Source organism: Barbus barbus (genome assembly GCF_936440315.1).
Source record: "Barbus barbus genome assembly, chromosome: 8".
NCBI classification, from domain to species: domain Eukaryota; kingdom Metazoa; phylum Chordata; class Actinopteri; order Cypriniformes; family Cyprinidae; genus Barbus; species Barbus barbus.
The window spans coordinates 14,726,977-14,871,155 of NC_136736.1; the positions used below are offsets into that span (position 1 = coordinate 14,726,977).

General features: G+C 41.0%; 1 protein-coding gene across 1 annotated transcript; it reads right to left on the reverse strand.

The window, feature by feature from the left end:
* Positions 1 to 4,686: 4,686 nt before the first annotated feature.
* On the reverse strand, positions 4,687 to 41,775 carry LOC306873797 (pseudouridine-5'-phosphatase-like; the record flags this gene model as incomplete). The annotated part of the gene is made up of 4 exons (XM_079423283.1): positions 4,687 to 4,863; positions 40,771 to 41,000; positions 41,184 to 41,402; positions 41,721 to 41,775. The coding sequence occupies 4 exons, from the start codon at positions 41,773 to 41,775 to the stop codon at positions 4,687 to 4,689; spliced, it is 681 nt and encodes a 226-aa protein (XP_079279409.1).
* Positions 41,776 to 144,179: the final 102,404 nt, after the last annotated feature.

The following is a 144,179-nucleotide window of genomic DNA, read 5'->3' on the forward strand; positions in this document are numbered from 1 at the left end:
ATCGATGGACTGGAGTTGTGTAGATTACTTTATTCTATTATTAATCTATTATTTGTGTAGATTATTCTGATTGTTTTATCAGCTGTTCAGACTCTCATTCTGACAGCACCCATTCACTACATCTTGGATGGCCTGAAAGTGTGTATTTCTTTTTTGGGGTGAATTATTCCTTTATATTTTGTGGTGTTACTGTGCGAATGGCAAGGCCAATAAAATACATTTTGTTTAGGGGGAAAAACCAACAACACTAACCTATAACTTAAAATGTGTTCTTACATTATGCAAAATGACATTGGAAGAAGCCCTAACAAGGGTTATGCATTTGTGCATATGTGTCAGCTGGGGATTTAACTCACGGGTGCTCTTTCAGTGTTTTCATTCCTGATTTGTATTGGTTCAGCACTGACTTCAGTAGAGTCAGGTTGTATTCAAATAAACAATATATTTGGAGGTAAATACAAAAGAAAAAGAACAAGACACTTGAATAAAATGATGACGTGTCATGCTTGTGACATGCGGTTCCTCATTAAGTCACTTTGAATAAAAGCATCTGCTAAATAATATAACCCTGCAAGGTCAAGTCTGCACACACAAACACTGCACATGCAGCTTATGAAAAACTGGACCTTGCTTAAAGGGGTGTTTTTTGTTTTTGTTGTTGTTGCTGTTTTCAGAATCTGCAGTGTTTATGCATGTGCAGTGCTTCTTTTTAATCACAGATGAATGCAGAGTATATTATGCATGATTAATGGAAGACTTTTTTGGACATTGATGCATATTAAATGAGAATTTAAGACCAATCTTACATTTGCAAAGAAAGATAAAAAATAAATAAATAAATCATTAACTAATGAGGGAAACGTGGCTTTAAACACTGTAATCAACTGAACTGTATTATTAGTAAAGGGCTGGAAAATAAAGAGGGAAAAGCAGAAAATGGTGAGCCTTTGATGATACTTTGAAAATAAACAAATGCACAAATGCATTAAAAATCTTGTTAACATAACAATAATACAATAATCACTAAATTATTTATGGATGAATAATATTTACAAAGTAATAAAGTAAATTTTAATACTTTTTGTAGTATCTCATAAAAATAATTCATACTATAACTATTAAAGGAAGTGCGGCTACATATATTTATATAATTCTTCTTTTGGCTCTTATTTTTTTCTTAGTTGAATGTCATACTCCAATATGCTATTAAAATCACATGAAATAGGTCAATAATATAAACAAGTTATTTAATTTGTTGAGCCATACATTTGCAAAAGAGAAAAAATAAAGATCACGCAAAGTGTGCTTCATTCAAGTATGCTCCAATAAAATGGAGAGTGTAGTACACACATAGCAAGCTCACATTTGGCACTATTCACAACTGACACTGCTTCAAATTCATGTAGTTTCATAGGTCTCACCCAATTATTATTGACACACAGTACAAATATTCTCTTGGCAATGCATTAAAGTGAATTAACTATATGCAAAAGTGTGTATGCACCAGGGTTAGAAATTTACCTGGGGATTGGGACAAACACATCACCGATAGTGACAAAAATGGCCTAGAAATTAAATCACAATTTATTAATTTGTGTTTTCTAACATTTTATATATTTTGCTATATGCTGTTCTAGGCTATAATGGGTTTCGGTATTGTTGAAAATGCATTCCAGAACGTATGTATTTATTGTTCAGATTGCCAATTTATTTCAGTTAACTCATTCAACTGAAATATTTGACAAAAATTGATGACAGGTTGTGTTTTTATACATCTGAAAAAAATTATCATAATGTAAAAAAATGCACCTGAAAATCAGTTTTAGCAAGGCAAATTGTTATTGTTTAGATTGATTGTTTATTTCAATTAACTAATTCAACTGTGAAATATTTGACAAATGGGTGTTACTTTGTGCTTTTCATGAAAGAATACGCCTTTGTAAAAGTAAAAATGCCCCTTAAAAACCAATTCCACCATTGCTCCTTAATAAAAAATAAAAAAAAGTTAATTTCTAACACTGGTGTATGCACACATGCCCCAGTCGCTCACACCCTAAGCCTTAGATCCTTCAGGTGTGAAATGACATGTAAAAGGCCTTCTTGGAGTGGAAAGTCCTAAAGAAGGAAAAGCTTTCCAAATTACCCCATCTTTGAGGATGAAAGGACGTGGCATATGCGGAGGAGGAAGAGGATGCTGGCAAAAACCCCTTTCTTCCTACCAGAGGGAAGGCTGAAAGAAGACAGGCTTGAACTCTCTGAGATGTTGGACAGCGCTGAAGTGAGTGAACATGCTAACTCCAGCTCTGAGAGGGCGGACACTGGAAGAAGATGAAAGATGACTGTGCTCTCGGATCCCCTTTATTGGATTACGCCACATGGTTCAAACTCAAAAATCTCTTTGGTATTTTAATAGACCTCTGCAAAGAGGAAAGGTAACGCTAATAGAAAACACGGCTGGTCAAGCGGGATTGTTAAACCACCATGTAGGATATCATAGACTGAATCAGACAATTTTTAAGATGCATTGGAACTTTGAAACCTGAGGAGCTGGAATGCAGAGAGGCTCCAAGAAACAGGATATCATAAATCTGTCCGGAGTCCTAGCTCCAACTAGCTGAAGCAACTCCTAACTTAGCAAAGCCTCTTTCATCAAACAGCTTACAACCTTGAGACAAACAAACACTTATTGATAATTCCAATTCAAGAAGGAGACTGTCAAATTTGTTGCAAATAATCAAGACTGATGGTCAAAGAGATGGCCATCACGGGTTCCACGATTGTATTCACAAGCTTCCTTAGACTGACTTCTCCCCCACATAGAAGACAAACCAACATTCCTGTCTAAAGAACATGCCTCGTTCTCCATAGAACCACATAAAGACTTTCATTTTCAATTTTAATGAAACTAATAATTTCTATGCATAACTGCATATTGTGTATGTAACCCATTTGAATATCCTTGTTTTAATAACTCAATATGTCTTGCTTTTAATAAGTATTGAATGGCTCGAGCCTTAAAGAGACCTATTGCATGTTTAGTATCTATGAGTTTGAGAATTCACGCTTGAAATGTTTCTTCCTGTCAATTCTTTGTCAAATGCATCATAGTCTTATTATGAAATCATGTTCAATAAGGTATACTTGGCCATAGCTTGTAAAATTCGGACCATGTGACTGATAACAAGCTGATTTATGATTTGAAGAACACACCCTAGCTAAGCAAGGACAGTGTCTAATTGGTCAAGGCGTCCAGATAGGACGGTCCAGAAGCTGAGTTTAAAACCTCAGGACATCCTCCATTCTTTCTCTTATCTCTCTTACATCACTCTTCTCCATTCTCTCTCTTGCCTTTTACTCTCTCCAACTCTCGTCCCTCTCACCGCGTGCGTGCTGCTCTTTGAGCGTGCCCTGGCCCACTTGCCATAATGAGAAAGAAAACAACTTAGTCTCATTACATCATTTTATTTTATTATTTTACTTTAGTTTCTTTTCTTTCCGTGGAGTTTCGTGTTCTAATGTAAGTTTGCTACAAAGTCTAGCTCCGACCCGTTTCAAACTTCAACCAGAAAGAACTCTGCATCCTCAGCCAACGCCCAAGAGACATCACTTCAAAGACTACTGAACCTCCAGCCAATCAGACACTTCGGGGAACCCCCTGTCTGCAACGACGACACAAAGGAAACCCCGTAACACAGGCAAGCAAGCAATGCCTCCAAATACTGAATTGGTGACTTTAATGTAAATTTTAGCCTCATTGAGAAACTCAAAGCGAGGGTTAAATAAGTGATTGATGGTTGTTCAGGTCTATGCAATATTACATATTGCTGTGAACTTGGGATTTCACATTTCCATTCTCTTAAACTCATCCTTTCCTCACTCTCTCTCTTTCTGCAACGTGTGAATGTGTGAATGCTTGTGTTCATGTGTTAGATTAGTTTATGTCTTAGGTTTATATAAATAAAACTGATTTATATTTTAAAAGAGAAGTATCTTGTGTTTTCTGCTCACAAGTTAATGCCTTAATCTGTCGATTTCGTTACTGTGCTAGTTAATAGTGTTTTCACTATATTTGGGATTTTAATATCCAGTGCAGAGTTTGTTATACGGCTCGTTCAGTGAATCGCCGTAACACTGATTCTGTTCGAATCCCTATAAAATCATAAATGATTCCCTTTGAGCTAAATTAAACTATTTGTTTAAATTACGTATTAATATTATAATGTAATAAACCCTTACAACCACTTACTGTAAATTTAAACCATGACCGGAAAGTTGTGAGCTTGAATTAGAGATTTATACACTGAGACACAAACACTCAAGACATCTGCATTTGGAAGGAAAAAAAAAATGAAAAAGAAAATGACACATTGTAATTGTTTGAAATGCAAAATATCAATATGGCCTAATGGTTCAACTGAGGCTAACTGAGCAGCATAATCAAAATTTGTCTCGGTGTTATTCGGGTGCTCAAAGGAAAGAGATTCAGAGTTGTGATTGGCTAAAAAAAAATCTAAACAATCAGCATTCTGTTGTGTCCCTGAACAGCAAATCCACGGCTGACAGAAATAATGGTTGAGATTAGTTTCTCCTGTTTTTGATTGCAGGAGCTACACTGCAGCCTGATTCCATTTTTCAAAAATTGACAAGATATAAGTGGAATTTAAATCACTGTGGTGATTACTGTCCTTATGGGTAGGCTGGGAGACCGAAAAGTTCTGGTCTGAACTCTTCCATGCTTCTAAGCAGCAAGGTTGCCTCCTGGGTGAGGCTGCGGTCCAGGTTATCATCTGGGATCATCACCACCTGCATTCCAGCTGCCAGACCCGCCTTTACCCCATTTGGAGCATCTTCAAAAACCAGGCACTGTGAAGGCAGAATCAGAACAGACTGATCAATTAAAACATAAATGCATGCCATTTATGCTCACAGAACTCAATATACTGACTAGTGTTGTCATGTACCAACTATACCAATACCAGTTCTCATGGTTCTCAAAAAAAAACAACAAAAAAAACAACAGATTTTCAGTTTAGTCCCGCATTTGAATATGACTCCCAAAACTTTGAAGGGTGTACTTAGCAGCATGAAAAATCAAACTTTTGTTCCGAAATTCCAAATGGGTTATACAATTTGCGAGTGTGCCGTATTACACTGAACAGACTCTAACATACTGAGAGGATTCTGACTCTCTGCCTCTGTTTGGCCATTGCCATTCACATGCTCAACAAACATGTCTGTGATTGGCTACAATGCTCAACGCTGAAGGAAGTGAAGACCGTCCATCTTATTAATTTCTTTCTTTTTTTTATTATTATTATTTAATTTTTTTACAGTCTATTTTTTACAGAAACCTTTGACGCTCTTCAAAGAGCGCTCACGCAAATATGAGAGCATCTGAAATCGGTCACCTATAGGTGGGTATCAGTGGGTACTCGGCTTTACCAGTTTTGCAGAAAGGCTGGTATTGTTACACTTTTATAACTGAAGTATTGACTTGGTACCAAAATATTGGTACTTTTCACAACAGTAATACTGACTATGTAGAGAGAAGATCCAAAACCAGGAGATGGAAAAACCCAAAATTTCAAATACAGTGCTACAAAAAGTAGGCCTACTACAGAGCCATATTTTGACATGCATGTCATCGACTGAAAATGGTTCTCTTGTTCTTCTACAGGCACTTTTATACAGGGCAAAGGAAGCACCAGGGTTAAGGTCTGAATAAAATTACTTCAATGATTGGTTAAAGAGTTTGACTGGTGCTGTCAAATGCATTTTAGAAGTTTAAATGTCAGGTAATGTGTCTCTTGATCTAGGCTAGCTCTCTCCCTTTGGTCCTCTCAGTAATTCATTCATAGCATCCAAGTTCAACAAAACCAAAACAAAATCAAGTTCAGTGAACCACATCATGGGCAAAGAGTTTCCAAATATTGGCCCACAATGTCAAAACCAAACCATCACCCTTCCACTCTGTTGTAGCCACCATTTACAACTGTTTGACACTGACCATTTGTGACTACTATATGACACAGCTTGTTACAGGAATATCTTGCATACAACAAAGCTTTTCCAATTCTCGAGCAGAAGATTTCATTTTGTTAGTGAATATTATAATAGTGCCTGAATATACATATTACACACACACACACACACACGTGTATATATATATATATATATATATATATATATATATATAGTGCCCTCCATTCTGTAATTTTGTCTCATATTCATATTTTAATCATATTTGTAAATGTCTTGACTCCATAGCCAACAGAGCAATATTGTCTTTACTGTTCCAATACTTATGGAGGGCACTGTATATTCAAAATCTTGAGACCAATGGTGGCAGATTCAAAGCAACTAAAGCTGCAGTCCGTAAGTTTTGCATCTTTGTTGCCATCTGTTTGAAAACCTGGAATTGTATTTTTTTGCGGAATTATCTTCCTTGCATGGGGTTGTGCGGCGGCTAGGGTTGTAACGGTATGACATTTTCACGGTATGATAATCGTCTCAGAAAATATCACGGTTTCACGGTATATATTAAACAATAATTATTATAAGTAACAATGACTCTTAAAAGAATAAGAACGAGTTATTTGAGTGAACAAATCCTTTATTGAAACAAACTTGAAATCATTTTAATGAAAGTAAGCCTCCCTTCTGAGGACAAAAAACAAAAACAAAAAAACAATTATAAAATAAAGCCATAAGCCTTATGTATATCTATATCACACTTTAACATTTTAATTCATGTTTTAAAATGTTATCAAATGAAAATTTAACAACACTTATTTTTGGCAAAGTGCTGCACAACAGAGGTATTCCAAGTTAAAACATGGACAAACATGATATTCCTTAAAAATAATGTTTAAATTAATTATTATAAAGAATATTATTATTTTTGTCATAACTTTTAAGTATATTGTACAATGCTAATTTATTTCTGTCAGGACTTCAAGTTAAATTGAACTTTTATTTTGACGGGTTATAGCAGACCTTTGAGTTTAGTGTATTTGACAATGGTTTTTCTCAAATAAAACTGGTTTTCTCTCAGAGCAGCTCCACTGATGTTCATGTTTATGTAGACGCTGAAAACACCATTAAAGAAGAGAAGATACTACACCATGGTAAACATGCCCCAGTCCCAAATATTTTGAGACCTGTAGCAGGCATCAAATTTGAAATGAGCTCATTTTGTGCATAAAATTGTAAAATTTCTAATTTTAAACATTTGTTATGTATTCTATGTTCTATTGTGAATAAAATATTGGCTCATGTAATTTGAAAGTCTTTTAGTTTTCATTTTATTCAAATTTAAAAAAAGTCCCAACATTTCCGGAATTCGGGTTGTACAATCTGCCATCAAAATGATACATTTAATTATTCTAGCTGCTGTGAGAAAAGGCTATAATGATAAACGATCCGCCACCCGCAGGATTCTCATATGCATTAGCCTGGTAGCCGGGACAACTTTTTATGTCGCAGTGACCATGCTCGAATTTCCCACAAAAACGTACCCATACCACTCAAATTAGAAAACATTATTATAAGCTAACCGTTGTGAATCAGGCTAAAGTAATGTGATAGATTTGAACACTGGCTGGTTATATACTTGCTCAAATATTTGATTTCAAATATTGACTGCAGCTTTAAAATAAAACATCAAAGTAATTTCTCAAGCTTTGTCTCACACTTTACAACAGTGAGCAAGTTTTTTTTTTTTTTTTTCATTAAACATATGCAGATTTGTCTTACTGTTAAAATATGCATTTCAATAGTTTCATTGTTATAATTAGTGGTTGACCAAGATGGGGTTGTCAGCATCAGATGCTGATATCTAGAAACCAAAGTGGTCAATGCTGATATTTAATTTAATGAATTTAATGATAGCAAATAAGATGTGCACAAAATTGCACAATTATTGAATTAACAATATTTTCTTACAAACACAAATATGCATCATCCATTGACTCATCTTTCAGTATATCTTCGGTATAACAAGAGAGATGTGTTTCGTTGTAATTGACCAAGTAGGCATATTATGAGATCTCAAAACTGCGAATATCTCACATGTTGGTCTAAAAGCCATTGGAGTCAGAACGCTTGCTTAGGAGCCACGCAATACATATAATTGACCCTCAGGAACAGAGATTCCACATTTTGTCCACTCATCACAGGAACAAATAAAAAAGGCACTTGAGTTTCCATGAATGGCTGTAATTGACTGATGTCACTAAGCCAGTTGTACGACGAGTGGAAGTGCCTCAACAAAGAGCAGCGGAAGCATGGAGCTCACTTAGGAGAGTAAAGCTTAGCTAATTCCCTTGTACCGGGGGCACAATTAAAACTTCTAATTACGCAAAGAGCCCAGCAAATGACCCATAATTACTAAGGCGCGCATTTCTGTGAACATAAAGGAAATAAAAAAGCTTGAGGACAAAAGCTAAGCGTAACACAAATGCTGGCTTTTTCTCTGTCAGCAATTTGAAGCAGAGCATCTTGTTGGATTAGAAACGGTCCAGACATCTAACACAAGAGAGATTCAGTAATTAGTCATAGCTAGTGTAAGAGAAGACTTACAATTCACACGTCACTGGAGCAGACAGCTGGGGATGAGAGGGTGAGACGACTGTCTCAAACACCTCTAATTTAAACAGTGAATCAGAGTTTTACAGTCGGATTTGCTTCTCACCTCAAAACATGGGGGAATGCTAAAAGGTAGACTTTGCTACCAGTTTATTTTAAATCCTGATTTTAGGCCTTCATATTACAATAAAACAGAAAAAGAATACCTTACAAAAAAATTAATGAGAGAGAGAATGTTTCACAATAAAGAGAGAACTGAAAAATTGCAGCCATCCATGACATAGCCTTTCCATCACAAATCATCCATCATGCACCTCCACAAATCTGCATTTCCTGCAGAGCAATTCGGTAGTGGAGCTGTACAGCAAAAACATATAGCTATTCTTATATATGTAATATATATTGCCAATAACTAGTCGTCTTCTGTTGCACTGTCATCACTAGTGTTGGGCAAGTTACTCTGAAAATGTAATTCAATTAATGATTACCGATTACTCCTTTGAAAAGTAATCACACTACTGTTCTGATAACTTTATTTCAAAAGTAATTACTTACATTACTAGTTATGTAACTTTTTTCTGTGACTACATCCATGAAATTTACATGAAATCCCAGCATAAATGCTCCCGATAAATATTTGTTATTAAAGCATCAACATTCACAAAACACTGTTATTTTTAACTAAAGCAAGCATAGGCTGCTGCGTACATAGTTTGGCAGAATGTCAGCAAATAGCACTGCTTTTATAATCTCTAAAACAATGACATCTCAGTTCATCGCAATCTCACAAAGCTCTGTTATAACACAATTAATTTATGCATAATGAATCTTTCATAATGTCTAGACTACAATTTGTATGTTATAATGGGAGGATTCGTGAGCATGCAAATTTCAGCACTGCACTTGCAATATTTGGGCCATTGTGTTCCAAAAATCAACATTACGGTTACACTTTACAGTAAGGTGTCATTTGTTAACATTAATGTTTTAACTAAAATGAACAAACAATGAACAATGCATTTATTACAGTATTTATTCATCTTTGTTAACATTAGTTAATAAAAATACAATCATTCATTGTTAGTTCAGCTATTCTGCTGATAAAATGATAATACAAGACTTCTTCACCTTACAAATGGTTGTTGAAAGCAAAAGTTCCATGAAATGCATATGATATTTTGTGATTAAGTGTGACAAGCTTGAGAAGAAAAAAAAAGTACTATTTTGGAATCTGCACCTCAAAATTAGTAAGAAACAAATATTGTATTTCATTCAGCAAGTATGATGTACTGCGTCATATATATATATATATATATATATATATATATTTATATTACATTACATTATTACATTGTTCATTTAGCTGACGCTTTTTTTTTTTTTTTTTTTTTTTTAATTCAAGTTTTTTGTATTGCTTTTCGGAAGGTAAATGGGTAACAAGAGTACAACATAACAATAATAATAATAATACAGGGTTACAAATTTCTACAGGCAAGGTTGGAACAGTAAAAAAAAAAAAAAAAAGTACAATACAAAACCTACTGCCAAGTATAAATCTATTCATTCTGAGTTGTTACTGTAACATATGTCCAGAACTCTTCCCAGGGAGACAACCCATCCTCTTTCACCCCATTTACTCTGTTGAGCATGGGTTCGTAAGAAGCAATTTCAATCATTGCACTCGCCCAATCTTTCAGTTCTGGGGCTTTCACAGTCTTCCAGTGTCTTAGAATAATCCTACTAGCCATTGTAATACATATCATCACAACAGAAAGTACCCGCTTAGAGACATTTGGTAATTGAGATTTATCACCTAGTAAACACAGTTGGGGTGTTAGAGATATTGTGGAGCCATACCAACAACTTATAATATCTATAACTTGTTTCCAGAATGGTTTAACTAGGCTACACTCCCAGATACAATGTAAAAAGGTACCAGTTTCCATCTGGCATTTCCAGCACAAATTGTCCTTCATCAGTTTCATCCTGTAAAGTCTTACCGGAGTGTGGTAGTATCTGTGGAGAATCTTATATTTATATTTATATTTCTCGTTTGGCTCTGTTCGAAGGCGGTCACATTTTTCTTCCCTCCCTCCCTACCCTGAACTTCCCTGCTTGCTCTCTTGTATTGTCCTGTCCTTCTTAAGAGACTCTCGCTGCACTATTTACAAAACCGAAATTATGGATCTGATCAACTGGTCTCTTAACGCAATTGACACCATCTTCTCGACTAGGAAAGCGGGATCTGGAGAACCGGAATGTCCCGCTGGGACGTTTGCTGCTGGCTTACACGATGGACGCATGGGAGAGATGGCGGGTCGTGTGTCTGGCGGCTCTCTCCGTGGAGGATATTGAAGACATCTTCTTATTCGGAACAATGATAACTGGGTTTCTGCTATTTGGATTAGGCATTGCCCTAAATTATCAGAAAATTAAGGAGACGGGACTGGCTATCCAAAACCTCTCAAGGCTGCCCGTCATGATGAAGGCTGTAGGCAGAGCGGTCGCCTCTGAAACAGAGGCGATTAACCGCAATATGGATTCGATCACGGCTAAGCTCTCGGCTTTGGAAAGGAAAATTGATGGACAAGGAGATCAGAATGGACAATGAGAATAGCTGTGAAACTGGAAGACAGCTGTTCGCCCTAAGACAAAACAATCTTATCTCTTTCCGGCTTCCCACAACAGAACGGCTTGGCAAGGTCGCTCTGGTATCAACTCTCCGGTGAATACTGCAGGGAGACGCTCTTTCTTCCATTCCCTCCCCCCATCAAACACCTTGTTATTGTCGGGCGCTTGTGCTCTGTCCAAGGTCGTTTCCATGGCAATTGCTATGTCGCATCACAACCTGCGAACTGAGTCGACTGGTTTGGAGTGCTGGCGAAACGGATTTCAAGGCATACGAACTCACACGAACTTACACATACACACACTCATACACTTCCCTACCCCCCATCCCACGCCTTCGTCGCTTCATCCTGTCAGTGATAACGGGTCTGTGTGTTTGCGCTGTAATGGCTGCTGGCCGGATGGCTGTTTCGTCTGAACTAGGATTACTATGCAAGTTATGTTCCTGTGTTAACTGTGCTTTATGCTGAGGTTTTTGTCTGTTCTCACACTGCACTCTCGTTCAGGAGCGTAGTGTGAGGACAATTTTTTTCTCCTCTCTTTCCTCATGTTATGCTGTATTTCTTCTTCTTTATTGCATTTTGTTGCCTTGTACCTACATGTGCAATGACAATAAATTGAATCCAATCCAATCCAATATTGAGTGAATTTTCCCCTTGCTTCCTTTATATATTTACCACACCCCGCCAAAATACTGGACGAAGTCTCTGGATCAATTTCTTCAACAATATCTCTCTGCTAAATGGTCTTTAAATTTCGAAGATCACTACTCCTATAGGAGTTTACCATTTTATATAATTGTGAAGATTTATGAGATTCTTGTATTTTTTTTTAAATATCTTGAAATAGGGTTGTCAACCATGGGGCCAACTTTAGACAGTATACAATTACGTAGCTGTAAAAACGTCCAGAGGTTTTCCTTTCCTAAAAGATTATAACGCTTCTTTAAATTCTCATAATACCTTAACACACCGTTTTCATACAAATCATCAATAATGCTTATACCTTGCTGGTGCCAATACTTCCAATAAATCATATTTTTACCAATACGAATTGCCGGGTTACGCCATAATGAAGAATATTTCTGTAAATAGTGAGATAATTTAAATGTTTTATGAATTCTAACCCAAACATCTCTACATTTACATTTACATTTATGCATTTAGCAGACGCTTTTATCCAAAGCGACTTACATTGCATTCAAGTTACAGTTTTTACATTTTATCAGCTCTTGCTTTCCCTGGGAATCGAACCCATGACCTTGGCGTTGCTAGCGCCATGCTCTACTATTTGAGCTACAGGAAAGTACAAATAGTACATCTCTAGTATGAATGAGGACAGGATTTGTAGTATTAAAAGTGGACTGTGAGAATACTTCAATGGGATTGAAAGGTGCACATATTTTATATTCAACATTCATCCAGTCAGTTTTATCCTTTTCCTGATTCCAATATTTAACTATTTTTGCCAGAACAAATGACAAATGATATAATCTACAGTCAGGAAAACCCAGCCCTCCTTTTTCTTTAGGGGCAATCAGCTTGTTTAGATTTATCCTTGCCCTTTTCCCATCCCACAAAAAATATTTCATTAAACTGTCAAATTTCTTGAAAAAAGAAGATGGTACTTTAATCGGAAGCATCATTAATATATAATTAAACTGGGGGGCTATAACCATCTTAATAATACAAATTTTCCCCAAAGAGTAAGTCTAATTTTTTCCCACTTCTCCAGATTAGTTTTAAACTTCTGAAATATATAACGGGTCTAAATTGGAGAGGGGGGTAGCTTCAGATTTATTCCAATTGACTGTATAACCAGACAATTTTGAGAAAGATTGTATGACATCCATTAGGTGTGGTAGAGAGGTCAGGGGGTCAGTTATAACCGCTAAAATGTCGTCTGCATAGAGTAATAACTTATGTTCTTTATCTCCGGCTTTCACTCCTCTAATCCCAGAGTGTGCTCGATTAATAATCGCCAGTATTTCCAAAAAAATAATAAACAAAAGTGGACTTAATGAACACCCCTGACGTGTCCCTCTTGAGAGGTTAAAAAAAGGGGATACTATTCCATTTGTTATCACTGCAGCCTTTGGTCCTTTATATAGTATTTGAACCCATGAAATAAAGTTTTGCCCAAAGCCAAAATGTGACAAGGTAGAGAATAAAAATTGCCACTCTACCTTGTCAAAGGCTTTCTCCGCGTCAAGAGAAATGGCTGTTATTGGAGTGTTTTTGGATTGGCATGTTGAAATTAGGTGAAACAACAATCTTAAATTGTCAGATGAAGCTCTATTGTTCATGAATCCAACTTGGTTAGGATGAATAATGTTTGGTAACACCTTTTGCAGGCGATTGGCTAAGATTTTTGTCAGAATTTTCAAATCAACATTTAATAAGCTAATAGGTAATAGGGGTCTGTAACATCTCTACCTTTTTTAGGAATTAAAGAAATATAGGCCTCGTTAAAAGTTGGGGGTGCTTGCCGTTTCATAAACATTTCTTGATATACCTCATTAAGTATTGGAGCTATGATCTCTACAAATTCCTTATAGTACTCCGCAGGCAAGCCGTAGGTACCCGGTGATTTCCCATTTTTCATTGATGAAATTACTTCTTTTATCTCGCTTACTGAAATAGGAAATTCCATCTCCGCTACCTGATCTGGCTGCAAGCTCGGCACTTCAACGTTTGCGAGAAAATCTTCAATCTCATTTTGAACCGAAGTAGTATGTGTTGTAGACGTATAAAGCTTTTCATAATATTGCTGAAAAACTTTATTTATGTCTTTGGACGCAAAAATTTGTCTATCTCCCTGTTTAATTACTGGTATTGTGTTGGAGGTATTTTTTTCTCTCAGTTGTCTGGCTAACAATTTCCCTGTTTTCTCTCCCCCTTCATAAAAATTTGTTTTCAATCTATACAGTGCATATTCCACCTTTTTATTATAAATCTCAACAGAAAAGGAAACTTTATAAAAATGTCAAAGGCAATAAATTGAAAACACCTGTTGTACTATGCTGTTGAATCTCTCTCAGCACATGCCAGCCAACTCATATCTCATTGTGTTTAATGCGAGCTGACGTTGTACTCACCACCACAAAGAATTATTACAGTAATGGGCGTTGATGGGGAAAAATGGTGAGGGGTCCTTTCACAACAAATCTATTGCTACTAATAGTTACCTCCTAAAGATAGCAAATAACAAAAATTAAAAATGTTTTATGTAGCAAGCATCTAGCAGGTAGATGTTCACCTGTTTAATTTCAAATAAAAAACACGGTGGGATATAAACAAATGGTGAGGGTGACATAAGGCATAATATTTAGCACTTCCACAGGATGGCCAAAAATCTCTTGCACACGCAGGCAAACGTGCCACACTTAATTACTAGACATGAATTCTAGGATCATGCAAAGATGACCTGACAGTGGAGTCCATCTACGGTCCAGCGCTCTGGGAAATGTCAGGGGCCAGATGACCATCTCAGCTAGGCAACATCAGAGTGACTAACATCATGTGTTATATAGAGAAGACACATCGCAAATGCATTTCTCATGCACACAAGTTAACACACACACACACTCACAGGCAGTGGACTTAAATAAAACTGACAGACTATAAAAAGTTTAAAGTTACTTATTCTTGTGAGATCTCACAGATGGATGTGTGCCTATAAAACACAACACACGTCCTATGTGCACTGCATGGTGCAGCCCTGAAGGAATATGTTAGTTCAAGTCCCCACAAGTCTGTTAATAACTGACAGGGGAACCTAGCTGTAACATTTAGACCAATCAGACACACAAATATTTGTTATATTTAACAAATAATCTCTTATGCCCCCTCACCTAAACAAAAGGCCAACTATGAGGGTCTGTGGACCCTTCCCCCCAAATGCATCTAACACCTAAGAAGGCAGAACAGGTATCTGGTTCCATGGCAACCCATCTGATAACACTGGTTTTATTGCTCAAAGGAATGCGGGAACTCACTTCTTTGCCCCTTAGGAAAGAGAAATGGAATCTTCTCTAATTAATTCATAGAAAAACCTTTCTTTGAATGAACACACATATCTTCAGGGCATTGTGTATATTATTACTCTTCTTGTATGTGTTTTTGTGTATCGTACTCCATTTTCTGCATGCTTATGATAGATCACTAGTTAATATCACTCTAGCTGTATCATGTTTAGTCTCTATCAATTTGTCTTCGGATGATCTAATTGAGAGTGAATATTACATGTCGATACCTATGCAACACATTAGTGTCCTAAGAATCTTTAGACGTTTGTGCATTAACCCAGGCAAATTACCTATGCAAATTACCATGTTCAGAGACAAAGGGTCATAAAAAGTTCCCTCCAAAAATCCAGGACTCCATTGGGTATTTGACACCCCAGAGGTGTGACCTCTATAGCAGATAAAGCTCTCTCTTCAGAGATGCCCGGCAGTCTGCGGTTTTGTTAGATCCTAAGAGGTTGTGAACTAGAACTTTTTCTGACCCTCTAAGTTTTTGTGCCAGGCCTTTGCGGCCTTGTCTTTCCATTCAACCAAGCTCCTTGGACCTCAGCATGATCTCTTTCTTAGCTCTTTTCCATTCAAAACTTGGAAGAACATTTCTACCTAAGAACATTTTTGGAATTCATCACTCTTCAACCCAGAAGAATGTGATCGGGAGTCCAAAACTTTGATCTGAGACTGCATTCCGGACACTCGACCCGACAAAAGGCAGTGCAAGTATAACATTTAACTAAACGAAACAGAGGTTTAGTATAAGTTATAGACTCCGTTATAAACGGCGCTGATGGTTTTACTCAGGTGGTTAAATGACTTCCTCCATAACTGCATTCTCTGGTTTTCCTGATGGCTTCATCCATCAACTATCATTTAGCCTTTCCCATGTATGAGTGATTGTACGTATGTTTGTTTGTTTGTTAGACTAGTTTGCGTTAGTGTTTAGTTAATAAAAGTTGTGTGCACAAATTACATGAGTTTCTGGTTCTGCCTTGCAAATGAATGTCCCTTTACGATTTTGACCCTTGCTACAATGCTCTAATGCATTAATAGGAAAGTATTTTCTGTGGCCAAGGAAATACCCTTTCTTAGAGTTGATATGAACTTACACTGAATGTTCGCTGGACGGACAGATCAGTTGATGGCAATTTAATTCTGCGACAGCTATTACTGTCAGGCGATATAAATAATTGTAAATGAATCATAATTAATCGTAATTATTTATATACAATTCCCTTTTGAGCTTATAAATTGTTACATAGTCTTGTTCCCTCAGAGAATTCATGCAGCAACAACAACAAACATAACTATACAAAACTAAAGACTTTTCTGTACAATATTAAAAAAAAAACTGTGTTTAACCACCCACACTCTAGTTTTACCCATAAAAAGTATATAAAGCCACTGTCATATTTTTTTTTAGCACAAACATGCCTATTTCTATGCAAATTAAGCTAATTATGCATTGTGCCTCATTCACAAAACTCGCATTATTTGTCTGGCTCAATTAACATTGTGTTATTACCTCTGATTAATATGCTGATTTGCTGCTTAAGAAACATTTCTTATTATCAATGTTGAAAACAGTTGTGCTGCTTCATATTTTTGTGGAAACTTTTTTTTTTCTTTTAGTAATCATTGATGAATATTAAGTTCAGAAGAACAGCATTTATTTGAAAAATAAACATGTTTATAGCTTTTTGGATGTCTTAACTGTCATTTGTGGTCAATTGAATGCTTTTGAAGAAATTATTAATTAAAAAAAAAATCTTATTGACCCCAATAGTGCATGTAAAGATGGATGGATGGACTATTTTGATGGATGGATGGACGGACGGACAGACGGATGAATGGACTATTTTGATGGATGATGGATGGATGGACTATTTTGATGGATGGATGGATGGACGGACGGACAGACAGATGGATGGACTATTTTGATGGATGATGTATGAATGGAATATTTTAATGGATGGATGGATGGATGGATGAATGGATGAATGGATGGATAAAAACAATTAATTAATAAATTAATGGAATATTTTAATGGGTGATTGGATTAAATATTTTAATGAATTGATGGATGAATGGAATATTTTAATTGATTGATATATGGATGGTATATTTTAATGTATGTATGGATGTGTGGATGGAATATTTTAATGGATGGATGTGTGGATGGAATATTTTAATGGATTAATGGATGAATGGAATATTTTAATTGACAGATGGATGAATGGAATATTTTAATTGACAGATGATTAGTATATTTTCATGGATGGATGGAATATTTGAATGAATGGATGGAATATTTTAATGGATGATTGGATCAAATATTTTAATGGATGATAGATTAATGGGATTTGTTAATAGTTTGATAGATGGATAGTGTATTTTAATGCATGGATTAATGTGGATGGATGTATGGAATATTTTAATGGATGGATGGATGGATGGAATATATTGATGTATGGATGGATAGAATGTTTTGATGGATGGATGGATGGATGGATGGATGGATGGATGGATGGATGGATGGATGGATGGATGGATGGATGGATGGATGGATGGATGGATGGATGGATGGATGGATGGATGGATGGATGGATGGATAGATAGATAGATAGATAGATAGATAGATAGATAGATAGATAGATAGATAGATAGATAGATAGATAGATAGAACAATTTAATTGATTGATGGATGAATGGAATATTTTGATGGATGGATGAATGGTTTGGATAATTTAATGAATGCATGGATGGATAGAACAATTTAATGGCTGACTGGATTCAATATTTTAATTGACTGAAACATGAATGGAATATTTTAATGGATGGAAGACAGCAAAAAAGTTCTAGCATATTCAGTTGTTCTATAGGAAACTAATAATAAAAATAAAAAATAAAATAATAATTTTACCACATGCAAAAATGGCTAAACTGTAGCATGCAGAAGTGTCATGCTAAACAACGCTCATGACAAGTAATCACGATTTAATGGCTTGCCGCCAGTTTTATAAGGCTGTGGTCATTAGCCTGAGTCCATCTGCTCTGATATGGAGCCAAAACTCAGACATGACAAGGCAGAGATGACAACAACAGGAGAGGGAAGCATATTCTCATCATCAAGTGGATTAACGCGTGAGTCACATAAGTGACTGTACACATACCACGTGACTATAGGTATGTGTGAATATATGCCAGTGCCAGTAAACAAGGTTGTTAAAGCTCTGTTGAGACTGTGACAGATTGCTGACAGCATCTTCTGTGATCAGTGGGCCTGTGGCTGGCCAGAACCGAGATGAGGTATAATGGAGAGAAAGCAGACTGATGACACCCAAACTTGACACAGAACACTTTATTTGGTCAAGATGACCAAAACACCATTCCTACTGTTTCACTGTAAAACTTAAACATAATTGGATAAATGCAATCTTCACCCATCACTGCTTCTGCCTCAGCCTCAAATGGCCTGCTCTACCAATATGAAAAATCATTTTAAATGGAACCCTCAGAGGTCGGAAAGGCATCTTGGTCAGCATTTTTGTTTTTATATACGACAGTTTAAATAGACTTTCACAAGTTCTGTGCTTGATGACAAAGTCTATTTAAAAAGCGCTTACTTAATTTCTCCATGGATATATCTCTACATATTTCAAAGGATTCAGTGAACAATTGGGGCCTGTCTTTGGATGATATATTTAGTCTAATCTTAAATTGCATTTCTCAACACCCAGTTGGCATGTTCTTCAGAGGGACTTGGGCGGGTGATCAATATGGCAAAGCTCCTCAATAAACTTCAGCCCACTCACACTCTTCATGAGGTCTTGAACTCGGCACGGTCTCCACTCTGCACAAAGCTGTGGGTTGATAAAGTGCTAAGAGGGATTGTGAAGCACTGCTTGGTTAAGGACGATTTCAGTATCAGTCTTGAACACAGACATAAGAAACTAAACACACACACATACACTAAAATGCTGTATTACTGACTTAAGCAAGCCAAGATTTCTTTGTATTCAACGTAATTTAGAATGTGTACAACACATCACACATTCGTTGTTTATTCTTAACTGAATAATATTTACATTTAACTTACCAAAAATTATACAATTACATAGGTAATAAGCATAGTTTTGATCATTTTAATGGAAGCAATTAGCATTATGTTTACCAAGTGTTAGCTTTTAAAAAAAAATAATAATAATTTTACTCATCAGAATTTCACTATTGTAATCTTTACCACACTGTATGATATTGGTCACAGTTTGCTATCTGAGACAAATGTTTGGGGTTGTAAAGATTTCTATTGTCATAGAGCAAAATTATTGTTTTTTGTGATTAATTTTAGCCTCCGACAAATTGCTGGTAGTGTCAAAGAATTTAGGTCACACTTCTACAGCGTGACAGCTCTTACTGCTCATGTGCATTTAAAGAATAAATAGGGTTGATGAATTTTGAACACAAAGTTTTCTATGGCTGTTCACAGAGCTCCACACACATTGTTACCAATAAATTGCATCATAATTGTCCCAAATTGTTGTTATTGCGCATAATGATTTCACCTTATTTGGAAGATACTGTGCATTTTTTAATAATATATTTGTCTTTAAGGTGCTTGAATAAAGTTAATGGATATACAGAAATAGCATAATATAGATGATGATACAGATGCACATTCTTTCCTTTTTTTTGGTCGCAGTGCTTTTCATCCAGTGTGATGGAATTGTCTAGATGTCTTGGCTACGATTTATTGTACAGTCTGGCATGTAAACTGCATTGTCAATCTCTTTGAAGTCACCATTAAGATTTAAAAAAACAGTTTATATCAGGCTTTACAACTCTCACTTTCTTTATTTTTTTTGCGAACAAGTCTCACATGTGTAACGTTTTAGCTCCAGTGTATGAAACAGTCTGTCTGGTTATCAACTGTACCTGTTTTCTCTTGGAAAAGTTGTGCTTTGAAATTCAACCCTTTGAAAGCCCTGCCACTACAGCCATACACATGCAGACATTGACATCTTTGTCCACTGAGTCGCATCTTGTATTGTTTTCTGAGTATCCCATTTTGAGTGTTCCACTTCCACTGCAAAACATTTTATGCAAGAATGTGACTTATGTACATGTTCCCAAAGAAATGTGCTCAACTGGGGTTATACACCAAATTCAGGCAAATTATACAGTGCTTCATTAAGACTCTTGACTAGTCAATGAGACAGCCCACCAATTAATGTGTTTCAAAACTATATGGACACTATGCGGATCCCTAGTTCTCTAGTACCTCACACCACTGACAAATTCACAAAGTTTGAATCCAGTACAAAAAGAATCATTGAACATTGGATTTTGTTCCTCCTAAAAACCACATTCTCTCATCTTTTGTCTAGCTCCATCTTAAATATGCTGGATCACTCCACACATTCTCTGTCATTATGATAGATGACGGCAAAAAATGTGACTTCCCTCGTGTTCACACAAGTACATGAACTTCAGTTCCTCTATGTTTCATCAATCTAAGCCATGGGACTGAACCCACCTTTTATAAAGCTCCACTCCCTTCACTGCACTGCTCAGCACTGAGGGATGCAAAATGTCTGACTCTTCCAGAAAGAGGTGGTCCACTTCCTTGCCTCTGGTCACAATGGAGACAGATGACTGGGCATACATACATTACTCACATGCAGGAGAGGGCTTCCATGCCTCTGGAAAGACTACTCAGTATTCATGTCATGCTGGCCTTCCTCACATCACCACGTGCATGCAATGGATGGAGATCAGAAAGTCGCCTTTAGATTCCCTCTCTAATGCTACTTGAAAAGGTTGAGCTGATTAATGGCCCCTATACAGTTGATAGTTGGGCCGGATCTCCTTACTATGGGAAACACGTGTGTTTCTTACATGTGCTTGAGACTTATCAAGTTCGATCCTAAGAAAAAAAAAAAAAATCTAAACACCAAAGCAAAACGAGTGTTTTTTTTTTGTTTTGTTTTCCAAACGGAAACCATATATTGACCATGTCCAAAGTCAATGCATGCACAATGGAGAAGGATTAATTTTTGATCTGAGGTTCCCTTTGAAGAGCAGGAACCCACATATATTATTGAGAGTATTCTGGTGCAGGGTGATGAACAGTCTGCGATCACAGACAGACATACATGCTTGTAATATTTTTTTCTCATTGATATCCAGACCTTCTCTCAGATGTCAGTGTTCTGAAATGACATGTATCACATTGGTTTGGTTCTGGTAACTTTCGTTACCTGCTACGTCCTTGAGCTTTGATCACAGATATAATGTTTTAAATCAGCAGAATGTTTCAGAGGGTTTTCACCTTTGCAAGATTCCACGTGAGATAATAGCACAAAGTAATGATGGCAGCTCTTTGAATTTCAATGTCTTTTCACAGGTTTTAAAGGTTGAAAGATAATTCAAGAGCAACTTTCGAACCGCTGACCTCCTAAAACGACAGCTACATTAGCACCACCAATTGCCTTAACAAAGAGGTGCCACTCTGGCATTTCTTCTCTAACCTTTTTCGCTTCGTCCCAAGGACATCTCATCTAGTGTGAAAATACATGGTACAGAATTAATCAATTGTCTTTTAAATACATATTAAAATAGTTAAATGGGTAGATCATTCCAAAATGAATATCCTGTCATGATTTACTCACCCTCATTTCACTCTAAATTTGTATGATCTTGGCAGAATGGTCAAGCTGCTCTTTTCTATATAGTAAAACCGAATGGCAAACAGGAGCTGCCAATTCCCAATAAATGCACTCTATAATGCTCATGGCATTGCACTTCAAAGTATTGTTTTCAATTAGCTATTTACTGATAATGTCTAAAATAGGTCAAACTTCATTCCAACATCAATGTTTCATGCAAACATCAAACTTCATTCACACATCAATGTTTCATGCAAACATCAAACTTCATTCACACATCAATGATACCAAATATAATTGAACAGAGACCTTCAGTTTTACAAAGGACTTTGGAATGACAAGACTTCATTTCTATAACAGTTCTAATATAATCCTGTTAGTCAACATAATTCTAATAGCATAAACAAACTGAAAATCATCCAGAAAAGAATGGGCAAAAATAAATATAATAAGGGTGAGAATCTTTGGGTTGAGAGCAAACTGAATTCAATTTAAAATTCACTGTTTTCACCATGAAAAAAATACTAAAATGTATTTGAAATATATGTATATATGTACTTAATAAAAATGCCCAGCAATTGTACTTTTGATATAATAAACTGATATACTTAAAAGCCTGCTAAATTGGAACAACTAATTTTGTACTTAATGCACTTTAATTGTGCAGAAATAGTGCTAAAGTCCAACTAAAGATAAACTGAAGCACATTTGATTGTTCTGAAGTGTAACTATTGTAAGTATACTTCAGGAAAACTTTAAACATCTTGCATTTAAAAACTGGTATTATTAAAAGATCATACAATCCTCATCAATAGTGACATTAAAACACATTTTAGGCTTAATATTAAGATCAAGTAGTACTCCAAATAAAGTTTATAATAATAATTTTTAAATCAGTAAGACTCCAGCGATATGTCACTAAATATGTTAATAGACTATACTTAGTATGAAATAAATGTATTTTTCAATTCATTAGTTTTTTACTAGAGTAGTATTCAAAATGATTATATTTTATTTGATACCGAAACTTTTAAAATTCATATGATTCATATGATTTCAAAAAAGACAAAAAAAAAAAAAAACTAATGTATGACAAGAAAAGAAATAATGCCAAACAACAATTTTCTGCACAAAATTAAGCATTGCCTATTTCCAGGTACACAAGCTACATACACACTTTCAAACTTGACACGTAAAGGAGTGTCATGCCAGGTTTGCTGTCACTGATGCAAAATTGGACAAGTAAGATAAGAGACCTATGGCATTATAGGAAGATTTTCAGTGAATAACTGAAATAGTCTAATCCTCACTCAAAGCTTTCATATGGCTTCAGAAGATGTGATGTCTCTGTAAGGAGGGAAAATGCAGCAAAAGGTTAATGGATAATATTCTGTAGAAATTCACTACCACCATTTAAAGGTGCAATAGGTGATTGTCTTTAGAATTGTTTTTTTTGTTACGCTGGTTGAAAGTCTCTTCACATCCCTATTGCAATCATTAAGTTAAGTGGTCTAAATGTATTTATCTGTATTTATAGACCTGTTTGTGAACGCGGAAGTCTTTTTTACCCCGTCTTAACGGATTTCTATGGAGACCGGAACATGAGAGCACCCAAACGGAAGTTAGAATCAGTCATGGTGCCGCTCATCGGTTACTCAGGAAAAAGGTCTATATATTCTGTGGGTGTAGGACCAAGGTGTAGGTCTTTCCTAACTGCCTGTCAACGTATGTATTTGCATACCTCTGCGCACCCGGTTCGCACAGACACGATACGTCATCAGCGCATTCACGCACACTGTGCAGACAATGGCAGACAAACATTAACAACCCAATCTTCCTTCCTGGTATTGTAGTACTTTTACTAACTGTATTATAAAGTTTCCTCACTGGTGAATGACACATGATGTAGCCCAGCGGTTCCCAATTCCAGTCCTCGCGGCCCCCACTCTGCATATTTTGCATGTCTCGCTTAGTAACAACACCCGATTCACATAACCAGCTTGTTAGAAGAGAGCTACGTGCATGAACTATGTTCCGTTTGGCATGCTCCCTACACAGTGTTCTTTGCTCCCTACTCCCTGAGCATCCATTGAAGTGTATTTTACTTAGGAACATTCACTCACGGATTTGCGCTACGCAGCGTCTTCACACACAGATGAAACTTACTGGAGAAGTGTGAAGTGTGAAATAATATACCTCTGTAAATAAATACAATTTAAATTCACATCTCGCACATTTTAATGCCATTTGTATGGAACATATACACTCGCTTTGAACTGGAATCATGGCGGAATATCTGATGATGTCCACTTTGCACAGCACTTATGACTTACGTGATAACATTTGAAATGTGCGGGGAGATCACGAGGACTGTAATTGGGAACCGTTGATGTTGCCTATTGTAGTAATTTAATGTTTTCTCTGATATTCTGCTCTTTGAGCGTATGTGCGTTCAGGGGGTGTGGCTTTGGACGGCGATTGCAGGGAGGGTGGGACGTTCACTTTCAGTGCTATCTGGACTTTTTTGGAACCAACAGCCCCTGGCCATTTTTTCTCTTTAAATGTTAAAAAGCAGTATAAGCATCTAGCAAAATATCTCCTCTGTGTTCTACTGAAGAAAGAAAATGATTTGGCTTTGGAATTGCATGAGGGTGAATAAATGATGACAGAATTTTTGGGTGATCCCTTTAATATAAAGTGTTCATGGGGATATGGAAAAAAAGAGAGAAGCAGAGACAAAGAGAAACAGAAGACTCTTCTGCATTATATTTGAAAAGGATAAGAAATTCATGGTGCATACAAAGAGGCAGTGATGCTGCAAACATGCAAAGTGCTGAACGGCCACTCTCCTTCCCTCTTTCTTTGTCCTTTTTTATCAGTCTCTTGGATCCTTCCTCATTCTCAATTCCCCTCTTCTTCCACTGTTGTTTCACCTGCTCTTTCTCTTTTTTGCACACACAAACAAGTCAAACATTGGAGCACACACTTCACATTAAGGTAGGCACATGACAAAGCAGCATTTTTTTTTTCCTTTGATCACTCTGCCGATTTCCTCTCAGCACCACTTTCATATCTTATCAGGGGAGATGCAGGTTTTAATCACCATTAAGGCCCAGCTGACTGGACCATGGACCTTTTAAAAAAAAGTTGCAAGGGACATGCTAGACATTTTCAGCTCCATGTGTTCTGGAAAATCAGAAAATGGCCTATTAAAGGCTACAGCTTTTGATATTAATAACCCAATAAGATGATCTAAGACTGATGAAGCTCTTCTAATAGAAAAGGATAAGGGATGAGATGTTTGATGCAAATCTTAAGTAAACACAGACAAGTGGAGAGATGCAAACAGAGAAAAGACCCAGTGCCAGCAGACAAATATCAGGACTTTGGAACGTCGCTCAGCCAATCAAATACATGATCTGGTACTAAACTAAACTTTGTGGCTACAACACAAAGTATATGTATATGTAAATGTCTTTTATGTTAAATATGTTTTTCTATCTTTTTCAGGTCAGTACTAGATAAAATATAACACACATTTTGTATGATCCCGCTTATTTTGTTAAAATAAATAACATTTTGTATATTCTGAAAACTGTACAGTACGCAAAATTTTGACCACAACTGTAGAAAATGGTACAAAATATGAACCAGTTGGACATCCCAGTGAAGCCTGTTGGTTTATTGCTAATCAAGAACAGAAAGCTACATCAAATTCTCCTGACACACACACAAATATAATGAGAACTTTGGAGGTAAGAAAGGCCTGTATAAGAGAGTGGCACAAAAATGTTACTCAAAAATAACTGCTTTTAGAGTGATCAAGCTACCAAAGTAAATACGTAAATAAATAAGTATGGATGAAACCAAAATGGACATTATCCAAAATTTTAAGAATGTGACAGACATCTACTACCCACAACATAAAAAAAAAAAAAAACTGATTGAGAATTAAATGCAGGGAATAATGCACCAAAACCTGTCTGTAAAAGAACTTAATGATTTAGTTCACCAAAAATGACCTCCGATCATCATTTACTCGTCTTCATGTTGTTTCAAACCTGTATCATACCCTGGCAAGTGGAGCTTTCAATCCTATAAAGGAATTGTGTTCCATTAAAGAATATCATACAGGATTGGAATGACATGAGAATTAATAAATAATGACATTATTTGCATTTTTGGGTGAACTTCCCATGAAGCCTGGAAGTTTCATCTTTCCGCAAAACACATTTTTGGAGTGAACCAGATCCAAAAATGGTCCTACAATGGCCCTTATGAACTAATATATCCAAATGAGAAACTGTTCTACTAAAAGTATGAGTCCAGGTGATATTTGCAAAATTTAAGATGATATGTTCACTTTTTCATAAAAGCATGAAATTTGGTACAATTGTACAGATTAGGGCCCTGAACATTTTCAGAAGTTGAGCCATCGCAAAAACTCCTCATGGTTGCCATGGCAACCATTTTACTTTCCCTCATAACCAAGTGATGTATTTTGTGTTATATTTCCAGAACCAAACATGATAACACAGAAAAGGTAATGTCTACCCCTATGTATTGATGGTCAATGATTACAATGATACCATATACAAAAACATAAACTGTTCAGTTGAAGATTTAATGGTGAAATCAGCAATTTGAGAAGGAAATCACAGTATCTGTGCATCACAGTATTACAACATTTACAAAAGTCCATATTATGGCTATCAATTTTTTCATTTTTTTTGATAATTAACTAATATGTTATTCAATAGTACAATAAAAGATTGTTTTAATTAGTAAATTATTAATTTGTTACATTTATATTAAGCTTTTCCGGGTACTCAAAGTGCTAATGTGCAGCATCCACCTGGATGATGCGACAGCAGCCATATTGTGCCAGAATGCCCACCACACACCAGCTTAACTAATATTTTATTCAATAGTACAGTACAATAAATGACTGTTTTCAAAAATACAATCATATATTTCAGAGATATAAAAAAATCTCAAGTAAGTGTATTTTCCCTTACCTCTCAGACAGAGTCAGGTAGACGGTAGTATGTTTCCAATACATTCTTGTTCTTTCTCAACAATGCTCTATCTTGCTAATCTTGCTAAGCTGCGTCCTATCTGCACCTCTTCTGCTGGACCTCTGTCATCTTCTGTGGGTCTCTGGAACTGTCAGTCATCTGTCAACAAACTTCATTCTGGCCATTGCTTCTCAGTCTACTCTTAATATCTTGGGCTTGACTGAGACCTGAATTCGTCCAGAAGACTCCGCAACCCCTGCTGTTCTCTCAACTTCCCTTTTTCTCACACCCCCAATCAGGTTGGAACGGTTCTGGAAATAATCAACCCACTCTTCCCTATGCAATATAATTTATTTTGAGTTTCATGCTATTATGGTAACAGCTCCTGTTAAACTCCATATTGTAATGATTTATCGCCTTCCTGTTAACTGGGCACCTTTAAAGAGGAGTTGTATGGGCTGCTGTCCTCATTCTCTGTGGATGGCAGTCCACTTGTAGTCTTTGGTGACTTCGAAATCCATCTAGAGAAGCCTTACACTGCAGACTTCCACTTCCACTCCTATTCGATTCCATTCCATTCAATCTCAAATGGCTTACCACCACAAGCCCTAACAAATCAGACAATGAGCTTGACTTATTTGACACATGCAATTGTATCACAGACAACATTTGGTAAAACCTCAAGACATCTCTGCTAATTTCATTTAACATTTACATTTAACCAACATATTACTACCTGTGTGCCACCAATTCCTCTACCAATTACTTTTAAGCAAAACCTACACTGCCTTTCACCCTTCCATCTTTCTTCTGTAGTGTCATCCTCTCTTCCCTCACCCACCCATTTCTCATCTCTGGATGTAAATACAGCAAGTGACTTCTTGTCAAGACAATATCGGTCTAGACAGGCCAGTGCATACTACCCCTTCAAACCTAAAACGTTATCCCATGTATCATCATCTTTACTGTATTTTTGCTGAGCAGTCTTTTGTGTGGCTCACCAATGTACTAGATTTCTCTAATACAAAAAAATTAAGGCTTGACCAAAATTTATTTGGGGAGAAGAATTTACTGAAGATGGTAGTGTAAGTCCCAAAGTTCTGTCTGTGGGATAGAATTTTATACTTGAAGACAAAAAGGGCTAGAAACAACAGATAATGTTAGGACCGTTCCTGAGGAATGCTGTTCCTTTGTTATTCTAATGGAATGGACCATTTGGTTCACACCTTTATAGATACAGTTACATTATTTATTTCACAGAATGATCAACTGAACGTTAACCAATCAGGTTTCAGCAGCTGCCATTCAACTGAGACTGCTTTACTGTCGGTCAGTTAGGGATGTAACGATTACCGGTTTGATGATAAATCATGATAAAATTCCCCACGGTTAGTATTACCGTTTCATTTTTGAGTGATCATTAAAACCGTATTCGATTACCACGATTTGAACATCTCACGATAAATAAATGCTGTCCAGCATAAAGCAGTTTTAAGTACCAGTCTTACGTGCGCACAGCAGCAGAGTAGTTTCGTTTTGAGTGAAAATACAGCGGAAAAGCTGGGAAGTTTTAAAAGAGTGCTGAGGGAATTATGCAAATGAATTTATGAATTAATTAATTATATGAATGTACCTTTGAAGGTTCTGACTGTCTTCAGAAACGATTTGATGGCATTTTGTTTTCATGTTCGCTCCATGTAATACCTAAAAGAAGTGTTCTTAAATCACAATACTGCTTTGGTCGCGGAGGTTACGGAAAACAGCTGTATTCGGCTTTTCTATAAGCACCACCTAGTGTCAGAGAGTGGATTTACAAAGACTTTGTTATATTTACCCTTCAGCCTGTGTGCAGTTTCTGTCTGGCCAAAAACGGATCGAATTTGCATGCCCTGCTGTAAATTTTGACCGGTTGATGAAAAACAAGCTTATGTGGATTCTACACATTTAAACAATTCAGATAAGTTATCTAGAATTATTTATGGAGCAGATAAAATACATATACTCATTTATTAATCAATTATCATTTTGACTTAATCCTTTTCTTTATTTAAAGGCTGAAATGTGAGGTTTACATTTTTATGAAACCTTTTCAAAGCTTTATTTGAACATTTACATTAGATATTTGAACATTAACTATTAAACTGTTGTCAGTCAAGTTGTCATTTAAAATCCGAACATCATTGGTAATGTTATTGTTTTAGTGATTATGCAAACAAAACATCATTTTATTTGCTGTTTGTTGATTTTTAAGTATAAAACTTGGTGAAGTGATTTATGTGTCGGTACTTTTTGAACATCTCCAGCACATTTTAACTATACCGTGATAATACTGATAAACGTGATAATTTTGGTCACTATAATCGTGATAAGAAATTTTCATACCGTTACATCCCTATGGTCAGTATAGCCCTGCAGATTGCGAAAGCTGATTCCAAATCATCAGTTCTTATTTTGCTGGATCTATCTGCCACTTTTGACACTGTGAATCATCAGACTCTCCTGTCTACCATTACAGGATCTGCACTCTTCACACTGGTTGAATCTTCTCCTACCATTGCTATACTGATGACACACAGCTCTATCATTCATTTTAAGCAGGCAATCCAATTGAAGCATGGATCTCAGGCTGCCTGGCAAACATCTCAGCATGGATCAAGGAACATTACCTGCAGCTCAACATGGCAAAGAATGAGCTTCTCGTTTTCCCTGCCACTCCGACTCTACAGCATGATTTCATCATCCTGATAGGTTCATCAAAAAGTATTCTTTGGTGACCAACTGTCCTTCAAGGACCATATTGTAAAGACAGCTCGATCATGCAGGTTTGCATTGCACAACATCAAGAGGATCAGGCCCTTCCAAACAGAGCATGCTGCACAACTTCTTGCCCAGGCCCTTGTCATTTCTAGGCTGGACTATTGCAATGCTCTTCTGGCTGAACTTCCATCATGCACAATCAAACCTCAACAAATGATTCAGAATGCAGCAACACGGCTGGTATTCCATGAGCCCAAAAGGGTCCACTTCACTCCTCTCTTTATATCCCTGCACTGGCTACTGGTTGCGGCTAGCATCAAGTTCAAGACGTTGATGTTTGCGTACAGAACAGCCACAGGCTCAGCACCCTCCTACTTCCTCCTCACTCTTATGAATCTACATCCCTGCCAGAAGCATGAGATCTGTAAGCAAGCGATGCCTCATGTTTACATCACAGAGAGGCATTTTCATTCACCTTTCCTGGCTGGTGAAATGATCTTCCCACAGCCGCAGTAATTAACATCCGACACGTTATCTGACAGCAACACTAATTTAATACCATACCCAACCCATATGACATAAAAACTGGGACCCGAACTGCACCTGTGTTAAATCTCCTACATGAGGTGGACAAAAATCATTTATTAAAACTTTTATTCAAATTGCGAATAGATTAAATGCAGAAAGCAAGCAAAGAGCGCTCCCTTTAACATAATCACTACATCTGTCAATCAGTGGCAGCGCGATTGGCCACATTGCTCAGCGTGTACTGGACCGAGTCGAAATAGTCTTGGTTATAGGACGCCCAACCCGCCATGCTTGTCACCGTCCGGCCCGCACCACCCCCAATACATAAATATTATTCCACCTGTTACATCAAATATTAGTCATTCACCTGTGATACCCGCCCGCATGCAGGACTCTGGCTTCCCCCTTGTGGACAACATAATAGACAACTCTGGCCCCAGAGAGTGATTGTAAAGTATGTTTACATGAAATATGTTTGAAATTTCATTCTGCATCTTCTGAGATTTCATTGCAATCTTTCTTATAAAGTCATTAAATGAACCATTACCTGTTCACCTGATTGTGTTGCCGTCTGCATGTGATGTTAGAGCATTGTTGAGAGAGAACAAGAATGTACTGGAAACACACTACCGCCTGACTCTGCCTGAGAGGTAAGGAAAAATACTTACCTGAGATTATTATTTTTTTATAGGCTATCTCTGAAATATATGATTGTATTCTTAAAAACAATCTTTTAATGTATTATTGACTAAAATATTACTTAATTATCAAAGAAAGAAAAAATGAATAGCCATAATATGGACTATTTTAAATGCTGTGATCCTCAGATACTGTGATTTCCTTCTCACATTGCTGATTTCACCATTAACTCTTCAACTGAACAGTTTATGTTTTTGTATATGATATCATTGTAATCACTGACCATCAAATCATAGGGGTTGACATCACCTTTTCTGTGTTATGTTTGGTTCAGGAAATATGACACAAAATACATAATTTGGTTATGGCGCTATGGCAACCACAAGGTATTTTTGCAGTGGCTCCATTGCTGAAAATGTTTAGGGCCGCAAACTATACAAGTGTACGAAGTTTCATGCTTTTATAAAAAAGTGAACATTATTTTCTAGGGATGCACTGATACCGATACTGGTATCGGTAAAAGCAAAGCTCTGAGTGAATTGAGCGCACGGCGGCGCAGATACGCGAGCTTGTCGAGTGAATATCGCTTTCTCACACACATCACTGGAAAGTTTGTAGTTCAGTTGGATATGTCAAAAACAAGTAAGCAAAATAATGCAAGTTACTTAACGGTAGGGAGGCTGGGAGAGAGAGAGATAGAGCGCGTGCGCACTTCTGTTGTGTGATCTTCATTGATGTTCGCTCACATAGCACACATCATTTGGATTAAAACTAAATCGTAAATATAAGAGAATTTATAGGGGCATTCACTATAAACAATTTATTTTCAACCTTCAGCATACACGACTTTCTGGCGAAAGTGAAACTAGCAGCCTGTGTGAAATGCGCTAGGCTGTACTTGTCCCTCTCACTAGTACAAATACATGCGTGTGCTCCGCGTGTTGCTTGCTTCATGAGTGTTTCTGCATTGTATGAGGGGCTTTGGAATATAAATCGCAGCATGTTTCAGATGAAAAGAAAAACGCGACTTATATTTCTGAAAATATCACAGTTAGGAGATTTATAACGAGTGGTTTCCTGTATTATTACAGCAAAATGTGTGATTACAGTACTGAGCCGCTGCAATGGAGCAGCTCTAATGCTATTAAATTAAAGATGATGTACCATAGAGCAACAAAAAGGAACAGTGAAAGTACCAAAAACTTTTAAAATACATTTTAATATGCTTAATTAAGTGTGAAAATAACCGAAGGATATACAGTCAAACCAAAAATTATTCAGAGACCAAATATAATTTTTGATATTTTTACTAGTGGGTGCAGGACAATATAGTTAATTTATGTAAGTGAGGATAGCAAAATAAAGTAAACTGTGACATATATCCAAAAATTCTTTATACAGTGGACTACCAATAAAATTGATACAAATTTGGAACCAAAAATTCTTCAGACCAAGTCTAGGAAAAAACGAAAAGTTCAGATTTTCATGAATCTGGTTGACAACATGCCCAGGAGACTACGGGCTGTCATTAAGGCTAAGGGTTGCCCAAAAAAGTATTGATAGTTGTGTAAATATTGTCATACTAACAGCTGTCTGAATAATTTTGGTTGATTGTAATCCATCACATACCTATCAAAGTTATCTAACATTATCAAGCTGAATTTGTTCTGACAAAGTTTAACTCTGAGTTCTTGTCATATTTTATTACCATAAACTCTAGCTATATATAAGAAATATTGAAGGTGTCTGAATAAATTTTGATTTGACTATCTATTTGATAAATTAAGTAAACCAATTAACAGTATACATACTCTTTTGGGTTCTGTACCCAATATTTAAAAAATGTACAAATGCAATGGAAATATCGGTACTCTGTATCAGCAAGTAACAAAAAAAAAAGTATCAGAATCGGGCGAGTACTGGAAAAAGTGGTATCGGTGCATCCCTATTATTTTCACGTATCACCTGAACTATATGGCTCCCTAACCTTTAAAAAAAAAAAAAAAAACACTGAAAAGATATTTGAATGTTAGGGGTGTGAATCTTTGGGTTTAGAGCAAATAAATGTGATTTACATTTCATAGATTTGATTCAGAAAACTCAATTTTGATGAGAAAATTTGTAGGACGAGTCCAATAAAAACAATTCATGGGAGAGCTATGAATGATTATAAAGACACTTTTTATGGGTAATGAAAAATAATAATAAAAAATACTTTTCTCAAAAATATGAACTGGATTTAAAGAGTTTCTTTGAGAAGACTATGCAGTACTGAAAACTCTAATGAGGCTATGCTGGTGGACATCTACTCGCCAGATTTGAGTTCTGTGTCATGGGATCTCTACTAGTCAATTGCACTGTAAGTCAGTGGCAGTGGAGCATTGGATCTGTATTTCAGAGTTTCGTCTCTTGTGACCCTGCCAGTGGACTGTGACACTGGAACATGTTCAATGACGCTGCGAAAGAGCTTATACATGGATTTATTTATTTTTTATTTTTTAATGTGTGTGTGTGTGCGCGCCATCTCACCTAAAAAACAAAAAGTAATCTGTGGGCTAAACATGAAGGAGGCATGTAGACTCAAATAAGTAAAAATCGCTGCACTGCTTTGTTCTTTATTTAGAGAGAAAGAAAGTTCTTAAAACCAAAGCACAGCACTGCTGACCATAGACATTCTATCAGTAGCTGATATCATAAGTAGCTATCAGCATAAGGATTGTGTAATTAATATGGTCAAAGTAACCATATTACCATTATTTTCTTTAAATAACGGCTATTTTAAAGATGTAGTCTAAAGACCCTCATTGTGTTTCATTCAGATGCACTGAAGAACATATCCTGTGAGTCTCTCCAGACGGTTGAGAACTGTTGCTGCACCATATGCAGTGCTAGAGAAAACTGCTGATCTAATTCTAAATGAATTAGACAGCACAATGTTCCTGAAAATTATGCTATAATCACAAAGCTAAAAATGAACTTCTTTTTGGCACATTTGTTTATAGCTGTAGCGTTTTACTGAATTTTGAATTAGGTTAAATGCAGGATAATGGCTGATCATTGTTTTTAAATCGATCATTGGTTTCACTTACTTGAGCTCTCAGGTAACTTGTGCTATGTAAATATACCCTCACATGAAAATGATCTATAAATTCTTTAGCTTTTAATGGCTCTTGAAACTGTAAAACCGAAGAGACGAAATTCCAGCACCATCAATAGCCTTTCGTCATTAAATGCATAGTTCACCAATAAATTATGCCATCATTTACTCACCTCTATGACATTCTAAAGCTGTATGACTTTCTTTTCACTGCAGAACAAAAAAGAAGATATTCTGAAGAATGTCTGAATTACTATGTATTATGCACATACGTGTTACATTGTATTACATTGCAAACGTCAAATTCTTCAACATAAGCTTTGCTAACCGAAACAAGAAACTCTTCTTCTCAATAAAATACGTTCTGATGTTCATTCATGTTTATTTTGTGCTTTAATTAAATATGAAAAGATGATTGGTTCATGTATCACTTGAACTGAGGCAATATAGTGATCTGTCATGACAAATTAAAGAACCACATATTGTTTGATTTTTTTTTTAATGACAAAATTTGAAAGCTAAGATGTTGTTTCATACCAGGAGTAACCTGCCCTGTCTGTCAGCATGTTGTCAGTTTCCTCTTTGCTCTGCGTGTATTTTTTATTGTGTATTTTTTTCCTGATGTGTAGTGTGAAAGTGGCATGGCTTGTCGGACATAGCAACAGTAATAAAGAAGGGTGGGATAAATCCAGCATTTAGGTCTACCACAATCGTATTCCAAAGGTAATTTGAATTCAATGAGTGGTGCCTTACAAACTTCTCTCTGCAAATTGCTCCTACAGTCCAGTCATGCACTGTATCCAACTGGTTTAATTGAAGCTCAATTACATACTGTACCAGTAGTTCCCACAACTAACCCAATTATTGGAATATGTATATACTGTATGCTTAAAGCATGTTATTTTAAGGGGGGGGGGGCAATGTTATTTCATGCAATGTTATTTACATTGTTAAAGAGTTTCGAAAAATAGTTTGGACGTAAGTTTTACTGTGCCAAATACACTCCTTCCAGGTTCGTTTAAGTTTTGGAAAGTATTTTTCATGCATGGCCCTTCATAATGTCATGAATTCTTTGTATGGGCACTTCTCTGGTGTCCACTTCTCTTCTTTCAGTGATGAATGTTTTATAAACAAGGCCCAGTTTGATGCTGGATTTGCGCATAATTTGATGCTGAAAAATGGAGCGGTCCCAATGATAAAAGATTGTGGTCATGATCGGAACTGCAGGTGGTATGTAAAACTGCATAACATTTCTGTATTTTGTTGGCACAAGTGCTTGTGACTCTTTAGCTCCGCCCACGGCACACCTCCAGGAGCTCAGCTGTTTTCAGAGAGAATCGTAAAGCTGTATCTTTCTTTTATAAATATAATAAAACTAAAGACTCTTTGGAGATATGAAGGATGCAATACTATTCCATACTCAATATTAACATGAGATGAAACTGTGTGTTTTAACTAAAAGCAATCCATTCAGATTGTATTTGATTTTGATTACTGACTATGATTATTTAGCCATATTGGAGAATTGACGTTTTTGATCCTGTCAAAGTGCATGTGCATGTTTAATCAATGCATTAAGAAATCAAATGAATCATTATAGTAACAATAGTATGTTAAGCTGGTAGATATTCTAAAACAGCATTTTCTTGCACCCACACCAGGGGGTCCATCTCACATTGCTAGGGGGCTAATAGAAAATTGCAAGTGGCAAGTGATATGAGAGTAAAACAGGGGCATGTATTTTCCCATTCATTTACAAAAGTTAAATTATTTTATCACTCTCTTAAGAGCTCTTTAGAGCTCTTCAATAAAGAGCTTTGAAACAAACAAACCCGTTTCAAATAGAATATTCAAAGTTTACACTTGAAAAGTACACTTTACAGTTTCAAAATATTTCATAGCAATTATTGTTGATGTTTTTATTATTGCCCCATCACTTTCTGTGTCTGTGATGCTTAATATTTTGTGAAGATTGGTTGGATTGGGGTGGGGAAGCGATTTGAGACTAAATTTTGAGAAAAGCCTGAAAGACTCAAACTAGAGATTTTTAAATTGCTGAATATTTGCCCATTTTGTCAAAATATTGTGATTTTAATACTTAAAATACAAATGTCACAGAGAACAACATATTCTGAATTATACTGAATTATTGTGCAGTATATACTGTATAACATAGACAGATGTCTAAGATATAGATAGTCCTCAAGTACGCCCTCCGTGTTTTCCATTTTGAGCTCAGGTCCTCATTCTCTCCTGTAACGTGTAGTGGTTGTAGACAGGTGCACCACACGGGGATAAATGAAAACAAATAGTCTTTAATGGCAACAACGCACTATACATGTAACTTACTTTAAGAACTGACAAAAGACAAAGGGAGAACTCAGGACTTATAAAGGGAACGATCAAACAAGGAAACAAGATAATTAATACAACACAGGTGATGATAATGATTGATTAACTAAACTGGGACAGGAAATACCAAATAAGGGCAAAACTGAACAGGAGCAGAAACAAAACCGTGACATCTCCTCTATTACGGGTATTATTGTGCTAGAGGAAGTTGATCCAAGAACAGAACAAAATCCTTTAGGAGCAAATATCAGCCCCTTAAGGACAAAACAAACAAGTCAATTCATAGCCCTGTTTCTTCTTCCTGCCACTCTCTTCCCTTCTTTCAATGCTTAAATTATTTTTACCATTTTTAGCAAAGAGTTTTATGGCAGTGTAAAACATGCATCTAGTTAATCCCTATTTGTGATTGATTATTTCCTGCTAGACTTTGTTAGCAAGCGTCATGTAAGGCAATTAAAGAAGAAAATTAGCAGCTTGCCACTTACAGAACAGACAAGCGGTTTTAAACACTTCATCTCACCATACAGAATTTTGAATGAATTAATGGCACTATCATTTGCATTTTAATACTGCCAACGAAGAGGCATGCAAGACATAGATAACTCGAACATTCAGTTTCACAGTGTTCACAGATTCACAACACTTTAGCATGTGTTGGTTTGTGGAAGAAAAATGGGGGGGTGCAATGGCTTGCTAATTCTCTCATCTCACAGTCGGGTTTAAAGTCTTATATGCAATTAGTTGCTGATTTACAGAAGAAATTAAAAGATGAAGGAAGGAGCATTATCCACTGATTTGTAAAAACTGGATTTGTAAACAAAGGGAGTCAGTTTGCCTTTGCTTAAAAGACACAGCACACACACATCCACACACCTGCTTAAATAGCTTGGGGAATGTCAAACAAAGGCCATAACATTTGACTACTTTACTGATTAAATTTATACATTATGCAACATAATTACATTATGCAACAGTTAGTCCAGGTCCTCTAATTTGATTGGTTAAGTGTCCATGCAAAGCTGGTTAGCTGCTTTTGGAACAATTTCAAATATATTAAAAAATAAATGGTTAAATTAGTCTATAATGAAAGTTACTCAATATTTACTACTTTATAATTCATAAAAGCAATATCACACACAATCACACTTGTGTACTTATTCACAAGTCTGGGATCAATAGGACCAGAAATGTATAATGTTATTCAGAAAGGATACATTAAATTGATCAAAACTGACAGTAAAGACAATTGCACTACTGTTTAAAAGTTTGGGGTAAGTACTAGAATTTTGTAATGTTTTTGTTAGAACTTTTGGTAACACTTTAGAATAGGTAACACTTATTCACTATTAACGACGACATTTTCCTCAATAAATTCCTAATTTGCTGCTTATTAATAGTTAGTAAGGTAGTTGTTGAGTTTAGGTATTGGGTAGGATTAGGGATGTAAAATAAGGTCATGTAGAATAAGGCATTAATATGTGCTTAATTACTACTAATAAATGGCTAATATTAGTAATTTGCATGCTAATAAGCAACTAGTTAATAAACCCTAAAATAAAGTGTTACCGAACTTCCTTATTATCACTAAAGGCGTATTTTATGTAATTTAAATAAAAAAAACAAAAACAAATGTAGGCCTAATATTGTAAAACAACGTTACAATGTTTAAAAAGAGCCAGAGCCCCGGCCCCCATCATGTGCACCTTCTACAGAGGCACCATCGAGAGCATCCTAACTAGCTGCATCACTGTGTGGTATAGCGCTTGCAACGCATCCTGCCGCAAGTCACTTCAACGCATAGTGAGAGCAGCTGAGAAGATCGTTGGTGTCTCTCTCCCCTCCCTCACAGACACACAGCTTCTTCAGTCTGCTGCCATCAGGGAGGTAGGACCCCCCCCCCACCGACCAACAAACTGTGACCGGCACCTATCACTTGTGCAGCATTGGCTGATCACTACCCATCCAACATTGACTGCAAATTACCTCTTCGGATAGTCTGACAAAATCTATCCGAACAGTCACTTTGACTTGTCACTTTAACAGACTGATAAGCTCTTCTTGCACTACACTCATAACAAAACAAAACAAATCTGCACAGTTTTGTTTCTGTACATTCAACTGGTTTGCACTCCATCTATTCTGCCATGTGCCTTATGCACTTTATCTATCTCTCTTTTTTTATTTTTCTACAATGTCCTCAGACTGATAAGCTCTTTTGCACTACAAATATATCTACACAGTGTTGTTTTTATTTAACTGGTTTTGCACTCTATCTGCCATGCGCCTTATGCCACTTTATCGATCTAATTCTTATTTTTTTCTACAATATCCTCATTTGTATATTTGTATAGTTGTATGTACATATGTTTAAACTGTATTTATCTGTATCTGAACGTGTTTAATATTAACTGTATGCACCAAGGGTCTGAGAGTAACGCAATTTCAATTCTCTGTATGTATGTGCTGTACATGTGGAAGAATTGACAATAAAGCTGACTTGAACTTGAACTTGAACTTAACAATTGCAGTTTAAATAATGCTAAACAATTGTTTTAAATGTAATTTATTCCTGTGATGGCAAAGCTGATCCTTCAGAAATCATTCTAATACACTGATTTGCTGCTCAAGAAACATTTTATCGTCATTGTTGAAAACAGTTTTGCTCTTTTTTGTTGTTGTTTTGTTTTACAGTTGTGCTGCTCTTTTTTTGTTGTTGTTGTTTTGTTTTTTGTGTGTGTGTTTCATGATTCTGTGATGAATGGAAAGCTCAGAAGCACAGCATTTATCTGAAACAAATCTTTCGTAACATTAAAACTGTCTTTAGTGTCACGTGATCAATTGAATGTGTCCTCGCTGAATAAAAGTATTAAGGCCAGATTTACTAAACAGGGCAAATTAGTGCAAGAGCACAATTCTAATACAGCGCCAATGGGCGTGAAAATTTCTGAGAGTGATTTACTGACAATGCGCAAATTAAAGAACACAGACACAACATCTCATTTACATATTGACCAATGCAATATACCAAGCGTAGCGCAAATTAGCATGGTCAAAAAAAAGCAGAGGCGATGCTCATCAGGTGTGGGTGATCTACTTACGACACAGGCGCAAAATAATTGAAGACATGCTTTTTTGGCCGTTAAATAATTGTGCAAATATCAGTAATTTGACGAGCGCAAACATTATTAAATTGTGTTGCATGATTCATTTTAATACTCTACACCCAGAAATGTTGCGTCTGAAAGGGAAACTCAAATGGATATTCAATAAGTTCAGATGCAAAAATAACTGCGCTGTAAGTAAACATGGCCCTTAATTTCTTTTAGAAGGAAATATAACATTTTGAACCGTGGTGTATAATGTCTGTTGCAAAAAAACACAAAAAAAACCTCATTATTCAAATAACAAATATTCAAATAACAAATCATGGTTTCCACACTTCATTTCAGAACAACAATTTTAATTTTAATGATAAGAGTTTCTTGAGCATTAAATCAGCATTTCAGAATGAATTATGTATGATCAGGTAGAAAACAGTTTTTTTTAACTAATAAGATTTCATGGAATTATACTTTTGATCACTTTATTGATCAGTTAAATGTAGTCTTGGTGAGCAGAAGTAGATTCTTTCAAAAACCTGGGGGGGGGGGGGGGGGGGGGGTGACTAACATTTCCAAACCTATACAACAAAACAGAATGCCTTGTATAAGGGTAGTACAAGAAATAGAAAATAAATTATACAACAGAAAAACAGTGTGCCTACATTTGTCATTATTCTTATTCTTCTTATTTATTTATTTATTTTAGCAGTTATGTTTCTTGCACCAGCTCAAGACGAACCTATATTACAATTCCTGACAGAGCTTGTAGGGAAACCAGAGCCTTCAATTATGCATATCATCATACTTCAGGATGCCAGCAAACTGACTAGGTATGCTCTTGTTGGACAAATCCACTCTTACTAAGGAATTACCTTTTCAACAACCGCTACTGTTTGTACTTGATTATAAACTGTCAGGAAAGAGGTGACAGCCAACATGCAAACTCACAAACAGCCGGAAGCTTGACTCTGCTGATTGGCAAGTCCAACAACTTAACTCGCTAGTCACTAGAGTCACTCGCTAGTAAAAAGTCAACTAACTAGTCACGACTGTTTCCCAAAACAATGTTGTAGCAAATTTCTCTTTCAACCACGTTGGTTACTGATGTAATTAATTATATAAATTATATAAAATAGTAATTACTTCTTTTAATGAATCCATTTAAGATCAAACACAACTTTTGCGATGCTGTTTGCGAATGTTCATATGACGGAACTTGCAAACGTAGTTGGCTAAGAATGCTTTTGAAAAATGCACTGCTGAATGGCAGAACAAGAATAGAACAGAACAGATCAGATCAGAATAGAATAGAATAGAATAGAATAGAATAGAATAGAATAGAATAGAATAGAATAGAATAGAACAGCTTCACTCCTACCTGTTCAGGGTTGGCTGGGGGAGAGAATCTCTTGGCACAAACCACAAAAATGTCAGGGTGTGGCTTGCCATTCTTTACTTCAGGATCATCTCTAAGTACACTGTGACTGAAGAGGCTGAAGAACTCTTTATGACGGCTGGTCTTCATCTCGAAAGTTAGACCTTCTGAGCTCGTGCCAACAGCAATAGGAATTCCATGCTTGTGTAGATGATTGACAAGCTTTTCTACACCTGAAAAGACATTAGAAAATGGTCACTTAAATGATTAACCAAGCAGTTTGACCTGACCTTCGACTAGCTTCTTTAATTCAGATGGTGACTTTGTGGCACATGTGGTTTAGATGCTTTACTGAGTCCCTCCTTCACCTTCTGTTTCAAAATCACCTTCCAGTTCCGATCCTGCAAGTACATTACCTGGCAATAGAGAGGCTGTAGGAAATAATCCCTCCTCAATTTGTCTGGTCTCCCCCAATAGCTCTTCGGGGGTCATGGGGAGATCAATTTTGTCTCTTATGATCCTGGCAGCCTCCAGAGCTTTCTTGCCCATCACAGAGGACTTCACTTTCCAGGTATACTGCTTATTGAACCTGTCACAGACTTGCTGGTATGCAACAGTGTACAACCTCTCTGTATCTGAAAGAGATACAAAGTACAAATAAAAACATGCAGTAATACAGTGTAAATTGGACGGACAAAAAGGCATAATATTAATAACGTCTAATACAGAAACTGATGAGTATTAATTAGGACTGCTTAAGAGTGGGTGACAACTACAAATTAGATGTATACAATATTATAGATGTATAACATAGAATTAAAATCGTTTATCTTTGAAATTATCAGAGACAGACTCAATGAATAGCTAGTGTTCTTAATTTGCTGAATGAAAACAAAAACACAAGCGCTGAGTTGATTTAAAATCTCGTTTACTTTAACATGATTCTCACCCACCTAATAATAACCCGTCCATATCAAAAAGCACGTGTGTTACTGGTTTATAAGACATTTTAAACGATAATTTTGCTTTTGTGTGACTACACGGAACTTCATTGACAGAGACAGCGACGCGAAAACTGTTGGGACAATCGTAGTCACACTAAAACAAAACACAAACAGCCTCAAGTTCTGGGATACTTCAGTTCATATCTTGCTTAATAGATTTAAATGTAAAGTCAAATGTGCATGCTTTCGTTAAACATATATGATTTCTACTTAGCCCTCTTCTTATCTGCGATGAACGTTTGAGTAAAAACTCAGGACAACTTTTAACTCGCCATTCTTGTTGTAAAGGATTAGGGGAAATATAGTTTTTCAACTCATCGCACTGAAGCTCTTAAAGGGCATATTGCAGATTAGAGACTCTAGTGAGTCGATGTATAGAAAAATACTGTAGGAACTAGATTTTCTTTCAAATTTACTTTAAAATATGCTATTAAGGCTTCTGGGGTCGTTTTTGTGAGAGATTTTTACTTCCGCATCTGAAAACAGGAAGTGACGCATCAAAAGGGAGAGCGGTCCATTTAAACCACAGGAAAACCATGGATCGCAATGACAGTTCGGACGCTGAGGAAATTTTAAATGTGTATTTACACTCATATGACGGACCGCAGATAAAATTATGAGCCTGCTATGCAGCCAAGAGAGCAGGACAGGCCAGGATTAGACAGAACAACGGTCAGAGAAGACAAATTGAGTTGATGTGAGGAGAGTAGGGCAGGTGTTTGGTGAGAGATCAGTGTTAGCTTACAGATATACACACGTTAGCTAATGTAATCAGACAATAGCAATGCTAGTATTGATACTACCAGTAATAGAAACTAATAAGCGTTGATCAGGCGTGTCACACTCGTTAATATTCGACACTAATGTTACGTGATAGTGGTTTCTTATCACCGCAGGAGAGAGAGACAGAGATAAACACGTTTTTGATTCATAGGTGCTTGTGTGGGAAATGCGAAGCCATGGTCACAGCTGAGGAAAGTCAGTGCTGCAGGGAGTTAGATACGTTACATACTGGGTCTTCATGGAGAATGTGACCCCCACACTTGATGTGCAGTGTCTGACTCTACACCCAGGCTTTGAGGCTTGGTGTCTGAACCCATATGTGCTACAGATAGCCTATATGCACTTCAGACAGGAGCATAGACCTCTCCAGGCCAGCAGAAATGTTTTAGGGCAGAAATAATTTATTACTCAAAGCTAAATACTTGTATAGTTAAAGCTTTTAATAAACAATCTGAATAATTTTGATTCTCAATTACAAGTTAACTCTATTTAGGTCATGACTACCTATAAGTAACACTTATTGATGCCATTGGTATAACACAATCAATAATGACAGCATACAGACAAGTTGTCCGCTGGGCCTATGGTGCATGTGTTGTGTCAGCCATTTGAAGATAGTTTACAGAGGAAGGAAGACTTTATAAAGGTTTTGAATGGTCCCATTTTGTTGACAATCAATAAAAAATAAAATCACAATCAAGCAGATCTGCATTTATGTTAATTAAATTTAGTTTTATTTATACAGCACTAAATCATAAATATTATTTCATAGCACTGTTAATACCCAACTCAAAACACAAAATTTCAACTGTTATATATATATATATATATAATATAATATAGAAATACCATCTGACCATTTAAAAACATTTAACAATCTTTCAGTCTGGGTATCACACTAATGTGTTGTTAAAGTGTGTTAAATGGTGAAGGCTGTGCTAGATATACACCAACAGCCTCATCATGTTGATCCTCTGACTGGAGGGATCTGGAAAGAGGAGCAGGTGTAGTGGACATGACATAGTGCTGTGTTCTTGTGGAGCCTGTGGTGACCTGCAGTATTCCTCTCTCAGACGGCATATGCTGGGAGAAGCAAACACAAGTTTAGATCATATTCACTGCTGACCATGCTTTTCCACTTGGCCTCCATCACATCTGTTAAGTTACACACCACCGCGGTGTTTGAAGCAAATGCATTAGTGAAGTCCAGTCTCTTCACCTGCACTAACGCACCAAGGCCCGGAAGATACCGTCCTATTTCTTGTTAGGAAACCTGTGGACTCGATGTCCTGACAGGCTGGAGTTTGTGCAACCTCCACAAACACAATAATTTACCATGACAATGATAAATTGAAATAAAAATAACTACCGAAAACACACTGACTCGCGCGTGCTCAAAGCAGAGCGTGGCACACGACTCCCTTATGTGACGTAATATGACGCGATGTTGAAAAAAAAACGGTTTTTGAGAGCTCTGTCAAGGAAAGCCTCACTTTTTCATCTAAATTTGTGCCCTCGCATCTTGTAAAACATTTTCAAATCCTGCATTAACGGTTCATATGATATTTTCATACAAGGTTATATACTCATTGGAATTTTTTTTTTTTTAAACCTGCAATATGCACTTTAAACTGGTGGTATACGTTATATACAGACAAACCAAACTTTATTCATACACCTTCAACATTTCTCACATTATCACAGTTTATTGACTATAGTTTAGAAATGGTAATAAAATATGACAAGAACTGTTAAACTGTCAGAACAAATTCTTGTTAAAATCTTGATAATGTCAACTTTGATAGAATTAATTAGGTTGAATAGCTGTCAGCTGTCAGTTTTTAAATTTAAGCACACAGTTAGACAATACCAATTTAGGTCGACCAATTACCAAGCAACGCTTAATTTTGTTCAGTATGTGGTGTAAAAAGATTGCACTGGCAATTAAAGAAAAAAAAACATTGTCAGGTCAAAGTGTCTGAATAATTTTTTAACCTAAATATTTATCAGTTTTACCTGTAGTCCACTGTATGAAGGATTTTTCAGGTATAATATTTTACAGTTTACTTTATTTTGTTATCCTCACTTGCATAAATGAACTAGTACCCTGCACCCACTAGTAAAAAAAATAATAATATAAAAAATGATATCTGGTGTGTGAATAACTTTTGGTTTGACTGTATATTGTTTGTTTGTGTTAATATATATATATATATATATATATATATATATATATATATATATATATATATATATATATATATATATATATATATATTGTCCTAAATCAAGATTGCTCTGTTCATGTTACACGTTGTATAGAGATTAGCATATTTTTAAACAAAATAAAGAAATTGTTTTAAAATTTTTAAACAAAAATAAAACAAAGAATATAACGATGCAAAATTAATAAGAAAAATAATACTCTGCACTATTTCTGGTTCATTAATCAAATAAGAATATTTGCGGCATTGCCCATGTTATCTAATTTGTACAAAAGGTCAGTCTCTTTGCTTCTATTGAAGCAAACGAGTTGCTCTAAAGAAAATCATGCTGGGATGGCATGAATCATCAGGTTTTGCACAAACATGAGGAGACTAAGCCAGCTTAAGGGGAACGAAATACTAAGATAAATTCTTTATTCATTATTATTGTTAAAATAGAGAGGGGCAATTGAAAGAAATAAGCATTTTCAATAGTGATTTATTTTGGAAATAATTAAATACTTAGTTGTGTTTTATGGTTGTGACTATGAGCTGTTGCAAAACAAATTTCTTGGAGGTCAGACAATAAAGTTTTGTGATTATGATTTTATTGCCATTATTAATAATAGCAGTGCCCAGTAAAGCAAGCAACACTATTGCTACTAGTTATACTAATTATTTTTCTCTTAATATTTTCTGCACGTAACTTGTCATGCATTTATGTGCATGAATGGTTCCTCCAATTGTGCAGCTTATTAAACTTATTGGGGTGTGCTATACTTTTCTAACCTATCAAAATTACAATTTTAATATTGATAAGGGGGGTCATTGCTTTACAGAAGGACTTTTTTCATCTGGACCAGTAAAAGCCTACACTTTAGAAATCACCTAGAGCACCCTAGCAACATAACTCAGCCATATCTTGCCATCAAAACAAAATCAAAATATCAGAGAGACATGTGAAGGCCTTCTTTTGCTTGAAGCAAGCAGCATGCATAAAAATGCAAAATCTTTAAATGTTACTATTAGTGTGTGTGTGTGTGTGTGTGTGTGTGTGTGTGCGTGCATGCGTGAGTGTACATGTTTGTTCATCACTTCTATTTCAGCCTGGTATATGCTCGGCCTGAAATCCACACACCAGCATCATTGAGGGTCATCACACAGAAGCACCTACCTAGACACACTCCATCCACATTTCACAAGATAACTGGAAGCACAATGTAAAGTGCGAGAGCCTCGTTAGAAGCAGAGGTGTGTTTGGGGAGAAGGGGTGTCCTCCAGCATGGGGCAGCTAATGAGGCTATGGATTCCAGGTCTAATTGGGTATAGAGGAAAGTAGCCCCACTTTCAACTCTGGCTTGGCTCTGGTCTATTGTACCGTCTGCCTGTTGTGTCACAGTCACACTGAATGTCCAGCCAGGCAAGAAGTGCGCCTCATGGATAAACAGAATGAGAATGCACATCCAGAAGGGTGCATTGTGCTTTTTCTCTAGAGGGCTGCATTTTGAAATGGTAGTTCCCTTCCAGGAACTCGAGCTGCGTTGAAGCGCTAGGGGAACGCCCACAGCGTGACCGCGCTCTGAACCAGAGTGTAACGTGTCCAATGGAAGGGCGAGACGTCATAGGCGGGTGACGTCACTGACCGGAAAGCATATAAGCACGTGCGGTGGAGCCGGCGTTTGCTTTTCGTCATTCAGCAACCGCTTCTCTGTCTGTGTGTATTGTCTTTGCATGTTGTGAGTCTTATTTAGTGTTGTTTGTCCTGCACAATCACTTGAATAGGCTCCAGCAATATGTGCAAGCACTGGGGCGATAGCAGATCGCATTCGGGCTGTGTGTTCCTCCCTGCACACATTATATCACTGCTTGGGATACACGCAGTCTGTGTGTGGTCTGCTTGAGAGCAGAGCGTACGCCTGCTCTCTGAAGGCTCTCTTTGAAAAAGAGAGGAGTGAGTTTCACTAGCCTTGAATGAAGACGGGCGAGCCCGTGTCTTCTTCCTCCTAGACCTGTCTTCCTCCGAGGAGGTGGACGCGTCAATGAAACAGTGTTTGCACAAGCATATTATGAATGAGAACGGCGCGCAGTCAGCTCAAAAAAAAGGAGAAAGGGGGCTGATTGTGTTTCTCTCCGCTGTACATCTCGCATTCCCGCCGCTGCTGAGGCACGGCGGCGAGTGTGAGTGCGGGGATCGCAGCGCGCGTTGCCGAGGCGACGCGTGCGTTACGTATTCTCATTCATATCAGAGCGATGCCCCGGGTGGAACAGACGCTCGCGAGCTATCTGTCCACTTGCGTGGCGTTGTCTCTGAAGGCTTGCGGCTGCAGGTCAGGTTGGTGCGTGTCTGCACACCGAAAAAAAAAAAGAAAGAAAGAGAGTGTTGCAGGCGCACCAAGCTGACGTACCTGCTTAGAGAGCTGGATGAGGGATTGGGGCTCAACTTGACTGAAATATAAGTTGATCTCTGAGCTCCCTAGAAACACTGTCTGTGGTCGACCCTATCTGACATGAAGGAGAAGATAGGGTTTTCCTCATATTGCTTGCGCCTTCTGGCCTGTTCGGCGACGCCGTCAATTACGTCGTCAACCGGTACCAGGAGGCTCGTAGACAAGCGGCGGCGTTTCAGCGGTTTCTCCCTCACCTGTCTCTAGCTCAGGGGGCTGCTGGGCGGGAGCAGCCCTCGCCGCGTGCCAGCCCCTCTTTAGAGAGGTGCAAAACAGAGCGTGGCTACTCGCACCCCACCGAGGTGGGGCCGTGGCGGCTAACGCTCTGGGTCGGGGACCTCTAAGGCTAAGCCGGATCTGCGGACCGTTCTTAAGTCTAAGGGGGTTCTCGGCCAAGAAGCCTACGCTCGTGGGAGATCAGTCTGCCAACCCTGCCAGAGTTCCAGGGCGCAGCTGGCTCCAGCGAGCGACGTTCTCAGTTTCTTCCGCCCCGAAGTGTAGCGGAGCTGAGAAGCTCGCCACCCCTGCGGGGGTCTCTAGAGCTTCTGGTTCGGCCGTCTCCTGCCGGTCCTCCGCTTCAGGGCACCGAGCCAGCAGCTCTAGGCACGCCAGAGGCCAGTCTCGAGAGACTGGTTCCCTTAGGAGACCATCGGGCAGCGTGGGAACTACTGCCGATGTGTCTCTTTGGGTCCTGCCTTGCAGGGTCTGGTTCTTCAGCTTGGTCTTCCTAGGAATGACGCGGGTCTGAGGACCGTCGTTCATTAGGAGGCTGAGGCTGAGGCAGTCCTGGTGCTGTGCCCAGGACTTACGAGGGCAGACCCCTCTGGGGTAGATCGGGTGTCCGTCTCCCCCAGCGCCCTCGGGAGAACAGTCTGCCAACCCTGCCAGAGTTCCAGGGCGCAGCTGGCTCCAGCGAGCGGTGTTCTCAGTTTCTTCCGCCCCGAAGTGTAGCGGAGCTGAGAAGCTTGCCACCCCTGCGGGGGTCCCTAGAGCTCCTGGTTCGGCCGTCTCCTGCCGGTCCTCCTCTTCAGGGCACCGTGCCAGCAGCTCTGGGTACATCAGAGGCCAGTCTCGAGAGACTGGTTCCCTTAGTAGACCATTTAGGCAGCGTGGAAACTACTGCCAAATGGATCTCAATGGGTCCTGCGTACTGTAGAGAAAGGCCTTTTGTATTCAGTTTGGCGCTCCGCCACCGCCTTTCAACGGGGTGTTTCCCACGTGCGTGGGCCCCCAGCAGGCTCTGATCATGGAACAGGAAGTAGACACTCTCTTGGGGAAGGAGGCCATCGAGGTGGTCCCTCCTCACGGAAGAGAGTCCGGGTTCTACAGCCGGTACTTCATTGTTCCAAGGAAGGATGGTAGATCTGCGTCAGTTGAACCACTCAGTCAGGTGACTGAAGTTCAGGGTGCTTACACTCATCAGTTGTGTCTCAGACCGGGTTCTTCCCGTTGGCCCTGCACTCGTACCCCGCATTTTTACATCAACGATTGGTTGATTCTAGCTCGATCAGAGCAGGTGGCGACTCGGCATCGAGATGTCGTTCTCGCGCACATGAAGGGGTTGAGACTGAACGCCAAGAAAGTGTGATTTCTCCAGTATAGAGAACCACTTATCTAGGCGTGGTGTGGGATTCGACCACGATGCAGGCACGTATGTCTCCCGCTCGGAGCGAGTCGATCCTCACCTCAGTCAAGAGAGTGAAAGAGGGCCAGTCACTCACTGTCAGGCAGTTCCGGAAACTGCTGGGGCTCATGGCAGCTGCGTCCAACGTGATTACTTTTGGCCTCCTGTACATGAGACCCCTACAGTGGTGGCTCAAGACCAAGGGGTTCTCCCCGAGGGGAAACCCGCTTCGCATGATCAAGGTCACGCGGCGATGCCTACGTGCCTTAGACATGTGGAGCCAAGCTTGGTTCTTGTCTCAGGGCCCGGTGCTGGGAGCCTCTTGTCGCCGCGTAATGCTAGCGACGGACGCATCCCTCACCGGTTGGGGAACGGTCATGAGTGGCCACCCTGCCCGCGGTCTGTGGAGTGGTCGCCATCTAACGTGGCATATCAATTGTTTGGAAATGTTGGCCGAGTTTCGTGTACTCAAGCACTTTCTCCCGGACCTAAGAGATCACCATGTGTTGGTGCGCACCGACAGCACAGCGGTGGTCTCTTACATCAACCACCAGGGAGGTCTGCGTTCGCGCCCCTTGTACAAGCTGGCGCACCAGATCCTTGTGTGGTCCCAAGGCAAACTTCGCTCGCTCAGAGCCATCGATATCCCTGGGTATCTCAATGTGGGAGCAGACATCCTGTCGAGGCAGGGGCTGAGGCCCGGGGAATGGATGCTTCACCCCGAGGTGGTGAAGCAGATATGGAGGTTTTTGGCTGTGCGACTCGAGAGTCAGCGCTATGCCCCTCTAGTTCCTCCAGCTCCTTTGGACTGGACGCTTGGTACAGACCTGGCCGAGGCTTCGTCTGTACGGTTTTTCCCCGATCGCTCTGCTCCCGGGAGTTCTGGATGGCAACAGGGATCTGGTGATCAGGTTGGAGACGGGTTTGCCCTATCCCTTCCTGCATTCCCCAGATCTAGCGCTCTCGCTCGTGGAAGCCCGCGTGTGCGGTTCTTCCCCCTCTGAGTGAGTGCTCGCTGTTGCAGCGCACGTTGCCGAGGCGACGCGTGCATTACGTGTGGAAGTTCTGGCCTCTGAGGGGGCGCAGCTCATAGCTTCCGGTCTCTCAACCGAGGTTGCTGAGACCATCTTCCAATCCAGAGCTCCCTCTACGAGGAAACTGTATGCCCTGAAGTGAAAATATTTCACTTCTTGGTGCGGAGACCGCCACCTTGACCCAGTTAACTGCCCGTTTGGTACAGTGCTGGAGGTCCTGCAGGCCCGTTTCTCCGCAGGGGTAACTCACTCCACCCTGAAGGTTTACGTGGCGGCTTTATCGGCCTACCACGCCCTTTTCGGTGGCCTTACAGTGGGTCGACACCCCCTGGTTACATGTTTCCTCCACGGTGCGCTGAGGCTGAGGCCTCCTGTACGACGTGTCCCTACGGGGACCTGGCTGTGGTCTCTTAAGAGAGTGGGGATTTGTAGGCCCTTCATGGCCCCTTCTTATCTCGTCTTTGCCCCTAGTCTGGCCAAAGCGTTTTTCTACCCTCGAGCGGGTTATTTCCTAGATCCCCTCTTCTATACCACGGCCTGTCGTGCTGCAGGCCCTCAGTCCTCCTCCCTTTCGGGAGCCTGACCAGCGAAAGCATAACTGTGTGTGTCCAGTGCGAGCACTGGACGCATACGTCCACAGAGCTGCCCTGTGGAGAAGGACGGACCAATTGCTGGTTTGCTTCGGTCCTCCTAAGCGGGGTCTGCCTGCTTCCAAGCAGACCCTTAGCAGGTGGATTGTGGATACTATTTCCTTGGCCTATGAAACTCCAGGCATCCCTTCGCCTCTGGGGCTTAAGGCCCATTCAACTAGGAGTATGGCGGCCTCCAAGGCCTTTCTGGCAGGGGTTTCGATGCAGGATATCTGCAATGCTGCGGGTTGGTCCACGCCCCTCACCTTTGTTCGGTTCTATCACCTTGATCTTACGGCCACTCCCGGCTCTCCTCTTTCTCGCCCTCGCTGTGCTCCCAGTGATACACACAGGGCAGGTATTTTGGAAGTCTGGAGGCGTGGGCATCTCGTTCCCCTAGCGCTTCGACGCAGCTCGAGTTCCTGGAAGGGAACGTCTCGGTTACGTATGTAACCCCGGTTCCCTGAAGGGAACGAGACGCTGCGTCTCGAAGCCATACTTCCTGTATCCCTGCGGGCGGTTGCTTCATTCCTGGAAGCAAACGCCGGCTCCACCGCACGTGCTTATATGCTTTCCGGTCAGTGACGTCACCCGCCTATGACGTCTCGCCCTTCCATTGGACACGTTACACTCTGGTTCAGAGCGCGGTCACGCTGTGGGCGTTCCCCTAGCGCTTCGACGCAGCGTCTCGTTCCCTTCAGGGAACCGGGGTTACATACGTAACCGAGACGATTTGAATGTAAAACTATGGATTTTATTTTTAATTTATTTTCTCCTCTTGATCATACTACTGGGTCAGTGACACAATTTTTATTAGATTGTTTGTCTTTCTATTAATTTATCACAAAATACATTACAAATGCGATTCAGGTAACACTTTATTTTAATAGTCAACTTATTTTAAGACATTCTACTAACTATCTTTACAACTACATGCCAACTAACAGTCCTTGGAGTATTAGTAGATTGCTTAACACCTGCTAACATTTAAAAACTGCTAGATCTGCTTACTTTACGTCTCTTTTAGAAGAAAACAAACACAACCCCAAGTATTTATTCAATACTGTGGCTAAATTAACAAAAAATATAACATCAGCAGGTGCAGACATTACCCAGCAGCACAGTAGTAATGACTTTATGAACTACTTTACTTCCAAGATCGAAACTATTAGAGATAAAATTGTAACCATGCAGCTTTCAGCCACAGTATTGCATCAGATAGTACGCTATAGATCCCCTGAGGAACAATTCCACTCATTCTCTTCTATTGGAAATGAAGAATTGTATAAACTTGTTAAATCATCTAAACCAACAACCTGTATATAAGACCCTGTTCCATCTAAGCTCCTAAAAGAGGTGCTTCCAGTAGTAATAGAGCCTCTTCTGAATATTATTAACTCATCATTGTCATTAGGATATGTCCCAAATACCTTCGAAATGGCTGTTATTAAACCTCTCATTAAAAAAAAAAACATAACTTGATTAATTAATTACATATCAGATCTCGATTCTCCCTTTTCTGTCAAAGATATTAGAAAAGGTAGTATCGTCACAACTATGTTCCTTCTTAGAGAAAAATTATATATGTGAGGATTTCCAGTCAGGTTTTATTATGTTGGCATTAGTGAAAGTGACGTGACATACGGCCAAGTATGGTGACCCATACTCGGAACTCGTGCGCTGCAGTTTAGCCCATCCAAAGTCCACACACACAGCAGTGAACACCGTGAACACACACCTGCAGTGGGCAGCCATTTATGCTGCGGCGCCCAGGGAGCAGTTGGGGGTTCGGGGCCTTGCTCAAGGGCACTGCACCTCAGTCATGGTTTATTTTGAGGGTGCTGTACATTCACTCCCCATACCTACAATTCCTGCCGGCCCGAGACTCGAACCCGCAACCTTTGTATTACGAGTCCAACTCTCTAACCATGTGAGAATGCTGTTCATAGATTTCAGTTCTGCATTCAATGCTGTAATCCCCTCCAAGCTGATCTCCAAGCTCAGCCAGCTTGGAATCAGCACACCCATCTGCAATTGGATTCTAGATTTTCTGACTAACAGACCTCAGTCCGTCAAGTTAGATAACCTCTCCTCCTCCATCATGACCCTGAACACCGGCGTGCCACAGGGCTGCGTACTGAGCCCTCTCTTGTACTCCCTCTTCACCCATGACTGTGTTCCTGTTTATGGCTCCAACACCATCATCAAATTTGCAGATGACACCACGGTGGTAGGTCTGATCAAGGATGACGATGAGTCAGCCTACAGGGATGAGGTGCAGCATCTGGCTGTGTGGTGTGCCACCAATAATCTACAACTAAACACCCAGAAGACAAAGGAGATCATTGTGGACTTCAGGCGGACTAGGAGTCATGCACACACACCCATCTACATCAACGGAGCTGTAGTGGAGTGTGTGTCGAGTTTCAAGTTCCTTGGCATCCACATTTCTGATGACCTCACCTGGTCCCATAACACCTCCACTCTGGTCAAAAAGGCACAGCAGCGCCTTTACTTCTTAAGGAACCTTAAGAAAGTTCACCTGAATCCCAGGATCCTTGTGGAATTCTACCGCTGTACCATTGAAAGCATACTCACGAACTGCATCTCAGTATGGTACAGCAATTGCTCCGCATCTGACCGCAAAGCACTCCAGCGGGTGGTGAAAACTGCTCAACGGATCACCGACACCCAGTTAACTTCCATTGAGAACATTTATCATAAGCGCTGTCTGGGCAGGGCAAGAAACATCATCAAGGATGCCTCTCACCCCAACCATGGACTTTTCACCCTCCTTCCATCCGGCAGACGTTACAGGTGCCTACGCTCTCGCACTTGTAGGCTCAGGAAGAGCTTCTTCCCCGAGGCTGTAACACTTCTGAACGCCACACCACCAATCACTCAGTTGACTCTGGGAAGATCAAGGTTGACTTGATAGACTCAGAGGTGTCTGGTGCAAACTTGATTGACTGAGTGATGACAACTTGTTCCTGGATAACGCTAGTGAAGGTGACTGATTCAGGGATGACAGAAGTTGACTTTGAATTGACTGTAACTGACTGGATAGCTGACAACTTGGCCATCTTGGGCAGGGTTGACTGGCTCTGAAATTACTGGAATGGGTCTGACTGACTCTGGAGTGACTGGACCAGGCTTAAATGGGTCAAGATGGACTGAATCAGGTTTGCCTGGTTCTGGAGTGACTGCAACAGGCGTGACTGACTCAGGAGTGACTCGAACAGGCTTAACAGGAATAGAAAGGTCAGCAATGACTGACAGGTAAAGCAACCAATCACGTTTCATTTTGTGGCATGTCATGTTTAGTGGTGTGGAAATGTCCCAACAATAACAGACCAGTGTGTAAAACTCTTGGACGCATTTTTAACAGTCTATGCTGCAAACTTTATATATTTTACATAGTTTTGAAAATCCAGCATTTAGTTGATACTGATAAGCGCTCACTGTCACAGTTGTAAACATGACAGCTTTCCTGCTCCATGAGATGGATTGGCGTAACAGCATCATTGTTTCCAGGCAGAACATTAAAGAATGCAATACACACATCTCTCCAAAATCCTTTAGAATTCTACCAATCAGATTATGACTTTGAAACTCCTGAAGTCTTTCCAATTTGGTGTGCTGTACCCTACATCTTATCCTACCCCTTACAGAAAATTCCTGCATTTTTAGATTTTCAAAAAGAAGAAGAAAAAAACACAATTTAGTGTGCTCTTTAAGCCATTTGAATTGCAGGGTCATGGGAAGTGTCCTCATAAACCACCTTCCCATTGTAATACATGATGTTTCGTTAACAAGGTTCGGGAGGAGCACGTCAGATACTTAGCCTAATTAAACACAAGTGGTATGCAATCAAGTTAATCAATGCACAGATATAAATACAGCTGACATACCTCTACTCATTTGACGGTTAATCAGCATCTGCACTTTTTGCCATTACATCACAGACTCAACTTTTCCCGTCCAAACAACGAGACCTATGCTGGGGATCTTTTCGGATCCTCCAGCCTATCTGCCGGCCCAGGATCGGTCTTTCTCCGCCAGACACAGCCGCTGAGCTCCAGGCTTCGTCGTGGCCGCTGCTCTCTGCTCAACCAGCCACACGCTCTCCTCTACTGGCGTCACTTCCATCCTCTTATCATTCGGATGTCCGTTTTTTTTATCTGTGCCATCAAGTCCTCCAATCGGAAAGTGGATCGTATTTAAGCCTAAGGCAAAACAGCCAACCTCACTCCTAACTCCATTCCAGTGGCTAATAGATCGAGAAAAGCCTGAATTCACCTTGCTCGACACCACCATTGTCCCGCACAACACCCACGAGCGTCAGGTTGCAGCAGCAGGCCTTCAACAAGCCTGGGCCACGCCCCAGTTCTCACCGCAGCAAAGCCTCCCTCGCTTCAGCTCAGCCTTCACCGCGGCTCTGCCGGCTGCAGCGCCGTATGCAGCCGGGCCTGTAGCTTCTGTTTCCAGATGTTAACGTGAGGCGGCCTCCTCTAGCGTCGCAACCATCAGTGTTGCCAAATAATTCTCAGGTAAAATCGCTAAAGGTGGATGCATTTTTGATCACAATCATAGGTGTAAAAAAACCCCCCAAAAACTCTATTTTTTTTTTATTTTATTTTTTTAAAGTGTGGCATTTGTTGCTAGTTGCTGAAAGTCGCTAGGCTAGTGCGAGAATGGCTAATCGAGCAACAAATGGCTAAATCGGCAACCCTGCAAGCTACCTGGACATTCCAGCATGTCCCGCTAAATGTCACAAACCATTTTTTCCGTGGCCTACAGCTAAAGCAGCAGGAACAAGCACGAGGCTGCCTCCGCTTGCAACACAGGCCCACACAGCTCAGTCTTTTTCCTTCCGCTATGAATAACCCTCTTTTTCCTTTACAGTGGTCTCCAGCTCCTGTAACAGACACTAGTGTGAGGCTATCTCCGTTAGCAGAGCAGGCTGCGATTAGTTCTTCAGGACTCCCTTCTTGTGGCCTACAGCTACAGCAGGCGAAGCATGCGCGAGGCTGCCTTCGCTCACAACATAGACCACACATCTCTTTCTTTTACTGCTTTTTCTCTTACGCTTCTATCAGTTTTTGTAGAAGATTTTTATTAGTCAAAAGATGAATTAATCAAGTATAATTAAAGTGAATTTAGCCATTTATGTGTCAAGTTGTTATTCCATTATAATCATATATGCCTGTGTGTGTCAGAGGCCTGCATAGATGGAGTGTGCAGACCCTCGAGATCGGAAACCTCTGTAAAAATACAAAGGGGGCCTCTTTCCTTACTATAACACGTCTAGGAGCCCCAATTCTCTCTAGGGAGGAAACGAATTGTATGTATAAGGAAAAAAAGCCCAAAAAGGTAAAACTCATATGTATGAAATGTACTGAACACACCTAGAGGAAAAACTATTTAAAGAGGACACCGAAAACATTCTGGAGAACTTTTCTGCAGAAACCTTCTCTGCTTTATTCTCTTTTTGTAATAAAGTTTATTTTCTGGCATCAAAACACCAAGACTCCGAGTAATTCTTCATAAAGGCAGAAGCCACCACATTTCCCACCTCAAGCCCGAGAGGCCGATATTCAGCGTGAGGCTGCCTCCGCTGGAAATTGCGGTCCCTGCTCCTCTCCCTCACAGCTCTCTACTCCATTTAAAGTCACAATATCCTCTTTTACAGCAACATCACGGTTTGTCCCACCAAATGCTGTTGCCTTGGTGCCACTGCTAGTGGCTTACAACATCCAAGCGCAGATCCTGGCAGGTGCAGACATAGACCCTCATCCAAGGCCATCACCAACAAATAATGGGGTAACAGATGCATTGCAGGCCACATAGGCCATAATCATTTTGAATAAAGTAACAAAAGTAGGTAACACGTGGTTCTGTTGAAAACGTAATATAATGTATTATACCATATCATGTACATACGCATTACATCAAAGCCTACAGAGGGCTCCAATGGCCCGACAATCGTCTATATGTCACCGTGAGATCTAATCCTCATTCGGCTAAACATCCAATTCAAATGTCCACTTAATCTTTAACATTTGCCCATTTCTTTACAACAGAAACGCCGCAACAATTGTAAATTATTGGATATGGATGTCACAAGTTGGCATTTTTCCAAATTCTTCATTACCTTCAGCCGTTCCACTGAAATAATCTGTTCAGCTTTCCCCTATAGGCGGCGCAAATTAAACGAGGGTTCATGATCAGATCTCTCGATGACTGCCGTCTGCGCATTAGCCTATTGGATTGGCTTCTAGGAAAATTCTGGGGTAAGAAACACCTTCTAATCAATTTGTCAGCTTCGCATAACTTCCCGTTTCAAGCATAAACACCTCGATTCCCCTCGACAAATTCTCTCCCTATAGTAGGACATTGACCATGCAATCCATATATGATGTTTTATTAACAAAGTTCGGGAGGAGCACGTCAGATACTTAGCCTAATTAAACACAAGTGGTACGTAAAAATCACCTCCGTAAAAATCCCCGGCCGAATTATCTACGGTTTTTGACAAACACCAAGGTTGTGTGGTAATTTAATTGCCTTCCGAATCCACATCTCTGAGTTTACGAGAAGGAATCGATTCAAATTCAGCATTTAACCCCTTTTTGAACACTCCTGAACACGTTGTACGGTGTAATTTGCATAAATATTTATTTCTGAAATGCTGGAAAGTATTTAAAAGAATAATACTTCATAACTGCTCCACCACAGTGAGTGAGAGCAGAAAGAGAAGAAAAGCACGTAAACATCCGAAGTGGGTCTTCATTATGGCAGCGGCAAGTATGCAATACAATTTTAAAATGTGTATTATAAACGGATATATATCGCGTATAATTATATACAACCATAGCGCGTATTCCATTTTAAACAGGAGATTAAATAATCAAATAATAAATAGGATTATACACTATAAAATATGCTTGGAATAATAAGAATATATTTTACATAATAATAATAATAATAATAATAAATTTGTAAATTATTTCTATTTACAGCACACAATCATGTGACTGGCCACGTGAGCAGCGCGTTCGCAGGATCACTGAACTCACTCCTCCACTGTGAATAAATCGCCGTCTGAATCCATGACTTTATCACTGAGGTGATATGTAAATTAATCTTTACAGACGTCCATATGAGAAACAATTACCATCCGAATCTGGCTTTATTCGGATGCACGGATTTCATCCGTGCCAGCAATTCCTCCGATCGGAATGTAGATCGTATTTAAGCCTGAGGCAAACACTGATTAATTCCAACGCACCGTCCTCGCGGAAGGCAAACAAGCAGATTTACACAATCTTCCATCACCCCGCAAACCAGCCAACCTCACTACTAAATCCACTCCAGCCGCCAATAGATCGAGGAAAGCCCGAAATCGCCTCGCAGACACCACCATTGGTCCGCTAAAGACCCGGCTCTCCGCAAGCATCGGGTCTCTGCAGCAGGCCTTCAACGAGCCTGGGCCCCGCCCCAGTTCTCACCGCAGCAAAGCCTCACTCGCTTCCTGCTTCGGCTCAGCCTTCACCGCGTTTCTGCCGGCTGCAGCGTTTCATGCAGCCGGGCCTCTAGCTTCTGTTTCCAGATGCTAGTGCGAGGCAGCCTCCGCTAGCGGCGCAACCACCAGTGTTGCCAAATAATCAAGTAAATTCGCTAAAGGCAGGTAATTTGTTGATGAAAGTTGTTAAAGGACGTCGCGACATCATTGGATGTCAATGCCACTATGTAACCATGGCGCAAGTGCTCGGGATACACACTGGAATTACTCAAACTATCCTTACTTTTACATCTCTTTGGCCAAGCATTCACGTGATGCATTTTGTAGTCTTGTACTGCAGTTATATCTGATCAAATGTACATTATTATTATTCCTTAGCTTGGGTTGAACAAATAATTTTTGCTTGGATGGAACAGCAGCTACTCTAATTATGTCTCTATTTGTTTCTCTGTTTCTACCACGGGATTAACATCCTGTGGTAACTAGGAATTACAGAAGCTTCAGTCTGGATCCAACCCTTAAATAATCTGAGATGACTGAACACCTGAGAAAAGATAATGCCATCCCCTCAGAGGATGCCAATATACAGACAACATACAGAATTACCCAATTTTGCCATAAGATAAACATATTAAGGTTCTGCAATATATAAATATATTGTGGATACTTAATTTCCTGTAGAGCTGCTTTGCAACGATTTGTATCGTAAAAAGCGTATACAAATAAACTTGAACTTAAACTATTGAATATGGAAATCAATAGTTGCCAATTTTTCAAATTCTCCATTATGTTCAGCCGTTTCACTGAAATAATCTGTTCAACTTTCCCCTAAGCGGCGCAAATTAAACGAGGGTTCATGATCAGCTCTTCGTTGACCGCCGTCTCGGCATTAGCCCATTGGAGTGGCTGATAGGAAATTCTGGGGTAAAAAACACCTAAACGATTCGTCAGCTCCGCATAACCATGCGTTTCGGCACAAACACCTCGATTCCCCTCAACGAATTCTCTCCCAATAGTAGGACATTGATCATGCAATCCATGATAAATCATGGGTCTTAGCACCTGGCTGGCAAAAGTCGACATCACCTCAGCTTCCAAGCCATACCCATCCATTCGGCGAGGCTTACCCGTCCGACAGAGCGAGTATTGATCTCCCGTCGGGTGCCGGCGAGAGCCTCCCGGTCGAGCAAATCTTGCCTTTCCGTCTGACTACCAGCAAATCTTATCTGTCCGATGCATGAGTATTGATCTCCCGTCGGACGCCGTTTTCATTTTAGCCTTTGTCTGGTTTCTGAGATGCTCAGAGCTCACCATCTCCTCTAAATTCGATCCGGACACCAACCCCACTATCTCAGACCTAAGAGTTCTCCATAGCGAAAGCATTTCATAGAGGAGAGGAGGAAAAATAAATAAATAAAAAAATAAAATAATAAAAAATAATTGGTGCGAGCCTTCCAGCCTTTTTTAACTTACCTTTTCAAGTCTCACGCTTGGCGAGGCTCAGCCTTCTGACACCGTGAATCTTCACATCTTGTCGAACACCAGCCAGAGCCTCCCAGCCAGACAACTTACCTTTTCCACCCTGCGGCCGGAAAGTCTTACCCATCCAGGCTGCGAGCTTCCATCTCCAGTCAGATGACGGCAAGTGCCTCCCGGCCACCCAACTTTACCTTTCTGTCTTTACCTGTCCGTCACAGTGAGTCTTGATCTCCCGACGGACGCCGGCGAGAGCCTCCCGGCCAGACAACCTTACGCTTGGCGATGCTTACCCGTCCGACACCGTGAGTATTGTGCCCCCGTCGGGCGTCGGCGAGAGCCTCCCAGCCAAGACAGACTTTCATTCTCCGTCCGCTCACGCCACAATACCAAACCCTTGTCGAAAGCCACACATCCGGTCGGTCAAGAAATTAGCTTTCAGTCCACGACCGGCGAGGCTTAACCATCCGACTCGTGAGTATTGATCTCCCATCGGATGTCGCGAAAGCCTCCCGGCCGGACAACCTCACCTTTTTCTCCTACGTCAGCGCCGCTGGCCCATCAAACGGGTGAGCAAGCCCACCAGTTCGATGTCGGTTAAGCGTCCCGACCAAACTTTACCTTTCCGTCTTTACCTGTTCGACACAGTGAGTCTTGATCTCCCGTCGGACGCCGGCGAGAGCCTCCCGGCCAGACAACCTCACCTTTTCAAGTCCAGCTGGAGATGCTTACCCATCCGACACAGTGGGTACTGTGCTCCCGTTGGGTGTCGGCGAGAGTATCACAGCCAGACAACTTACTGCTTCATCCTACGGTCGGCGAGACTGACCCGTTAGACTCAGTGAGTATTGGTCTCCCGTAGAGCGTCGGTCTTGGCCACCCACCTAACTTTCCGTCCGACGGGCGACGAGGCCTAGCTTTCAAGGGTCTCGTCCGCCTGCCGAACACCGTCCAACTGTCTCTTCTAGCCTCACACCTTTTCCCCCCGCCTGGCGAGGCTTACCCGTTCGATGCTCTGTGAGTCTCAATCTTCCATCGGATGCTGCGAGAGCCCTCCCAGTTCCGGGTTTTCTCTTCTCCCTACTCGTCGGTGAGGCTATCCGTCTGACATCGTAGTCTTGATCTCGTGTCAGTCGTTGACGCTGGTCTCCCGGTGGGCTCCTATGCTTGCCGCCCGCAAGTGAGGCTCATCCATTCGATGTTGTGAGTCTTGATCTCCCGTCGGATGTCGCGAGAGCCTCCTTGTCAGACGTCCCAACTCTTTTTATCTGCCAAGCTGACAGGACCCACTCGTCCGACGACGGAGTATTGAGGTCTAGTCGGAGGCTTCATGGGCCCTCTCGGCCAGATAACCACTCTCTGTCTTCTAACTAGAAGGGGCTGACGGCCAGTAGGGCCCGTACGCCGACTCCGTGAACTATCCCACTGCAGGCAACTCTGGTCCTCCCAGTAAGGGCAAGCATGCTGCTCCTCCATCGGCAGGCAGGGGCACGTAGGTTCCCCTCAGAGCACGTAGGTTCCCCCGGCCCGCCATACAGGCTACTCCTCGGAACTCGTATTTTGAGGGGGATCTTAGTCTGGCGACTGTCCTACACTCAATTGCTTTTTCGGGGATATTCTGGGTTCTGGTAGGGAAAAGAGTCATATGGAGAAACAAATGAAGGGACAACAAAACAGCAGTGATTAAATATAGATGTGCAATTAATGGAGCTGAATAAAAATTGGGGAGGTAAAAGCAGGTGTGAGTCAATGCCATTCAATATGGCGATTATTTCCCTTTGAACAAGGTGAGCAAGTGGAGATTTGGGGGCTTTGGGGGGAGATTTCCGAAGTGATTGGAGGAATGAATATGTAAAACCGTTGTCAGTTCCTACTCGCATAAGTATGCTGAACCTGCTGGTTTTCACAAAATATGAATATGATATCTTCAAAATAACTCATATTGTTGAACACAAATCAAAACCAGCAGCAATTGTGAATTTGAGAAATAAAAGGATCAAAATATGAAGCTGTAATAATCTATTCTATTTTACCAACACTGGGAAATGGAAGAGGCCAAACAGACCAATAGCCTCTTTTTATGACAAATGTGTGCCCCATTTTATGTAAAGCAAAACAAATCATTCAATATCACCTGCTTCACTGGGAACTATGTATTCAAAGCCAATAAACAAAAAAGAAAATTGCATTTTTTAAAATGTTTCACTGCTGTGTAGCATTTGGACCAATCAGACACAGAACTATTTGTTATATTTAACAAATAATCTCTAATGCCCCCCTCACCCAACGAAAGGGCCAACTCTGAGGGTCTGTGGACTCTTCCCCCAAAATGCATCCAACACCTCAGAAAGACAGAACAGGCCTCTGGTTCCATGGCAACCGATCTGATAACACTTGTTTTATTGCTCAAAGGAATGCGGGCAGAGCAACTCACTTCTTTCCCCTAAGGAAAGAGACATTATGCCATAAAAATGGACTCTTCTCTAATTAATTCATAGAAAAACCTGTCTTTGAATGAACACACATATCTTCAGGTCATTGTGCATATTATTACTGTTCTTGTATATGTTTTTGTGTATTGTATACTGTTTAATGCATGCTTACGATAGATCACTAGTTAATATCACTTTAACGCCACCATGTTTAGTCTCTATCAATTCGTCTTCGGATGATCTAATTGAGCGTGAGCATGAATTACATGTTGATACCTATGAAACATATTAGTCTCCTAAGAATCTTTAGTAGTTTGTGCATTAACCCAGGCGAATTACCTATGCGAATTACCATGTTCAGAGACAAAGAGTCGTAAAACCTTCCCTCCAAAAGTTCAGGACTCCCATTGGCTATTTGACACCCCAGAGGTGTGACCTCTATAGCACATAAAGCTCTCACATCTATAGGATATCAGAGACTGAATCAGACAAATTTAAGATTCAATCAGAACATCGAAACATGAGAAGCTGTAACAGGACAACATCATAAATCTGTCCAAATCTTAGCGCCAACTAGTCTGAAGCAAGCAAACTAACCAGCAAGCCTCTTTCACAGAACAGCTTAACCCTCTGAGCCCGACAAACGCGAATACGCGTTTTGGGGCAGATTTTCCTGATAAGGCAGAAATGAACTTGAATTACTCTGCCATTTTTGATCGTTCAGATAAGAGCAATACACCATTCGAATCTGTAAGGGCTCTACTTTTATTTGTATACACTCATAATAACAACTAAACGTTGTGCTTTTGAAGAATAAAGAAAACAAACAGTGTGCGCTCTCTGTCTTCTCCGTCTCCGCGATCTGTTTTCAGAAATGCGTCACTAAAATGAAGTGTAACTCAGCAAATACTCAACACAGAAACATGAGAGTTATCTCTATAGAAAGCCTGAAGTGTCCACTTTCAAATGAAATAAGTCATATCGAACAAATATTCTGTGATGAAGTAATCCGTATGAAACCAACACGATGTTCAGTCTGTCCCGTCTAACTCATTATTTTTAATGAGATCCCGCCCCCTCGCGTTCATATGCAAATAACCACGTGACCCGCGCGCGTGGAGCATAAACAAAGCCTCAGTGAAGAGTTCATCGCTGCTACTGTTACTTTCTGGAAGAAGACGCGCTGAGTAAAGGCTGGATTTCCTCAAGAGTTCATCAAGTAGAGAAGATCGATCTGATAAGTAAGTAATGTTTATGTTTTGCATTAGTTAACGTGTTATTGTGACATAAACTTGAACACATTACTAGATAAATTACAACACGATAAATGCTACGCATCTAAGAATGTTTAGACCATGTTTATTATTAATAATCTGTTCACAAATATATTTTAATAGCGTGCTAAATGATAACAATTAGTTCTCAGATATAAAATATATTTTTTATAGTGCAAAGTTCATCCTTTTATAGTATAAAGCATGAGTGAGTCTATGACTGCAGAATCATATCCTCTATACTATAAAATAATACATGATGTTCAGGATGGCTATATAACTACAAAATCATAGTTGGGTTTTCCCCAAACTATAATTCCTGACTAAAATGTTTGAAATCCAGTAAAACATTGTGAATATGATGGGCAATTCATTGTATTTAAATTTCTTACGGCGCCAGTATGTTTTCATGCTCTTTATAAAACAATAAAAGTAATATGAGAGTACATTGTAACATGATGAATGCTACGAGTATAAGTATGTTTAGAACATGTTTATGGTTAATAGCCTACTCTGTTCAAAAATAGAGTATAATTGCATGCTAAACAATAATTAGTTTCTCAAAAATAAAATGTCTCTTTTTTTACGATAATACAAAGCATGAATGAGTCTATGACTACAAAACCTATATAAATATATATATATATATATATATATATATATATATATTGTGACGAGCGTCCCGGTATTTCATCAGCGTCGCCCTGGAAACGGAGGCAGAGCACCTGCACTTCCTCATTACCGGCTGATCCGGCCCAGCTGCAGCTCGTCAGCCGGCAGCATTATAAGCCCAGCAGATCTTGCCACTGTTGAGTTGGACCTCCAGAAAGACTGCAGCTAACCACTCTCTCTCTGATCTCTTTGCTCCTACAGACAGCAGCGTGTGACCGGACAGCCCACTTAGAGCACGAGCACCCTGCACAAGGACTGAGGAAGAGAGCACAGACTGCACGAGTGCACTATTACACCTGTTTGTTACCTTTTTTTTCCCTTTTTGGGACAATAAATCCACCCTCCGGGGCATTTATTGGAACGGTCCTTGTCGTGTGATTCTTCACCCCGTGACAAGTGGTGGAGAATGCGGGCATATCAGTGAAGAATCCCCGACAAGCGACATCACATTCCTTGACTGTTCTCACCCCGGGGTTTTTTTTTCCCTCTCCTCTGTCACAGGTGTGCGCTCCTCCCTTTCCCCAATATGGATGAACTCCTAAAGCATCTCACTGAGGTCAGCATCCGCCAGCAACAGATAGTGGAACACCTGGCCACCCGGCAAGGACAGACCGAGCAGGAGCTCTCAGCTCTCCGGGCCGCCGCCGCCCCACGCGTTCCGCTACCAGATGCTCGGGCACAAGCAACAAAGCTGCTCCCAAAAATGACCCCCCCATGACGACGTGGAGGCATTCTTACAGATGTTCGAGAGCACCGCGACCACGGAAGGGTGGCCTCAGGATGACTGGGCACGGGCGCTGGCACCCCTGCTGACCGGTGAAGCTCAGCGAGCGTACTTTGCTCTCCCCGCCGATGCCGCTGACCAGTACGCCGAAGTAAAACGCAAAATTTTAGCTCGGCTGGGCCTATCCGCTATCTGCGCGGCTCAGCAGTTCCACGAGTGGGAGTACAAGCCTCGACTGCCCGCCCGTGCTCAAGCCGCCGAGCTCACGCGGCTCGCGCATCACTGGTTGCTTGACGGATTCCCCTCGGCCGCCCAGGTAGCGGAGCGCGTGGTCATCGACCGCCTCCTCCGGGCCCTTCCCCGCTCCCATCGACAGGAGGTCGCCATGAGAAGTCCGACCACGACGCTCGAGCTCGTGGGGGCCATAGAGCTGGCGGATGCGGCCCAACAACGGGACGCTGGGGAGAGAGCGCCACCGTTTCCCCGGAGGGTGGGCCAGGAGCGACGCACGCCGGAGGGCATCTCGCGACACCAAAGCAGGCCGGCGGTCCCCTCCCCGAGGGATGAGCCCATGCCAACGGAGCCACCAACACCTCCCACTCGAACCTGGCTGGCAGGTTGCATCGTGCACCATGACCTTCCCGCTGGGGCCCCTGAAGCGGAGGTGAAGGTTAACGGAAAACCGTTCCGGGCCGTTCTGGACTCCGGCAGCACCGTCAGCCTGGTCCAGTCTCACGTCCTGGCCCCTCGCACGGAATACAAGTCGTTCCTGCCGATCACCTGTGTCCATGGAGACACTCGGCACGTCCCAGCCTGCCGAGTAATCATCGCCGCTGCTCCCGGATCCTGGCCAGTGGAGGTAGGAGTAATGAAAGACCTCCCGGTCCCGGTGTTGATCGGCCGAGACTGGCCAGGGTTTGACCGCCTCCTAGCGGCTCTCACCCAGCCTGCCAGCCCGGGGGGGGGCCGCCGTAGACGGGCGCCCACAAAGCGCCGTCATCAACGCCCCGTCCTTCTAGCCTCGGATAGCGGGAGAGATGGTGAGTCCCCCTCTCTAAATCCTAATCTTTTCTTTGATGTATTCCAACAGGTGACAGGAGGGGGCTCATTTGGCCGGGAACAACGGGAAGACGACCGGCTGAAGCATTGTTGGGCCCAGGTACGGATCCTGGACGGGAAAGAAGTTCAGCCTGGGCCCCTTCCTCTCCCGCATTTTGTGGTTCAGAAGGGCCTGCTATACTGTGTCGCACAGCGGAGGGGGGAGAAAAAATTACTGCTGGTGGTGCCTCGTACGAAGACGGAGACCGTGTTGGAGTTGGCACACTCACACCCCATGGCGGGACATCTCGGGCCGGCCAACACGATCCAACGGATTCGGGACCGGTTTCACTGGCCAGGAATGGAAGCCGAGGTGAAACTGTTTTGCCAGGCCTGCCCCACCTGCCAAGTGACGTCACCCAGGAAACCTCCCCCCAGCCCGCTGATACCGCTGCCCATCATCGAGGTGCCCTTCGAGCGCATCGGGATGGACCTGGTAGGGCCGTTGCCTAAGTCTGCCCGAGGACATGAACACATCCTGGTGATCGTCGACTACGCCACCCGGTACCCAGAGGCGATCCCCCTGCGGAAGGCCACAGCAAAAGCCATCGCTCAGGAGCTCTTCCTGTTGTCCAGCCAAGTCGGCATCCCAGCGGAGATCCTGACCGATCAGGGAACCCCCTTCATGTCCCGGCTAATGGCTGACCTCTGCCGGCTGCTGAAGGTGAAGCAGTTGAGGACCACGGTCTACCACCCCCAAGCAGATGGGTTGGTCGAACGTTTTAACCAAACTCTAAAGCAGATGTTAAGACGGGTGGTGGCTGAAGACAAGCGTGACTGGGACCTCATGTTCCCCTACGCCCTCTTCGGCATCCGTGAGGTCCTCCAAGCCTCAACTGGCTTCACCCCATTTGAGCTCCTCTTTGGTCGACAACCACGGGGTCTCCTGGATGTGGCAAAGGAAGCCTGGGAGCAGCAGCCGGCAGCCCATCGTTCAGTCATCGAGCACGTAAGGGAGATGAGGGAAAGGATCGACCATGTCATGCCATTAGTCCGGGAACACCTGAGCAAAGCGCAGCAGGCTTAACGGCCCAGCCACGAGAATTCCAACCCGGCGATCGAGTCATGGTCCTAGTCCCCACAGTGGCATGCAAGTTCCTAGCTACCTGGCAAGGGCCGTACACTGTGCTGGAGAAGATCGGGCCGGTGACTTAACGAATCCGCCAACCAGGCCGGCGAAGACCAGAGCAGTTGTACCACGTCAACTTGCTGAAAAAGTGGGTTGGGACTAGGGACCAGCTCATCGCCCTCGCCTGCACAGAACCCGTGGTTGTGGACACTAATCCCCACCTCTCGGCCGCCCAGAAGGGAGAGCTGCAGCACCTGGTCGGTCAGTTCTCAGATGTGTTCTCCCCTCTTCCTGGGCAGACCAACGTCATCCAGCATGATATCCAGACGCCTCCCGGAGTTATCGTCAGGCAACGGCCCTATCGTGTCCCTGAGGCTCGTCGGCAAGCCATCGAGGAGGAAGTACAACAGATGCTGAAGTTAGGGGTGATCGAGCCTTCACGCAGCCCATGGTCCAGTCCGATCGTACTGGTCCCGAAACCGGATGGCACCCTCCGTTTCTGCAACGACTATCGACGCCTGAATGAAGTCTCCCAGTTTGACGGCTACCCCATGCCGCGAGTGGACGAGCTTCTAGATCGGTTGGGAAGGGCCCGGTACATCTCAACGCTGGACCTCACAAAGGGTTATTGGCAGGTACCCCTTTCAGAAAATGCCAAACCTAAAACTGCTTTTTCCACCCCTAGTGGCCACTGGCAGTACCGGACCCTTCCCTTCGGCCTCCACGGGGCACCCGCCACGTTCCAGCGTATGATGGGCATCCTCTTACGGCCCCACCAGGCGTATGCTGCGGCCTACCTGGATGACGTGGTGGTCCATTCCATATCTTGGGAGGATCATCTGGAGAGACTGCGGAGGGTGCTTTCCGCGCTCCGGAGGGCTGGACTCACCGCCAACCCCCGCAAGTGCCATCTTGCGCTCTCAGAGGCAAAGTACCTGGGGTTCCAAGTAGGCCGGGGTCTAATTCGCCCACAGGAGAAAAAGGTGGAAGCCATACGCCACGCGCCGAGACCGACGACGAAGCGCCAGGTAGCCTTCTTGGGGTTGGCAGGGTATTATCGCTGCTTCATCCCTAACTTCTCATCCTTAGCTGCCTCCCTGACAGATCTGACCAGGAAGGGGCAGCCGGAGAAGATACAGTGGTCGTCAGCATCAGAAGAGGCCTTCAAAAGGATCAAGGAGGCGCTCTCTTCCGAGCCTGTCCTCCGAGCCCCAGATTTTAGCTGCCCCTTCCTGCTGCAGACGGATGCCTCCGATACAGGACTGGGAGCCGTCCTGTCACAAGTTCAAGAAGGAGAGGAGCATCCCGTCCTGTATATCAGCAGGAAGCTGACCCCAGCCGAGAGAAACTACGCCGGCGTGGAAAAGGAAGCCCTGGCCGTCAAGTGGGCAGTCCTGGAGCTGCGCTACTACCTCCTCGGCCGGAAGTTCACCCTGGTCACGGACCACGCGCCCCTCCAGTGGATGGCCCGCGCCAAAGACACCAATGCCAGGGTGACTCGTTGGTTCCTCGCGCTCCAGGACTTCCACTTCGTTGTGCGTCACCGCGCATGGGCCGCGAACGCCAACGCCGACGGTCTCTCTCGGATCTGGGCAGCTTTTGCAGGTCTGTCAGGGGTCACTCCCCACCCACCCCCTGTTAATCCCCTACTGTCTCACATTTCCAACAGGACCAGGACAACGCTTGGGGGGGGGGGGGGGGGGGGGGGTGACGAGCGTCCCGGTATTTCATCAGCGTCGCCCTGGAAACGGAGGCAGAGCACCTGCACTTCCTCATTACCGGCTGATCCGGCCCAGCTGCAGCTCGTCAGCCGGCAGCATTATAAGCCCAGCAGATCTTGCCACTGTTGAGTTGGACCTCCAGAAAGACTGCAGCTAACCACTCTCTCTCTGATCTCTTTGCTCCTACAGACAGCAGCGTGTGACCGGACAGCCCACTTAGAGCACGAGCACCCTGCACAAGGACCGAGGAAGAGAGCACAGACTGCACGAGCGCACTATTACACCTGTTTGTTACCTTTTTTTTCCCTTTTTGGGACAATAAATCCACCCTCCGGGGCATTTATTGGAACGGTCCTTGTCGTGTGATTCTTCACCCCGTGACAATATATATATATAGATGCTCCTGATATAAACATGCTCACAAATGTTTTTTCTCTTTTTTTGGTTGTTTGTATTTTATTGAATCAGACACCTGCACCACAGATGATGAATCCTGCTGACTTTCAGTCTCTTCAAACTGTTTTCCTCTGAGAGCGCTGCACCAACATCAGAAGTTCAACAGTTTCTTCTTGAATCCATGGAAAGTAGCAGAAACGCTTAAATAACACGTAAATATCAGGTATGATTTATCTGTTTCACTTGTTGAACAAAATCTGTTGCAGGAATTACTCAAAGTCTGTTCACATCTCTGTGGTTAGATCAGTGTGCACAATAATGTTTCTTTGACCTTCATTATGTATGTTTTGATTATACTGTGTTGTAAATAAAATACAAATCATTTAAAAACCCCATTTCTTCAGTCTCCTCACACTCTCTCTCTTACCTGCCTCAGTCACAGTCACACTGATGGGCCATTAGCAGCTTTAGGGGAGGGCCCTTTGTCTCTCAGGTGAGAACCACTTAATATTCAAGCCCATTACCACTCCCTTGCATATTGGCTTTCAATAACAAAACATGTCTTTAAACATTTAAATCAATATATTGTTTTCTGTGAATGAGTAAGCTGAATAATTTTCACATAATTGTGAAGTAAATATTCTAGCCTACAAGATCTGGTTCTCAAAAGTCTTGTAAACAATTGTTCTGTATGTGTTTTATGGTCTTATTTCAGTGACTTAAAAATTTTAGTTTTTCACTAACCACGCATAAACGTTGTTTTCTCAAACACAATCATGTACACAAATGCTGCTAACATAACATTGTAGCCCAGTTTGTGCTGTTTACAGTGTTATTAGACTTTAGCCATTTATATTTTTATAAGCAACTGAAAAAAACACAAATGTCAGGGCATGTCAAAAGTTCTCCAGGCCCCCAAAACACCCTCAGGGCCCAGAGGGTTAAAACCTTGAGACAAAAGAACACTTATTGATAATTCCAATTCAGGAACGAGACTGTCAAATTTGGGGCAAGTAATCAAGACTGATGGTCAAAGAGACTGCCGTCACATGTAAACCTGTAATAGAAAATCACAAGCTATAGACTCTCTTGGGCAGGTCTTCCCCCATACAAGACAAAGACAAACTGGAATTCCTTAGGAGACCTTTTAACCTCTCTCTGGTCGTCACAGAACATGCCTCTTATTCTCCACAGAACTGCACACTAGAGACAATCTGTTCATATGCGCTAAAAATCATCTTAAAAGGACTTATGAATTATTTATCTGCATAGAAATAACCTATATTATGTTTGTAACCCACACATTAGATTATAATGTTTTAATCAAATATTATATATGTCTTTTTAATCATTATTGAATAGCTGATGGATTCATATTCGTGTTTGGTATGTATGAGTTTGAGAATTCTAGCTTGAAACGTTTCTTCCAATTGATTCTGTGTGAAATGTATCATATTCTGGTTATAGAAATCACATCCAAAATTATACTTTGCAAGAGTGTGTAAAATTCGGACCTGTTATGTGACTGATAACATGCTGATTTATGATGGAAGGAACACCCCTAGCTAAGATAATAGCCTATCTAATTGGTTAAGACACCAGAGGGGATGTGTCCAGAAGACGAGTTTAAAAACTCAGGACTCCATCAAACTCTCTCTTGGTCCTTTTAGCTCTCTTCTCCTCTTCTTCCCTTTTGTCTTTGAGCGTGCTCTGGCCTACGTCCCAGCTGCCACCACAATGAGAAGAAAAACCACCTAGTCTAATTTTATACTTTTATCCTTTCATTTTAGTTTATTTTATTTTCCGTTGCGAGCTTCGTGTTCTCAGTTTAAGTTTTGCCACCACGCCTCGTCTTCGAGTTCAACTCGAGTCTGTGACCGCCTCAAAACTTCTACCAGCCACAACTCCGCATCCTCAGCCAACCCCAACCAAGACATCCAAGACATCACTTCAATGACTACTGAACATCCAACCAATCAGCAAACTTGGGAAAACCCCCCCCCCCCCCCCCCCTCCCCCTGTGATGACGACGACAAAAGGGAATCCCAAAGGCAAAGCAAGCAAGTAACCTCCAGACTTTTGCTGAGTCGGTGTAGTTTAATACAAATTTTAGCCTCATTGAGAAACTCAAAGCGAGGGTTAAATAAGTGATTGATGGTTGTTCAGGTCTTTGCAATAGCATATATTGCTGTAAACTTGGGATCACATTTTCATTCTCTTAAACTCATCCTTTCCTTACTTTCTCTCTTTCTGCAACATGTGAATGCTTGTGTTCATGTGTTAGATTAGTTTACATGTCTTAGATTTATCAAATAAAGCCTTATTTATATTGAAAAGAGAAGTATCTTGTGTTTTGTGCTCACAAGTTAATGTCGTAATTATATAGTTTACTATAAGCTATAGACCCCGTTATAAATGGCGCTGATGGTATTATTCAGGTGGTTAACTGACTCTTTTCATTCTCTGGTTTCCTGATGGTTTCATCCATCAACTCTCATTTGCCCTTTCCCCATGTATGAGTGAATGTATGATTGTTTGTTTGTTTGTTTGTTATACTAGTTTGCGTTAGTATTTAGTTAATAAAAGTTGTGTGCACAAATTACATGAGTTTCTGGTTCTGCCTTGCAAATTAAATGTCTCTTTACAATTTTTACTCTCGCTACATGCTCTAATGCACTAAAAGGAAAGTATTTTCTGTGGCCAAGGAAATATCCTTTCTTAGAGTTGATATGAACTTGCACTGAATGTTCACTGGACGGACAGATCAGTTGATGACAATTTAATTCTGCTACAGTTATTAATGTCAGCCGATATAAATAATTGTAAATAATCATAATTAATTGTAATTATGTTTATACAATTCCCTTTTGAGCTAAAATTTGCTACAGCTATATAGGTTATATCACCTCTTTTAATATGTTCACTAATACAACCTTTTTTCCCTGTTTCCCCACGTATTTTTTTTCCCTGTTTCCCCACGTATTCACGATTTCTAGGCATCTAGCCCAAAATTAATTAGCAAATGCTCTTTTTGTGTTGACCAAGCTGAAACACTCGACAGGGACTGTGTGGCACTTGACTAGCCTCTGTTCTATTCGCCTCTGCAGTCGATGATGTCAAGTGTAAAGCAATTAACTTTTGTCTGTTCCAGGGTCTCTACAGTATATGACCACTCTAAAGATTATGGATATACTCAAAGCAAGTATCTTTGCAAAAGATATATAATGGGAGATAGGCACTGCTATTGAAAATTTCACAAAAAGATTTGAATGATGAAAGATGAACTTGTCACAGCAGCAAATCTGAAAATAACATGTATGGGTCATCTCCGGTGTATTACACAATAAACCACCAACTGATGTCATACTGTCGTCACATGTTATTTGTTGTTATGTCTCTAACAATGTTAATATTGCTAGTATATCTTCTTTAGCTGAGAGCAGGATTAGATTGCTCACACTTGTTATTTTTAGGGTAAGGGACTTTGTAACTGACTATTATTCTGTGATATTTGTGTGCTTGTTATAATATCATGTCAAATAGTTTTGCTAGAATCATATAATCAATAGCAACGATTCTCAACCTTATTGAATTGAAGGCCTCCCCGTTATTCAATACAATATTCACAATATTTAAAGGCCCCTTATATTTTCTCTGGTATTTCTGCTGTAATTATGACAACATTGCTGGTTTTCAAGCTTTTTGGGGAAGTGTTGATATGTATACACACAAATACAGTATATATATATATATATATATATATATATATATATGTGTGTGTGTGACCCTGTACCACAAAACCAGTCTTAAGTCGCTGGGGTATATTTGTAGCAACAGCCGAAAATACATTGTATGGGTCAAAATTATATATATTTTTTTATGCCAAAAATCATTAATGTATTAAGTAGAGATCATGTTCTATTAAGATATTTTGTAAATTTACTACTGTAAATATATCAAAACTTATTTTTTGATTAGTAATATGCATTGCTAAGAACTTCATTTGGACAACTTTAAAGGTGATTTTCTCAATGTTTTGATTTTTTTGCACCCTCAGATTCCAGATTTTCAAATAGTTGTATCTCGGCCAAATATTGTCCTATCCTAACAAACTACACACAAATGGAAAGCTTATATATTCAGCTTTCAGACGATGAATACATATCAATTACGAAAAATTTACCCTTATGACTGATTTTGTGGTCAAGGGTCACATATATGTATATATTTTTTATTATTATTTTGCTTTGTTTAGTGGTTGATGTTCAAATTTATTAATGACTAACCTGACTGCAATAAATAAATTGCTGTCAGAAGCATCCTACATGATGTAGTATTGTTTTGACACCAGTCGCACCTGCTATTTATAAAATGCTACTCCTACAGCTGCAACTGTCACCTTCTCAAGTTTCCTATAGAAACTTGACCCTGCCATGATATGTTTGCATCAGTTTAACTCATAGGCTGGCCTCTATTATACAGATCTAAAAAAAAAAAAAGATTAAATCCATTAATTAAAATCAGTTTAGCCAGGTCAGTTTGACTTGTTCAGTGTAATGTCTGAAAAGCGATCAGGAGTGAGTCAAATCATGTATGAAGGTGTGGATGTTCTTGGAGAGAGATTAATTAAAGACTACTGCAAACAGATTATGCATATATTATTTTGGTTGGTTTCATGAAATTACCAACTTGGTAAATTTACATAGATTACTCACCTTCTGAGCTGACCTTTCTCTAGATATACACCATACATAAAACAATTTTTTATAACGAGGTAAAGGATATACGTACAGAAACCTGTTCCTTTCAGATTCTATAGTGTGGAGAAAAGATAGTCTACCTTGCATTCAATTTCCATAAAACAGAAGGCAATTAACATCTGAACTTTTTACATAATGCAAATGTGCTCATTAATTTGAGTAGCTGATTTGTATTGCTACTTCAGCAGTTGTTTCTAGACCTGTGAGAAGTATTGGCAATCACAATCTCTATGGAGAAAAAGCGAGCTGAAATGCTAATTCAGCAGATACAATCAATTTTAAGAACCAAAGTGAACACCGCAAAGGGGATATCCATGTTTGAGTGTGTGTTTGTTTATTTGTTTATTTGGGACCAACAAGCATAGACAAACACTGTGAACATGTCATTATGAACGTGAAAAGTGGAGTGTGCAAATAATAGGTCCGGCTGTTCATAAAACTTCACCTAGTTCTGCAAATTAGTACATTTCTAAACAGCTGTTCCACAATTTCAGGTTTTCAAAATCTGTATCTTCTCAATACAACTGATCAGGATCCCTGTCTTCACTATAGTCTCTTTGAAAAATAAGTGTTTGTAGTGCATAAGACCCTCCAATACCCTTCAAGTGAATTCAAATGGACTGAGAAGAGTCCCAGTTATGGAATATGGAATATTCCAGTTATGGAAGTTCAGGTTTTTTTTTTTTTAATTGCAAGAGCAAACTCTTAATATTCAAATCCATGCCTGTGCCAAACATACTCAACAAGGCAGGGTTTTAAACAATAAATTGGATTTGCTTTGCCTACTTATGTCAGATGTACAGTACTTATTATGATATTGATATGATGTTATGAATGGTATGATATGATATTATGAAATATTTGGAATAAATGATTGATGAAATGTATTAATTTATCGATTTACATTTTTAAGAAGCCTTTTAACCCTAAGCTTTTTTTTTTTTTACACTCAACCTGTACTTAATGAGACCCGGAGGGAGAAAAGAGTACATTCCTTTTAATTTCTCAGAGCAAAACAATGTGTCATTTCTAATAGGTAGAGCGAGCATAGGCAATTTTTGGTAAATCATTTAGTGGGTGATAATTTTTCAGAAAATGTTCCAGTCATTTTCCAGTGTGTCCATTCATGCTTTATATATATAAAAAATATATTAAAAAAAAACGCAACACAGACTAATTTAAATGGATTTAAATGTCAAAACGTCTCCTTCCCTGTCAACTAAAATGTGTTTAACTAAAATGAGCCACAATTAATTTGTACAGCAAATCCAATATTGTGGAAAAAAGAAAACTATTTCTAATACAATTTATAACATGGTATTGCAGAAAATGTATGAAATGTATGACATATAATAAATGTTTAAAAATGTGTAATGTGTAAATGTGTAAGAGGTTGCCAGAGGTTAGCTGGTTATAGAATAAACTGAATTTGTAGACAAACAAACAAATAAATAAAATTAAAATACAACTCCCTTCACCTCATCAACTTATGAAAATTAATAAATATGAAATATCCAAGCTTACACTGACGTTCAAATTGATTGGGGTCTGAGAGTAATATTGTAAAACATATTGAAATATATCATAACATACTCGGTTACTAACGTAACTTTGGTTCCCTGAGATATGGGAATGAGTACTGCATCGCTAGACGCTGATGGGGAAAACACCTTTTTCTCCAATGACTGAAGCCAATCACGTAGTGAAACTGCGCAGTCATTGGTTCGTGCAGTGAATTAAAAACGAGCCAATGGGTCAGCCGCAGAGCTGCACGAGCCTATGGCGAGGATGCCTGCCAGAGCCTGCCAGAATGGCCGGAGCCATCTGGCTATATAAGCGGGCATTGCGCCATAGGATCTCAGGTCAATTTCGACTGTATGTTAGTAACTGAGTACGTTTCCTTTCGATACTACACTTGTACTGCGTCGCTAGACGCTTATGGGGAACCAATACAATCACGCCATGCCATGAAAGAGGAATAACTGAGATGAACTGGCCCTGACCAATTAAGGCTCAGATGGATCAAGTATAAGCAGGGTAAGCCCTGTAGGAGGCAAGAGGGCTGAACTCACCGATGTCAGCCCAGCCTCTGATAATCGTGCCAAATAATTTTGACAGCCTCAGCACTTCTGAAAGGGCCAAGAGCGTACAAGGAATATACTTGCCTTAAGCAGGCGCATGTCCCTTTAAACATATAGGATCCGAGCTTGTAAGGCCGGAACGTCCAAATTATAGAACCTGGCATATGTGGATGGCGAGGCCCAGCCGGCCACTGCACAAGTGTCTGCCATGGACACACCTCTAGACCGAGACGAGGCCACACCTGTGTGGAATGGGCTCTAACTCCTATGGGGCTTTGCAGGCCCAGGGAGGAGTATGCTAGTGCAATAGCTTCAACTAACCATCGAGAAATTCTCTGCTTTGTGATTGGGGACCCTTTGGTGCGACCGCCAAAGCATACAAAGAGTTGTTCCGACTGCCTGAATGGGGCAGAACGCTCGATGTAAATTCTCAGTATCCTGACAGGGCAGAGAAGGTTTAACCTGTTAACCTTTGCCAGAGCGACGGCACACTGAATGCTCTTTGTTTGCATGTTTCATTTATGCGATTAGAAAACAATGACATGCAAACAAAGAGCGACAATCTTGTTAAATCTTGACAAACTATATATCATTCTGAAGGTCTAAGCCTCAAGCATCGACAACAGATCGCTGTTTTTCGATGGAAAGCTTATAAGGAATGTATTTGCTACATTTGTGTAAGCAGTACACATCAAAACATGCAGAATAAAAAAGCAGTACCATCATCATTGTAATAACGAGCCACAAACGCGTCCACTGATGAAATCCCAGTTTAGTTAGAGAGGTAAGGGTCAACAGAACAACATCCCATAGAGCATTTTTAGTCCATCGAAACAATAACGTTGTAATAAGGATGAATATTCCTTTGTTTACATTTCATTTCTTCGGGAGAGTTATTGTTTGCGTCCTTTATGGAATAAATTACGCTCAAAAACAGCGTATTGGTGGTAAAAAAACAACACGGTGCTGTAGCATACAGTTTTACAAACAGAATGAGACCGTCCACGGAAAAACAAAGTCTCTCCTGAAAGTGTGACGCACGCTGTGACGCAGATGTCATCTGAGCGGGGCGTAACTTAGCGATCTGCTTTATCCATAAAAAAAACTTTCTTTTTTTTTTTCTTCAACATTTTTATATGTGTGTGTGTGTATTGTGTGGGGAATGTGGCCGTATCTGCATAATTATCATATGTATGGACGCACATCAGCGTGTTTATTACCGACTCTGTGACGGCTATCATTGTGATTCATTGATCAGCTATTATTGATTATATGGCCCATCTGTCTATGGATAGTAAAGCCTAGAGTGTCTTCTTTCCAAAGATACCTAATTTGTTTGTGTAGCACACTTTGTCAGGAACTGTTACAGTTTTAATTTAGGTAGGTTATTTTCACCTGTGAGGCCCAAAATGGGGGGCTAAGGTTAACAGGTTAACTTTTGGTCTTCCGCTGAAGGAGGAAGCGACGAGAGAGTGATAACCTGTGCTTTAACCTTCTGGGCCCTGAGGGTGTTTTGGGGACATGGAGAACTTTCTATATGCCCTGACATTTGTGCTTTTTTTAGTTGTTTATAAAAATATAAATGGCTAAAGTCTAATAACACTGTAAACAGCACAAACTGGGCTACAATGTTATGTTAGCAGCATTTATGTACATGATTGTGTTTTTGAGAAATCAACGTTTATGCGTGGTTAGTGAAAAACTAAAATTTTTAAGTCACTGAAATAAGACCATAAATCTAAAATAGCTTGCTGGATGTAGGCAGGGGACGAGCTGGTATCTGTGTCGGATGCTGAAGGTGGCTCGAAAGAGCGGGCGGGTACACGTGTAGCCTAGAATTTTTGCTTCAAAATTATGTGAAAATCATCTTGTTTATTTGCTCACAGAAAACAATACATTGATTTAAATTTTTAAAGACGTGTTTTGTGATTGAAAGCCAATATGCGAGGGAGTGGTAATGGGCTTGAATATTAAGTGATTCTCACCTGAGAGACAAAGGGCCCTCCCCTAAAGGCTGCTAATGGGCCATCAGTGTGACTGTGACTGAGGCAGGTAAGACAGAGTGTGAGGAGACTGAAAAAATGTTTTTTTTTTAATTATTTGTATTTTATTTACAACACAGTATAATCAAAACATACATAATGAAGGTCAAAGACACATTATTGTGCACACTGATCTAACCACAGAGATGTGAACAGACTTTGAGTAATTCCTGCAACAGATTCTGTTCAACAAGTGAAGTATATAGGTTTTGTAGCCATAGACGCATGCATGCTTTGTATTATCGTAAAAAAAGACATTTTATTTTTGAGAAACTAATTATTATTGTTTTGCACGGTATTAAAATCTATTTTTGAACAGAGTAGGCTATTAATAATAAACATGTTCTAAACATACTTAGACTCGTAGCATTCATCATGTTACAATGTAATCTCATATTACTTTTATTGTGTTATATAGAGCATGGTCGCACCGTAAGAAATTTAAATACAATGAATTGCCCATCATATTCAAAATGTTTTACTGGATTTCAAACATTTTAGTCAGGAATTATAGTTTGGGGAAAACTATAGTCTGTATATAAAAACTGTAGTCATATAGCCATCCTGAACATCATGTATGGTTTTATATTATAGAAGATATGATTCTGCAGTCATAGACTCATGCATACTTTGTACTATAAAAGGATGTACTTCGTACTATAAAAAATATATTTTATATCTGAGAACTAATTGCTATCGTTTAGCACGCTATTAAAATATATTTGTGAACAGATTATTAATAATAAACATGGTCTAAACATTCTTAGATGCGTAGCATTCATCGTGTTGTAGTTTGGGAAAAGCCCAACTAGTAATGTGTTCAAGTTTATGTCACAATAACACGCTAACTAATGCAAAACATAAACATGACTTACTCATCAGATCGATCTTCTCTACTTGATGAACTCTTGCTCTTATTTTGAGGGAATTGATTCCTGTCGAGAGCCCAGAGGTGCAGAGTCCACAACTCGGGTTGGGGTTACCAGATCATCCTGTTCGCCTGAGAGAGGAGGTCCTGCCTCAAGGGAATGGGCCACGAGGCTGCTGTCAGCAGCTGAGACAGCTCCGAGAGTCAAAGCTGGTTCCTACAGAGCGGGGCCACTAGGAGGACTCTGTGTTTGTGATCCCTGATTCGTCTGATTACCTGAGGGATCAGAACGATCGGGGGAAAAGCATACAGGAGGAGGTTGGTCCAATCGTGGGCCAACGCATCGTCGCTCTTTGAAAAGTAAATTTGGCAGTGAGAGTTGTCTTTTGAGGCAAAGAGGTCGACCTCTGCCTTGCCAAAGATCTCCCAGATTTTCTGAACCGTCTGTGGGTCGAGCATCCACTCCTCTGAGGGGACGTTACTCAGAGATAGCATGTCTGCTTCTTGGTTCAATTAGCCAGGTAGTCTAGTTTTAGTCTAGTCTTTGTGTGAAGCTGTCATTTTAGTTTTTATTAGTTTTAGTCACGTTCATACTCCTTTTAGTTTAGTCAAGTTTCAGTCAACTAAAATTCTGAGCATTTTAGTCTTATTTTAGTCAGAATTATCCCTGACTATTTTCGTCTAGTTTTATTCAACGAAAACTGATGACATTTTCGACTAGTTTTAGTCGACGGAAATTGCATTTTATTCTCTTTTTTTAATAATTCTATTTAACCCAGTCAATATAGTATAAGTACCTAGTAGCAGTGTCATACCGTGGGGTTTTAGTCAGGGCCTTCAGTAAGCAAGGTTAGTTGTGTATAGGTTTATAGTGTTTTTTTACTTCATTGTTGTATTTATGTAGCACCGTGTTCCTGCGAGGCACAACATTTCGTTCCACTGTATGTCCCCACATGTAGCGGAATTACAATAAAGCTCAACTTCAACTTAAACTTCAACTGTAAACATGTTACACATCTCTGTTACAGCTAACGCAGCTATATGCATATAATGCACATATTATGCTGCACACAGGCTCTCAACAAACAATGACGGCTGATCAACTATTTTAATAGTAGGCTAGATTAGGGTGGGTTAAATGCAGAGTAAATTTCCCTACATGGTCAGTAAAAGCAATCCACCAATACAGAGGTCACTATGCACATTCATGTCACTCTAAAATGATGACGTGCCCAAAGCAGCAAAACTGTACAAACTCTGGACATCCACACACCACACCACAGTATTATCAACACACCACCTACACCTCCATAACAATGTGCATGATACAATAATTATCAAATAATAAAGCACTCACCTGTCACTTGTAAATAAAGTCCATGGGTCTGTCATTCCATGCCACTTTACTCGGATGTAAAAGTATGTCACAGCCAACAAAATAACTTGTGCTCAGTGCTAGCTGTTAGCCACTGATAGCACTCATAGTTGCAATCGTTGAAATGGCGCATAAAACCTTTGCTGGCCTTTGTTAGCGAATTCACTTTGGGTGTAGGTCTTCCTTTCTCAGTTATTCTCTTTTGTCTGCAAAAGAGCGCCTTGAAAAAGACGATTTTAGTAGATCGGAAACCAAATCTGGTGTAGGCGCCGACGACTGCAGCTGTCATTTTCTTTTCGTTTACTTTCATGTTTGTACCTTAGAAATCCCTGATTAAAGGGGCGGTCTAACGCTGGGGGTAGCACTGGGCACGTAGCTGGACCCAGAGGGCGGGCTGTCATTGAAAGTCAAAATTTGATTGGCTGATGATTCTGTCACTAATGCTCATAACAAATTAGATGTGACATCTTTCAACAAAAGGGTAGCACTATCTGTAGTGCTGGACTCAAGACTTTTTTTTATGTAGGATATTCCAGTTCAACCTCAACTAAACTAATCATAGGCAATTTAGTGGACATTACACAAATGAAAATGATACCTAAATAATCAATAACAATATTTTTCACACAATTTTGTTTTTCATAGGATCAGCAGAACCCTGCTTCCCTGACGGCCCACCACTGCGCTAGTAGTATAGACGAAACCAAAATTTTATTTTAGCCAAACCCATTTCAAACAAGGTTATCTTATTATATTATTGTTACCTTATAGACTTATGAATACATCCATGCCAGACAAGGAACATGCTCTGATTTGAATTTACAACATTTATTTTACCAACCAAACATGTTAACATATTTGTTGTCGTCTTCTAAATAATGCCGCGAGTGGGGCTTGAGGAAGTGACATCGCCTGCATCTGCGCAGTGCAACCTCATGCAGTCCCAGAAGTGAGACACAGAAAACAGAAGTACTGCAAAATAATAATAATAGCGCGACTAAACGAGACAAAATAACGTTATAACATTTTGTTTCGTCTCGTTTTAGTCAATGGAAATGAAGAGACATTTTAGCATAGTTTTTATTTTGCAAAACACATTTAGTCTCATTTTTATTCGTCAACAATATTGCATTATATATTTAATTATCGTCATCGTCACATGACCAGCATTTACGTTGCGTCTCGTCTCGTTTTCGTCACGTGATAAAGGTTCTTTGACGACGATATTTAGTCACAATTTTCGTTGACGAAAGCAACACTAACGCCAGGCACATGTACTGCCTTCAATGATCGCAGGTTGAGATGCACCCACTCCAAGAGGCGTTTTACCATCTCGAAAAGGCGATTTATATAAAATACCACTGTCATGCTGTATGAGCTGCTCTCTGAAATTAAAGCGATCCGAGTGCGCAGAGACGCGAGACACATGTTCACGCTGTGTGAACATTCCATCTCAGTCTGCGTGGGGTTTACCCAGACAGGAAACTCACTCTGAGTGGCCATTGTCAGTGTGCAGTGCAGTCCTGCACGAGCTGCAAAGACGGTGCGGCATTTGCAACAATGCCGCTGCTCTTTTAGAGAGAAATGTGCTATTTTAGCTTGCTGGATGTAGGCAGGGGACGAGCTGGTATCTGTGTCGGATGCTGAAGGTGGCTCGAAAGAGCGGGCGGGTACAGCAGGAAGGCGCAGGCAAGTCAGCTTCTGTCCACAGCGAGGTGTGTCAACGGCGAGCGGCTTCAAGTCCTGTGGTTAAGCGAAGAGATGATCATCGTCACTGAAGGAGAATTGATCTGAGATCCTATGGCGCAATGCTCGCTTATATAGCCAGATAGCTCCGCCCATTCTGGCGGGCTCTGGCAGCCTTCCTCGCCATAGGCTCGTGCAGCTCCGCTTATTGTAAAGGCTTCAGTCATCTGAGAAAAAGGAGTTTTCCCCATAAGCGTCTAGCGACACAGTACGAGTGTAGTATCGAAAGGGAACAGATTTTTAGCAGCCATTCCTCTGATTTGGTGAACAAAAATAATAAATAAATAAATATTGATCCCAAACTTGAACAGTATATTGTAAATTAATATTATTTATTTAAAAATTATTGGGCAAGTTTAATTACAGCAACCATTAAAGTAGTACTTAAACGTTGGTTTAAAATAGGTTCTTTAGGTATTGAATCTTAAAGAACTATGATGTTCCAAACCTTATCTGGCCTATTTTACCTGACATCACCTGACAAGTCATGCAGCAGAGACATGTGGGAAGACATAAAAGTAAGAAGGCTTACAATTTAAATTTTTTATATCTTGATGTTTTCTTCATTGACAGGGCATTTCCAGTTTGAGAAAATTAAATAGTCATAATCATATTTTTACACACATAACCTCTCGCTTTAATACAGCTATTCAAGAAGCCACAATTTCACACGGGCTGATAAGCAGTATGGTAGTGTGACAGGAAACAAACAGTCATTGGGCACATGGGAAATCACAGACATGTCATATATGCCTCATACCACATCCAGAAGAGAGTGAAATCATAAAGATGTGTGGAGTTAGGCCTTAATTCAGTATATGAGAGAACAGAGAGGGCAAATGACACATGACCTACACATATTAAAAACTGCTGGTGCGTTTAACAGTCATCTCTCACTGCGACAGATTAGAGATATGCTAAGATGTTCCAGGGAATGTGTGTGTTTTTGTGTAATTTGCAAACACATACACACCATAAACACAGTGATTGGAAAGATTTGGTTGGGTTTTAAAGTCATATCTGTTTCTTCCAGATCATTCACATGCCAGACATTTGCAAACACACATTAATAATCACATGCACCCACATGCACACACACTCCTTCTGAATAATTGAACAGACGGAGGTCTGCAGCACTTGAAATTTAAGAGTACTTTCATCTCTACACTAATGATAATAATGGTGATTATGACTCTCGACTGTGGCTTCTCTTGATTTTTAATTACAGACTCTCTTCCCGCTTGAACAACATGGAGGGGAATGAGGCAGAGTGTGAGCTGTGTTAAACAGCACTGGGGAGGAGTGTGAGGTGCTGGGATCTCAGTGGGCATGTTATAGGACATGAACTTGCATGAAAACAAGTGCACTCACATCACTGCATAGATGTTACTGGAGGAAAGCACAGAAATACAAATACTAGTATTCATTGAGTTTTAGTTAATTTTATTGATGAGTTTCAGATGGATATTCGCAGAGACAGAGAAATAGAAGACAGAGAACGCACACTGTTTGTTTTCTTTATTTTACAAAATCACAAAGTTTTGTTGTTATTATGAGTTTACACAAATAAAAGTAGACACTTAACAGTTTTGAATGATATACAGTACCCTCCATAAGTATTGGAACAGTAAAGACAAAATTGCTCTGTTGGCTGTGGAGTCAAGACATTTGCAAATATGATTAAAATATGAATATGAGACAAAGCTACAGAATGTCACATTTTATTATTAGCCGTTTCAACACATACAAGGTTTACCAAATAAAAAGAACAGCACTTTTAGAGTTCATCCCACTCATTGATGTGAGCATATGCATTGGGACAGTTAAACATAAGGCAGATATAATAGATTAAAAGCTAATATTTAGTTGCAGATCACTTGCGCACAATCACAGCAGTGAGTCTGTGACCCATAGACATCACCAGACTCTTGGTTTCATCCTTTGAAAGAATTTTCCCAGCCTTTAATGCAGCCAATTCCAATTGTTGCTGGTTTTGGGAAGTTTCGGCCTTTACTCTCCTCTTCAGCTGGTGAAATTCATGTTCATTTGGATTTAAATCTGGAGATTGACTTGGGAAATCTAAGACTTTCCATTTCTTTGCCCTTATAAATTCCTTGACTGAACTGGCAGAGTGCTTTGGGTCATTGTCCTGATGCAATATGAAGCACTTCCCAATGAATCTGGTTGCATTTTCTTGAATATTTGTAGGCAAGATAGTTTTGTACCCTTCCAAATTCATTCTGCTACTATCATCATACATTAAGTCATCAGTAAAGTTGAGAGGGCCTGTTCCACGACACCTTATCGGCCGATTTACATAGATTTAAAATGGGGTCAGATTAAACTGTGTGAGGTAAAATAAGTATTTTAAAAACATGAGACAACAAAAGTAGAAGGAATAAATAGTGTATTTACAGAATTCACAAGGAACTTAAAACAACACAATAAAAAAAAATCCTAGGCTGTTAAAAGCACAGAGTCTTTCAGTTCCATACCGTTAAAACAGTCCTTAAGAAATCCAGCGTGCTGTAAATTCCAATGTAAAAGTGTCCACCAGTGTATATACGAAATAATCCAAAACAAGTTGAATGGTAAAATGGGATGGTAAATCCTTAAAACAACTCCTCAATCCAGCCTTTCACTTGTTTTGGATTTGATCCTATTCCATCTCATCTCCTTCAAGCCATTTCACCTGCAGTCATACCTGCACTCACTCACATCGTTAACACATCCCTTCACACTGGAATTTTTCCCTCTGCATTTAAACAGGCTCGTATAACTCCACTTCTTAAAAAACCCACTCTTAACCCAACTCTTTTTGGGAACTATAGACCGGTTTCCCTTCTTCCTTTCATTGCAAAAACACTTGAATGAGTTGTGTTCAACCAAGTCTCTGTCTTTCTCACACAGAACAACCTCCTGGACAGTAACCAATTTGGCTTCAGAAGTGGACATTCGACCGAAACTGCCTTGCTTTCTGTTGTTGAAGCCCTAAGACTTGCAAGAGCGGCTGACAAATCTTCATTACTCATCTTGCTAGATTTGTCTGCTGCTTTTGATACAGTCAACCATCAGATCCTCTTGTCAACCCTATTGAGAAAGGGCTTCTCAGGAACCGCACTCCAGTGGTTTGAGTCTTACCTCTCTGATAGGTCCTTCAAAGTATCTTGGAGAGGTGAGGTATCCAAGTCGCAACATCTAGCTACTGGGGTGCCTCAGGGCTCAGTTCTTGGACCACTTCTCTTTTCGGTCTACATGGCATCACTAGGTTCTGTCATTCAGAAACATGGCTTTTCATATCACTGCTATGCTGATGACACTCAACTCTACCTCTCATTCCATCCTGATGATCCGACGATAGCTACTCGCATCTCTGCGTGTCTAACAGACATTTCTTGCTGAATGATGGACCATCACCTTCAACTTAACCTAGCTAAGACAGAACTGCTTGTAATTTCAGCTAACTCATCGCTTCATCACAATCTCAGCTTCCAGTTAGGCTCATCTACCATAACTCCTTCAAAAACAGCCAGAAACCTTGGAGTTGTGATTGATGATAAGCTGGATTTCTCAGACCACATTGTTAAAACTGCCCGGTCCTGCAGATTTGCATTATATAATATTAAGAAGATCAGGCCCTTTCTCTCGGAACATGCAACACAACTCCTTGTTCAGGCTCTTGTTCTGTCCAGACTTGACTATTGCAATGCTCTCTTGGCAGGTTTTCCAGCCAATTCTATTAAACCTCTACAATTAATCCAAAATGCCGCTGCAAGATTAATCTTTAATGAGCCGAAAAGAACGCACGTCACGCCTCTGTTCATCAATTTGCACTGGCTACAAATAGCTGCTCGCATTAAATTCAAGGCATTAATGTTTGCCTACAGAACCACCACTGGCTCTGCACCCCTTTACCTAAATTCTTTACTTCAGACTTATGTGCCCTCTAGCAGCTTGCGTTCTTCAAGTGAACAACAAATTATTGTACCATCCCAAAGACACAGAAAAACACTTTCAAGGACTTTTTCATTAACTGTTCCCATCTGGTGGAATGACCTGCCCAACTCGATCCGAGCTGCCGAATCATTACCCATCTTCAAGAAATGGCTAAAAACTCATCTGTTCCATCTTTACTTGACCCTCTAACTCTATCTATTCTAATTGTATTTTATCTATGTCTTTTTATTAAAAAATAACAATAATCTGTACTGCGTTAGGCTAACCAAGACTTGTAATAGCACTTGCACGTTGTTGCTCTTTTGTTGGTTTTGATTGCTTCTTATGTCCTCATTTGTAAGTCGCTTTGGATCAAAGCGTCTGCTAAATGACTAAATAAATAAATAAATAAAATATACACTGGTGGTGTAACAGGGACGCTGAGGCAGAAGTTGAATCCATTTGCGGATGTTTATTAAGAAAAGTAGAGTACACAAAACAGGCAGGAGGTCGGTGTCAGAAGGCAGTCTAAGGCAGATGCAACATAAACGTATTCCAGGCAGTGGTGAGATAAAGCAGGCAGAGGGTCAATACCGGGTGATCAGTCCAAATAAACAAACGTAGCAAGAAGGGGAAATCTAGAGAGCAAAAGACAAAGGCAGGCAAAAGGGGTCAAACCATAAAGCAGTCCTCACTGGCAAACAATCCAAAAGGGGCGATCCGTAAACTCGATAATCCAGAGGCAAAACAAGACGGCAACAGGTAATCAGACAGGGTATATGAAAAACGCTCGGTAAGGCAGGTGAAACTGGCAATACTTCGCAAGGTGGAAACACATGGTGATCGCTTTTAAAGTACCAAACAGGAAGTGGAAGTAGAAGCAGCAGAGGGAGCATGCAGTCAGTATTCAGGTGAGGGCTCCCTCTGCTGGCGTGGCGTTACAGAATCCCCCCCCCTAGGAGCGACTCCCGGAGCTCGACGTGGCCGCCCCCGTGGTCGTGGTGCAGGTCGGTCGGGTCTGGCTCGATGAAATTCCTCGATGAGTGATGGGTCTAGGATGTCGCGGGCGGCTACCCACGATCTCTCCTCAGGTCCATATCCCTCCCAGTCCACCAAGTACTGGAGCTGACCCCCTCGCCGACGCGAGTCCAGCAACTCGTGCACCTGGTAAGCGGGAGTCCCGTCAATGTCCAAGGGTGGCGGTGGTTCTGGGGCTTCATGGCCGGGGTCAGCATCCGGGTGGACCGATAGAGGGAGAGATACGATAGTTAGCAGGAAGCTTTAACTGGTAGGTAACCTCATTAATTCTACGAAGAATTTTAAAAGGACCGACGTACCTTGGGGAGAGCTTCCTGCTGGGTAGCCGCAATTTGATGTCCCGAGTGGAGAGCCAGACCCGTTGCCCAGGTTGGTAGGGAGGGTGTGGACGGCGTCGTCTGTTAGCCTGTATTTCCTGTGTCCTAACAGCCTGCTGAAGACGAACATGAGCACTGTCCCACACCCTCTCACTACGCCTTATCCAGTCATCGACCGCTGGAACCGAGGAGGGTTCGCCAGACCACGGGAACATCGGTGGTTGAAACCCCAGGACACACTGAAAGGGGGTGAGACCTGTAGACGAGTGGGTGAGCGAGTTTTGGGCGTATTCTGCCCATGGGAGGAATTCCGACCATCTATGTTGTTCACGGTTACAGTAGGTTCTCAGATATCGTCCAATCTCCTGATTCAATCTTTCCACCTGGCCATTGGCTTGAGGATGATATCCTGAAGTCAGACTCACGTTAATATCCAACTGTTTGCAGAATGCCCTCCATACTTGAGAAGTGAATTGGGTGCCCCTATCACTCACTATGTCTTCCGGGAGGTCATAGATGCGAAACACATTGTGGAAGAGAGCAAGAGCGGTTTCCATGGCAGAAGGCAGGCCTTTTAGGGGGATGAGACGACAGGATTTGGAGAATCGATCGATGGTTACCAGTATTGCTGTGAAGTCGTTGGATGGTGGTAGGTCGGTGATGAAGTCAATGGATAGGTGTGACTATGGACGTTGTGGTATGGGGAGTGGGCGTAGAAGACCAGAGGGCAATTCTTTGGGGGTCTTAGACTGAGCACAGAGGGAGCATGATTTCACAAATGATGTTACATCTCTGTTCATGGAGGGCCACCAGAATGTGTTCTTAGTTAAATGGAGAGTACGTGAGATACCTGGATGCCCGGAGCTTAGGGAAGAATGCACCCATTGCATCACTCGATTCCGTAGAGTACTTGGTACAAATTGCTGGTTGGGGGGACAGTTTGTGGGTGGTGGTTCGTTCTGTTGCTCACGCTGAATCTCCTCCATGATATCCCAAGAGATGGGAGCCAGGATAACCGTGGGAGGAAGTATTGGTTCTGGGGATTGTTGTTCGATAGGAGGATCGTGGCGTCGTGAGAGAGCGTCCGCTTTACTATTCTGACTGCCCGGCCTGTAGGTTACCGTAAACTGAAAGCGAGTGAAGAAGAGTGCCCAGCGAGCCTGCCTTGGATTTAGACGTTTCGCTCCCTTGATGTATTCTAGGTTCTTATGGTCTGTGATTACTTGGAAGGGGTGAGTGGCACCTTCAAGCCAATGTCGCCACTCCTCAATTGCTGCTTTCATTGATAAAAGTTCCTTGTTCCCCACGTCGTAGTTACGCTCTGCCCGAGTCAGTTTCCTGGAGAAGAAAGCACATGGAAACAATTTGCCTGGCTGACCGTGTCTCTGTGACAAGACTGCCCCTATACCACAATCAGAAGCGTCCACCTCCACTATAAAGGGCAAATTTGGATCAGGATGTGGGCCGAGGTGAATCTCTCTTAGGGAGACGAAAGCTTGACTGGCCGCTTCGGTCCATGCTAGTTTGGATGGTTTACCTTTTAGGAGGGATGTTAAGGGGGCTGCAATCATGCTGTAATCACGGATGAACCTCCTATAAAAGTTAGCAAACCCCAGGAACCGTTGCAACTCCTTTACTGTGGTGGGTTGTGGCCATTCGATGACTGCTTGGATTTTGGAAATGTCCATTTTAACCCCTTGATGACTGATATGGTACCCGAGGAACGAGGTTTGACGAACGTGAAATTCACATTTCTCTGCCTTTACATACAGTTGATTCTGTAGGAGTCTTGATAGGACGGTACGTACATGATCAACGTGATCTTCCTCTGTCTTGGAATATACTAGAATATCGTCAATATAGGCGATCACATACTTGTTGAGCAGGTCCTTGAAGATCTTATTGATGAACGACTGAAACACAGCTGGAGAGTTGGCCATCCCATACGGCATCACCCGGTACTCGTAGTGCCCCCTAGTGGTGAGGAAGGCGGTTTTCCATTCATCACCCTCACGGATTCGAATGAGATTGTAAGCGCTTCGTAGGTCAAGTTTGGTGTATATGGTGGCTTCACGTAACTGTTCTAAGGCAGAGGGTACTAGAGGGAGGGGGTAACGAAATTTAACTGTGACATTATTCAGGCCTCTATAGTCTATGCAGGGTCTTAGTCCTCCGTCCTTCTTCTCGACAAAGAAAAACCCTGCTGCCGCGGGAGAAGTAGAAGGTTGGATGAATCCGGAGTCTAGAGCCTCGTTAATATATTCCTCCATGGCTTGACTTTCCTTTTGTGAAAGGGGGTAAACTTTACTTTTAGGGGGCATGGCATTCGGGAGGAGCTCAATGGCACAATCCCAGGGACGATGTGGTGGAAGTTGGGCTGCCTTGGTCTTACTGAACACTTCAGATACGTCGTGATAGCAGGATGGAATGGTAACGTCCTTGTGAGTGAGGGGACTTTCTACCGTGGTGGTGTAACAGGGTTGGGGTTTTGCGGAAAGACAGTTCTTTTGACAGAAGGCGGACCAATGTGTTAGCTCACCATGATACCAGGAGATGTCGGGGTCGTGAATCGAAAGCCAGGGGAATCCCAAGATTACCTCATGCTTGGGAGAGTCAACGACGTAGAATGAAATAGATTCCTGGTGCAGCAGGCCGACCTTGAGTGTGAGTGTCTTGGTTTGATAAGTGATTCCTTCTCCGATGAGGGCGTCATCAATGGCTTTGATCTTTATGGGGGGTGTGCAAGGTTGAGACGAAATCAGAAAAGGACAAATCCTCTTTTCGGCAAGCCAGTTCAGCCTGTAGAGCAGGATTAAGACTGTGGAAAAACATAGCTTTCAATGAGACATCATTCCATCCACTTTGAGCAGCCAGAGTTCGGAAGTTAATGGCATATTCCGCAGCTGTGCGATCACCTTGCTGAAGTCCGATCAATTGTGTCGAAACATCCCTGCCCCCTGCGGGATATTCAAACACCTCACGGAGTTGGTCCATGAAATAGTTAACTGAGCATCTGAACCGAACGTCCGCATCCCACACTGCTGAAGCCCAATCGATGGCTCTGCCCGTTAACAGTGTCATAAGGAAAGCACACTTTGTTTCTTCGGTTTCGAATTTGTCTTTCTGGTGGTCGAAATATAACTTAACTTGACGAATAAATCCTTTACATAACTCAGCAGTGCCATCGAACTTGTCAGGGAGAGCAAAGCTTACCGTTCTAGGCGTGGGAGGAGGTAGCGATCGGATGTACTGTGTTAGGTGCTCGTTGACGGACTGGAGTTTGCTGAGTTGTTCCTGATAGCTCTTTAATAATTCTCCTTGATAAGCAAATGCCGCTTGGAGGTTAGAAACGTCCGCTGGATTCATTGTAGGCGAAGTATTCTGTAACAGGGACGCTGAGGCAGAAGTTGAATCCATTTGCGGATGTTTATTAAGAAAAGCAGAGTACACAAAACAGGCAGGAGGTCGGTGTCAGAAGGCAGTCTAAGGCAGATGCAACATAAACGTATTCCAGGCAGCGGTGAGATAAAGCAGGCAGAGGGTCAATACCGGGTGATCAGTCCAAATAAACAAACATAGCAAGAAGTGGAAATCTAGAGAGCAAAAGACAAAGGCAGGCAAAAGGGGTCAAACCATAAAGCAGTCCTCACTGGCAAACAATCCAAAAGGGGCGATCCGTAAACTCGATAATCCAGAGGCAAAACAAGACGGCAACAGGTAATCAGACAGGGTATATGAAAAACGCTCGGTAAGGCAGGTGAAACTGGCAATACTTTGCAAGGTGGAAGCACATGGTGATCGCTTTTAAAGTACCAAACAGGAAGTGGAAGTAGAAGCAGCAGAGGGAGCATGCAGTCAGTATTCAGGTGAGGGCTCCCTCTGCTGGCGTGGCGTTACAGGTGGACACTTTTATATTGGAATTTACAGCACTCTGGATTTCTTAACCTGTTAACCTTCGCCCCCATTGTGGGCCTCATAGGTGAAAATAACCTACCTAAATTAAAATGGTAACAGTTCGTGACAAAGTATGCTACACACACAAATTAGGTATCTTTGGAAAGAAGACACTCTCGGCTTTACTACACAACATCCAGAGTTGATAATGCTCAAAAAGATAAAAAGTTATACACACTGACGTGCCTTGAAAAATATTTTTCTACACTGAATGTTTTTTTATTTCATATACAAATACATGAAATAAGTCCTGGAGCAATCCAGAAAAGTAATGGGTCGAAAGCCATGTGTCTCATGAGTTTATATTTCAAATTTGAAGAAGATACCATGAAAAATGAGATTCCTGCAATATGTTTTCTGAAACTATTTATAGTCCCCCCACCCCCCTGTTTGAGGAAAAATAACCACCAAATGGATTGCAGAATTATACAAGCTATTTTAGTCATTATACATGTTCCTGCATAGTTTTTCAACTATAAAATAATAGACAGATTTATTTGAGCACAAAAAAATACAAAAATAATTATTTGAGTAAAAAAAATAGAAAAAGAATGCTTTGTATATAGTATGTATACTGAAGTATTCTGATTGCCAGACATGAAGTGATATTGGCAGACATGGTCATACAGTCAGTAATCGCACGCTGATGTGCTTCCATTCAGATGATAATCATACAGATGGGCCATATAATCAATAATAGCTGATCAATGAATCACAATGATAGCCGTCATAGAGTCGGTAATAAACACGCTGATGTCCATCCATACAGATTATAATCATGCAGTTCTTGTTCTATTATTTTATAGTTGAAAAACTATGCAGGAATATGTATGACTAAAATAGTTTGTATAATTCTGCAATCCATTCGGTGGTTATTTTTCCTCAAACAGGGGGCTGGGAGGACTATAAATAGTTTCAAAAAGAAATAATGCTTTCTGATTCTGATTTTGATAAATCTATTTACTCTGATGTAGGCACTGGTCACTCAGGTACCAGTCAAAGCCTCTTGCTCCTCCAGGATTGGTTATGGTAGCCACAAATGGCCTGAGTCATCAGAAGGTTCATCCAAGGATGTCAGGAATGCACCATCACCAAGACTCCCCACCATCAGGTAAACCATCAGGCAAACTATCCCCACTTCCAGTTCCATGTCACATTTGTTCACACCTATGGGTAGACTTTGTGACCAACTTACCTACCTTTGATGGTTGCATCCTGGTCATAGTAGATTGGTGCTCCGGTTCTCCAAACCATGTTGTCTAATTCCCCTTAAGCGTGTACCTATCCCCATGAAAACTGCAGAACTTCTCTTCAACAACTATGGCCTCCAAGAAGATGTAGTATCTGATCCAGGCCCTCAGTTTATCTCCTGGGTATGCCGCCTTCTCACTCCATCACCACCAGAACTTTTGGAACCACTTATTTGCCTCTGCCAGTCAGCTAAGGGCCTAACACCTTTTCAGTACATACTTGGCTTCCAACCTCTACTATTTCCCACATCTGGGGAGCTTGAGTAAAAGGGTCTTGAACACTGAACATTGAGGGAACAGCTGGCATTGTGCCATCAGAAGAGCCATGACAATGTCCAGAGATGGAGCCACCATTCTGAACTCTCATGACCAACTCGATGCTAATTGGTTTATCTTGGTAACCCGCCTTAGTTCAAAAAATAATTTAATAATGGCTAAGTGTTCTTATTAGCCCATATTCTTTTTTTGTGGCATGATGCTTCATAGAGCTGGGCGGTATATAGAGTTTGTATGATATATCAATATATTTTTTATAAGCAATACGGTATGAAGCAATACCGTTAATATCGATATACAGTAGCTTGATACCAGCACATCTGGAAAAAAAAGACAGGCTGAACTGCGGAGAAAGTGCATAAAACAATTTGTTCTAAACATGTGACAAGCTTTATATTAAGGGCTTTAAAAAAAACTCATTAGATATAGTCTAGTATCATATAGTTTCAGTTTAAAGCGGCTCGCGCTCCCCCCTTCAGATGCTCTGACAGAAAGGCTGCGTGTGCCACTGATAGAGATGCTACTCGCGCTTTTTAATGTGTTTGAGATATGCTGTTTTCCTTAATGCATAATTACATATCACAGGCTTATTCTCCATCTGTAAATGTTAAAAAAGCCATGTTAATATTTCGATTTTGCTGTCAGAAGTGCATGAGCTTTTGCTTTGCAATTCTCCGCTAAACTTCACTTCACTTCACGCATGTGCGCCAAACAGACAGAGCGCAATGAAATAGGAGCGCAATAACTAAAATATACATTTTGCTTAAATATTTTTAGTTGGACAATAAATGTGACGTAGAATTTTAAACCTACAAGAAGTACGTGCATTTATATGATAGCACTAACTGTAAAGTGTAATGGGGTTATAAAAAATAGCCTTTTTACTCAATTACTGTGCTTTTTTATTATTTTCAGTTTTAGTTTAGTAAATTTAACTTCTGCTTTAAAATCATTATTTTTGTTTTTAGATTGAAATGTTACAATGTAATGTCATTCTAACCCTACAGAATATATGCCTACATGCTTACATTCACTTTATTTGTTTAATCCAAATCCAAAATACAGAGATATATACCGTATACCGCAAATCAGCCAAACAATAACGAGATATGAATTTTTGCCCATATCACCCAGCCCTAATGCTTCATCCATCTTTAGGTGTCAGTACAGATTTTCCATGCCATACTGTACATAAATAAAGGTTACACTTTATTTGAACGTGCCCTTGTTATAGTATAATTATAAATTGAAGCACTGAGTAATATTATTTAACTCTATGTACTTACTATATGTTTAGAGTTTGGCTTAGGGTTACTTGCATGTAATAATGTATAATTAATTGTTATTAAAATAATAATTACATGTAACCTGTGTAACAAGGACACCTTAAAATAATGTGTTACTTAAACATATTGGACACAAAAAGTTTGAATCTATGATTTTGGAAATCTGGGTTTGGAGTTTGGCGATTTACCTTTTCTATGAAAAAAAAAATCTGCAAGACTTTTTAACTCTACTTCTGCAAAATGATGAATGAAGAATGTGTGTCAGGTGTGTATAAAAACGTTTCTATATTTTTATTGAATTATTTAAATTGTGAAATTTATGTAAGGCCTGGTCGAAATCAGGATACACACACACACACACCTATTTTCAACACATTCCTGAAGCAAGAATCAAAGCTAGCATTCCAGCGCCCACCGCTCGAACCCCCTTTTCTCCTGGGACCATAAAACCAAGGATATATTGGAGAAAAGACATCTGGATGCTTTTAAGAGAAGAATAGAAATCTGCTGTTAATAAGTTTTCATGTGATAAATAACTGAACAGTTAATGTATGCACGGAAAAGGGGCTGTGCAGGGCGGGGCTCCGCCCCACAAGAAGAATCCGATTGGGTCAGTCGCCCGGGGGGCAGATCCCAAATCGGCCCGTTAAAAACAGATACTCAACTGTCTGTTGGTTGTTGTTGTTGGAAATTGAAAAGAAAAGCTTAAGCTCAGCGCTCCTTGCTCGACACTCTCAGTCATTTAACATCATGATCGAGCAGTAAACTGAGATCAAGACTCAAGCCTCCAAAGAACTTTAACGTCTAAAAGTCTCCGAAACTGAACCAATTTCCTGGGAGCATCATCAAGTCAGAACGAGGCCAACCAACCACTGAAGAGGATTCTCGTGACAGAAACCTACTAAGCCACCATCAGCGCGCGATCTTTTCTGAGCCGGGAAGGAAGAAATTCAACTGAAAGCAGCAAAGTTGAAGGATATCCTCCTTGAACTGGAAAAAAGACTGAACTCGACCGAAAGAAAGACAAAATCTCCTGAAGTGGCTGAATTGGTTGTATTTATCTTTTAAGAGTAAAGATAGAAGAGTTCCATGCGTGTGTGATTTCCCTCAGGTTGAAAATGAGACTCTCTTCAGATCAAAACAATCCATTGCAACGAATGTGTGTTTACATCTTTTGTTTCGTGTTGTTTAGCTTAGTATTGTGTTAGAGTAGTGAAATAAACTTTGATTCTATTAAGAAATCTCATGTCTGTTGCTATGTGATTTTCCAAGTCTAAATTACTTGCCAAAAAGATAACGTTTTACCTGTGCTCATGAGCTTGATAACTAAAGTTAACTATTTGGTTTGTTTTATCGTTGGCCGCGAATAAGATAAACAAAATTGTTAAGAGATAACGTGCTGATTTTAATGCTTGCTGGACAAGTCGTTAATAAGGTATCGTTAACAAGGTATAAGTTGGACATTCTGATTAATCTCAATTAATCATATAAATATCGAATCTTAAGAGTGATTCCCTAAAAACTAAAGTTAGAACAATGATTTAAATTCTAATGATTACTACATTTATGAAAGTTATTTTGCATTGAATTGTATTATGTATACTCATAATCTATATATGTATTATATACTGTATCATAAATTCCATAATTTCCACCTGAGATTTCCACTTATAATTACAACTTAGTCGTGATGTTCATGTGTGTTCAACTCATAAAGTGTTTCTGACATAATGTGAACACACCATATGTGATTTTGTGCAATAACATCATGTGATCACATACTGTATAGTGCAAACAACATTTGAAATGAGAAATTCAGATGTTTTTTTTTAAAGGATATCTCTTCCTTCTTGTTAGCTTAACACCCATGCACACACCACACAACTGCATACATTTCACATCAACCTTGAGAGAAAGGAAGAGAGTTCACTTACCATAAAGGATCTGGTTTCCACGGTATTGACTTTAATAGGGAACAGAGACAAAACAGAGGTTGCAGTAAGCTCTGGGCCTACAATGGGCCACATTCTGTGCATTATGGTGTCAGACTTCACTATAACACAGCCAAACATAATGGACATCCCACTGAGTATTCATTCAAGGTCAAGTTATATGATGCATGTAGTTTTAGCTCGCAGTGTATAGGAACACATTCAACGCTCGGAAAAATCTCCAAAAGCAGATATAGATTTTATAGTGACAAAACATTGCCTCGTTACTGACAATGTTGTTGCATTTGGACATACAGAATTTTAAGAAAACTCACACTATGTATATTTATGTTTATGTTTGTTTAGATTTTCATAGTTTAAAAGATAATATTTTATGTTTTACGAATTATTATTTTGTTATGACTGGGTAAAAATGTCTATAAAAGGCATTGAAGAGTAGCGAAACTAAATAATGAAGCCATGGTAAAATAACAAAAAAGTTTAATGTGACCTTCATATAATTAAGAGAAAGAAATAAACAAAATAATGTTTCAACAGTTTCTCTAAAACTCAACCCCAGTGGCCCTAAAAATCCCTGTCAATCTGTTATACTACCACTTAAAAGCTACGGTCTTTAATTAGATATCGCTATAAGAAATGTAGCAATTTAACACTTCTCTGATGGATTCAACACTTACACCCACATATATATTAACAAATGCCCTACACATTCCCATGCACTATAACATATTTGCTTATATCTTTTCTGTTAGTTATACCCGCAAGAAAATATTTTAGTCTTCCATGTGAAACTGAACTGATTAATAACACAGCCTTCACCCTCTGATACCTCAAGCCAGATTACTTTTGCGTAGAGCTCAGTGATGGCTTCATTTAAATGCAAAGTCATTTGACTGCAGATTGTGACAATGCACAAAAGAGCAGCTCTGGCCTCGGCAAACCGTAAAACACGATAGACAAAAGGTTTGACAGGCCTCTAGAGCAGCACAGGAGTATGGGTAATTGGTCTCTGTTGCTTTCGCCTCAGCCCAATTAAGTCCTCATGCTCTCACAGGTATGCAAACACACACACACATGCACACTTCTACCCAGGCATCTGAACGGGGCTTCAAACCTGCATATGAGATAATGGTTTGGATGGTGGTCAGTCACTTGAGGTCTCACAGACACTCATGTATTGGACAGAAACATAGACAGATCTCCATTATAGAAGCACAGAAGAGATCTCCCTTCTATTAATGGCAATAAAATGACCAAAAAAAAAATGTTTTTATTGTGGTTTGCCTTTAAATTGTTGACTTATTTAATGTTGTACGCTTGTTTTTACACACAAAAGGAGACATTTTGAAGAATTAACTGATCATTATTTTTTAAATAATAATAATATAGTCTACACTGTAAAAAAAAAAAAAAAAGAAAAAAGTTGAGCCAACTTAAAATTTGGCTTAAAAAAGATTGAGTTATCTCAATATTTTTGTAGGAGATACAAAACAACAACTTGAGAAAACTCAAAAATCTGCTGAAGCTGGTTGCTTTAAAATTATAAATTGGCTCAACTTGTTTTTTTTTTTACAGTGTATCTAGAAGGGGAAAGGGAAGTGGTGTGTGGCCAAGTATGGTGACCCATACTTGGAATTTGTGCTCTGCGTTTAACCCATCCAAGTGTACACACACAGTAGTGAACATACACCCGGAGCAGTGGGCAGCCAATGCTGCGGCGCCCGGGGAGAAGGGTGGGGGTTCAGTGCCTTGCTCAAGGGTCTCACCTCAGTCATGGTATTGAGGGTGGAGAGAGTGTTGGTTATTCACTCCCCCACCTACAATCCCTGCTGGACCTGAAACTCGAACCCACAACCTTCAGGTTACAAGTCTCTGTCCATTAGGCCACGACTGCCCACTATCTTTATTAACAAGCCACATATTTGAAGTCTAAACAGGTACATTCTTGCCTAGAAAAACTCAAAAGGACATGCATTAATCAGAGAAAAAATTATCAAATATCGTTCATTATTTCCACAAAAAAAAGTATGGCAGCACAACTGCTTTTAGCATTGATAATAACAAGAAATGTTAGAGCAGCAAATCAGCATATTAGAATGACTTCTGAATGATCATGTGTCACTGAAGGCTGCTGAAAACTAATCTAAAACTTAATTTTTCAAAATGTAGTAATATTTCACAATATTAATGCTTTTACAGCATTTTAAATCAAACAAATGCAGCCTTGGTGAGAATGAAAGACATTTTTCAAAAACATTAATACAAATAATAATAACCTACCCCAACTTTTTTGAAGAAAAGCAATTTCATCAAACAAATTTAACAGCTTAATATAAGAAAATAATAATAAAAATAAATCAGTGTTCATTTATCACTTGCATGAAAACAATGGCAGATATTAAGATTTTTTTAGAGCAATAATATATTGCATTTTCTTTTTCTACTTATGTAAAATTTATATTGATTATAGTGACTTGGAATTTGGTCTGTTTCTTACACAGAGCTATGTTATACATTTTTGAAATTTTGACAGTTTTTCATGATGCAATTATATTCATTCAGTTCCATACTGTATGCTCGTTCATGCATTTGACCCGCTTTTCATGACTGCATTCTTGTATGAATATCTCATATTGTAATAAGAAGGAGCTTATTCTGTGATCACACTGAATTCCCAGTAACAATAGTTTCACTGTTCTGCTTGTCACTGCAGATTAGCTCTTAACAAGCACAGTTTAAGTTGCCATAATCGCTATGCTTCTTCTCAGACACATGTGCATCAAAGCAGAAACGCAATAGCATCACCAGCCACCTAATGGCCTCCACCCATCATTTTAAACGGCGCAAGTCATCAGTGAAGCTATAACATTAATCGACTAGATCTCCATTTACTCATGAAGCTCAATTAATTTATGCCGGTTGGAGATGTCATGCTACATGCGGTGCCGTGGATCAATGCATTTTAACCTTTGTTCTTTGGATTTGATTGATCATGTTTGCATTGACTTTGGATATGCTCTCCATCAGCTCTCTGAGGGTGGTTGAATACGGAGGGGAGTCTCATGGGATTGGATGTGGGTAATGTTTTTTAATTAAATGGACTCTGTGAAGAGTGACATTTTGTTGAAAGCTCATGGGGAAAAAAATATACACTTGTGACATACCGTGGATCATCAAATGTTTTAGTACATACAATAAATAATAAAAATAAATATAAAATAATTTAATTCAGTTTAATTTTTAACCTTCTATGGGATTTCCTTTCCTTTTTTGTAGTTTTTATTTGCTGACTTTTACTCATAAAGATCACCCATCTTTTCTATATTTAATTTCCATCATTTTGCACTCAAAAGACCCACTTTAATGAATCTGGACACATACCCACAATTCTGTTCAGTTTACACAAGGGGCAACAACTACAGAAATAAACATGTCTGTCATTAATAAACAGCTAAATCAGAGAACTGAAGTGCCTTGAAAAGCATGCAAAAAGCAACAGGGTGCCTTGCAACTAGGGATATGCAGCTCCTTTAAAGTCCGTCCAATACACATTCATTTGCATGTGCAGAAAAGGTTTTGATCATTGAACCACACAGATTTCTTTGGGAAAGTAATTTGGAACTGTAGTCTCCATGAGTCAATGCATAATGCAATTAGTTCAAGATATTTATTTTCTGATCTTAACTGTTGGGGAAAAAAAAAGAAAAAAAAAGTAGAGATTCCATAATGCTTCAAAAACAATGTCAATTTAGATTTAGAAAATGTTTAAAAGGTATTTTCTGTCTCCTTGGAGTTTATTTTATTCAATCAAGAGGCAGTTATGTCTAATTTTTCATGCCATAAACAAGGTCGAGTCTTCAAGATCATGCTCATTTCAACATGAGAGGAAAAAAGGCTAATTGGCAAATATATATATATATATATATATATATATATATATATATATATATATATATATATATATATATATATACTGTAAAAAAAATAAGCGGTTTCAACTAATTATTATTTAGTAACTAGTTCCACAGAAATTTTACGTTCAGTGAATTTCTGACTTCAAAGTGTTGCCTGAATTGTTATTTTTTAGTTGGCTCAACCTTTATTGAAGTTTTATAGTGCACGTGCACGTGTTTTTATTAGTTTAGTCAACATTACCATAGCTAATTGTTGACTGGATTTGAAAATAATGTAATAATTTATAAGCTCAAAAGGGAACTGTATGTAAATAATTACAATTAATTATGATTAATTACAATTATTTATATTGGCTGACAGTAATAACTGTAGCAGAATTAAATTGCCATCATCTAATCTGTTCGTCTGTCCTCTCACAGCCTGGGGGAAAAAGCTGTTGAGCAGTCTGGCGGAGCGGGCTCTGATGGTAGGCTCTACCGTCTTCCTGATGGTAGGAGCTGGAAGAGACTGTGGGAGGGATGGGTGGAGTCCTTCACGATGCTGTTGGTTTTGCTGGAGCATCGTGTAAGGAAAATGTCCAGGATGGAGGGGAGAGGGGCACCGATGATCTTTGCAGCTGTGTTCACTGTCCGCTGGAGGGTCTTGCGGTCAGCAGCACTGCAGTTCCCGTACCAGACAGTGATGCAGCTGGTCAGCACACTCTCAATTGTGCCTCTGTAGAATGTGGTGAGGATGGGTGGAGGGAGACTTGCTCTTTTCAGCCTTTTTGGAGAGTGACATGGTGTTGGTGGTCCAGGTGAGATCCTCTGTGATGTGCACCCCCAGGAATTTAGTGCTGCTGACTCTCTCCACAGTTGAGATGATCAGTGGGGGGTGGTCAACGGAGTTTCTTCTGAAGTCCATCACAACCTCCTTTGTCTTCTCCATATTGAGGGACATATTGTTGGTGCCACACCATTCAGCCAGCTGTGCCACTTCCTCTCTGTAGTGCGTTTCATCGTTGTTGCTGATGAGACCTACCACTGTTGTGTCATCAGAAAACTTGTGGTTGGAGCTGAACTTGGCAGTGCAGTCGTGGGTCAGCAGTATGAAGAGCAGTGGGCTGAGCACACAGCCTTGTGGGGCCCCTGTGCTCAGTGTTGTAGGATATCAGAGACTGAATCAGACAATTTTAAGATGCAGCATAACATTGAAACCTGAGGAGCTGGAATGCAGAGAGGCCTTAAGGAACAGGACGTCATAAATCTAGGTTGAAGCAAGCAATCCCAACTAGCAAGCTCTCTTTCACCAAACAACTTGCAACACTGAGGAAAAAAGAAACACTTATTGATAATTCCAATTCAAGAAGGAGACTGTCAAATTGGTTGCAAGTAATCAAGACTGATGTTCACACGTAAACCTGTGATAGAAAATCATTAGCTACAGACTCTTTCGGGCGTGTCTCCACACATAAAAGACCGTCCAAACCAACATTCCTTCTCTAAAGAACATGCATTCGTTCTCCTTAGAACTATACAAAAACTTTCTTCTCCATATGCACATAAAATCATCCTAAAAGGACATTTTTATGTTGTACCCACATATCATGTTTTAATCAAATAATATGTATGTCTTTTTAATAAGTATTGAATAGCTCGAGCCTTAAAGATAAGTATTGCATATTTAGTATGTATGAGCTTGAAAATCCATGATGTGAATGTTTCTTCCAATCAGTTCTTTGTCAAGTGCATCATAGTCTTATTATGAAATCATGTTCAGAAAGGTATGCTTTGCCAAGGCCTGTAGAGTTTGGACCATGTGACTGATAACAAGCTGATTTATGATGTGAAGAACACACCCTAGCTAAGCAAGGACAGTTTCTAATTGGTCAGGACCGTCCAGATGGGACGGTCCAGAAGCTGAGTTTAAAACCTCAGGACATCGTAAAATACTCTCTTTTTCTTCTTCGCTCTCTCTCTGACTCTCGTACCCTTGTCCCTCTCACCGCGTGCGTGCTGCCCTTTGAGCATGCTCTGGCCTCATGTGCCATAATGAGAAGGAAAACAACTTAGTCTCGTTACATCATTTTATTTGTATTATTTTACTTTAGTTTCTTTTCTTTCCGTGGAGTTTCGTGTGTTAATGTAAGTTTGTAAGTCCAGCTCCGACCCGCTTCAAACTTCAACCAGAAAGAACTCTGCATCCTCAGACAACGCCCAAGAGACATCACTTCAAAGACTACTGAACTTCCAGCCAATCAGACACTTCGGGGAACCCCCTGTCTGCAATGAGGACACAACCCCGTTACACAGGCAAAGCAAGCAACACACCTCCAGATTCTAACAGGTTCTAATTGGTGTATTTAATATAATTTTAGCCTCATTGAGAAACTCAAAGCGAGGGTTAAATAAGTGATTGATGGTTGTTCAGGTCTATGCAATAGCACATATTGCTGTGAACTTGGGATTTCACATTTCCATTATCTTAAACTCATCCTTTCCTCACTCTCTCTCTTTTGCAACGTGTGAATGCTGTGAATGCTTGTGTTCATGTGTTAGATTAGTTTATGTCTTAGGTTTATATAAATAAAATCTGATTTATATTTTAAAAGAGAAGTATCTTGTGTTTTCTGCTCACAAGTTAATGCCTTAATCTGTCGATTTCGTTACTGTGCTATTTAATAGTGTTTTCACTATATTTTGGATTTTAATATCCAGTACAGAGTTTGTCATACGGCTCGTTCAGTGAATCGCCGTAACACTGATTCTGTTCAAATCCCTATAAAATCATAAATGATTCCCTTTGAGCTAAATTAAACTATATTAATATTAATGTAATAAAACCCCTACATTTTTTTATTGGTGGAGGTTAATATTATATGTAATAACCTTACAGTGTGGTAGAGCTCGAGGTGTTGTGGCCGACACGGACTGACTGAGGTCTTCCGGTTAGAAGGTCCAGGATCCAATTACACAGGGAATTGTTAAGGCCCAGCAGGTTTAGTTCATTTATGAGCTGTTGTGGGATTATTGTGTTGAATGCTGAGCTGAAGTCAATGAACAGCATTCTAACATAGGAGTCTTTATTTTCTAGGTGGGTAAGAGCCAGGTGGAGGGTGGAGGAAATTGCATCGTCCGTAGATCATTTTGGACGGTATGCAAACTGGAGCGGGTCGAGTGTGTTGGGGAGGCTGGTTTTGATTGTTGTGGATTTGAGACATGTGGGGACGACTGCCTGGCTCAGCGAGGTGTTGAAGATATCTGTAAGCACATCTGTCAGCTGTGCAGCACAATCTCTCAGAACATGGCCAGGTATGTTGTCAGGACCCGCAGCCTTGCGTGGGTTAATCCTAGATAGGGTCTTCCTTACGTCGGCTGGAGACAGACAGAGCGCCCGGTCGTTGGGAGGTGTGGGCAGTTTTTGTGCAGGTGTGTCATTCTGCATTTCAAACCGTGAATAAAAGTGGTTGAGTGCATCGGGGAGGGATGTGTCCTCATTACACTGTGGCGGGGGCTTGTAGTCAGTGATGGTCTGAATGGCTTGACACAGGCTCCGTGTGTCTCTGCTGTCTGTTAAGTGGTTGTTGATTTTTTGAGCATATGACCGTTTTGCATTTTTGATGCCACAGGACAGACTGGCTCTTGCTGTTTTGAGGGCTGCTTTATCTCCTGATCTGAATGCTTCATCTCTGGTCTTTAGCAGCCCACGAACCTCTGCTGTCATCCATGGCTTCTGGTTTGCACATGTGGTGATGATCTTGGTGACTGTCACATCATCAGTGCACTTTTTAATGTAAGCAGTGACAGTTTCAGTGTACTCATGCAGGTCTGTGTGGTTGTTGTAGGTGGCTGCCTCTTTAAACATGTTCCATTCTGTGTCCTGGAAGCAGTCTTGCAGTGCTGAGGTGGCATTGTCTGGCCATACGGTGATCTGCTTTTGAACCGGTTTGGCGAGTTTGAGAAGTGGTCTCCATGCTGGTACCTGAGCTTGAGAAGTGGTCTACATGCTGGTACCCGAGGTGGGGGCGGGGTACAGCCTTGTAAGAGTCCTTTACTGTTGTGTAAACAAAGTCCAGTGTGTTGTTTCCCCTTGTAGCAAAGTTCACATGTTGGTAGAACTTTGGCAAAACTGTCTTTAAGTTTGCGTGGTTGAAGTCTCCGGCTATGATGAAAAAGCCGTTGGGGTTATTTGTTTGTTGTTCACTGATGGCACTATACAGTTCACGAAGCTCGTCCTTAGCGTTTGCAGATGGGGGGATGTAAACCGCAACAATAACAATGACCGTGAACTCCCGCGGCAGATAGAATGGTCGACACTTCACAAACATAAACTCCACCAGTGATGAACAGTGTTTTGATAATACCACAGCATTGTTACACCAGTCTTTGTTGATATACACACACAAGCCACCTCCACGGGTCTTACCAGACAGTGATGAATCTCTATCCGCTCGGAAGTTGGTTAGCCCCTGCAGCTGAATGGTGGAGTCCGGAATGTTGTCGTTTAGCCATGTTTCGGTGAAAACAAACACACAACAATCCCTATTAGTGCTGTCAAAATTAGCGCGTTAAAGCAGGCGATTAATTTTTTCAGATTAACGATTTAACGCCGTTAACGCAGGGGTGGAGCCTAAGGGTTGGCCACCCCACTCATAACTGCTGCTTCTGTCTGTTTTTTTTTTGACAAGAAGTGCTTTTATTCAGTCGCACAATGTCTTTATGATCACATCAATCTGGAGACGTGTCAGATGCACGCTCTACTTCATTTCAGCGGCAGGTGCGAGTCAAACAGCGCCTTCAGTCATAAAAACGGTGCCATTAAACAAGTATTAAAAATATGTTGTTTGTACATTAATTTGAAGATTTAATGTCAAATTATTGCAATATAAACGTATATTTAAAAACTTTAATGTTAGGTTTCAGAAAAAAATGTGCGATTAATTCGTTTTTCGTTTTTAATCGATTACAGCACTATATACTGTATGTGTGTGTGTGAAAGTTTTTCATGCTTTATGTTGCAGCCTTATGTTAAACTAAATTACTTTTTTCCACATCAATCTACACTCCATACACCATAATGGCAAAGCAAAAACAGAACTGTGAAAACTTTGTAAATTTATTAAAAAATATATATAAAAAAAAACTGAAATAAGTACACATTGCATATACTCAGTACTTAGCTGAAACACCTTTACAGCCTCAAGTCTTTTTGTGTATGATGCGACAAGCTTTGGACATCATCATTTGGCAATTATCTGCTATTCTTCACCTCACCTCTTCACCTCTCTTGCTCTTTCAGGTTGGATAGGGGTCATTGTCCTGCTGGAAAGTGGCCGTGGGGAAGTCGTGGCCTAATGGTCAGAGAGTTGGACTTGTAATCCAAAGGTTGCGGGTTCGAGTCTCGGGCCGGCAGGAATTGTAGGTGGGGGGAGTGAATGTACAGCGCTCTCTCCACCCTCAATACCACGACTGAGGTGCCCTTGAGCAAGGCACCGAACCCCCAACTGCTCACTGGGCGCTGCAGCATAAAATGGCTGCCCACTGCTCCGGGTGTATGTTCACGGTGTGTGTGTGTTCACTGCTGTGTGTGTGCACGTTGGATTGGTTAAATGCAGAGCACGAATTCCGAGTATGGGTCACCATACTTGGCTGAATGTCACTTCTTCTTCTTCTTGTGCACAGTCTAAGGTTCTGAATACTCTGGACTGGGTTTTCATTAAGGCTATCTCTATATTTTGGTGCAATGAGCTTGTCTTCTACTCTGATGATTCCCTCAGTCCCTGCCACTGCAAAAACAGCCCCGCAGCATGAGGCTGCTACCAGCACACTTTACTTTGGAGATGGTACTCTGCAGGTGATGAGCAGAGCTTGTTTCCTTCAAACATGATGCTTAGATTTGAGGTTCATCAGACCAGAGAATCTTGTTTCTCAGAGTCTGAGGGTCCTTTAGGTGCTGTTTTGCTAATTCCAAATGTGTTGTCATGTGTCTTCACTGATGAGAGGATTGAGTCTGGCCACACCACCATAAATCCCAGATCGGTGGAGTGTTGCAGTGATGTTTGTCCTTCTGTAGGTTTCTCCTATCTCCACATATGATCATGGAGCTCAACTAGAGTGACCATCAGGTTGTTGGACACCACTCTAACCAAAGCCCTTCTTCATCAATTGCTCAGTTTTGGCAGGAGGCCAGCTCTAGGAAGAGTCCTAATGTCTTCCATTATGGATAATGGAGGCCACATGCTTCTGTGAAAATAGACTTCATTTACATGATCAAAGAACATTATCATTGGCAGAATTAAAGCAATCTCAAAAACTCCCATTAATCACTGAAGTTTCTTACATTGTCAAATTAATATCTTGCTTACATCGTATGCACTTCTGCACTTTGTTGTTTCTGATGAGAGCAATCGGCAGAGAGCAGAAATCATCCAGGGAGCTCTCACACTGAATAAAACACAGCTGTTTCAGCAACGACTCATCTGAACGCCTCTTATTGGTCATTGTACTCATAAACTCAACAGCTGAGCGAGTGCAGATTTTAATTTAGCAGCTGATGATGTGCTGCACTGAATGATCTAATCACACCGGTGTGATTGTTTATTAAACATAAAAAATATTATTCGGCTATTTTTTTGTCTTTTGGAAGCTGCGTTCAAAATCCACTTGCCTCAAAATCTGAGGGGGAAATCGCGGTCCGGGAGTAGCGGTAGTGACGTCTCCGTTCCCTCCTTCAGGGAACGAGGGTTACATACATAACCGAGACGTTCTCGTGTATGCAAGTTATTTAAGGTGTTTCAACTGTACACATGTCTGAAATTTAGTCAGTCTACCCACTGCATTGAAATTTCACAGAAGCATGTGGCCTCCATTATCCATAATTCGATCCCAATTCGTCGGTCACCGACGTGACTCGGAGTGACCAACTGATAGGGAACACGAGCCGCGATTTTTGCTCCACACGTTTATTAGTGTTCTCTTTGATCATGGGAAATTTGAAATGTGTGCGTCTTTCCATTCCGAAGATATCAGCAAAAGTTTTTTTTTTCCCAAGGTGAGATTTTCATTTTACCATGTCCCTTCCACAATGAATAGCTTATTATTATTTTATGATTGTTAAACTTTGTACTATAAAAATATACATATTTTATGACATTGTACCATGCACTTTGCACTTGTATACCATGTACTTTTCATAAACTAGAGACATATTTTCTAACATGAATGTTAAAAGGATTACATGGCATTTTAAGAAATATACAAGGTGGTAAAGTGGGTACAGTTGAGACAACCTTTACTGTATACAGTAACAGTCCAATCATAGAAAATAAATTGCATACAGAGGCTGTGTGTGTTTGTGTACTGGTATTACCTACATGATGGGGACTAAATGTCCCCACAAGTATAGTAATACCAGTAAATTTACAATATGAGAATATTTTTAATTGTCCATGATGGAAAAAAGCTTATAAATCATGCAGAATGATTGAAAATGTAAAAATGCAGAAAGTTTTGAGTGATGCGTAGGTTTAGGGGTAGGGTTATAGAATATACAGGTATGTATATTGTTATTTTTACTGTTATGTTTACATTTGTACTGTTTTCCAATATATTTTTTGTAGTGTTAAATATTTGTTCATGTTTTGTTTAACTGACTCTGAATTAAATAAAGCAAATGAATGCATTTATTTTTAAACTGTAATTATTAAAAACTGTAATTTTGTAATTTATTACATTTGCTAGAAATTGTTAGCCAGCTTTAGATCATTGGGTGTCTCAACTATACCATGCTACCGTATCAACTGTACACCACATGGGTACAGTTGAGACAAAAATGCACCTCATGTTTATGAGCTAATTGTGGAAAATATAAACTCCTTAGGGCTATTATCAATTTATGATATTTTAGTACACGAGCAAAATAAATATTGTGTGAAATATCACTTCATTCCAGCATCTAGTTTTTGTGTAGTGATGAAAAAATCAGAAAGTGTCTCTCTTAATGACAAGATGGCGGCGCGAACACATCGCGAGGCTCAGCGTCTTACCAGATTTTGGAAAATAGTGTTAATTTACCTGGTTATTTCACTCGTGTTCGCGCGATCCAGTTATGCGAACTACAGCTATAGTAAACAATCACTTTTGGACATCAACAAACAGTGTTCCAACATAGTTTTAGATCATCCTTTCGACTTCAGCGAACTCCCGCCGGAGCTACTGAGATCACCGCGGACAAGCGGATCACTCGTACCGATCGGAAGTGCTCGGCGTCGGCGTCGAGACCGTAAACAAAGACGGGGAAAGCGTGGAGGGCTGCGTGCTAAGCTAAGGCTAAACCCACATCGACCAGCTCTGCCCAGCATCTTCCTTGCCAATGTACGGTCTCTGATGAACAAGATGGACGAACTAAAGATCTGGACCCTCACACAGAAATGGCTTATGGACTGTAATGTTATGTTCTTCACTGAAACATGGCTCTGCAACGATGTCCCAAACAGCGTGGTGCATATGGATGGACGTGCTCTCTTCAGGGCTGACAGAGTAGCAGCAACCTCTGGTAAAAACAAGGGTGGTGGAGTATGCATTTATGTAAATAAATCATGGTGCAAAGACTCTGTCATTGTTGATACCTACTGCTCTGCTGAGCTGGAGTTCCTGATTATCAAGTGCAGGCCATTCTATCTACCACGTGAGTTCACTTGCATTGTTGCTGCTGCAGTTTATGTACCTCCGGACGCTAATGCTAACGTGGCTATGAAAGAACTCTGTGCTGCTATTAGCAAACTACAAACCCTGCACCCGGATGGAGCCTTTATTGTTGCTGGGGACTTCAATCACTGCACTCTTAGATCTGTTCTCCCTAAATTTAATCAAAATGTCTCCTGCACTACAAGAGGACATAAAACATTGGACCACGTTTATACTAATGTGAGTGATGCCTACAAAGTCACACCCCTCCCCCACCTGGGTCAGTCTGATCACCTCTCTTTGTTCCTGCTCCCCAAGTATACCCCGGTCATCAAACGTGTGAAACCTACAACAAGGACTGTTAAAATCTGGCTGGAAGGTGCTGACTCCACTCTTCAACATCAATTCCAGCTCACAGAATGGAGTGAGTTTGCTGCCCAGGCCACCACAAACTCTCAGATTAACATTGACACTTACACCAACTCTGTCATGGAGCACATCAACAGCTGTGTGAGCAGAGTGACTACACACAAAAAAATAAAAATCTTCCCCAATCAGAAGCCCTGGATGAACAGAGAGGTTCGCCTCCTGCTCAAAGCAAGATATGCAGCCTTCAGGTCTGGAGACCAGGAGGCTTACAGCTCAGCCAGAGCCAACCTGAGGAAGGGTATCTGCCAGGCCAAACTCACACACAAACAGAAGATTGAAGAACACTTCAATTCTTCAGACCCCCGGCGTATGTGGCAAGGCATACAATCTATCACGGATTACAAACCACCTAACTCTGTGCCCCCCTCCAGCTCTGCCTCCCTCCCAAACGAGCTCAACCACTTTTATGCTCGTTTTGATCAAAATAATAAGGAGATCTCACTCAAAGCTGAGCATCAACCCAGTGAACTGCCTCTCACTCTCTCCACATCAGACGTTTACTCCACTTTGCGTAAGGTGAATGCACGGAAGGCAGCTGGCCCTGACGGAATACCTGGTCGTGTGCTTAAAGCCTGTGCGGAGCAGCTAGCTGAGGTCTTCACGGACATTTTCAATCTGTCCCTGGCCCAAACAACTGTCCCCACTATCTTCAAAACCTCCACCATCGTACCAGTACCGAAACATCCCACTGCCTCGGTCCCTAACGACTTCCGTCCTGTTGCACTCACCCCCATCATTGCCAAGTGTTTTGAGAAACTGGTTGCATCCCACCTAAAATCCTGTCTCCCTGCTACACTGGACCCATTCCAGTTTGCCTATCGCCACAATAGGTCAACAGAGGACGCCATCTCAACAGCGCTTCACTCTGCCCTCACCCACCTGGACAGTCAAAACACACATGTGAGAATGCTGTTCATGGACTTTAGTTCTGCATTTAATACAGTAATCCCCTCCAAGCTGATCTCCAAGCTCAGCCAGCTTGGAATCAGCACACCCATCTGTAATTGGATTCTAGATTTTCTGACTAACAGACCTCAGTCCGTCAAGTTAGATAACCTCTCCTCCTCCACCATCACCCTGAACACCGGCGTGCCACAGGGCTGCGTACTGAGCCCTCTCCTGTACTCCCTCTTCACCCATGACTGTGTTCCTGTTTATGGCTCCAACACCATAATCAAATTTGCAGATGACACCACGGTGGTAGGTCTGATCAAGGATGACGATGAATCAGCCTACAGGGATGAGGTGCAGCACCTGGCTGTATGGTGTGCCACCAATAATCTACAGCTAAACACCCAGAAGACAAAGGAGATCATTGTGGACTTCAGGCGGACTAGGAGTCATGCACACACACCCATCTACATCAACGGAGCTGAAGTGGAGCGTGTGTCGAGTTTCAAGTTCCTTGGCATCCACATCTCTGATGACCTCACCTGGTCCCATAACACCTCTACTCTGGTCAAAAAGGCACAGCAGCGCCTTTACTTCTTAAGGAGCCTTAAGAAAGTTCACCTGAATCCCAGGATCCTTGTGGAATTCTACCGCTGTACCATTGAGAGCATACTCACGAACTGCATCTCAGTATGGTACAGCAATTGCTCCGCATCCGACCGCAAAGCACTCCAGCGGGTGGTGAAAACTGCTCAACGGATCACCGGCACCCAGTTAACTTCCATTGAGAACATTTATTATAAGCGCTGTCTGGGCAGGGCAAGAAACATCATCAAGGATGCCTCTCACCCTAACCATGGACTTTTCACCCTCCTTCCATCCGGCAGGCGTTACAGGTGCCTACGCTCTCGCACCAGTAGGCTCAGGAAGAGCTTCTTCCCCGAAGCTGTGACACTTCTGAACGCCACACCACCAATCTAACCTGCACCTGCTTATTACTGCACTGGTCACAGTACTTTAAACACATGCATTTGCACTACTCATATTTTGCACAGACTGCACATCGTTCAAGTCATTACACTATAAACTGTTTAAAGTTGTTACTGTACAAGCACAGTAAACTATTTCTATAAAATATTTCACTACTGCTATTTTGCATAGAATACATTGTTCTATCAATACTTTGCACACTCATCCAGCTGTATTTATTTATTACCACTGTTCTCACGTTTCTGCTGTTCATAATGTGTATATATAATCTGTAATCTATATAATCTACATTGCTCTGTTCATAATGTACATACAATCCCTACACTGCATTCCTATTTTATATTCTGTATATACTCTGCTCAATACTGTATATAGCAATTCCACTGTATATTCTGTAAATCATATCTTCACTTACTCTGCACTTATATGTATATAAAACACTATATTCTTGCACTTCTGGTTAGATGCTAACTGCATTTCATTAGCTCTGTACTTGTACTCTGCATAAATGACAATAAAGTTGAATCTAATCTAATCTAATCTAATCTACTGTACTCAGTCTACCCCTACACCTGCTCCTTACCATGTGTAAATGGTGCATAAAGCGTTCTGTGTTCTTTTTGGCAAACTGATGACACTGAATTTTGATGCACTGCCATTATGTCAGCAGATAGACACAGGACACGGATGTAATTGCAATACAATCAACAGGTTAATGAGTAGTAGCAGAGGGGAATGAGATGAGCAGAATGTCCAGGTAAGCAGGCAGGGAATGGGAATGTCTCTAGGGACTTATCTGAGTGTGAATGTCCTTTTTCCTTTTCCAGGGGATCTGGAGGTAACAGTGGAGCGTGAAGACAGTGGAGAACAGGAGCGGTGGAGAACAGGGATAGGAACACTGGAGCAACTGGTAAGTAGACAAAAGGTAAGTGGGTCAGGTTAGTCAACATGGAAAGTTTGAGACCAGACAGTGAGTGAACGGGAGGAGTGCAGGGAAATAGTGCTGGTGATTAGTGCTGACAGGTGGCGGTGATAAGAAATCAGGGGATTGGGATCTGGTGATTTGGTGGAGACTGTGGTGACTGTGGTGACTCTCTGACAGTACCTCCTCCTCCAGGGGCGGCTCCTGACACCCTATTACGGCGATGGGGTCGGCCACGGCCTCTGGGTGCGGAACGATCAGGGTGGTTCTGGTGAAACTCGGCCAGGAGAGAGGGATCCAGCACATCGTCCCGGGCCACCCAGGATCTTTCCTCCGGCCCGTATCCCTCCCAGTCAATAAGATATTCCAGGCGACCACCCCATCGCCGAGAGTCCAAGATGTCCTGCACCCTGTAGACTAGGGGCTCCTCGATGATCTCGCGAGGAGGAGGTACTGCAGGCTCGTTGGGTTCTGTGACAGAGGAGTGAGACATGGAATGCTGGATGGATACGATACCGTGCAGGGAGTTGGAGACAGAAGGTGACCTCATTTATCTGCCCATTTATCTGCCTCTCGATGGTAAAGGGACTGATATAGCGGGGACTCAGCTTCCGGCAGGGCAAGCGGAGATGCAGATCCCGGGTGGAGACCCAGACCTTATCTCCAGGACGATAGACAGGCGTGGCAGACCGACGGGCATCTGCATAGGTCTTGTGTCTCCGCACTGCCTGCTGGAGTTGGACATGAGCTGAGTCCCAAACTCTCTCGCTCGATCGAAACCAGTGGTCGACAGCTGGAACGTTGTAGGGCTCTTCTGTCCAGGGAAACAGAGGGGGTTGGTAGCCGAGTATGCACTGGAAATGGGTGAGGCCGGTGGTGGTTTGCTTGAGGGAATTTTGTGCATACTTGTCCCACGGGAGGAAGCGGTTCCAGCTGTGCTGGTTGTCATGACAGTAGGCCCGGAGATATCTCCCAATCTCCTGAATCTTCCACTCAGTCTGGCTGTTAGTCTGGGGGTGAAACCTTGAGGAGAGACTGACGGTGACATCGAGGAGTTTGAAGAATGCCTTCCAAACACGGCAGACAAACTGTGGCCCACAGTCGGAGACGACATCTTCCGGGATGCCGAAGGTGCGGAAGAGATTATGGAAGAGGGCCTCTGCTGTTTCGAGGGGTGTGAGTAAACCCCAGAGGTATGCAGGTATAACCTTCTGACTTGGGGAGATCTGTGACGAAGTCGACTCTGACGTGGGACCAGGGGTGACGTGGAATGTGTAATGGGACTAATTTTTCTCGCAGGTAAGTGATGTGGAGTCTTGGAGATGGAGCAGACTGAGCATCCACGAATGTACTGGGAGACATCCCGGACCATACTGGGCCACCAGTACCGAGCTTGGAGTAGAGAGAGTACACTAACTGCTTGGGTGTCCAGAGCCCAGGGAAGCATGCAGGGAGCCCAGAAGGGAAGTCCTCAAGGAGGTGGGTGCGTAGGTTTTGCCCTCTTGACCTCCCAGTAGAGCGGGTTCGGTGATGGAGGCGATGCGGATCTGTTCATCCAGGGCCCACCGGATGGGGCTCACAAGGACGGCTGGAGGGAGTATGGGTTCAGGTGTGGAGGGTTCGTCGGGGGCATGGATATGTGAGAGGGAATCTGCCTTGACATTCTTATCTCCGGGTCGATACGTGATGGAAAACTGGAACCGAGTGAAGAAGAGGGCCCAGCGAGCCTGCCGGAGGTTTAACCTCTTAGCACTTTGGAGATATTCCAGGTTTTTGTGGTCAGTGATGACCGTAAAGGGGTGTTGAGCTCCCTCCAGCCAGTGTCTCCATTCCTCCAGAGCCAGTTTAAAGGCGAGCAGCTCCTCATTTCCAATATCGTAGTTCTGCTCTGCTGGGGAAAGCTTCCTGGAGAATTAAGCACAAGTGTGGAGTCGGGGAGGCTCTCTGTGGTATTGAGATAGTACTGCTCCCATGCCGGTGGTGGAGGCATCCACTTCCACTATGAATGGGAGTTGGGGTTCAGGATATGAGAGGATGGGAGCAGTTCCAGGACAGAGACTTGGGTTTCTGATGGAGCATGGAAGTGAGGGGGGCTGAGAGGAGACTGAAGTTCAGAATGAACCTCCGGTAGAAATTTGCGAAGCCGATGAATCTTTGAAGTTCCTTTACTGATTGAGGCTGGGGCCAGTCCCGGGTGGCTTGGACCTTCCCCTGGTCCATCTGGATCCCATCCGCACTGAGGATGTAGCCGAGGAACTGGACCGTGGGGCGGTGGAACTCACACTTCTCGAGCTTCAGGTAGAGGTGGTGTATCCTGAGTTGGCATAGGACCTGCGTCATGTGATGGCGATGTTTGGCCAGGTTCCGGGAGTAGATCAGAATATCGTCTATGTACACAATGACAAACCAGTGGAGGAACTCCCGGAACACCTCGTTCATAAACCCAAGGAAGACGGACGGAGAGTTGGAAAGGCCATACGGCATGACCCGATATTCAAAGTGGCCTGAGGGGGCAATAAATAAATAAATTCATAGGCGGGGATTATGCTAATTGTAAATGATTGTGCACACTTGCCCTATTTACAAATGATTGGAATTCATTAACATATGCATGTTTAACTATCAAATCGGAAGTTTACGAAGCGTTTGTGAATCTGGAGGAGAGTTTTCTGGAAGGTCCGTTTTACACGCAAATTACTCTGAATTTACTCCTATATTTATGAATGTTTCATGAATGAGACCCAATTTGTGGAAATGCTCTGTATCTATAAAGTAAAAATTTATGAATAAAACAAAGTGCCTATTGAAAACTGATTTAATAAAAATAAGTCTACTAGAGTAAAACGTGTGAAAAGTCCATATTTCCCCTGTACTGTTCATTTACAATTTTTCAGAGACATTTTAACTATTTTAAACCCACTATTTCAGTAGACCGTTTGCTTGAAAGTGGTCTGTATGTTTGCTTTGTGGTGTTCAGGTCTCAGAAAGCACACAGTGATCTTCCATCTTTTGTAAACATGATTCTAATTAAATATGATTAATACATTACCATATTAATGCAATCTGCAAATTAAAACTCTTTAGCCTTGGTAGGGAGCGCGAGAATAAGTGATGCATGTGGTTCTATTTTGCATGTATATTTCAGCCCACTCTTCCTCTTATGAACTTGTGGACATACGAAAAAGACACATTGGTATTCTCAACACATAATCAGTGTTTTTCAATGAGTTTGGGTGTGTATTTGAGGTAGATATTTGTATTCATTACTGCACAGGCATTTGCTTTAAAAGCATCTCTGCAACATTACCACTCTCTTGCTTAATATGCCACTGATAAATTTTGTCTTTCCTCTTCAATACACTGTCTGTTCCATCGATTTTTCATTTAGGAGATCAACCCAGTACCTTTGCACACTTGTCCTGCACCGCATCATAAAAAAAAAATGCCCTGGGGGCTGTGGAGAGAAGGATGGATGGAGAGAGAAAGAGAGAGAGTTTAATGATGTTTTCACCCACTGTGTACATTTAGCTGAGGACATTGTTATCCCTTTGAACAACCCTCCATCTCTCCTCCATGATGTCTGTCATCGGCTCTTGCTCTGCCCAGCTCTTTCTTATCATTAAGGGCTGTAGATACACCATCATACGTGTCTTTCTATGAGATCTTCTTCACCATGATATCAACTTGTAGAATCTGTGTGAGAGAACAAACCATCCATGTTATGGTTATGTGAATAATCAATTTTTTCAATTTTCATCATTTTGGCTTGAAAATACCAACATACAGATTTTGTATTTTCATTTCTGACTCTAAATCTACCACTCTCAGCATTTTGGATTATTCTGATGCATGCTGCTAAACATTTACTAAACTAAAGCTATTTGATTTTTCTTTTTCTCCCCAACAATTCATGTGCAGATGTATCAAATATGATTCATCAGGCTTTTGTGGAACATTTATTTGTTCATCCCTCAGTCATCATTGTATTGCAATGCAATATATGTTTTGAAATACAGAGCTTTAATCAGAAAACTAAGCATTTAAATATTAACCTAGATATACATTATTTTTAGATACAGAGTGACATCTGATATTTATATAATTTACTGTTGGTAAGTAGTCTGCAATACTGTTATAAAATTTAATATATAATTCATTTTCACTTTACAAGCTATAAGAATGTCATCTTACTTCTTGGCCATATACTGTAAATAATTATATGCTTCTAGCTTTTTTTGTTTTTACTCAAGTATGAGATCAACATTCTTACTTTTTCATAGCACAGTATATGGACCACAAAAGCCTGATGTATCAAATATTATGCAAAAAAAATGTGAATTACTGCATGAATTACTTTTATATTTTGTTTTAAATTTTAATAAACTGTTCCATTTCTGACTGTTATTTTATACTCTATGTTAGGCTTTACAGTATTTAACATCAAAGTTTATCTAAAAACATTTCTATTGAAGTTAAAAGTGGAATAAAGGTAGGCATTTCATTTATGTTGTAAAGTAAACCCTTCCAGGGTGATACTGAACCTTCCACTTCAGACAGGGATCCTGATCACCGTGTCAGGGTTTATTTTGTGCGTGCATGTGTGTGGTATACCCTACATTATGGGTACCAAAAGTCCCCACAAGGATAGTAATACCAGTCATTTGTTGACCTAGTGGGGACTAGTGATTGATTGATTGATTGATCCCATGAGGAGCAAATAGCTTATAAATCATACAAAATTATCTTTTTTGAAAATGCAGAAAGTTTTGTGTGAGGGGTAGGTTTAGCAATAATATAAGGGTAAGAGTAAATACAGTAAAGCACATTAATGTCAAATTAATGAAAATTAATGAAGAGTGTCAATTTGCAGCATTACATTTAGATTTGATTCTGCGCACACTGCATCAGATTTCTTTTCTCTTTTTTTCAGTACTGAGTTTTACATCATGAACATGAAAGTGCTATAACAATGTACATAAGAGATTAATTTTGCAGTTTTATTGATATAATGAGTTCTACGTATATTTTCCAATAATGATTATTAATGTTGATTAATACAATACATGTATTGTATTAATCAACATAAAAGGGATAGTTCACCCAAAAATGAAAATTATGTAATTAATTACACACCCTCATGTCATTCCAAATAAAAATAACAACTTTATTCAACAATTCTTCTCCTCTGCATCTCGCTAGGTGCAATTTTGGAGAGTATCACTACGCATGTGCATGCTGCTGCTGACATAGAACATAAGTGCGCTTGCATCGTGATTAGGCATGCGTGGTATACCGGCACTGGAAAAGTACCGGTATATATTATATTTCAAACGGTACGATATCATAATTTTACTCAATTCGGTATTTCACACGTTGCAGTTGCTTCCCAGTGCTTCCCAAATTGCTGCGCAACCGGTAAATGTGACATCAGAACAACGCGATGGATCATCAAACAGATTAAACTCTATCAACACACCCAAAATTAATAAAAGAGAACAGTAGAAGTGAAATATGGCATTAATTTGCATACAAAACAGATGACAAAGGTGAAGGAACTGACCTTACTGCACCTACATGCAAGCGTTGCTATAAATCATGCATTTCCACAGAGACAACACATCAAACCTTTTTAAGCACTTGTCGCTTGCTCATCCTGATCTTTTCAGAAAATTAAGAGATTGACAGGTGAGTGCATCATTCATAAATTCAGATTTAATTTGAACTATTATTTACAACTGATCAACGCACATACAGGTGTGATACAGTAAACTCAAATGTGCGTGTGTGACACGCTGTCAGTCCTCTGTCGTGTGTGTCATGTGTTCCTACCTCTTGTTTCCTTATTTGGTTTGTTTCCTGTCCTCGTCTAGTGTGATCATTAGTTAATTCTTGTCCAGCCATGTACGTCTAATTATCTATGATTATCCTGTGTATTTATAGTCCTGTCTGTTCAGTTTGATTTCGTCTGGTCTACTCGTTACTCCCCGGTGTTCCTGTCTGTGTCAGCCTTGGCTTGTCTTGCCCTGCCTTGATGTCTTCATTAAAGACTGTTATGTTGAGTTTATCCTCGTCTCCGTGTTCCTCCCTGCTGTGTGCACCGTGACAGAAGACCAGACCAAACAGATAGCGGCGCCCACTCACCTCGTATTGTTTTCCGTTTTTCAAAAGTCTTTTGTTTTGTTCCTGTATGTCTGGCCTGCGGCAAGGAAGTCGCCATTCGTAATCCCGCCATAGCCCACTGCAAGTCGGCGTGGGAGTTTGGTGGGATCGCCGCGAGTGCCACGAGTCCGCTGGCCGCAGGCCCTCCAGCCCGCCGATCGTGGGAGATATCCACAGCCGATTGTGGCTATCCCAAGCCAGCCGCTCACTCCAGCCTGCCGTTCGCGGGAAATCGACGCTGCCGTCCGTGGGGAAAGCCAACCCACCATCCGCAGCTACCTCAAGTCACGCCGCCGTCTGCGGCTCTCCCTAGCCTGCTGGCCCGCCGCTGACTCGAGCATGCCGGCCCGCAGCTATCTCAAGCTCTGTGGATGCAGTCCACACGTCACGGCCAGGAGTGCTGTGCCATGTCCCCGATGTCATGGATTTTTAAGTCTTGTCGTGCCCACAGGAACATTTTAATCATCATGTCGGTCTTGTCCAAGGAGACTCATCTGGGGCAGGCGGCTCTTCTTGTAGTGCCCCCTTGTCACGGAAGTGGAGGCAGTTGCTGAGGGGCCCCGGAGGGCTGTCTTGTCCTGTTTGTTTAGCCCCGGAGGGCTCCTGATACCCCCTAGCTGCCCCATGGAAATTTTGGTGGTGGGGGGGTAAAAGGGTTACGGCTGGAGTGACCTGTCCGAGGGCCGAGGCCACGGCCACGAAGACCACCAGCCATGGCCTCCAGAGCTCCCTGCACCGCCATGGCCTCCGTCTGTCTGTTCCACTCTGGAGGTCCCTGCCCTGTGTTCCTGTCCATGTCTGTCCTGAGGGGCCTCCAGAGGGGGGAGTTATGTCAGTCCTCTGTTGTGTGTGTCATGTGTTCCCGCCTCTTGTTTCCTTATTTGGTTTGTTTCCTGTCCTCGTCTAGTGTGATCATTAGTTAATTCGGTAACACTTTATTTTGATGGTCCCTTTTGAACATTCTGTTGACACTAAGTAATGTTGCAACTACGTGTCAACAAAATCTCATTAGAGTATTAGTAGACTGTCTGCTTCATATCTGCTAACTCTTTATTGTGAGGGTCTCCCAACAGACACTCTACTGACTATAAGTACCTTTGCAAGTACATGTCAACTTATTCTAACCCTATCAATCTACTAATACAGTACTAACACTCTAATGAGTATTAGTAGAAACGTAGGTGCAATGTTACTTATAGTCAACAGAATGTGTTAAAGGGACCATCAAAATAAAGAGAAACCGTTAATTCTTGTCCAGCCATGTACGTCTAATTATCTATGATTATCCTGTGTATTTATAGTCCTGTCTGTTCAGTTTGATTTCGTCTGATCTACTCGTTACTCCCTGGTGTTCCTGTTTGTGTCAGCCTTGCCATTTCTTTCCCTGCCTTGATGTCTTCATTATAGACTGCTATGTTGAGTTTATCCTCGTCTCCGTGTTCCTCCCTGCTGTGTGCACCGTGACACACGCTAGAACCAGTGAAGATTTGGTCACGTAATATATGCACTTATAATATATTTCTGACACGTTGTCGACCGCTAATATTCATTTTGCTTCATGAAGCAGCCGAGAGAGTTAGATTTATTTAATGCTTTTTCTTTGGCTGAGTCTGAAATCTGAAAACAATCTGAGAGAGAGAGAAATAATAACATGATTTTGAATATGACTTTGACTGTAAGAATAACACTTTACAATAAAGCAATATTTGTTGCATTAATTGCGCAACTTCAGTTGCTTTTTTTTTCTTCAAACTCATTCAAAATGTAACCTATGTTCCCGGTAGGTTTTTTTGTTACATTTTGAGACATTTTGTTTGCACTGAAAAGATAAGAAGATTTGAATATACACTGAACAAAATTATAAATGCAACACTTTTGTTTTTGCCCCCATTTTTCATTAGCTGAACTCAAAGATCTAAGACTTTTTCTAATTACACAAAAGGCCTATTTCTCTCAAATATTGTTCACAAATCGGTTTAAATCTGTGATAGTGAGCACTTCTCCTTTGCCGAGATAATCCATCCACCTCACAGGTGTGGCATATCAAGATGCTGATTAGACAGCATGATTATTGCACAGGTGTGCCTTTGGCTGGCCACAATAAAAGGCCACTCTAAAATGTGCAGTTTTACTGTATTGGGGGGGTCCGGGGGGTCCGAAAACCAGTCAGTATCTGGTGTGACCCCCATTTGTCTCACGCAGAGTTGATCAGCTTGTTGATTGTGGCCTGTGGAATGTTGGTCCACTCATCTTCAATGACTGTGCGAAGTTGTTGGATATTGGCAGGAATTGGAACATGCTGTCATATACGCCGATCCAGAGCATCCCAAACATGCTCAATGGGTGACATATCCGGTGAGTATGTTGGCCATGCAAGAACTGGGATGTTTTCAGCTTCCAGGAATTGTGTACAGATCCTTGCAACATGGGACCGTGCATTATCATGCTGCAACATGAGGTGATGGTCGTGTATGGCACAACAATGGGCCTCAGGATCTTGTCACGGTATCTCTGTGCATTCAAAATGTCATCAATAAAATGCACCTGTGTTCGTGGTCCATAACATACGACTGCCCATACAATAATCCCACCACCACCATGGGCCACTCGATCCACAACGTTGACATCAGAAAACTGGTCACCCACACGACGCCATACATGCTGTCTGCCATCTGCCCTGTACAGTGAATACCTGGATTCATCTGTGAAGAGAACACATCTCCAAAGTGCCAGACGCCATCGATGTGAGCATTTGCCCACTCAAGTCGGTTATGACGACGAACTGCAGTCAGGTCGAGACCCCGATGAAGACGACAAGCATGCGGATGAGCTTCCCTGAGACGATTTTTGACAGTTTGTGCAGAAATTCTTTGGTTATGCAAACCGATTGTTGCAGCAGCTGTCCGGGTGGCTGGTCTCAGACGATCTTGGAGGTGAAGATGCTGGATGTGGAGGTCCTGGGCTGGTGTGGTTACACATGGTCTGCGGTTGTGAGGCCGGTTGGATTTACTTCCAAATTCTCTGAAACGCCTTTGGAGACGGCTTATGGTAAAGAAATGAACATACAATTCATGGGCAACAGCTCTGGTGGACATTCCTGCAGTCACCATGCCAATTGCACACTCCCTCAAAATTTGTGACATCTGTGGCATTGTGCTGTGTGAAAAAACTGCACATTTTAGAGTGGCTTTTTATTGTGGCCAGCCTAAGGCACACCTGTGCAAAAATCATGCTGTCTAATCAGCATCTTGATATGCCACACCTGTGAGGTGGATGGATTATCTCGGCAAAGGAGAAGTACTCACTAACACAGATTTAGACAGATTTGTGAACAATATTTGAGAGAAATAGGCCTTTTGTGTACATAGAAAAAGTCTTAGATCTTTGAGTTCAGCTCATGAAAAATGGGGGCAAAAACAAAAGTTTTGCGTTTATAATTTTGTTCAGTGTATTTTCATCTTATTACTTCAGTTAGCCTATTTTATTTTTTTTCCAACATCAAAATGTAACCTATGTTCCCAGTAGCTTTGTAAAATTACGGTTGAACCACTGATGTCACATGGGCTATTTTAACAATGACCTTACTACCTTTCTGGGTCTTGAACGTGTCAGTTGCGTTGCTATCTATGCAGGGCCAGAAATCTCTCAGATTTCATCAAAAATCTCTTAATTTGTGTTCTGAAGATGAATGAAGAGTTTATGGGTTTGGAATGACATGAGGGTGAGTAATTAATGACTATAAAACTATAAACTATAACTATAAAAATTGCCCTTATGAAGGTAAAATGCCCCTGGAAATTAATCCCAGGGGACAAAAAAAAAGCCCTTTAATAGAAAAGGTAATTTGTGACCCAAGAGCATGTTTGTATGTAATATTAAGTATTCACATGTACCGTATTGCATTTATGTTTGCATACAGTACATTTATGCATTGTAACAGTAAATTTTACACCAAAGAGTAAAGCACTGTAACATCTCCTTATGATCCTTGATGGTCGTTGGGACTTTATGTCTTAAGAGACCCCTTTTAGCCTTTTGACATTTGCATATAATTCACAGACCTGGCCCCACATTCGACCCTTTATATGGGTGCTAAATCGCCAATGGTTGTCCCCCCACTGTCAAAAAGACAAAAATAACTAAATGACCCTCAGTACCAGGCCTGGCTGACCAGTGGACTACCCCCACGATTACAAGATACATAACACACACACACACACACACACACACACATGTTGGTTTTTGTGGTTTATGGGGACTCTCCATAGGAGTAATGTTTTTTATACTGAACAAACTATGTGTGCTATTGCCCTACACCAACCCTACACCTAAACTTAGCCCTCACAGGAGACTTTATGCATTTTTAGATTTTCAAAAAAACACCATTTAGTATGTTTTTTAAGCCTTTTGAATTACGGGGACATAGGCAGTGTCCTCATAAACCACCTTCATATTGTAATACCTCTGTCATACCCATGTCATTATACAAATTTGTGTCCTCATAAACCACATAAACATGCACACACACACACACACACACACACGTAAAGACATTTTCTTTATTTAGACCATAATTAATCAGTTGCAAAGGTATCTGGTATATGCATGTGTTGTTTGTATGTTTCCTTATTATATTAGCCTATTGACCACTCGTTATTTGTATTAGTAAGCACTAAACGATCATATTCAGGTGTATGAATGTATCTCGTTTAATATCTTTTAGATGTCTCTTTCTTGATATCAAAATGATCTGCTCTTTATTTCTCAAACAATGATGTACATTGTGTGATCGTGAAATGCATCATACGATTTTTACTGTACTGTGGGAAGAATTACACCGATTGAGCAGAACAGTCATAAAACATGCAAATGAGGTGTCAAGTGGGACAAAGAAACACTTTTCCTCTGAAACTATGTGCCTTGTTATTGGTCGAACTAACCAAAATGGGTGTTACAGGGAAACCAGATAAAACTTCTCCCACACCCAAAAGGCGGTGTTCTTCTCTTTACTTTCGGTGCCCTGGAGACACACATATCACCTTGGAAATCTCGCGACTGCCGTTTCGGGGGGAGTCCGAGCTTCTGGCAGTTTTAATTCCAGTAACTTTGCCGATTCACTTCGGACCAACCAACCCGTGGTTGGAATGAGGAAGCTTTCACTCCTAAAGGAATTCATCAAGAATCTACGCATTATACATGCCCCAGGACACTTTACTCAGCACCAATAAAACCAATATGCAAGTAAGCGCTTGTTAACTATTTAGATGCGCTTCTAGGCTTCGACACCTGTTTAATTAAGGTGATGTGATTCTTTGATGGTTCTAACAGGTTGTGTTTAGCTGATGTGTAAATCCTGCCATTACGATCTCTCTCGCTCTCTCTCTCTCTCTCTCTCTCCATGCCTTCCTTGCGTTGGCATCTATGTTTGATGTGTGTATGTTTGTGTCTAGTTCAATGTTACATGTTCCCCTATAGTGTAGTTTAATAAACATCCATATGTATTTACGCTTGGTTGTCTGTGTCTGCGGCTCACAGAACGAGGTCACTTTAAAGTTCCGGTTTTGTTACATGCTCTATGACCAATGTATTAGTGAGGAAAATATTTTTTCGTGGCCAGAGAAATAATTTTCCTTAGAGTCAGTAGACGATTAAAACTGTCTGTACTGCAGACGAACAAATCATTTTATTGTACTATTAATGCTACAGTTAATTCCTGAAGATGAATATATAATTTATAACAACCCGTTATGATTAATTATGTTCATCTCACTTTGAGTTAATTTGCTACAGCACCCTCAGGCCAAACTGTGAACATATGAGTTCCCTTCCAGGAACGTCGAGCTGCATCCGGCGACGCTATGGGAACGCCTTCAGCGTCATTCCGCTCTGAATATCGTATGTAATCAGTCCAATAGAAGGGCGAAGCGTCACGGGCGGGGTGACGTCACGACCAGGAAGTATATAAGCACGTGAGGCAGCGCCCGCGTCAGCTTTCTGTCATTTTCAGCAAGCGCTCTGTGTGTGTGTCAGTCCAATCTGTCTTGTGAGTCTTATTTACTGTTGTCTGTCCTTAGAAAGAAAGTAGACATGCCAAAAGCTAAGACCAAGACGGGGTGATCTCAGATCACGTTATAGGTTGTGTGTTAGTCCTTGCCCGCGTTACATTATGGGTGAGGACACACATGATCTGTGCGTGGTCTGCCTGGGTGCGGAGCATGCGGCAGCGGCTCTCGAGGGAGCCGTTTGCCCGCACTGTGAGCGGCTCTCGCTGCGCACACTCCGCACCTGGAGGGCTCTCTTCCGTGAGGGAGCCTTTGTGAGTTCCCCGCGCGGTGCTGGCCCCGCTTTTGCCAAGGCAGAGCGGCGGCTGCACTCGTGGGGCTCACAGGCTGATTTGGCGGACGAGAGTGAGACGGGAATTTCCCTATCTCCTCCCGTAACCGCCAGGTCTGGTGCCCCGTCTCTTGAGGGAGCGGTTCCTTCCTCTCGAGACGAGGGCTCGGAGCTCCGTCTCTCGTCCTCTGAGGCGTTGAGCGCCGACAAGGGTTCGCCGCCTTCCACACCCCAGTATGAGGAGCTTTTAGAGGTGGTTACTAGGGCAGTGGCCAAGCTTGAGATCAGTTGGCCCCCCGAAAAATCAACAAAGCCGCAGTCGAGTTTATTAGATGAGCGTTTTCTGCATTCACGGCAACCACCTCGCTGCAGGAGCCTTCCATTTTTCCCTGATCTCCACGCTGAGGTGTCGAGATCGTGGTCGAAACCGTTTTCGTCCCGCCCGTTCGTCCCCGCATCTCACTATTATGGCAATGTGCGGGATCTGGACGCGTGCGGGTACAGGACGATGCCCCGGGTTGAACGGACGCTGGCTAGCTATCTGTCCCCGCTCACGGCGTTGTCCTTGAAGGCTCCTACCCTGCCTACTAAGCCTCTGCGCACGACTTCATCCTTAGTGGGCAGGGGGTATGCGGCAGCAGGCCAGGCCGGTGCGTGTCTGCACACCATGGCGGTGTTGCAGGCGTACCAGGCCGAACTGCTGAGAGAGTTGGATGAGAGTGGTGAGGTTAGACCAGAAGATATTTCTGAGTTGAGGAAGACCGCTGATCTTGCCCTCCGCGCCACCAAGGAGTCGGCCCATGCCATCGGCCGCTCCATGGCAGCTATGGTGGCAACGGAGAGGCACCTGTGGCTGAACCTGTCTGAAATTCAGGTGAAAGACAGGTTCTGCCTCATGGACGCCCCGCTTCAACCTTCTGGTCTGTTCGGCGACGCAGTCAGCTTGGTCGTCGACAGATTTCAGGAGGCTCGCAAGCAGGCGGAGGCGTTTAAGCGGTTCCTCCTTCGCCGATCTCTAACTCGGGGGACTGCTGGGCGGGAGCAGTCCCCTCCGCATACCAGCTCATCGTACCGGGCTGCGCAGAAGCAGAGCGTGGCCACTCGTGCTCCCCCGCGGCGGAGCTGAGTGCGGCGGCGCTCTGCGCCGAGTGCCTCTAAGTCTTACGGCTAGGAGGTCCTCGGCACACAAGTCCTGATGGGCGTGCTCTAGGACTTCGGAGGGCGGCCCCTACTGGGGTGGAGCGGCTTACACCGCGGTACCCGGTGACCGTCTCCCCTCGGTGCCCTCCGGCGATCTGTCTGTCAAACCTGCAGTTCCAGGCCACAGTAGGTCCCAGCAAGTGCTGTTCTTAGAGTCCCCCGCCGGTTGTGACTGCGGGTCTGAGAAACTCGCCTCAAGTGCCAGAGACCGCGTCTTCCTCCGGAGAGCCGCAGCAAGACAGTGGTCTGGCCATATCTCTGACACCAGAGGTCAGTCTCGAGAGACTGATTCCCTTAGTAGATCATCTAGCGGCTTGGCAGCGGCTGCCAGATGTGTCTCTTTGGGTCCTGCGGACGGTAGAGCATGCTTATTCCATCCAGTTCGATGGGCCACCTCCGCCGTTCAACGGGGTTTGCGTGACTACGGTCCGCCCCGAGCAGGCTCTGGTTCCGGAACAAGAAGTCGAGAATTTAGTAAGGAAGGAAGCCATCGAGTTGGTTCCTCCTCACGAGACTCGCGCCGGCTTCTACAGCCGATACTTCATTGTTCCAAAGAAGGATGGGGGGCTGAGGCCCATATTGGATCTGCGAGCTCTGAACCGCTCAGTCAGAAAGCTGAAGTTCAAGATGCTTACAGTCAGGCAGATTGTATCTCAGATCAGGTCCGAGGACTGGTTTGTCTCGATAGATCTCAAAGATGCCTATTTCCATATATCCATCCTTCCCTCTCACAGGAAGTTCCTGAGGTTCGCTTTCGGGGGCAAAGCGTATCAGTATCGGGTTCTTCCTTTCGGCCTAGCACTCTCACCCCGCACTTTCACCAAGTGTGTGGATGCGGCAGTTCAGAGAACCACTTATCTAGGCGTGGTGTGGGATTCGACCACGATGCAGGCGTGTTTGACTCCTGCTCGGATCGAGTCGATTCTCACGGCAGTCAAGAGAGTGCGTCAAGGCCAGCCATTCACTGTCAAGCAGTTTCAGAGGCTGCTAGGGCTTATGGCAGCAGCGTCCAACGTGATCCCTTCTGGCCTGCTGTACATGAGGCCCCTACAGTGGTGGCTCAAGAACAGGGGGGTCTCCTTGAGGGGAGACTCGCTCCGCGCTGTCAAAGTGTCACGCCGTGGTTTCCGTGCCTTAGACATGTGGAGGGACCCTCAGTTCTTGGTTCAGGGCCCGGTGCTGGGAGCTCCGTGTCGCCGCGTCTCGCTAGCGACGGACGCATCCCTCACTGGTTGGGGTGCGGTCATAAGTGGCCACCCTGCCCGTGGTCTGTGGAGTCGACGCCACCAGTCGTGGCATATCAACCAGTTAGAGATCCTAGCTGTGTTCCGTGCACTCAAGCACTTCCTCCCGGACCTAAGAGACCGCCATGTGCTGGTGCGCACCGACAGCACGGCAGTAGTCTCTTATATAAATCACCAAGGAGGTCTGAGGCCGCGCCCCTTGTACAAGCTGGCGCGCCAGATCCTGGTGTGGCCCCAGGGCAAGCGCCTATCCTTGAGAGCTATACACATCCCTGGGCATCTCAATGTGGGAGCAGACGTTCTGTCGAGGCAGGGGCTGAGGCCCGGGGAATGGATGCTTCACCCAGAGGTGGTGAAGCAAATCTGGAAGGCCTTTGGCCAGGCCCAGGTGGACCTCTTCGCCACTCAAGAGTCAGCGCAATGTCCCCTCTGGTTCTCTCTAGCTCCGCCAGCCCCGCTGGGTCTGGATGCTATGGTACAGACGTGGCCGAGGCTGCGTCTGTACGCCTTCCCCCCGATCGCTCTGCTCCCGGGAGTTCTGGAGAGAGTGCGCCGGGACGCGGTCAGTCTACTGCTAGTAGCGCCGTTCTGGCCGGGCCGAGTATGGTTCTCGGACCTGATTGCTCTTCTCGACGGCACCCCGTGGCCGGTGCCTGTCAGAAGAGATCTCCTCTCACAGTCAGGGGGCACCATTGTGCACCCCCGCCCGGAGCTATGGAAGCTGTGGGTATGGCCTCTGAGGGGGCGCAACTCGTAGCTTCCGGTCTGTCAACTGAGGTTGTTGAGAACCTCCTTCAATCCAGAGCTCCCTCTACGAGGAAACTGTATGCCCTGAAGTGGAAACTCTTCACTTCCTGGTGCGGAGACCGCCAATTTGACCCAGTTAACTGCCCAGTTGGTACAGTGCTGGAGTTCCTGCAGACCCGGTTCTCCGCAGGGTTAACCCACTCCACGATTAAGGTCTACGTGGTATTTCGTTATACCACGCCCTTATCGATGGCCAGTCAGTGGGCAGGCAACCCCTGGTTATACGTTTCCTCCGCGGTGCGCTGAGGCTGAGGCCTCCGGTGCGACCACGAGTCCCTACGTGGGACTTGGCTGTGGTATTAGAGGCTCTGAGTAGGGCGCCGTTCGAGCCTCTTGAGGAGATAACTGATAGACTCCTCACTATTAAGACTGTCTTCCTGTTGGCCATCACCTCTCTGAGGAGGGTGGGTGACCTTCAGGCCCTTTCTTCGGCCCCTTCTCACATTGACTTTGCACCTGGCATGGCGAAAGTATTTCTATACCCCCGTCCGGGGTATCTTCCTAAAGTCCCGACAGTCGTACCACAGCCGGTCGTACTGCAGGCCTTCTGTCCTCCTCCCTTCAGGGAGCCTGACCAGGAGAAGCACCACTGTGTGTGCCCCGTGGAGAAAGTCGGACCAGTTGCTGGTATGCTATGGTCCGCCTAAGAGGGGTCTTCCTGCTACGAAGCACACTCTTAGTAGGTGGATTGTGGATGCTGTTAATCTTGCTTACGAGGCCTCTGGGCTTGCCCATCCGCTGGGAGTCAGAGCGCACTCAACTAGAGGTATGGTGGCCTCAAAGGCCCTTTGGGCAGGTGTCCCAATACGGGATATCTGCGACGCTGCTGGATGGTCCACGCCCCTGACCTTTGCGAGGTTTTACAACCTTGATAGCCGAGCCACTCCAGGCTCCTCTGTCCTTTTGTCCTGACACAGACAGGGACTTTTCAGTATGGAGGCGTTGGTATAGCGTTCCCATAGCGTCTCCGGACGCAGCTCGACGTCTCACAGCCATACTTCCGGCATCCCTGCCAGCGCTTGCTTCATGACATGGAGCTGACGCGGGCGCCGCCTCACGTGCTTATATACTCTCTGGTCGTGACGTCACCCCGCCCGTGACGCTTCGCCCTTCTATTGGACTGATTACATACGATATTCAGAGCAGAATGACGCTGAAGGTGTTCCCATAGCGTCTCCGGATGCAGCTCTCGTTCCCTTCAGGGAACCTGGGTTACATACGTAACCTAGGTCGTTTTTTTGATACTGGGGTCACCGCAATGTGCAGTAAGAAAATAAAGACAACATGGTAACAGATTAAATTAGATTTCAGCACTGAAAGGGGAAAAAAGAAGCGTTTTAAAGATGTCATTAAATTTTACAGTTTCTTATGAAACTGTAAAATGTTTTATAAGTTTTTATAAGTTTATATTTTATAAGTTTAATTATGTTTTAAAAGAAAAAAAAAAAAATATAATGACACTTAAATCTATTAAAAAGCCTCTCAATCCCAAGGAGAAACAAACTGTGTTTCCTGTAAATAGTATATAATCAATGACTTGTCTAGTAGCCTCACCTTTTACCAAAAAGGCCAAAAGGTCTGGTCCACATTGGACCTTATTCAGGCTGAGAGCCACTCACTTTTTGAGGTAGTACACTGCAAGTTTACACTGGGGAGGTTATGAGCCACTGCAAATGTTACAAATCAGTTAACCCGATAATCGTGCTGAGCCAGTTGCTAGCGCATAAGCTATCCTGCTTAACACAGAGACATAGAGCTCTCAATGTTGCTTCTATAGCTTTGTATAGATTAAATAACGAAATAAATGAATAAAAAAATGTGTGTGCAAATGACTTGGTGAATATACAGCAAGCTGCAACCATACAAGAATCAAAAATTTCCTTGTGATTTCACTCAATGGAGAAAAAAAAATCACATCATGTATACCCGGCATTAGACAGTCAACAGTCCAACTGATATATAAAGCAACCAATCAGTGCTGTTTAGGGCATAACTTTATCTGAAATAGAATAATGCAATATCATTATAAGTAATAGACCGTGAATACAACACACAATTCTCAGTCATATAGAAAACACCAGAAAAGTTTGGCAAATTTGTATAAAACTCACAGATACAACTGAGAAAATAGAATATCCGTGCTTGTGTATGTCTACTTATCAGACTAAATTTGAGTACCTTTCAACAATTTGAATAAACCGAGTGTTCTTTGGGCAAGACTATAAGCCTCCATCCTACATATTCTGGTCAGCACAAGGAAATCCAATTTATTTATTTGTTTTCACACCTGGACTCTTGAAAAAATAATTGCATGAAGTAAAATGGAACTAATTGCAATCAGTGATAAAGTGAAATGTTACAAATTAATACTTTGATTCACAGCACCGGGTGTGTCTCACTCATCCTTAAAAGCTTAAGAAGCTGCGGGCTCTTTGATCGCCCCCTGATGGCTGGCTGCAGTACAGGTCATAAACCCCGCCCTCTTCATGTAAACGAATGGGACTTCAGTCAAAATAAAAAAAAAATAGAATTACACTTCCAATTCAATTTTCCAAAATATGGTTTTGGTCCCACTTTTGGGACTTCACCTTGTCTGTTCAACAAAGATCTTTACTGTTAGCTGCTCTCACAGCAGCAAAAAAAAATTGCTGGTCAACCGTTGGAATCTTCCTCACAGAATGGACAGACGAATCCCCATACATGAAAAAATGGCATTGAGTACATATCTCAGTACCCAACAAATAGGAGTCCAAAATGGTGAGAGAGAGGAGCACTCCCCCCCCCAAAAAAAATGCAAAAAATGTGCCTAAAACTCCTTGGGAACAGAGATTACCCTAAGGAGAAGACGGCAGATTCATATAAAACCGTTTCATTGGAGCCAAGTAAACTCTATGCAGCAATTTCCAATGAATCATTTGGTGATTAGGGTTTTTAGAAGACAATTTAAACATACCCCATACCTGATCGGAAAATAAAACTTGCACATCCTCATTTAGATTCTTAGCCCAAACAGTAGCAATAGATAAAGGTTTGTATGAATGCTCAAGAAGAAAGCGATAGATGACGGAAGCAGAGGAGAGAGATTCCTCAGAAGGAAGGATTAGTTTGCACAAAGGGTGAACAGGCAGTTGAGAGTTCCAAGGCACCCCATATGCTCGTAGGGCCGATCTAATACGCAAATACATAAAAAAGGAGGAGCCTGGCAGATTATATTGAGTTTTAAGATTCTGGAAGGATTTTAAACTACTATCATCATAGATATCTCCCAGAGTGTTTACTTTATTATGAGTCCATTGCGGATAATGAAATGGAGTACTGCCTGACAAAAGGTTATTATTGTGGAAAATAGGCAAATGCCTATGCCATTTGTAGCTAGTTGTGAACGTCTTTCAGCATCCCTCCATGTGGAGAGGAGGTGGGTTACAATGGGACCAAACCGAGATTTACACTGCCTAAGCGGAACTCCTGAAAAAACAAGATGCATCATTTTATGCAGATAAACAATAGATTACTCAATTGCCCTCCAAAACACAGAAGCGTCAGGATCAAACCAAACTGCTAAAGGGCGGAGGGAAAAGGCTTGAGCATACAGTCTAAAATTAGGGAAAGAAAGACCTCCATGTAATCTACATCATTGTAAGGTAGTCAGTTTAATATGAGGACGTTTCCCATCCCATATATACCGTGAAACACATGCATCTAGTTTATTCCAGTAGCCAACCGGTGGAGCGAGAGGAATCATGGAGGAAAAGAAATTGATACGTGGGAGAACATTAATTTTAATCACCGATATACGGGTCTGAAAAGAAGTAAGAAGACGAGACCAATTTTCCAAATCTGAGGATACTTTGGCTAGAATACCATTATAGTTTCCTGCAGGGAAGGAAAAACATCTATCCCCAAGTACTTAAAGTTTTGAACCAATGGAATAGATATAGAAAGGGACATGGAATCAATTTTAGAATTGAGGGGAAGTAAACATGACTTACTCCAATTAATTTTAAACCCTGAGAGAGATCCAAAATGGTCAAATAAATTCAGCAAATGAGGAATAGAATGTGACATGTTCTCCAAAAACAATAAGATATCATCAGCAAACAAAGAAATATGATGATGAGTATTCCGTATATTTATGGGAGAAATAGTTTCAGATTGTCGGACCGCTTGAGCTAAGGGTTCCAAGGATAGGGCAAATAACAGAGGAGACAGCGGGCAACCCTGACGAGTACCTCGATGTATAAAGAATGGGTTAGAGTGAATAGCATCTGTGAGAACAGTGGCTTCTGGATTGGCATACAGAACTTCTATCATATTTATGAAACTCGATCCTAGACCCAGATGCCGAAGAACCTCCCATAAATAGTTCCATTCTAGCTGGTTAAAAGCTTTCATCGCATCTAGAGATAATACTGCGTAAGGAGATGACAAACTATTCTTTGAATTAATAATATGATATAACCTGCGTAAGTTATCCGAAGCTGAGCGAGATTTAATGAATCCTGTTTGGTCATGATGAGCTAGCCTATTCATAAATTTCTCTAGACGACGAGATAGTACTTTAGCATATAATTTAACATCAGTCCCTATCAAAGAAAGTGGCCGGTAACTAGAACAGGAAGTCGGATCTTTATCTTTTTTTTAACAAGAGAGAAATAACAGCTATAGATGGGTGAAATGAGCCTTGAGTAACTGAAACATTTTTTTCATATCTAACATGAGGGGGCCTAAATCCGACCAAAAAGTAGTATACAATTTGATTAGAATGCCATCTATGCCTGGGGATTTCCCCTTGTTCATAGATCGAATTGCTGACTCCAGGTCCTGAAGAGAGATCGGTTTAGCCAGGTATTCCGAATCTGAATCTAACAGCCTAGGTAAATCAAGGTTGGACAGAAAAGAGGCAAAAGAGTCAGGGTTACCATCAGCGGAAGAAGTATAGACGTTAGAGTAAAAAGAGTGAAAGGCGATATTAATGTCTTTTGGGTCGGTCATAATGAGCCCAGATTGGGATTTCACATCTGAAATATTAGCAACCTTTTCATTGTTGCGTAATCTTAGGGCTAAAAGTTGGCTTGGTCTACTCCCTTGAAAATAGTAACTCTGCCTGGATCTTTGTAATGAATTGAGTTCGGACCTAACCGCCATGATTTTTAAGTGAAGTGAAGTGACATACGGCCAAGTATGGTGACCCATACTCGGAATTTGTGCTCTGCATTTAACCCATCCAACGTGCACACACACAGCAGTGAACACACACACTGTGAACACACACCCGGAGCAGTGGGCAGCCATTTATGCTGCGGCGCCCGGTGAGCAGTTGGGGGTTCGGTGCCTTGCTCAAGGGCACCTCAGTCATGGTATTGAGGGTGGAGAGAGCTCTGTACATTCACTCCCCCCACCTACAATCCCTGCCGGCCTGAGACTCGAACCCGCAACCTTTGGATGACGAGTCCGACTCTCTAACCATTAGGCCACGACTTCCCTTACTGAGTGTATTGTCTGAGAAACAACGCTGATTATCTCTAGTCAGATTCTGGCGCTGTGATTCCAGTTCAACTATCTTTTTGTGTCGGTTTTTCTGAAGGAAAGAGGCATATGTAATAGAGTTATTCTTTATAAATCCTTTAACTGTATTCCAAAGTGTTCGATGATCATCCACTGAACCTTGGTTAATTTCAATAAACTCAGCAAATTTATTTCTGAATTGACTGCAAAAGTTTTCATCCTGTAACAATTTAGGGTTAAATCGCCATCTAGTGGCACGAGATGGCCGAGGGATCAAAGATAATCTGCACAAATTTCCCTCATGATCTGACAGAGATAAGGAACAGATATCGGCATCACGAACAGCTGAAGATAAAGAAGTAGAAATGAAAATATAATCAATTCGCGAATAGGATATATGAGTAGCAGAAAAGAAATTGAAAGACTTAGCAGAAGGGTTTAATAAACGCCAACTGTCCACCAACGAGGATGAGGTTACACATTGCCAAAGTTTGTCAGAACACAAAGCTTGAAAGTGTGATTCCTTTGGTCCAGATCTATCTAGCATATGCAACATTACAGAATTCGTATCTGCTCACAATACAATTTCAAAATCTGAAAACTTCGAGAGATAGATTGACAAAACAGAAAAAAGTAGGGTCAGGAGTACAAGGGGCATAAACTGAGAGAAATACAATATTCCTATTCTCCACTATTGTTTTTATATGTTATTCTACTATCTGTATCACAACCTTTCTCTAAAATAGTCATATTTAAAGTCCTCCGGACCAATATTAGGACACCCTTGGTTTTAGTTTAAAACTTAATATTACACCTGTGTATATCCTCCTCTTTCAAATGGGATTCTTGAACTAACACTATATCAATCTTTCTTCTTCGCAAAAAAATCCAGAAAACCTGTACTTTTGTGAGGGCCATTTAGGCAATTAATATTACAACTCAAAATATTAAGGTCAGTCATAGGTATCAAACAGAATTACTGCATAATAAGACAAAATACAAGTTTGAATATAAAACCAGTTGAGTCTACCATTAAACCACCCCCCACCCTCCCCGTTACCATTCAAAAAACATAAACACATTCCCATGAACTTTGGCAGATCAAACCAAGGACAAACCTTGATCTGCCAGTATCCCTTCATATGGTCCGTGGCGTCAACAAAACTAGCACCAACATTTGGCCCCATAGTCACATATTGACTAGGTAGTATTTCTATTTAAAAACAAAAACAAAAAAACCAGAGAGGTAAAGAATACAACCTAAACTTTAGGTTCACCTTGATTGAGAATGACCTTCAGCGTTGCAGGATAAAGGAGAAAATTCTGGATGCCAGCGTCTCTCATATCCTTCCTAATTGGCACAAATGCACTTCTTCTTTTTGTGGTGACCAGAGAAAAATCTGGAAAGAAAGACAGCATTGCTCCGTCGGAAGTTTTCACCGGGGCATGAAGTATGGCAGCCCGCAGAATGAGCTCCCTGTCCGTGTACCGCAGCAGTATAAGGTTTAGCGCGATCTGAGGAGAGCCTTGTGTACACGGAAAGCGCTCGCTCCACTTTAATCTCTTTGCCCACCAGAGATGGGAGCCACGTCGGTAGCGATCTTTTCAAAAAGCCCATAGGGTCGTCCTTTTCAGAACCTTCAGGCAATCCAACCAGACGCAGATTGCTGTCCCTATTGCGATCCTGTAAGTGCACAACCTGTTGCACGAATCGTGATCTACGACGACTTTCTTTTGTTCTCTCATCTCCCCTGTAAGAAGATCCAGTTTAGAGCATAACGACTGAACAACTGACATGTGAGAAGCGAACTCGTTCCGCATCGCCGTCAACTCAGTTCTCAGTTCATTTTTCCACAAATATTGAGAAATTTATTATGCAGTGGCTAGATTCCTAACAAAATGTGATAAAAGATAAATTGTTTATGAACTTAAATGACAGACTTCCTGCATTCTGATGTCTTTAAGGCCTTGCAGAGTTGACATAAGCTTTGCAACAATAAACTTGATTTACATACATCCCCCATTAATCTATTTGTGAGTTATAAGAATAAAATAAAAAAATCTGTTTCTTAATCAGTATATATTTATTAGATGTCCAGATTTTGGATGATATTTAAACTTTAACTTTAAACTTTAACTTCTTTTTTTTTTTCCTTTTTATGTGATATCTGTGTAAAAATTAATGAAAAACAGGTACTCTACTCTAAAGGAAGGACTGCATTAGTAGAGCCTTATTATTTATACATGGCTGCAGATACAGATTCACAAGACCAAACATTCTACAATTTATACATTTGACAAAATGTAATCAGTAAGTGTGACCTCTGCCGATCAGTATTCATCAGAACCGTCACCACTGCGTTGATTGCCTATGATTTATAAGCCTGTGCCAAGGATGCCAGGCTCTGGCCTGACACCACCCTGATCAAATATTCATTCCACTGCTGAGGAGACCACCCAAGGTCCCTGCATCCGTCCCTCCAGTCCAGCATTTCCTGTTTATTATTTACCGTAAATGTTTCATGCCCAAATAAAAATTACAGGTCTCGATTTGGTCCAGTAAGAGCAGTGGCTCGGAGTGACTGTGGCTTAGTTGGAAGATTGCCATACCCGAGGGCCTGCTAACACAATGTAATTATGTGTGTAAATCGGACTGCATGAGGTGAGGGGATAAATTCTCGCTTCTAATTGTGCGTGGCGAATAAAAAAAAAAGAGGCCAGGGTTACAAACGCTTGTGTCAGTTTAAAACAAAAGAGAAAGAAAAGGGCTTGTCAGTATTAGACCTGACAACAAAGCCTCAAAAGTTAGTAAAGATCTGTATGCTGTCCCCTGATTGAGTGTTATACACATTAAAATGAGCGTTGTATTACTATGTTTGCGCATTGATTGTTTCAAAGCAATACAAAATTGACACCTAAACCCACCCCACATGCTGCTTTTCTATATTTGTTTGCTGTGAGTTTCATGTATTTACACTCTAGTAATTAGGAATTAGCGTGTCACATCTTTCATCAGTCAGATTAATTGTCTTGTCTTGAGTAAATAATTTAATTGGCTGACTTGAAGTGCAAGAAAGGAAAATGTCAGAGAATGGGGAAGAGACACAACACATTAATTATTGTGCAGTCAGCACAGCTGCTACAGTGTTTTAACCATTAGGCTAAATTAATTAATTTTAAAGCTGTGCAAAGGAATCAGAAGATTGGGCAAATAATTTACTACATATGTGGGATTATATGGTGATTATGTTGCACAGACTTTTAGACAGACATAAATGCACTATTAATTAACTTTGTGTCATTTCTGAACTGAAAATCTTGAACTTATACCTGAAAGCAAACTATTATAAATAAATGCTTTAAAATTGTAAAATGATGTAATACAGTTTGAAATATGATTTAAAAGGAGAAAAGTTTATTATTATTATTATTAAACCAATAAAACACACATTTTAAGTTTTATAAATTGTTAACAAGCATTCTTCAATACTGAAGCCACATTTTCAAAACTGTTCACACATTCAGCAATACAGAAGTCTATGTGGACCAAACTGTGAATCATTTTTCATTGCTTTCAGATAAAAGGCATGCAATGACCACATTTTTCAAAATCCACAAACACTTTTGTCATTTATACTCCATAACCTGCAAATCACTGTACATTTTCAGCACATTTTTCAAATGCTAACAAACTGCTTTCAAAACTGATAAAAGCACATTCAAATCAGAATGATGGCAAACTGTCCATTTCTGCAGGAGTTATATTGAAATATAAAATCTTGAATAAAATTGAATAATAATTATTCCAAACACAGGCAAGCCAGATGTCCAATTTTTAGTCTCTTCTTCTTCTTTTTCTTTTTCTTTTTCTTTTTCTTCTTCTTCTTCTTTTTCTTTTTCTTTTCTTGGTTATCTTTTGATAAATCAATGGCTTTGGAATGATTTTGTTTGGAAACATGAATCGAGGAAGACACATCGGTGGGGAAGAAAAGAGTGGCAGAGAGAGGGAGAACTAGAACCCTCACAGTATTGAACATCCATCCATCTATCCCATACATTTTCCAAAGCACTTGTCCTATGTATGGTCATGAGGAGGCTGGAGCCTTTCCTGGGTCATAGGCAGGAAAAACCCCTGGACAGATGGCCAGTCCATCACACACATTCATATTCACACTCACTTACAGTCTCCAGTTCACCTGTCATGTATGTCTCTGGATCATGGGAGAAACCCAGAGAAAACCAATGTCAACATGGAGAGAACATACAAACTCCACACAGAAAGACCCCTTGGAGCAGCTGGGACTTCAATACTGCACATACAGTACCTCATTATATATATATATTTCTCAACTTTCTATATTTATTTTTATGTTTTTTTTTATTTTTCACATGTAAATTTTGTAAATATTTATGGGTTTTTCTTTTTGGTATATAATGAAATAGGGTGGAAATGCTGCTTTTCTCATTCATTCTTTGTGCTGTAATACAGTTAGTAAAATTAAAAGATGTTATTCTTAACCAATAAAGAAATACTTATGTGAGAAATCATTCAAACTTCAAAGATAAAAGTTACAGTTTTTTTTTTTAAATTGCTAACAAGTATTCTTCAATTCTGAAGCCACATTTTCAAAACTGTTCATACATTCAGCGATACAGAAGTCTATGTGGACCAAACTGTGAGTAATTTTTCATTTCTTTCAGACAAAATGCATGCAATGACCACATTTTACAAAATCCACAAACACTTTTGTCATTCGTACTCCACAAATGGCAAAACACTGTACATTTTCAGCACATTTTTCAAATGCTAACAAACTGTTTTCAAAACTGATAAAAGCACATTCAAATCAGAATGATGGCAAACTGTCCAGTTCTGCAGGAATTATATTGAAATCTTAGCAGAATATTTATTATGAAATTGAATAATAATTATTCCAAACACAACTAAATGCATTTTCAGCTGAAAGACAAACCAGATGTCCTTCTTCCATATATTCATCTTTCTTTCTTTCTTTCTTTCTTTCTTTCTTTCTTTCTTTCTTTCTTTCTTTCTTTCTTTCTTTTTCTTTCTTTCTTTCTTTCTTTTTGGTTATCTTTTGATAAATGGATGGCTTTGGAATGGTTTTGTTTGGGAACATGGATCAAGGAGGACACATTGGTGTGGAAAAAAATAGTGGCAGAGAGAGGGACGACTAGAAGCCTTACAGTACACCCATCCATTCCATACATTTTCCCTAGCGCTTGTCCTCATGTAGGGTCATGAGGCTGGAGCCTTTCCTGGGTCATAGGCAGGAAAACCTTCCGGACAGATGGCCAGTCCATCACAGGGATGACAAACACACATATTCATTTTCAAACTCACTTACAGTCTCCAGTTCACCTGTCCTGTATGTCTCTGGATTGTGGGAGACACCCAGAGGAAACCAACATCAACACAGAGAACATACAAACTCCACACAGAAAGGTCTGCAGCAGCTGGGACTTCAATACCGCACATACAGCACCTTATATATTTATATAGTTTTCTCAACTTTTTATATTTATTTTATGCGGTTTTATTTTTCACAAGTAATTTTGTATGTGTAAATATTTCACAAGTAAATATTGTTGTTTTTTGTTTTTGGTATGTAAAGAAATAGGGGGGCAATGCTGATTTTCTCATTCATTCTTTGTGCTGTAATACAGTCAGTAAAATTAAAAGATGTTATTCTTATCCTATGATGAAATACTTATGTGACAAATCATTCAAACTTCAAAGATAAAAGTTCATCGTTTATGTAATACTCCCTGTTGTTAGTATTTTTTAGATCAGTGTGTTATGAATGAAATGTATGTTTTCTGAATGAGAATTGTTCCCAGTGTTATGATGAAACAAGCTTATTTTGAGACATATATGAAGTGTTTTGTTGGTCTGAGTGAGTTTTGAATGTGAGATCAACTGTTTGGCCAATATTCATGTTGCTAAATGCAGACTGTATGAACAGTTTTGAAAATGTGGTTTCAGTATTGAACAATGCTTGTTAGCAATTGAAAAAAAATAACTGTAAATAAAATAGCATAAAATATTTAAACATTTTGTTTCAAGTACTTGCTAGTCAACATTCTCATTTTTATTTCAAGTAGATGTACTAAAATAAAATGAATAAAAATAGACATTTTAAAAACTAAACTAAATGACAAAACACAACAAAATATAGTAATAATAAAAAAATATTATTATTATTATTATCATAGAAAAGTTACAAGCCATTTTATTTACTGTACTCAGCCAAATTTGAACCACATTTGGTGCTTGGCAAGTGATCATTTTTGATCACTTGAATCTTGACATAGACAAAGGAAACTGGTTTTCTGAAAAAAAAAAAAAAGAAGAATGTACATGACGTGTCTGAGACACAGCTACATTCAAATACATTCAAATTTTTAACACAAACACAAATGCAATCTAAATGTCCCTTTTTTGTCAGCCATCATCTTCTTCCATTTACCTCATCACATACTTGGCAAGATTTCCTGCTGCCATTAATGACATGTATAGATTACACAATCACAGCAGCACAGAGTCTAGTGAGGAAGGACAGACAGCGCTAATAGCATTTGAGAGGCAGCACTGAAAGAGAAGAGGAGAGGAGGGTGATTAATATGCTTCTAACTGGGACTCGCAAGGAGGGAGAAGAAGGGGGGGTTGGTGGGGACTTGAAAAAATCTTATGCACTATGCAAGAAGACAACAACATACCATCAATTTGTCATCAATCTCCTGCTAGGACGTATATGTGTATTTATGCTCTGTGATCTGGCCTTCTGGGAAGGGAGATTATGCATGTGTAAAGAATATCTGTCTGTCAGAGGTGTGGCAATTTACACTGCTGAGAGATAGGCTAGTCTGATTACCACTCAGCATAGGGTATAAAAGATACATTCATGCACAGACATACTTAGTTGACAGCCAGAGACGTGTGACTGGCCAATAAGTAGAACATTTGTATAGTTGTTTGCATCCCTGACCGGTCATTATGATCTAATCCAGCTGCTGTTCTTCTCACTCTGGTGCCCAATGGCCTAATTGTTTTCAATGATTGGACTTACTAAAGCATTTGAAAAACTTTCCCATCATGTGACTGTGCAACGTGATCTCATGATAATTCGTATGTATTTTACGTAAAATGTAGTTCTATAAAACATACATTTACTTACATTTTTACAGGCACTAAAACGTACAATACTGATGTATTTTCAGCATCTAAACATACAAAACTGATGCATTGACGACATGTAAAAATTAATCCTTATGAATATTGAGCAGCATTACATTTTATTATTAGTTGTTTTTAGTTGTCATATTAATTACCTTGTTTCCAGTTGCATCATTAAATTGTTTACTCATGTTGTTGTGTGACTTCTGCTGCCAGCTCGTTTCCAATAATAGGCCTACATAATGTTAAACAAGACTTCAATTTAAACCTTAAAATAAATTACATTTGAAATCGTTTAACCTTTACTTGTCAAGTAATGTTTACTTGGCTTGCCATGGGCCACAAAAAGCATGTTTTTCTCCGACAAGCTGTGACTGACAATAGAGAATGAGGAGTTACGTCACATTCTTTCCAATCCGCGTTGCATTTTGGGAAGGCGCCGCTATATTAGCAGGATAAGCTGTCCGTTTTCATGGTTACTTCTCATTCTTTATATGGATAACTGCTTATCTTTTGTTTTGTTTTTGCCTTTAAGTTAAACAATTATTCATTCTTCGTTGTATAGTTTGCGGACAAGAGAAGCTAATTTATGCATGATAATTAGATTTTTTTCTCTCTCAGGTTTTGTAGAATTTCATAAACAATGTTGATCTGATTACCGTGAAAACCGTGTCACCCGCTGGACGCTCGCTGCTGCTACAGCCGTCATATTAAATTATCCTAATAAAAGTGTGTTCAACAAGCTGACAGAAGTCAATCTATTTCTTTGTTGGAAACTTTTAAATGACAAAGTATAATTGTTGTCATTATAAATTGAATTTTTCCATGGCCACGGAAGAGAATCAGAGATTGTGGGTCACATTCAGCGAGTCACAAACTCGCTGTATTTTTATATTTATGTCAACAAATGACAAGCAAAATCTAATATAAAATGTACATATTAATACCTACGTATAAACATGAGACCAGGCTGGACTGTGTAAACTACCATTCAAAAGTAAGATTTTTTGTTTGTTTTGTTTTGCTTTGCTCTGCTTTGTTGTTTTGTTTTGTTCAGCAGCGACATATTATATTGCTCAAAGGTGAGAGTAAATACATGTTCATTGTCACAAAATATTTATTTAAAATAAATGCTGTTTTCTTTTTTTAATCTTTAAATATTATATTTATTTTACATTTTTACATATTTTACATTTATTTTACAAACCCGATTCCAACAAAGTTGGGACACTGTACAAATTACGAATAAAAAAGGAATGCAATAATTTACTAATCTCATAAACTTATATTTTATTCACAATAGAATATAGATAACATATCAAATGTTGAAAGTGAGACATTTTGAAATGTCATGCCAAATATTGGCTCATTTTGGATTTCATGAGAGCTACACATTCCAAAAAAGTTGGGACAGGTAGCAATAAGAGGCTGGAAAAGTTAAATGTACATATAAGGAACAGCTGGAGGACCAATTTGCAACTTATTAGGTCCATTGGCAACATGATTGGGTATAAAAAGAGCCTCTCAGAGTGGCAGTGTCTCTCAGAAGTCAAGATGGCAAGAGGATCACCAATTCCCCCAATGCTGTGGCGAAAAATAGTGGAGCAATATCAGAAAGGAGTTTCTCAGAGAAAAATTGCGAAGATTTTGAAGTTATCATCATCTACAGTGCATAATATCATCCAAAGATTCAGAGAATCTGGAACAATCTCTGTGCGTAAGGGTGAAGGCCGGAAGACCATACTGGATGCCCGTGATCTTTGGGCCCTTAGACGCACTGCATCACATACAGGAATGCTACTGTAATGAAAATCACAACATGGGCTCAGGAATACTTCCAGAAAACATTGTCGGTGAACACAATCCACCGTGCCATTTGCCGTTGCCGGCTAAAACTCTATAGGTCAAAAAAGAAGCCATATCTAAACATCCAAACAGCCATATCTGTGATCCAGAAGCACAGGCGTTTTCTCTGGGCCAAGGCTTATTTAAAATGGACTGTGGCAAAGTGGAAAACTGTTCTGTGGTCAGACGAATCAAAATTTGAAGTTCTTTTTGGAAAATTGGGACGCCATGTCATCCGGACTAAAGAGGACAAGGACAAGGTTATCAGCGCTCAGTTCAGAAGCCTGCATCTCTGATGGTATGGGGTTGCATGAGTGCGTGTGGCATGGGCAGCTTACACATCTGGAAAGGCACCATCAATGCTGAAAGGTATATCCAAGTTCTAGAACAACATATGCATCCCATCCAGACGTTGTCTCTTTCAGGGAAGACCTTGCATTTTCCAACATGACCATGCCAGACCACATACTGCATCAATTACAACATCATGGCTGCGTAGAAGGAGGATCCGGGTACTGAAATGGCCAGCCTGCAGTCCAGATCTTTCACCCATAGAAAACATTTGGCGCATCATAAAGAGGAAGATGCGACAAAGAAGACCTAAGACAGTTGAGCAACTAGAAGCCTGTATTAGACAAGAATGGGACAACATTCCTATTCCTAAACTTGAGCAACTTGTCTCCTCAGTCCCCAGACGTTTGCAGACTGTTATAAAAAGAAGAGGGGATGCCACACAGTGGTAAACATGGCCTTGTCCCAACTTTTTTGAGATGTGTTGATGCCATGAAATTTAAAATAAACTTATTTTTCCCTTAAAATGATACATTTTCTCAGTTTAAACATTTGATATGTCATCTATGTTGTATTCTGAATAAAATATTGAAATTTGAAACTTCCACATCATTGCATTCTGTTTTTATTCACAATTTGTACAGTGTCCCAACTTTTTTGGAATCGGGTTTGTATATTCATTTAAGAATTCAGAAAAAAAATGTTCAGGATCAAAATATTACACAGAAATGTGAAGCTGCACAATTTTTTTTCAGCATTGATAATAATAAAAAATGTTTCCTGAGCAGCAAATCAGCATATTAGACTGATTTCTGAAGGATCAGATAACACTGAAGACTGGAGTAATGGCTGCTGAAAATTCAGCTTTGCATCACATAAATAAATTACATTTCAAAATGGAAAATAGTTATTTCAAATTATTATAATACTTCACAATATTACTGTATTTACTGTCCCCAAACATTTGTGTATAAACTTAACTAAAAGTTAAATCATCTTGTTGTGTAAACATCTCTTTGTAAAGATTTGTAAAAGCCATACTAAAATATACAGTTTCTGGGCATACTGTGTATTTCGCAATACTTTACTGCCCTCATTGCTTGCTTCATTTTGATGTCAATCCCACAATCCACCATGCATCAGAACACTTGAAATCTTGACGTTGAGCATATTTGTATCAATCACTAGCATAGCCAGAAATGTTTAAGTGGGTGGGCCTACATAAAACTGGGTGGGCCAGGTGTGTAGCTTATGAAAACTGCATGTCAAATTGCCAACAAAAAATACTTCTAAAGCATGCATTAACATTAGTAATTTGTTATGTTAATGTGCATTTCAAAATTTACAAATAGGACATTATTAAAATTAAAAGTTAACATTTACAAATTTAACATTGTTAACATTTGCCTGAGCTGGTTAACAAAGATGAATAAACATGGTAACAAATCTATTGCTAATGTTAGTTAATGCATTAACTAACGTTACATTTACATTTACATTTATGCATTTAGCAGACGCTTTTATCCAAAGCGACTTACATTGCATTCAAGTTACAGTTTTTACATTTTATCAGCCCTTACTTTACGTTACCTTACGTTAACTAAAGGAAGTTTCTTAAAAAGCATTACCTCAGTGTGAAACAACGGGGCTTCACTAATGATTTCATAATCAAATGTCTCTGTCAGTTCACGCACATCGAGGACCGCAGAAATGTGCGCAGCTGCAAATTATGCAGTTTGTTGTGGTGACCATCTAGCACGTTTATGTGTTTCTTTCCCCAAAGGACGCATGTGTTTAGCAGATCAAACACTGTACCTGTAACGCAGAGGCAGTGTCTTTAAGATCCATGTGCAGCTTTATTAATTCACAAGAATGGTCATACAAGCATAAGTCAATCTCAGGCGTCAGATACCACGTAGACAGGACAGAATCATAAACAGAGTTCAGGCTAGATAGATACTGTCCACTAGATACTGAAGTATCCTGCCCCAGCGGCGAGAGTCCAGAATCTCTCGGACGTGATATGCCTCCTC